The 115,865-nt window shown below is 54.9% G+C and overlaps 6 protein-coding genes across 9 annotated transcripts; 3 read left to right on the top strand and 3 right to left on the bottom strand.

Annotated features, from left to right (window-relative positions):
• Nucleotides 1-279: 279 nt before the first annotated feature.
• On the bottom strand, nucleotides 280-8,432 carry TENT5B (terminal nucleotidyltransferase 5B). Its single transcript, XM_037380742.1, has 2 exons — nucleotides 7,990-8,432; nucleotides 280-3,835 (listed from the first exon to the last, which is right to left on the bottom strand). The coding sequence occupies exons 1-2, from the start codon at nucleotides 8,164-8,166 to the stop codon at nucleotides 2,816-2,818; spliced, it is 1,197 nt and encodes a 398-aa protein (XP_037236639.1). The 5' UTR covers nucleotides 8,167-8,432; the 3' UTR covers nucleotides 280-2,815.
• Nucleotides 8,433-14,743: 6,311 nt separating this feature from the next.
• Nucleotides 14,744-46,234, bottom strand: SLC9A1 (solute carrier family 9 member A1). Its single transcript, XM_037381508.1, has 12 exons — nucleotides 45,798-46,234; nucleotides 23,270-23,730; nucleotides 21,294-21,544; nucleotides 20,602-20,819; nucleotides 20,021-20,223; nucleotides 19,680-19,769; nucleotides 19,213-19,283; nucleotides 18,571-18,744; nucleotides 18,322-18,436; nucleotides 17,814-17,915; nucleotides 17,410-17,482; nucleotides 14,744-16,632 (listed from the first exon to the last, which is right to left on the bottom strand). Exons 1-12 carry the CDS (start codon nucleotides 46,111-46,113, stop codon nucleotides 16,310-16,312), a joined length of 2,397 nt encoding a protein of 798 aa, XP_037237405.1. The 5' UTR covers nucleotides 46,114-46,234; the 3' UTR covers nucleotides 14,744-16,309.
• Nucleotides 46,235-51,748: 5,514 nt separating this feature from the next.
• On the top strand, nucleotides 51,749-83,618 carry WDTC1 (WD and tetratricopeptide repeats 1). Of its 2 annotated transcripts, XM_037378689.1 has the most exons (17): nucleotides 51,749-52,126; nucleotides 53,165-53,227; nucleotides 59,341-59,488; nucleotides 61,618-61,701; nucleotides 62,619-62,665; nucleotides 63,915-64,026; nucleotides 64,480-64,667; nucleotides 65,317-65,499; nucleotides 65,818-65,912; nucleotides 66,970-67,085; nucleotides 68,218-68,293; nucleotides 69,586-69,682; nucleotides 70,853-71,026; nucleotides 74,256-74,491; nucleotides 74,870-75,038; nucleotides 75,460-75,652; nucleotides 75,803-83,618. In XM_037378689.1, the coding sequence occupies exons 3-17, from the start codon at nucleotides 59,381-59,383 to the stop codon at nucleotides 75,998-76,000; spliced, it is 2,076 nt and encodes a 691-aa protein (XP_037234586.1). In that variant the 5' UTR covers nucleotides 51,749-52,126; nucleotides 53,165-53,227; nucleotides 59,341-59,380; the 3' UTR covers nucleotides 76,001-83,618. The 2 variants fall into 2 exon arrangements, with proteins under 2 accessions (XP_037234586.1, XP_037234585.1); XM_037378688.1 differs by lacking the exon at nucleotides 53,165-53,227.
• A 571-nt stretch (nucleotides 83,619-84,189) lies between these two features.
• On the top strand, nucleotides 84,190-93,330 carry TMEM222 (transmembrane protein 222). Of its 2 annotated transcripts, XR_005102915.1 has the most exons (7): nucleotides 84,202-84,333; nucleotides 86,718-86,802; nucleotides 87,588-87,619; nucleotides 88,622-88,718; nucleotides 88,884-89,014; nucleotides 90,036-90,380; nucleotides 90,533-93,330. XR_005102915.1 is itself a non-coding variant. In XM_037378690.1 (6 exons), exons 1-6 carry the CDS (start codon nucleotides 84,218-84,220, stop codon nucleotides 90,121-90,123), a joined length of 549 nt encoding a protein of 182 aa, XP_037234587.1. In that variant the 5' UTR covers nucleotides 84,190-84,217; the 3' UTR covers nucleotides 90,124-93,330. The 2 variants fall into 2 exon arrangements, 1 of the variants encoding a protein (XP_037234587.1); XM_037378690.1 differs by having other exon boundaries at nucleotides 84,190-84,333; nucleotides 90,036-93,330.
• Nucleotides 93,331-98,413: 5,083 nt separating this feature from the next.
• On the top strand, nucleotides 98,414-104,659 carry SYTL1 (synaptotagmin like 1). Its single transcript, XM_037381302.1, is given in 17 exon segments — nucleotides 98,414-98,624; nucleotides 99,172-99,429; nucleotides 100,439-100,699; nucleotides 101,028-101,173; nucleotides 101,252-101,363; nucleotides 101,673-101,712; nucleotides 102,060-102,159; nucleotides 102,353-102,447; nucleotides 102,807-102,932; nucleotides 103,019-103,185; nucleotides 103,269-103,371; nucleotides 103,479-103,640; nucleotides 103,715-103,793; nucleotides 103,869-103,968; nucleotides 104,050-104,099; nucleotides 104,102-104,254; nucleotides 104,374-104,659. Coding segments are annotated over 15 exon segments (1,785 nt in total). The 5' UTR covers nucleotides 98,414-98,624; nucleotides 99,172-99,429; nucleotides 100,439-100,487; the 3' UTR covers nucleotides 104,514-104,659.
• MAP3K6 (mitogen-activated protein kinase kinase kinase 6) lies at nucleotides 104,658-114,507 on the bottom strand. Of its 2 annotated transcripts, none has more exons than XM_037381301.1 (28): nucleotides 113,666-114,507; nucleotides 113,031-113,170; nucleotides 112,321-112,344; nucleotides 111,714-111,901; nucleotides 111,428-111,596; nucleotides 111,141-111,247; nucleotides 110,848-111,018; nucleotides 110,406-110,518; nucleotides 110,093-110,252; nucleotides 109,815-109,965; nucleotides 109,506-109,613; nucleotides 109,388-109,437; nucleotides 109,174-109,269; nucleotides 108,776-108,860; nucleotides 108,560-108,693; nucleotides 108,354-108,481; nucleotides 108,117-108,253; nucleotides 107,852-107,957; nucleotides 107,538-107,695; nucleotides 107,251-107,431; nucleotides 107,012-107,174; nucleotides 106,565-106,730; nucleotides 106,281-106,466; nucleotides 106,038-106,143; nucleotides 105,564-105,792; nucleotides 105,222-105,474; nucleotides 105,025-105,101; nucleotides 104,658-104,916 (listed from the first exon to the last, which is right to left on the bottom strand). In XM_037381301.1, the coding sequence occupies exons 1-28, from the start codon at nucleotides 113,964-113,966 to the stop codon at nucleotides 104,862-104,864; spliced, it is 3,942 nt and encodes a 1,313-aa protein (XP_037237198.1). In that variant the 5' UTR covers nucleotides 113,967-114,507; the 3' UTR covers nucleotides 104,658-104,861. The 2 variants fall into 2 exon arrangements, with proteins under 2 accessions (XP_037237198.1, XP_037237197.1); XM_037381300.1 differs by having other exon boundaries at nucleotides 104,658-104,899.
• Between the last annotated feature and the right edge of the window lie 1,358 nt (nucleotides 114,508-115,865).

Below are 115,865 nucleotides of genomic sequence, written 5' to 3'. Positions count from 1 at the left end.
AGATGCACAACACTAAAAGAACGAGTGTTATAAATAGAAACCTCCCTCAACCGCAGGAGTGACCTGCCAACAGCTACGCACATCCCAGCTGCTTCAGTTGGAGGCACTGAGCAGCCTGACCTGCAAGGAGCATTCCGGCAGCTCCAGAACCAGGATCTCTCCTTGCTCCTCTCCAGGCGACCAGTTGGTTCAGAGCCTGGCTCTTGGTGGGAGTAGGGTCAGCTGTCTCAACACCATGCTACCCAGATGGACAAGCAAATAAAAATAAAATCCAACAAATTTGAATACACTGTATTTATTTGTAACAGATTCTAAAGAATCTAGTGAGTCTATGTCAAGCCCATCGCATGACAGGTGATACAGGTGTAGGAAAAAAAGACATTTAAAACAAAATCAAGTGCCATTCAAGCTACTGGAATCTTCCAACTGCCCCCCTCACAGGAGGCAGCACAGTATCACTGCAAGGTCTAGAAAAATTCAGATTCAACCCATTCACAAGAGTCCCACCACACACACTGTAAATCAAAAGTGCAATCTCAACATAAGTTGCCCTGTCGAGCTGTTGGCTGTAGGGAACCTTTTTGACATCTTACAGGAAGGGAGGGAATCTCAGTTTAGTGCGTCTATGTGTCTGTGGGTAAAGGGTAAGCAGCCTGTAAAAAAGCATGCTACATCTCATCTATGTTCATCCAAAGTTTAAAATGGCAGAAAAAAAGATCTTCCCTTGAAGCCATGAAGGTGGCATACTTAGGATCTCAAAAGCAGCCCTTAAACCAGTTGTACTTTGCACTGGATAAACCTCACACTCCCCCCGCCCAGGGATCGGGCTCTGGGCACCAGGGAGGTACCAGGCTGTGGCAGAGCCAGCACGCCAGCCTTGGCCGTGAAGGCAAAGCTGTGCTACGGGAAGGCAGTTAAACCTGTAATAGCTACATCGTTAGTGACACTTCAGCTCTGACTAGATAGGAAGCAAAGCTGGACCAATTTCAGGTTGGTTAGTTCATGTTAAGCGCAAGAGCCCCCAGATCACTCCCTCCCCACCCCTTATGCCCGCTCCACATCGCCCCTACCCCAAAAAAGGTAGCAATCTGGCTATACACATTCCGAGGATCTAGTCTTTATTAGAGCATTCAATCTGCCCAGCTATTACAGTTTTGTCACAAGAACAAAATAACCCCACAAGTTAAAGATACTCAAGTATGTCAGCCTCAGAGGAAGCACCACGAAGTCACAGTGTTCCCAGAGCAGCATCCCTAGGAAGCGCCTGCTTGCTCGCCCACCTCTCCCTCCGTGCATAGTTAAAAGTCTGAGATGATGTTTCACGAGAATGGGCATGGCAACCCAGGCACCTCCGTGAAAAACTGTTTGTGCTCTAGACACTCAACAACTTCAAAGCCACACTTGACTAAGAGAGCCAAACCCTCAAGACACAAGAGGGTTTGTTTAGAGAAGACATACTTTTTTTTTCCCTAAGGCCAACTGACTTTTACACACCTGCCCCCTGCAAGCTCCACTTCTAGCTAGAGAGTGAATTTCAAATGCTATCAGTGGCTCACATGTGGAATCACATAGCTGGGAATAGGTTGCTTCCGAAGACAGGACCTGCCAAGGGGCTGAGGGAACATCTCCAGCCACAGGAGGCTGGGAGAAGTCTGCCCATCTACTAGACAGACCCAGGCTCCAGCACAGCAACAGCTGGAGGTAACTGACTAGTGAACTAGTTGGTTTGTGCTTCAAAGGACAAGCCTCATCTTCCCAGATAACCCAGCTGGTCTCTGGCTTTGTGCATAAAAACCACACTGCATGCCAAAAAAAAAGCAGCATTTCAAATTCCCCTAGAAAATACACAATTAGGTACGGTAGCCTGGGGCAGGCTCCTGGACAGATCTTCTGCCTCATCGTTTATGTACACGATTATTACATTTTGGCACTGCAGACTTGGGAGCTTGAGTAAATTCATATGAAGGTCCCTGCTGCCTTTTCTCCATAAAGCTCTGCACAGCATTTTTCACCATGCACTCCCCCCCACCCCAGTGTCCCCTGTTTTAGGCATTTACATGTAGTCATTCCAAGCCCACCCCCATTTATGCAACTCCACTTTGACAGCTATTTGCTACAGCTGGTCCTTCACAGGCAGCAAGCCATGCCAAAAAACCTCAGCAACACGTAACCTGCAATCCCATTCCTGCTTCAGCGAGGTTACTAGAAATGATCTTATGACCCTCCCGGCCCCCCTCCCCCCAACAGAAACATTTTTCTTTGAACATCCCCACTCAAGCTCTTGGGATGTCGACCCCCTGCAAAAAAAAAATTAGGTTTACAGTACAGTTGTGTTTATATTGTTACAGGCACTTAAACAGGATTCTTTGGTCCTTCAAAGGAATTAGCCACTCTGGCTTCTATCTTCAGAAACCACAAGTCTGCACACCCATAACACCTCCCGCACTAAAAAAAAAAAACCACAACACAATTCAGAACCATTTCAGGGCAGTGCAGCTCTACCTTAGCGTAATTCTACAATCTCCCCTCACACACCCCCACCCTCCCCCATCGCCTCCAGGATTCAATAAGCAATCGAGTCTTCCCATAAACATCCAAGTCATCTAGTTTCCATCACACTGCACTTCCCATCACAGTGTACAGCAGACAGGCCTCATTCCAACAACCCCAGGAACAAGACACTCAAGCAAGAGTCCAAGAAGTTTCCTCTTGTTGCAGTTCTAGGAAGGTTGGTTCTTTCCGTTTTGCCACCCCCCCCCCCCCCCCCCAAGGCAAGGAAGTACCTTGGAGGACAGACCCTGAAGTTCATCCTGGCTCAGTTACAGGGAAGCCACGTTGGGTAAGACTGATTGCAAGGCAGGAAGGGCTGCACGTGGGTGACATAGTAGTTGAAGTTTATTTCACTGACATAAGGAGCTGGCTGGTAGTAGCAGGTAACGTTTGTGACCGTGGGGATGATGTTCTGCTCAGCCAGGACTCTCACAGCCAGCATGGCAATGAGGTTCAGGGTCTGCCTCCTTTCGTGTCCCATAAGGCAGACTGTGCTCTCATTGACCACCCTGTGGAGGGTCATCAAATAGTCATATCTTTTGCTCTCCATCCCAACAAAGTGGCTCTGAAGGTAGCACTCCAGCTTCCTCTGCTGCTCACCGATGTCAGAGAAGTCTATGAAAAACCTGGAGCACATGTATCTCTGTAGTGCCTTCATATCAACTTCTGATTTAGGCTTAAACCCCCTCACCAAAAGGTTGCAGTATTTCAGAAGCCCCCCACCTCTGATCTCCTCTGGGTTCCTCGTGGCGATGACCCTGTTCCGGAGATGGTCCATTGCCTCCTCAAAGTCCCCGTACATGCTCTCCCCAGTGACCGTGGGGTGGAAGTTCTCTGCCATGGGATTCTCTGAACACTCCCCAAACAGCAGGAGCGAATCCAGGATGATCTGGAAGGAGTCCACACTGAACTCGAACTGCCGCCTGAGAGAGTCCACAAATTTGAGTTCCACATTCTTCCCGCTGTTGTTGGAGAGCGATATGAGGCTCCAGCGGTCTGTTTCATTGCATACCTTCACCAGCTTCTGCACATACGCCTCCTTCAGAGTCATGGGGGTGATCTTGTCTTTGTTGACACCTTCTGGGAGGAAGTCAAGAAGGCAATCCATGACCACATCTTTAACAAGCTGGAAGACATCTTCAGTCTTCAGATCTACACCAAAGATGAGATCTAAGTCTTTGTACCCCAAGCCACTGTCTTGATGCAGAACATGACTAGCTGCTGAGCCATTCAACCTTACATTATGGACTGTGATTCCTTTCTTCTCCAGGCGACTACGGACAACCTGAGATATAAAGAGAGTCAATGAGAAGCACAAAATCATTCTTGGAGCAGCCTGGTTACAGCAGCAGGATTCACTCCCTGCACTTATATGGGTCACTCCAGTGCAAGACAGCGAAATAAAATGCTAATCCATTAGAAATAGGTCACTTTGGAAGGCATCCAGAGTCTGGCCAGCAGCTGGGGGTGGCTCTCCTTTACTTATTCCCTCACATTAGAGGGTTCTTACTGCACATGAACAGCTGTTTCTGCTTCCAGTACAGCTGTTTGCTCTTCCCTTCCTTCCCCCCCAAAGCAGAAAGCTTACCCAAACCCATTCTCTGGGCTGGTCCCTGGCCCCTTCACCCCCCTCCACGGTTGCAGCCAGCCTTCCCAACCATCCGGCTAAGACCTGCTGATCCAAAAAGGACTCCAAATACAACACGGCAGCACAGTCTGCAGCAGTCGCTGTTAATTTAATCAGGGTGGCTCGCTCCTTTTAGCCATCCCCTTTGCCTGTCAAGATTCATTAAAGGCAAATCAAGATGTCAGGACTGCTCAAAAGCCCCAGCCAGGCGTATGCAAGTTCATGTCCTAACTAGTAAGTGTATCCTAACAATTTCCAGTGTGTCAGAGCTTCGTGCTGAACTTGGCATGCTATCAAGCACAAGAAGCAGCTTTCATCTTACGAGTGTTACTCCAGCGATTTTAATGCTGCCTGCTCAGTCCTGGCACACCCACCAGTCCCTCCAAAGCTTTGTTCATTTAGAGTGAAGCTGAATCACTTGCCTGATTACTTAACATGCAGGAGGCTGAAATAACCCCAAGACCATAAAATAAACTATCTGGACACCAGCTTGTAATTTGAGTTTAACTGAGCTCAAAGATCCCAGGAAGATTAAGCTCACATCTTCCACCAGAAGCTCTTCCCATCTCTCATCCTGCTTGCATGTTTATCTCAGCAATTACCCCCTGTCCATGAGTCCCAGCTAGCCAGCCGGCTCACCCAGTGCTTGAAGCAAGGCTAGAGCTTGAAAGAGCCAAAGCTTGGGATACAAATGGACAAATTATATCCCTAGAAGCCAGTCTGGCTGGGCTATTCAGCCCTGCGAGGCTGTCCTAGTTTGAGAGGCCCCACTAGAAGTCAAACCTCTATCAGAGGAGCCAAAACCCCCGCCTGGGTGACATGGCCCTGAGCAGACAGTTCCGGGGGACATCAGAGCATTGCAGCTCCAGCTATAAAACTGCCCCTCCCCAAGGTCTGTTTAGAAACAGTACATGAAAGGCAAAGGACTGCAGTATGCCACCCCCTCAGCACATCAGGGACCTCTTGGTGACCAAGCTGAGGGGCTATGCCAGCGAGCTTCTGCTGCCTTTGCCAACAGAAGATATCCTGGTACAAGTTGATGAATGTTTTTAAACTTGGAGGTTGTTAAATCTCATGATGCAGCTTCTCTGCTGGCGTTTCCCCTATTACTCCTGTGTGCCCGGGCTCCTTGCCAACCCAATGGTGACAGTCACATGTCAGGCAACAGTTAACCAGTGAGCTATTCACCATCAGAAGTCCCAAGTCCCCACCAGCACATCCAACTCAGCCATGAACACAGTTGTTTTCAACGGCAGATAGTCTGAAAACTGAATATACCCCTAGTAGTGACACAGGGTTATTCCCCCTTATAGAACAAACATCACGCAGCGATCCAGGAGAGCTCCTGGTTGTGCATTTGTTGCCAACAGATCAGTCACTGGAGTCACTCACCCAAGGCACAGCTCCAGCACTACTTGTGGAGCTAAGAGTTTTGTGCTATTAGGCTTAGAGAGACAAGATATAGGTCACAAAAGTGTTAGATGCACAGCTAGGACCAGTGCTTGGAGAAGATCTCATTCCAGATTAATTTCCTGGCTCCAAAGAACATCTGCTTAACCCCTTTCAGGGCACAGCTCAGGACCTGCAGCATTTCAGACCCATAAGCTTCTTCAGGCTTACCGGAGCTGCCCAGGTTTACAGGTGCAGCCTGTATGTATGTAGAAGGGGGGGGGAATAATTCAACTGTTCAAATCAGTCTTGTCCCAAATCACCCAGAAAAGCTCCAGCCTGCAGAGCACCTTGCTGCTTCCCCAAGCGCAGCAGCCTGCCAGTCTTAACCTGAAGCACATCTCCCCAACTGCAGCCAGTGGGTTCAGGTATGTGTTTTCCCCAGAGGGTTGGATATTTAGAGGGTTAGGCAGCTGCTGACCTGCTTCCCAAAACAGCACCTCACGTTACGTGTGGTTCAGATAATTGACTCTGACAGCCAGGCAGGCGCAAACCCTGCCTGCGTCCTGACCTGCCGCTTCCCACCTCCCACAACAACACGAGCACGCAACAAATAACTGCCTTTTAGGTTACTTGTTTCAGATTAGTCAGCCCTAAATACAGGGTCTGCCAGCGCGGTTGGTCAGAATTACAGCCCTCAGTTATTTAGTGTTTGAAGTTGCTAGTGGCAACATCCTTTTCAGCAACTCCGACACCTTCAGTTTCGTGGAACCAAACAGTAATAAGTGGTGGAACATTTGATGCTGCCACCGCACCGGGTTTTAACAGCGCCGAGCTTCACTGGCCTTGCACAACCCAAGGGCAGTGCCCTGACAGTAGCTCTCGCCTGCCGTTCAGGTTAAAGCTTCATGCAGCCAATATTTAGCACTTCTGCCCCCAACAGATGCTGCAGGGACTCGAGGAACTTGCCATCAGCTGAGGCTTTCATACAGCCCAGTGTCTTTCAAATGTCACCTCTGCATTTTCCAGGCTTAGGTAGAAATGTTTCTCAAGCAGCTGAGGCTTCAAAATCCCAGTGATTAGTTTATTGTGAAAGCCAGTTTGGTTTTAGCTTTGTGAATAGCCTTTTTAATTAGAAGCTAACATGCCCGATTTTACATTTGATGAGTCATTACTGAGGAATGAAGTTGCCTCCCAAAAATGAATATGCATCAGCTTATTCGAACTACATTGTTAGTTTAATATTAAACACAGTTATTACTTTATGGTTAAGCTAACAGGAACTCTTTAACAAGATGAAGTCTCAGGCAGACTCTGGAGGATATGCTCAGCATGACAGAATCAAAGGACACTGACATTTGATCTAGCATTTAAATTAATAACCACCTCTCCCACCACACAAGCCCAGCATGTCCACCAGCACGAAGCCATTCCACAGGAGCAGCTCCCCCACACTGTCTCAGCCTCCCCCCCATTTCACAGCTCTCAGGGCACCAAATCAACCCAAACCCAGCAAGAAGAGGGCGGGAGGAAGCAAAGCAGGATTCATGCCACAGCTGCAGCACCTCCAGGGACCGGGCATGAGTTTTAAACGCATTTGATTATTCCCCACCCCCACCAAGAAGGGTGTTTGCAGCAGGGTCCTACCAGATGCACCCTCCTGCTGCAGGGGGGCAGGCAGCAACCAGCCCCCCCCAGCACCCCTCCCAGCGTTACCCCCCCCGGGGGGCACCCCCGGAGCGCTGCCCGTGGGGGCGGAGGCTGCCCCGCCAGGCTGGCCCGGGGCCCGGCCACCGCCGCCTCAGCATTTTTATTTTCTCCCTGACCCCCCGCGGGAGCAGGGCAGAGTCCAACGGGGCAGCGGAGGGCGGCCAGTGTCATCCCCCCCCCCCCACGCATCCCAGAGGGGCCAGCGGGGCCTGTGCCTCCCCTCCCCCAGCACAGCCTGTGTGTCCCCCAGCCCCAGGCACCAGCCAGGGCCTGTGCCCCCCCCACCCCGAGCCCCAGGCACACCGGGGGGCCAGCGCAGCCTGTGCCCCACCACACACACCCCCCCCGCCAAACCCAGAGCCCAGTGCGGCCTGTGCACCCCCAGCCCCAGGCACGCCGGGGCCCAGCACAGCCTGTGCCGCTCCCCAGCTCCAGGCACCGGCCGGGGCCTGGGCCCCCTCTCCAGCCCCGGGGCCCAGAGCAGCCTGTGCAGTTGCACCCCCTTCAGCTCTGGGCAGCCCCCAGGGTCTGCGGCCCCCCACCAGCGCCGGGACCCAGCGCGGCCTGTACCACCCCTCTAGCCTCAGGCACCCGCCGTGGCCTGTGTCCTCCCCCTCCAGCCCCAGGCACCCCCGGGCCCAGCGTGGCCTGTGCCCCCACCCCCCCCCTCCAGCCCCAGGCACCCGCTGGGGCCTGTGCCCCTCGGGCCTCACCTGGACGATGGTGCGGGGCCGCACCGAGAGCGTGGGGAAGTTGCCGCGGCCGTGGATGGGCACGGCCTCGCCCAGGATCTGGTCCAGCCGCTGCACCTGCTCCCACGTCAGGACGCTGAAGCGGCCGCCGCGCTGCTCCGAGCCGCCCGGAGCGGGCCCCGCTGCCGCCGCCAGCATCGTCCCCCTCGCGCCCCGACGGCCAACCGGAAGAGAAGCCCAAGTCACCCGGAAACTGCCCGGAAACCAGCCGGAAGTGCCGAGTTCGGAAGGGAAACAGGAGGAAAATTAAAAAAAAACCAAACAAAAAAAAACCTGTTTCTGAGGGGTGCTGCCCGCGGGGCGGAGGCGGGGAGGCGCGGTCGGTGCCCGGAGGGGACGCTGAAACGAACGGGCCCGCACCGCTCCCCGCCCGCCACCGGCTCCGCCGAGCGATGCGCTCGTCCGCGCCCGCCGCTACCTTATATAGTGCCCCGGGCCGCGGCCCCATTGGCCCGGCCCCGCCGCCAATCCCGGCCCGGTCTCGTCGCCTCTCCGGCGCTTTCATAGGTCCAGGGTGAAAAGTGGGGCTGGGCTGGGCGCCAATCAGAAGGGGCGGGTAGGGAAAGAGGCGGGGAGAAGGGCAGACGGGGCGGGACAGGCCGGAGAGCCCCGCCCCTCCTACGCGGCCCCCGGCGTGCGGGAATCCCGGCGCTGATTGGTCAGGACGGGGCGCGCCTTAAAGGGACACCCCACTCGTGCCCCATTGATGGTCCACTCGTGCCCCATTGATGCCCCATTGATGCCCCACTGATGCTTCATTGATGTCCCACTGGTGCCCCACTAATGTCCCACTGGTGCCCCACTAATGTCCCACTGGTGGCCCACTGATGTCCCACTGATGCCCCACTGGTGCCCCATTGATACCCCACTGGTGGCCCACTGACCCTCATTTGTACACCATGGTCTGACGCCCCACAGCCCAATGCCCCCCTGCCTGACATCCCCAACCCAGGGCCCTCTCTCCTTGGCCAGCAGCCCCCCAGGGACCCACCCACCAGAGCAGGGAGCTCTGGCACCCAGGAGACACAGGGTCACACCGCGGGTGACCCCCCAGGGTGATGGAGCCCACAGCTCAGAACGCTGATGCCGGGTGTTCCCAGCCCCAGGAGTCCAACCCCAGCCCCTAACATCTACCCCATGGCCCAGCTGCCAGCCAAGCCTCCGCCTCCTCCTCGGGCCAGCCGTGTGCCAGCCATTTCCTTTCATCCCAACAATTCCCATCACTTTAAAAAGCTCATTCCTCAGCGGCATTTAACCCTGAAGACATTTCCAAGAGGCGCCTCCCTGCCGAGCCGGTGCCCAATGCCCCGCGGTCCCATGGACGGACGGGTATGACTCCAGGCTCCGCAGCCGCACCTGCAGCTCCCATTTCCCCCATTTCTGATCAGAGCTGGGATCCATCCTTAAAAGCCACAAGCCCTGTTGGAAGATGAGCCAGCACTGGTTTATTTTTACACCCTTGCAGGGATTTATTGTAAGAGCACCCCTGTAAACCCCCAAACCCCCAACCTGGGGCATTTCACCTTGGGGAGGCCATTGCAGAGCTCTTCCAAGCTGCCAGGGCTGTCTCCGAAGGCTCAATGGCATCAGATTGTCCTCTCCCGTATCCCAGGGCTCTGCCGCTGGAAGCTGGTGTTGGCTGTGGAAAGAGTGGGGGCAGCGATTTGGGTTTGGGGGGAAATGGGGTATTTGGGAGCATCCCAGCTGGGGCTGGAGGGGAGACAAGGCAAGGGGGTGCCCCAAGCCCTGGTCCCCCCTGGAATCCTCCCTACCCCATGATGCACCGACAGCCAGAGCGGTGCCCCTGGGGGGCTGGAGCCCCCTCTGCCAGGGCCTCTGCTTGGGGACGCTCCTTGTGCCACAGCGTTTTGCTCTCTGGCTCCTGCCAGCATCGTTGTGTAGCTCTGTTGAGCATCTCTGTAGCGATTAAATGCTGCTCCTGGTTACTCCCTACGAGGCTCCACATCAGGGCGCAGGAGGAGGGGAGTGATTTCTTGCCGGCAAGTGGTTTTCCAAGGACTGTGATAAAAAATCAGGCAGCTGCCTCCTGTTGCAAAACTCCTTTGATCCTGTCAGCAAAAGAGCTGGATCAGGACGAGTTTCCTAAGACGCTAAAAGAGACCAAATGGCTTTAGGAATCAGGATCGACCCCGTTAGCCCATCCTGGGGGTCTGACCAGGACAGGTTTGGGTGCAGGAGGAAGGGCTGCCCGGGTGCTGAGCACCCCATGGGCAGAGCGGTTTGGGGGACCCCACCAGCTGCGACACCCCTGGGCAGTGGGGCAGGATGTGGCCACAGAGCCAATGCGCTGAACAAGGCACTGCAGATCCTTGGGGGCTGAGCCGGTGGCGTGGTGACAAGCTGGGAGATAGACACCAGCGCTGCCTGGGCCGAGAGGGACAGGCGTACTGAGGGCTCCAGAGAAAACATCGGCCCATTAAAAAGAGCTGACGCGCTCCAGCCGGACTGGCTGAGCTGCTCCTTGACATCCATCACCAAACAATTATCCCAAAAAGCCGCCGGCGGCAAACGCAGGGCTGAGAATGGCATCGAGGTTGTTTCCTTCCAGCTCAGCCAGGGCCAACCTGGGCTTTGTTCGTTTGTTTTGTTGGCAATTAAAGAATAATCACCATCTTGGGGTGAAACACGGGCGGAACCTGCCTCCCGGGTGATGGTACAAGGGTTGCAAAGCCCCTCTGGGGTTGTGGGGGTGGGCCAGGGGCTGGGGGGACAGGGGCTCAGCGATGCCCACTTACCCCATGGAGCTGGGGCTGGCAGCATCTTGGTTCTGCTCTGGGGACACTGGCTTCGCCCCGCTGTGAAATCACCTGGGACGGAACCGGGACGTGGCCCAGCATGTGCGTGGGGAGGAACTGGGCACCCCACTGCCAGGGGCATGCAGAGGGGCAGGGGCTGCCAGGAGGGTGGATGAGGGGCACAGGTGGAGCCTTGCCATCCAAACAGAGCCCCCCGGGGTGTTGGGGACCTTTTGCAGCTCTGAGCGCCCGTCATGGGCTGCTCAGCAGGGGAGTTGGGGGAAAAAGGGCTGGAGGAGCTGGGGGAGTGGGGCAGGGGGTGAAAGCACAACCTGGAGGTGAAGAGAGACCTCGGGGACTCCCTGACCCGCGTGGGACTGGCTCCGTCCCACCCACCATTAAGCAGGGTGTGTGCCAGCTCTCTGAGCAAGCAGGAGGGACCAAGCCCTTCTCCCAGAGCCACGAACGTCACCCAGCATCGCCCCGGGGGAGCAGCAACGCTCCCCATCAGGGTGAGGGCATTCCTCCTGCCTGCTCCCACAGCAGCTGCCCCCAGCATCACCACTGTGCACACGCCAGCAGTGTCCCAGGCTGTCCCTGTGCACACACCGCCTGTCCCTGTGCCCATGGCAGCAGTCCCCATGCACAAGGCAGCTGTCCCATGCATGCACCAGCCACCTCTGTGCATGCCCGAGCTGCCCCATGCACACACACCAGCTGTCCCCACACTGACACGAGCTGTCCCCATGCAGATACCAGCTGTCCCCGTGCATTTGCTCGTGTCCCCGTGCATACATGTCACCACCTCCATGCAGGTGCCAGCTGTCCCATGCACATGTGCTGTTGTCCCCACACACATGTCACCGTCCCCATGCACACGCTGCCATCCCCCTGCCTGCTGTGGGTTTAGGAGGAGGAGCCCTTCTCCGTGGCCATGCCCAAACCCTTCCTAGGCAAACACTGCTCACATCCACCATCCAGCCCCGCTTGCTCCCACACAGCCCGTCCCAGAGGTGCCACCACTGTGTTTGTGTCCCTGCACCCTCATGGCTGGGGCACCCGTATCCCCAGGGCAGTGCCACGAGCTGCCTCCGTATCCCTGAGTGGCCACAGTTGCCCAAAGAGGTGGTTTCCCCATGCTGGCCACAGCAGGGTTGAATTTGGCAAGACTGCATGGTGAGCACCCGCCTTCACTGCCCAGCACAAAGGGTGTCACTCTGCTCCCAGCCCAGGGTCCCCGTGTCACCATCCGGTACCCCCAGACTCCACTACATCCCCAGCTGCCTCCTGGAACTAGTGATAAGTGATGACGCCGGGACGCTCTCGCCCCAGTGGGGGCCACCTTGGAGGCCCTGAGATGAAAAGGAGCGCAGGGTGTTATTACTGCGAGTGACACAGAGCTGGGGAATGGCACCTGTCACCTCCCCTGGCTGCTGCAAAATGCTGCCCAGGGAGTGTGGGGGACACACAGCACTGCTGGGGCACAGGGAGGGGGACACAGCACCGATGTGATGCCAGATGGGGCAGGGACTGAGCTGCCCCCGTGAAGCTGCCTGGGGTGTCATCGCCTGGGGACATCCCTGTCCCCCAGTCCCCCTGTGGGATGAACAGTAACCTGCCAGGCTTGGTGGCTTCCCGGTGACACCACATACTGTTCAGTACGGCATAACTTGTGCTTTTAAAGTGGTGGCAAGGGATGACCCATCTCAATGCCACTGATCTGAGCCTGGTAGAGAATGCAGCTCATCACTTTGCTTTGGGTTTTTGGGCCCCAGGTGACACCTGAGTATGGCTGTGGGTGGTGGCAGCTCCGGCATGTCCTGCCCCATTGCCCGCCAGCTGCTCGGCATCGCTGTGCTCGCCACCCCGCTCATGGTCCTCTTGGGAAAGCCGGGGGGCTGGCCAGGAGCTCCGCTTTGGGTGGCTGCTGAGCCCGCAGCCGGTGACACTGGCGGGGATTTCATGGCCTTTCCCAAGTGGTCTCGGTCCTTGCTGCCCAGGCAGTGGTGCGGGGCCGTGGGGCCATCGCTCCCCCCCCCCCCCGCAAGCCCAGGCTTCGTGCTGCACCACGCGGAGGGAAACTGAGGCACTGGGGAGCCCAGCGTCCCTGGCTGGGGCACTTTCCTGCAGCTGCAGAGGCAGCAGCTCTTTCATCCCTACGGGTGGGGGTTATGGGAAGGGTGACAAACACCTCGGCACATGCGTGTGCAGGGACAGGGTCATCCCGCTCAGGGTCCCTCTGTTTTCCCTGTCCTTGGTGCCACCACCACAGCCCCAACACGCTTTAGGAGGGGGTAGGGTGAGCTGGGCACTGGGGGGGCATGGGGGGGTTGCACATGGGGAAAAGGCGTCGCCGCCAGCACTGTGGGGCCAGGGGCACACGCCAGGACCCATCCACGCCCCCAGCCTCAGCACTGCGTGTGCTTTGGCAGTTGCTCAGCAGTGACAGCCCATCCCTGGAGGGATCATGAGTCCTCCCTCATTAAAAAAAGTTACTCACCCTTTAAGACAGAAACAAGAATATCCTGGAAATGCCTCGGTTTGGTGAGTTCTCACATTAAAGGTATGACTGAAATCAAGAGGGTGGCTGCACGTGATACTGGCTGGAACGTGGGGCAGGTGAGATCCTCGGGCAGCAGCCTGGGGCTGCCGCGTGCTCCTGCTTTCCCCTCCGTGCCTGGGATGGGTGGCCATCACCCGGCTTCTGGGCTGCGGCCAGCACCTCTCGGTGCTCCCACCCCTTCGGCTGGGATGGCGAAAGGGCTGCTCTCCTCCAGTGAGGACGGGGCCATGGCCCAGCTTTGCCCATTCCTGCCAAACCCTCCTGCTTTGGGGTCCCCCCGCTGGCATCACTGCCCTGGGGACAAGCCACCCCAAACCCTGCATGGGGTGCAGGGATGGCACCCACCAATCCAGCACTGCCACGGGCCCTACGGCATCGCCTGCCCCACATCCCTGGCCACCTCATCCTGCCCAGGGACCCCGTATACCTCTGCAGTGTGGTGGCCAGGCCAAGTCCCAGCCCGGGGCCATGGGGGGACCCTGGGCTTCAGGTATTTTAAGCACATGAGCAACGCCAGCGATGATGTGCCTGCTGGATGGCGAGGCGGTGAGTCACGGCCTCCTTGGATCAGAGGTTTAATTTGCAGCGATGAAACACGCTCCCATTGCAACTGCCCAAAAGCGAGGAGCTTCAGCCGCCCCGGGCACCCCTGGCCCTGGGGGGGGGGGGGGGGGTTGGCAGGGGGGGAGAAGGCTCAAGCGCTGCTGCAGCTGGGAGGGTCTTTCCTGAGGGATTTTTGGGTGGGGATGCAGCCCCTCACCCAGGCACTGCCTTGAGCCTCTTCCCTCTCTCCGGCTGTGGGATGCTGGTGGGAACCAGCTCCTTTCCATGGGCTCGGCTTCAGCCCCAGCTCCTGCGGAAATGCAGGAATAAAACGACAAGGCTCAAATGTCCCCGAGCCCCCTTCCCTGGGGACAGAGCTATTCCCCCCCATGGCCCTGGCAGGGACCTGGCACAGCAGCGGGTCGCCTGCCCCTTCCTCACCGGGGCCAATGCACTGGGTTGGGGTGGGCAGGGCTGTGCCGCGACACCCAGCCGGCACCGTGGGGCTGTGACGGGGTCATCCATGCCCCCCCCCCCCAAAAGGACCTGCCTTTTGCCTTCTCCTCCTGCAAAGCAAGAAAAACAGCCCAGCACACCCTCACGCTGGCGCAGCCCAGGGAGAGATGCAGGAGCCTGGGTTCTGCCAAGCCTCCGTCTTCACCAAAGCTGGGAATGGCTTAAAAAGTCCCCCCCAGCCAGGGCTCCATGTCCCCCCAAGCCACGGTGGGAACACGAGGGGCCAGTCCTCATCCCAACAGCAATGGGGACAAGGTGTCACGGCCGCCTCGTTCAGCCGGGAGAGCCAGGACCCTGTGGCAGGGGTAGGAGCCTGAACAGCCGGAAAAACCCCCACTAAAAATTAACATTAATTTATTAGAATATTCATGATAAAAACCAATATTCTCTTTACATGTGTTTCTTTTCCTTTTTATACAAGAGAATTTTCATTGCTTTTTTCCTCCTGGAGACAGAGCAGGGCAGGCAGGCAGGCGCAGGCAGCAACGTGGGCTCTTGCCCCGGCGTGACGAAGCCACGCGGACACTGGTCCCCCGGGGTCCCAGTTGGGACGTGGAGTGGGTGGGCGCAGGGACAGGTGCCCACCAAGGCAGCGGGGCAGAGACAACATGTGGCAAGGCACGGCGCGGGGAGGGGGAAGCAGCCCGGGCTCCCCGGGGAGGGCGCGATGAGCACCCCGTGGCACGGGAGAGGCAGCCCCCATGGTGAAGGGTGGCGTGTGGTAGGAGCCAGGTGGCATGTGGGGCACAAGGTGACAATCTCAAGCATGATGCAGGACACCCCTGAGCCCGGGGAGGGCTATAAGTCACCTAAACACGCAGCGCTCCCTCCCAGCCAAGCCTTGGGGAAAGAGGGGCCCTTCCAAACTCAGGACCCCCAACACCCCCAGCTGTCCCCCTCCTGCTGACCTCCTGGCCCCAGCGTGTCCCCATGCTGGGTGAGCTGGCCCCTGGCTCTTCCACAGCTCCTCTTGGTTGCAGGGAGAGAAAAATACCCCCCCCAGGTACCAAATGCACCCCCCTGCATGCCCTCTCCCCATGCCCAGGGGGCTCGGACAATGTCTTTGGTTAAGGAGCAGCCAGTGCTGCTGCCACACTGCCGGGCAGGCACGGGGCGAGGGGCCGAGGCTGGCAGAGGGTCCCCATGGGGACAGGTGACAGGTAGCAATTCCAGGAGGGATGGAGAGGCCCAGGCTTGCGGGGCCGCTCAAAGCGAGGGGGGACTCGGCTCCCCCCTTGCGTGGCTATAGGATATTTATTTAACAAGACCTGGCATGAAATGCAGGGCCAGAGGAGAGGTTCCCGGGCAGCAGCCGGTCTCGTGGGGGAAGCGGCCAAGGCAGGGAGCAGTGGCATCAACCCGAGGTCGCTGGGAGGGTGCCAGGTGAGGCGGTGGGTGCGCCAGCCCCGGCACAGTCTGGCTCCCGTCTTCCCATTTCTCCACTCCCGAGCAAGCCGAGGGGAAAGGTAAAACACAAGCCGGGGAGAGGCGAAGCTGTGCCATGGGGCAGCCTCCACAGACACCCCCAGCTCCCCGGCCAGAGCCCACCCTGTGTGGAGCCGCTCGCAGGTCCTGAGTGGGTGGGCAGCCTCCGGGAAAGCCCCAGCGGGGCTGGGAGGCACCTGCAAATCCCAGTCCTGGGCAGTAAATCGTCCGTCACCCCCAGGCCACGGCAGCTGAGGAGCCCGGCACATCCTGGGGGCTCCTTCCTGCTCCTCGGGGCCAGCCCAGGGCTTGCTGGGCAGAGCTGTCCTGGCAATCCCAGTCCACCCAGGACAGTCTCCCCTTCCTGAACCCGGTGTTTGTGTGACAGAGGTTTGAAACCAAAAAGGAGAGCAAAGAAAGAACAAATGAAGAAAGAGAGAAACCATACAGAGGCACGTGGGGCTTCGCGTGCCAGCTGCTACTGCCCCTTGGGGATGAAGGGTTCCCCCTCCTCCGGCTCCGGCCGAGGCCCCGGGTCGCTCAGGCATCGCAGCATCCGTTGGTTGCTGGGGCTGTCACCGGTCCCCGGGGTGAAGACATCGTCAGTACCCGGGGAGGAAGGCTCCTTTACCCGCATCACCAGCCCCTCCTCATCCTCCTCGGGCGAGGGTGGAAGGCCACCGCAGCCCTTGGGCTCCTCGTTCATCAGGTCCACAGACTCCGGGGACTGCGGGGAGGCTGGGTCGATGGTGATGATGGGCAGGTTCTCCGAGTCCGCCTTGGGTTCGTAGGCCAGTGGGTCTGCGGAGGAAGAGAGGGGTCAGGCAGGTCTCAGGGTGTTACAAACACACTGGGTCAGGATAAGTTGTGGAAGGGAAGGGGGATCTCAGGGACCCCCAGCTCATGCACCCCAGACGTTTGGGGCTGGGATGGATGCCTGGGCTGTCTGATTTCCAAGCCTGCTGTTTAATTCCCTTCCCTGATTTCCACATCCCACCAGGAGCCGCCCCAGTCAGCCCAGTGCAACCGCGCCGTTTGCAAGGGGCAAAGCTGCCCTCTGCCGATCCACCGCCGGCGCCGCAAGCGCCAGCAGCGGCGTCACACCCCGCCACACTGTCCCCAAAGCAGGAGAGGACACATAGGACAAGGGGAACCAAAACTGGCAAAGCAAATGTGGGATGGAGAAGCTGGGAGTCCGGGGCAGGTCCTGGGGCTGAGCACTCCTGGTCCTCTCCCCTGCAGAGGACAGGGAGAGGCACGGACAGGAATGTGGCTGGAGCAAGCTGAGCTCCAGGCAGATCTGCTGACCAGCTGAGGTGACTTCCCAGCGGGAACCATGCTGGGGAGCAAACTGGGCGCTTCTGCTCAGGCAGAGCTTGGGCTCGGGAACAGCAAACACCTGGGACTCGGCTGCATTGCCACGGGGCAGCAGGACGAGGGCCGTCGGGGCTGGATGGCCGCAGAGGAGCTGAGGAGGTGCAGGACAACACCCCCTCTGAGTGTTTCAGCACCAAGGTGCTGGTGATGCCCAGCAAGGTGCCAGCAGTGGGGTTCCCCCGGCAGTTCAGTCCTACCTACCTGAGCCTATGCGAGCCCGGGACATGGTGGGCGAATCGAGCTTGTGAGCCGGCACCGTCAGGTAGTTGTTCATCTGAAATTGGAGCACAGGGACCGTCTCCATCGGAGTGGCCAGGGTAAATGGGAAAGGGGAGGCAGGGCATTGACCCCAGGCCACAGGGATGAGCAATAAGCAGCAGTAGGATGCAGAGGACATACACATCCTCCCAGTCATGCTGCAAGGACTTGCTCAGAGCCTGGGGCAATCAGAGGACTCCCAAAGCTTGGGGTCACCCACTGTCATCTGAACCTCAGCCCCCTCCACATGCAGGACACTGATGTCCTTCCTGGGCTGGGAAGCCCCCCTTGGCCCCCCGTCCTCCCCAGCCTGTGGCAGCATCCCTGCTCCAGCACCCCCTTGACACCTTCTGTTCCAGCTGCCGGGCCTTCTGTCTCCGCAGGAGCATCTGGTTCCAGGCTTCCTCGTAGGGGTCAGCCACAAGCGTGTGCCGATTGTAGGATCGCAACTGGGAAAAGGCCCCAAGAAAGGAGATGGGTTAAATAAAATACAGAAGAAGGCAAAGAAAGGTCACAGCACCATGCCCCTTGGAGATGGATCAAACAGCCACCAGTGGGCAGACCATGTCCAGGTAAGCTGGTGGCTTGTCCCTCGTGTGCTACCATGGGATGCCCGATCTTGACCCACCTTGGCCCAGCCAGGGTTTAAATGCTGGGCTCAGCCACTGACCAAGGCAGCCCCCCCACCCCCAGCACCATCCCAGCACCATCTCAGAAGGAAAAGCCTCCTGGGGACATGGAACACAAGGGACATGGCCACTGGGGGTAAAGGCTCTGGGTGTTTCTGGTGAGAAATGGTCCTGGCCACTCCCAGGGAAGCAAAGGGGACACACACGGTGCCAGGGGACACCTTACCCTCTGCCTGGTTTTCTGCAGGTTGTTGCGAAGGATTTTCCGGATCTCCTCCTCCTTGTCCTTGGACAGGGCCGGAAGGATGCGCTCCACAGGGAGGGTTTTGGGGTTGATGTTCCTGCATGGACAGACAGGATTCAGAGTGACACTGTGATGGGCACGGCAGGACCAAACAGCTGTTTGCCCTGCGGCCACTAGCAGGGAGTGCTCAGCCTGTCAGAGGCACAGGGTGGCCAGGGCTGGGGAACTCACTGGATGGAGACAGTGGAGACAGCGGAGGGGATCTTGCCTATGCCCCCACTCTCCACCAGCTCGATTGCTTGCTTCATCTCCATCTTGTGATAGAAAGCAATGAGCTGGGGCTCTTTGGACCGCTCCCCTGCAATCAGGCACTTCTTCACGTACTTCTTGTTGAAACGATTCAGCCTTCCCGAGAACATAGGGAAAGGAGGAGCAGCGACACATCAGACCTCCCCCTGCCCCAGCACCCACTCCCCGCTCCCCATCCCTGGCCCAAGCCAGCAGAAGATGCTTCAGCTCCCATCAGTGCAGGTCAGGCCAGGCTTCCCCAACTCCCTCCCAAACCAGGCAGCTTCCAAAACACCCAGCACCTGCTCACACCCACAACGGCTGGTCCCCAGCTCCTGTAGGGACCGGCCATGGGCAGCTCCCACACTGCTGTGGACATGCTGTGAGTGGCGGGGCGAAGGGCTGCAGCCCTGCGGCCCCACTGGCACCCAAGCCAGGGCCGTAGCTCATCAAGGGGAATGTGTGTGTAGGTATTACAGCCCAGGGAAAAACCCAGCCCAGGGCTGAGAAACCTGCCGGGTGGTGATTCAAACCCTTCCCCATCTCTCCCACAGATCCCCCAAGTCACCAAAACTCCACACTCACTTGTCCTTCCAGTGGTGATGCCCATAGTGACCACAGATATCCTCAATCCCTGTCAGAAGGTGATCCAGGAACTGGAAGGGAAGGTCCAAGGCATGGACAACTCGCAGAGCTGTTGCCCACCCTCTCCCCACCCAGACACCCACGCTGACACAGGGGTGAGGGCACTCGGGGGGGGGGCAAAACCAGGGCTGTGGGTCCAGGATGGGCCTCAGGCGGGCAGCACGGCCCTACACAACCGGGCTGCTGCTCTACCAGGCACAGGGGAGGTCTGGGTCGGAGCGGGCACTGGACGACACAGACGGGGTGAGCCCTCGCTCCATCCCCCCTTACCTTGGGCAGTGATTTAGGGGCAGCTCCCGCTCTGTAAACCCGCCTGGTTACAGCGGTGGAGGTGGCAGAAGCAGAGAAGAGGGCTAAGGCGGTGAAGAGAAGCGCGAGGGAAAGGCCGGCCGGGTGCAGCGGGTTACCTGCGTGTGGATCTCTTCGTTGATGGAGCGTTTTGTCTCTTGCTTCTTCTTCACGGCCAGCAGGTCCACCAAGGGCCGGATGGTCATGCCCTAGGGAATGAGGAGGGTGGGTTAGACCACTCCCCAAGGCACACCGGTGGGAGTGGGATGGGCTCAGCACAGCCAAACCATGGGACTCCACACTGCCGGTGTCACTTGGCAGCTTCAAGAGCTTTTGGAGAAGGGGGACAGTGACAAGGTCAGGGATGGAGGCTGGGGACGTGCTCCTCACTCTCCATACACACATGCGGCTCACTGAATAACCCCCTTTCCCTCTGAAACCACACCTGCGTGCCACAAACCTGCACAAAAACTGTGAAGAAGATGACCGTGATGATGGCTGTGAGGAACATGTCCCTCATGCCAAAATGCTTATAGTCCAGGAGGTAACAGAGGGAGAAGGCGATGGCTCCCCGCAGGCCCCCATAGGCGATGATGAACTGGTCCTTCGGCGTCAGCTTCACAATTCGGAACTTGTTGATGAACCAGGTGAGGACCAGGACGCCTGGGGGAGTGGGGCAGGGCCTCATGTGAGTGGCCAGTGAAGGATGCCCTCCAGCCCCAAAGAGACACCCCAGCAGCCCACTTTGCGGCCCAGCACAGTGTCACACCCTTGGGGACATGGGTCCAGGTGGGTGCTGTCCCATCGCTCACCCCAACACCTCTGACCAGCTTCAACCCCACCTCTAGCACAAATGTGGCCTCATCCCCAGGTCCCCACAAAGCCAACCACCAGCAAGGCTGATGTCCATGATGGAGCAGTGCCACCCAGTCAACTCCAGTCTCCCCAGCAAGGCAAACTTGGGCCTTCCTCATGGCCCTGAGAGTTGCCTGTCACCCAGGACTGTCCCCAAGGACTTTGCCACCACACTGACACCCTTACCTAAAACTCTTGCGATGAGGCAGAAGAGCAGCGTGCTGATGACGAAGGTCCAGTTCCAGTAGTGGTGGCCAGCCACAGTGGAGACACCCAGGAAGATGAAGATGAGGGTCTCACTCACACTGCTCCACATCTTGAGGAAATACTTGATGGTGGTGTGGGACTTGTGGGAGATGTTGGCTTCCACATAGGGCCGCATGACCACGCCAGAGGCGATGAGCCTAGGAGCAAGGTTGGGGCACTCAGCAGCCATGGGGACAGCTCCAACCCCTGGCCCTGCAGCAGTGTTTTGTGCTCTTATAACAAAACCCCGAGCAGGACAGGGCTTGTGAGACACAAGGTCTCCAAAGAAAGGCAACACCAGGTTTTCTCCTTCCCCCTGGCAGGCAGGAGTGAGCATCAGAGCCAGGCAGCACAAAAACATGTCATCTTCAGTGCTCAGCAGGCCCTGCTTGCTACTGTGTGCCCAGGAGAACGGGCAATGAGCTGACAGTGACCGGGATCTGTGGGACAACTCAAGAGAGTCACTTCCCTCATCTGCCTGTCTACCTATCCCAGCCCAAACACACCTCTGGCCTTCACTGGGCATGTACTGGCCATGCTGGGATAGCCAGAGGGCTGTGGTTACACCAGAGTAAATCCTCCACATGGTCCTGGGGACAGGAGGGCATTCATCCCACCCATGCCCAACTCACGCCATGATGCCGGAGAGGTGGAAGAGCTCAGCAGAGAGATATGCCATGTAGCTGTAGAGAAAGACGAAGAGGGGCTCGATGACTCGGATGTGGGAGGTGAAGCGGGACGTGAAGGCAGCAATCACCCCGTAAATGACACCCACGAAGACACCGCCCAGTGATACCACGAAGAAGCTGAGGAAGCCGAGGATGATATCAATAATGGTCACCTGCTCGAAGTTGGCAAACTCCTCAAAGAGGTGGTAGAGGACCTGAGAGGAAGAAGGGAGAGGGGGTTCAAACTGCTCTGCTGACAAGAGACAGCCTCACCTCAGAGATCTGCACGAGGACTTTCCTTGGGAGAGCAGCAGCAAAGGGAGCCAGGCAGGTACCCAGCACGGCACATCTGAGATGAGGTGTGCCACTGCTGGGGGACCCTGATCTGGGTCCTGTGCTTGACCAAGCCTCGTGCCAAAAAAAAAAGCTGGTGGTGCTTTGCTGTGCAAGACACAGACCCATAGGGACCAGCTCTCTGTCCTCTGTGGCTCACAGGGACATGGTGCCATCGCAGATGTGTCTGGGACACATTTGTGTTTCTTCTTCAACACAGCCCTGACCACTGCCCCAGGAGGGGCTTTGGTCAAGGGCTGAACCAGCCAGAGACCGTTCCTGTTACCCAACGAGCACGTCAGGACAGATCCAGGCTGGGGGACATGGAGACAAAAGCCAACATCTGCCCAGCTCAGCCCAGAGAACAGCCCAAACCCTTAATGCAGCTTTGTAGCTAAGAGGACAACCTCGCAGGAGGACCCCACCCCAGGCTGCATCGCCTTCTCCCACCCCCAGACGTATTTATTGGTGAAATTTTAAACCAGAAGCTGACACAGGATGAGAAATGGGCTTTAGGGCACCCTGCAGGGATGGCAGCGCTTGCAAGCAGTGAGAGGGCAAGGTGCCAGCTCCTGCCTGCCAGGGCTGGGTCCTGGGACACGGGCAGGGACAGAGGTAACAGCAGAATGCAAGAGAATTCCCCAGGGATGCGAGCAGGGACACGGACCCTGCAGGCAGCCCCTCTGGTCAAAAGAGGGGAGATGTGCCTGGGAAAAGCCCTGTGGTGGGACAGCATGTTCCTCACCACCAGGAACCTCGTCAGCAGCATGCTGAGTGGCCAGCTCCAAAGTAGACAGCTGGGATATGGGAGAAGAGCCAGGAAAAAGCAGTGGGTTAGAGGTAAATTTAGAGGCCAGCTCTGCAGAGAGGAGAATGCCACGCTGACAGCCAAGCCAGCACCTGGACACAGATGTCCTTTGGAAATGGCATGACCTCAGAGGAGGTGGCCTGGCCCCCAACCTGCCAAAGGTCGCTGCAAAGTTGCTGCTCAGAGACCGGAGCTGAGAGATGACCCAGGTGGGATGCCAGCCTGGCCACAGCCCCCACAGCTGCCCCCTTGCCATGGCTGTCCATGACCTGCCCTCCCACCTCCTCGGTGCTGTAGCTGGAGGACAGCAAGGAAGACCACATGAGGAAGGAGGAGGGAGCAGCAGCTACATAGCAGTGCTGCCTGACCCAGCCCCTCTGTGCTCCTGCTCATTTCCCCTGGTAGGACAGGCTTGAGCACGGCAGCAGGCAGCAATTTCACCCAGGAGAGCAGATTCCCAAGAGACCAAGGTGCCAGAACAGTCCTGCTCTTCACCGAGTGGTGGTAGCTGGCTGGGCACTTGCTTTTGGTCTCCCCAAACTGCCAAGTAAAACACTTCACCTTAATCCACCTTTGCGGTGTTTTAAGCTGCTATATTTAGCTTTGCACCAACAAAAGGTTAGGAGCAAGCAGAGCTGCTGCAGCTCAGCTGGCAGGAGGCACCTGGCACCTTGCAATAGCCCAGTCTATGGTTCTGCCCGCAGGGCTTGATTGATAGCTACCAATCCCGGTGCCACCACCCAGAGTATTTCATCAAAGCAAACCTCATCCCCTTGGCAGACACCCCTTATCCACTTACAACTGTGACAGCATCGTTAAGCAGGGACTCCCCAAAAACCAAGATGTGGAGCAGCTCGTTGATGTGGATCTCCTCAAAGACAGCCAGCACAGCCACGGGGTCCACGGCCGAGATGATGCTGCCGAAAAGCAGGTTGGCCAGGAGGCCAATGTGGTTCAGGCCAGGGCCACCAAGCTGGCACACAGCGTACATCAGACCACCCAAGAAGAAGGCGTTCCAGAGCGTCCCCACCACGGCGAAGATGAGGATGGTGCCCAGGTTCTCGGTGAATTGGCGCAAGGGGAGGAAATAGCCAGCATCCAAGATGATGGGTGGAAGGAGGAAGAGGAAGAAGATGTCCGACTTGAGGATGGGGGGCTTTTCACCCACGCCTTTGATGAGCCCCCCAACCAGAAGGCCCACCACAATGAGCAGGCAGCTCTCTGGAACGATGTTGGACACTGAAGGGATCACATGGAAGCCTGGAGAGAAGGAGAGAGCAAGACACGTTGGCAATGAGCCTGTAGGGTGCCCTCTGCAGGAGGACACACCTGCAGGCACCAGGGACCAGCTCCCAGTCCTCCCTGCACTCTTACTGTGCCTCGGTTTCTCCTTCTAACCCCTTTCCTCCCTAAGCTGTAAAGTGAAAACTGCAGCTTCACCAGACCCACATACCCTGGCATTGCTTCATTTCAGGCCAGAAAATAACAGCGAGTCCCAGTTCAACAGTCAGCAGCCTCCCTCTGGGCACCCCAAGGTCCCTCGGTGGACCCCCAGGCTGCCGCGACAGCCATGTGCAGCACAGGCGGTTCTCACAACCCAAGCTGTTGCTGGCTCCAGCTCTTCCATCGCAGCTACTAATCCCAGGCGCATGTAGGCACTGGCATTTACCTCCTGTCAGACAGCAGCCTGCCCACCGAGCGCCATACAGCCAGCGTGCCAGGCGCTGGCAGGAGGCAGCAGCGCAGTGCCTGTCCCCAGGTGCCCCTGACGCAGGGGGCAGGGAGGGGAGCTGGTGCTCAGCAGGTTTGAGGATGCAATTGGAACGGCTCCTTGTTCCCCTTCCTGCAGCTACAGGAGCAAGCTGGGAGGTTTCCTACGGCCAGCCGCAGCAATGCCTGCCTTCCCTGCAGGTAGGGCCGCTCCCGGGCACGGAGCAGGGACAGGACATATCCTCACAGTGCAGGGCTATTCCTTGGGGTGCAAGGCAAGAGGGAACTCTTTCCCCTTTTTGAATCACAGCACAACCCCAAATGCAGATCTTCGAGCCAGCCGTGACCCACTGGGATGACATCCATCCACCAAACACCCCACGGCCTCGGCAACACGAGCATCTGCTTGCCAGGTCAGGCAGGCAGCACGATGCCAACCAAAGCAGCACTTCAGCCATCACACTGATACCCACAGAAGGATTTTGGGTTCCCTGGATCCTCTCCCAGGCTTTATAATTATTATTTTGAAATGAGGCACATTTGTTCCCTGGCAAGGGAAGCTGTTTAAAATAAGGAACTCTTCCTTGGCATCCCATGTTCCTCTGTTCCTTCCGGCCGGGCAGCTGTGCCATCTGCACATCGTTTCACAACAGATTAAACCCCCCTCCTCCCTAACGAGCCACCATTCCCCTGATGATCCAGAGCTGCTCTGTGCTGCAGTGAGCCCCACCGTCCCCCCGGCCCCGCCAAGCCTGCAGGGACCACATCTGTGCCGTGGTGCCAGCTCATCCCTCCTCCACCTGCGCAGCTGAGTGGGGAAGGTGCCAGATGAATCCAGCTCCAATGGGAGAAGCAGCTGCTTTCACAATCCCTCCTTAAGGATGGGCACTGAGTCAGCGACCAGCCACGGCCACACACAGGTCCCCAAGGGCAGGACTAGACCTCAAATTGCTACCTGAGCTGCTGGTGCTGGCTTCGGCATGGGCCAGCCCAGCACTGCAGAGGCCGGAGGGTTCATCACACCCAAGGCTCCATGCAGGTCCAGCAGCACCATTCCAGCAGTGCCCAGGCAGCTCTGTGGGGTCTCGGGTGCTGGAGTGATGTGGGAAGGAGTCTGGGTTCTACGTTGCCTTTGTGGCAGCAGCACCGATCTCTGAGCAAATTGCTCTGTGGCCTTCAGGTTCGGGCATGAGGGGAAGCCAGGAGGAGGTGGGAAGCGTCTGAGCTTTCTCCCAGTACTCTCCCAATGTCCAGCCACCTGCATTTAGGGGCCTCCTGGTCTGGATGCAGTTCCTGATTTACCCCCACAGGATTTTTCTTCTGTCTCTCATCCCCCCGGAGCCCAGACAAGTGCTGAGCACCACAAGGTAGCCCTGGTGGGGACCTCTCCATGGGAGGGGAGGTAAGAATTCCTTTTCCAGGCACAGCTCATGCAAACACCGTGAACAACCGGCCCTTCCAGCACACCGGGCAATTGCCCATCTCAGCATATGCCAGCCCTGGCCAGAATAAGGTTTAAAGCCACACAAGCAGCGAGAAGCCTGCAGCAAATCAGTTTTCGCTTGCTAAGTACGTTCAATCATGAATAAAACACAAACACTGACAATTAAGCATCTCTCACTTCTTCCCCACAGGCCCCAGGATCCCATCAAACTGGAACATTCGCGTGCTGATGTGAATTCAATGTTTTAGAGCCTTTTTGTAAGGCCCTAAAAATACACTCACACGGGCTGCATTTTAATTATGCCTTTGATTTCACTGAATCTCAGGCATTTTTTGCTCCCTGCTTTCTCCGCTCAGTATTTTTAGAGCACTGGAAAGCTCATTGGTACCAATCTGTTGCTGGGATCCTGCTGGGATCCTGCTCTGAGTGCCAGGCCAGCATCCCACTTCGGGGTGCAGGTGATTAATAGAAAGAAATGCTCTCGCCACAGGGGTGATGCCAGGCAGGGGCAAACAGGTCTGATCCCAGCTCTGTGCCTGAATTTCTCTCCCAGAGGAAGAGGGATGTTGCAGCAGGATGCTGGGTGATGAAGATGCCTAGCCATGAATGCATCTGGGGGCAGCGGGAAGGGTAATAATTTTTGATAATAGCCATAATACCAATACTACTACCAATTAAAAACAACTTTAATAACCCCCAGGCTCCTGTTCAAGGTCGCTTTGGTAAAAGGTTATTTGCCGAGCAGGTAGCTGTGCTGCTTGCCTGCTCAGGTACCTACTGCTGCCACCCACCTGTCCCCAGATGTGGTGACCCTGCTGGAAACTGGAACTCATCTACCACAGTGGTTGCTGCAAATCCTCTGCCGCCTGCACAAACCCAGGATGAGCCAGGAGGCATGGGGGGCACAGCAAGACCCCCAGCGCTCCTTCGTTTTCCTCTGTTAAGCAGCAAGGACTTCTTGCTGCAGCAGAAGGGCAGGAAACAGCACCTGAGAGGTCCCTCTGGTTGGGAGGGCTGCACCAGCCGCACGGGAAGCGCTTCCCTAAGAAGCAAGGAGCAGTCACTGAGAGGCAGTGCCTGCACCAGGCGTACGAGTCTCCCAGCACGCTGCTGCCTGCACACCCTGAATAAACAAATGATGTGGAAGCAGAGGGGATGAGGCAGCTGGTCTCTGGCACATCCATGTCTGGAGGACAAGCAGAGATGTGCAGGAGTGGACAGGCAAGCACATGGAGCAGCTTTTCCCATGGAGAAACACCCACTGGGTTTCAGCTGGTTTTCCTGAATGCCACCAGGGGGGAAGCCCCTTGAGACCCCACTTCCCTGAGAGTGACCCACAACCCCCAAATCACCAGCATGGGGCATACACAGTCACCCAAGTTTCTTCCCTTGGAAAACAATCTCCATGAGAGCAGTTCCCCTATCAACAGCATCAACCACCACCGAAACTATTAAAAGCAAGACAAGTTGAGTAAACATCAACCCCAAGAGCTTGAGCAAACAAGGAAAAGGAAATCCAGAAGTTAATAGTTCCCATTAAAACAGCTTCTCGTCCACATCACGCACCATGGCTTGCATTGTGCCCAGCAAAGGCGACCATGGGGATCGCTCTCCACTGGTGGTCAGCTCTTCCTGGGTTAGGGGCAAGAAAGGAGCTGGGGACCGGCTTTCCATTTTAGCCGCAGCCTAAGCACTTGAAGGACAAGGGGAAATCATCATTCTCCAAATTAAAGGCATTTTGGACAGGAAAGCTGTTGCAAGGTGATGCCTGTGCTGCAAAATTTACTCTGCAGTTTCTGATCCACCAGTTGCCTTCATTTTGGTGTCAGCACATTTGCACAGGGCCATTTCTACCCAAGTGCAGGCCACCAGGAATTTTCCTCCACTAACTTCAGCGGTTGCAAGAACCACCGGTGTCTGTTGGATTGTGCGCAAGGCAGATTATTTCTCTCCCCCTTGTCCATAAAACAAGCTTGTATTTTGGAGGCTGTGGAAGCTGAACGAAGACACCCGAGCCGGCCCCAGCACTGCGAGCCATGTTCAGTCTCCAGATTTGCAAGGCCCGATCCTCACCCAGCAAACACAAGGGTTCCCATTCAGCTGCGAAAGGTTTGTTCCCACCCTACCAAGGGGGAGCCAGGCTGCTCTTCTCAAGGCCCTGGCTGCTATCAGATGCAGTGCCATGTAATATTACTCCCCAACCAAACAGCTTGGGAAAGACTCTGACCTACGTGTGGTTTTTTCCTCCTCGGCTGTATCTGGGTTACCGCAGCCCTGGCGCATGGGCCGGATGCTGTGCCTGGCGTTACATAAGCTCCATCCAGCAGCATTTGCTCCTTCACTGCTTAATGACTCAAAAGCCACCATATCTGATCTATTTCCATTCTCAGCCTGGGTGGGAAGAGCCTGAAGGGATAAGGAGGAAAGAAACATGGAGGGCAGGGTGCTGGGCACCCAACCCACACCCAGCACACCCACCCCGGGGGACAGCTGCTGGCAAAATGAGCTGGGTCCCCACAGCAGCATTTGCCTGAGGCGATGCTTCCTGCGCTGCAGATAAAGTAGAGGTGATCTACATGCCCCGAGCTGCTCACAGCAATTTGGAAACCCTTCCTCAAGGCCAGAAGGGGATGATTTGTAGCTCTCAAACCAACAGCAGCTCTTGAGGTGGCTCCAGTACTGGGAACCTACTGCAAAAGGGAGCAAGGAACATTCCCCTTTGCTCAGCCCAGTCTCATCCCACAACAGAAAGCTCTGAGGACCACAGGCTCTGTGTCCTACAGCATCTATATGGTCCCCTCCCTCCCCGCCCGATGGCATTGCCTGTCCCCACCCATGCAGGACTTCTTTCCCTTCCCATCACTTTGGTCGCTGCAATACAGCTCCATATGGCATGGGACCAAAGTCAGGCTTAGTCAGAGCTCTGGCAGCACTCCCCTAATTTTAAAGACCTCTCTCAAAGCAGTGTGGAAGAAACGTTTTAATCAAACACTTCAAAAGAACACATGATGGAAGAAAGGAGGCAAAACCTTCACGCATTTCCCTGCTCCAGGCCAGGTCTGGGAGACAGCTATATCTCCCACTCTGGGGACATTGCTGGATTTGGAGCTGTAAGAGTCCTTGCAATCCCCATGGCCCTGAAAAATACTGGTGTTAAGAGGTAATAATAATAATAAAATATTAAAAATTTAAAATATTGTTTATATATACCTATATAAAAATATATATATAATGTCAATGCTGGAGGTAACTTGCACCATAAGGTAGTGTCAGCCCTGGGGACTACGGGAACCCCCAGGCCTCAGAGCTGCCATGCACTGGTCCCCACGAGTCAGTCCCCACAGCTGGGATTGCCACCAGCCATCACATCCTCCCAAAGCTGCAGGCTGAATTTGGCTGGGGTTAACATCCCCTCCTTTCACAGGAGTAAAAGAAATATGAAGGAAGAAGGAAGAAAACACACTTGGTGTTTGAGCTGGAGCCTGGTAAACAGGGAGAGGAAGGAGGGAGGGGAGCACGTGGTGTGGCTGGAAGGGCTTGGCACGTTTACGGTTAAGCGGGATGCTCCTGCAGCTTCACCCTGGCTTCCCAAGCGCCCACGCATGGGGAACATTGCAGGAAAGCCAGGCTGCTTCCAGGAAGAGCCTGTTAGCTAAGAGGAGGCACAAGAAACGAGAACGGTTACAAAAACGCCCCATCCTCCCAGGCTTCACAAGTTTATTAGAGCAGCTGCAGGCTCCAGCAGGCAGGCGGCAGCCCCGAGAGAGAAATTACACAATTATTAACCAGGGATTAGATAGCTCTTCCACCCCCTGGATGATTTTTTCTGAAAGGAGGTAGGTGGGGGGGTTAGTAAGCCCCCTGGGTGATGCTCGTTGCAGCCCTAGAGACCCACGGGTGCTTGTTTGGGCTGCAGGGTAGGACTGAGCAGCTGCGTGGCTTGGGTGCATAGCATGCTGCCGTGCTGGAAAAGCCCTGGGAGAAGGCACAGGGTCCGGGAAGGAGGTGGCGAGGGGGAGCAGGCATGCTCAGAAGGGCTGCCCTTCTGAAGGACACTGCAGAGAGCACTGGCTGAAGGAAACGTGCTATCTCAGCTGCACCAGGGCCCCTCCAAAGGCCACTTTAACCCTTTAGGATACCAGTCTGGCAGGGTCCAGGTGGGCCATACAGAGATGCAGCAGCCCTGTGTCATCAGCAAACCCACCGACCTGGTGGCAAGGGATGTGGGCAGGTGTGGACACCCTCCCATGCTCCCGTGTGACACAGGGACCACGGAGAACCCTGACACATGGATGCTTTGGTGGATGAGCTACAAAGTCACTGATGTGTCACCAGCCGTGGGGACTAGTCATCTGCAAAGCCGTTACCCAGCACCACCCCCTTCTTTCTCTGCTTACCAGAAACAGTGGGGCAAGGAGGAGGGCTGGGACTGGGCTCCAGGGTCTGCAAAGCACTGAGACCACTGTGACCTGGCTTTCATGCTCTGCGTTTTGGGGTGGTAGAGGGTCAAGGATGTGGCGCTAAGCCCCAGCAGGGTTAAAGCTCTGTAAGGATGGTGACGCAGGAACAGAATGTTTTGCAACCAGCTCCCAGGGGAAGATCTATCTCAGGCTCCCAAATTTTGGCTACAGCTTCTCTCCATTTATCCCCCTTCCTCCTAAAAAAGGTGCTAGATTTCTCTCTTTCCCTGCCTGACCATCAGCCACTTCTGCAGCTGCCCAAAGATCAGCCAGGCTTTGCCCATTGCTGGTGGCCTCCAGCACAACCCTTGTGGGATGTCTCATAGTGGCTCGAAGCACGTCTCAGCCCTGCTGTGCAGTCTCCCTTGTAAAACGGAGCCAAATCCATCGACCTGCCTGCAAGACAGGGAGTGAGAAGCCTGGGGAAGGGCGTGCAGGAGAGCTGCCTGCACCCAGCACTGGCACAGGTAGCAGATGTAATGGGGAAGTCTCGAGGGAAGGGGATGAAAATTGAACTTGCTAGAAAGGAATTAAATAGCTGGTGATTTACACCTAAAAATAGAGCGAGGCCATGGCTCATGTCACCCTGCAAGGGGCGGTGGTAAAACCACGATACTTAAATTACATCCATTGCGTCTCACAAGCTCCAACGTCACCACCTGCCCTGAACCTCCAGCCCTACCGAGCCCAAACGCAGCTCGCTCCAGCAGCCGCTCCACTGGGACAGCACGTGTGGGGCCCTGCCGCACCTTTGGCTTCATCAAACTCTTTTCTGCTTTACCACAGAGCAGGCAGGGTTTTAATGCAGGTCCAGGTCTCCCGAGTGCTCTCCCGCAGCTCTCTTCGGACTGATTTCAGTAATTTGAGTTAGTTGGGGCAACCTTTAGAGAAGCATCCAGCAGCCTCAATGTCCAAAATGGAAAAGCTTTGATTTTTTACCCCAAAATGACATTTTCTGGTTAGAATTTGGTGGATTTTTTTTAAAGATACAGGTACAGAAAGAGCTCTTAAGCAAAACAATTTCCTCCAGATCAAACCAAATGTTTCATTCAAGCCTCATTATTTTCGTGCCGCTAATTACGAAGAAAAGCCAAGAACCAGGAAGGTAATTAATTTATACTGCTTTTTGTGACTCACTGAGTTAATGCAGATACCACACGGGCCGCACAGCCGGCATTCACCCAAACCTTGCTCTGGGCTTGGTGTGCAAAGCAAGCACAGGGAAGGAAGGGAAAAGTAAGACATCCAGCTCTAATTTCGGGGATCACTCTTCTGCACCACAGCCACCCAGGGGCAGGGGGCTGTAACCAGCCTGATGCTCAGGACTCGGGTTAAAATCCACGAGCATCCCTGGGTCCCCACAAGGTCTGTCCACCTAAGGCAAGGTTCCCAGCACTGCCTGGCTGCGATCGTGACCAACTCCCAGACCTCAGTTCTGAGCTGGATTGCACACAACACCCCTACAAGTCACGTCGCTGCAGTCAATAGCCATTAAGATCCGTTGCTAGTTGCCGAAGGTACGGGTTTATTTTCTCTCGGTGCGACATTACCATCCCCTTTGCCTACAGACTTTGCTTAAACAGCTGGGTCCCACCTTGCAGCTGCTGAATTGCTCCTTGTTTTCCCTCTCTTCCCCCCATACTGCAAACAAACTGGGGGCAAATGGAAAGAGTTTCCTGTGATAGGAGACCGGGAGCCGCCTGGTACAGCCTCTAGCTCACTCAATCTCATGTATTCAGCCCTAACGCCTACAGCGAGGCAAGCCTGCATGAGAAGGTGACCTGCCTGGACCCTGCCTGCTTTGCAGAAGATAACAGTGTTGATAGCATCGGGCCAGCCCACAAATGAGTCAAAACGTGAAAGCTACAGAACAAAAAGCAGACATCAGGTACCAGCATTCAACAGCCGCGCTGCAGCTTAGCCAGTCAGGCAAGGCAACCGATAACTTGCACTGGCCTGGCCCTTGCAGACCTTGCAAGGACTCGTGCAAACCAGCTTGGTCAAGCTCTTAAAGTACAGGCACATTAACAAAAGCAGGTAACCCTGTTAGTGCAGCATCGCAGTGTCAGGGAAGAGCCCTTCATCCCATGCAAAGGGCAGATGGCTTCTTGGCATCTCTATTGCCAGGAGAGGCTGGTGAGGGGGTTGCAGCAGGGCTGCGATGCCTGACAGTTTCCCAGTTGCACCATTCTCCTGCAGCAGCAGTTTGCAGCCAGTTCCCCTGGCAGGCACCAAGTAAATCTTCTGATGGGAGGGGAGACAAGTCTACACCCTGCACCCCTGAGGCAGCTGCAGAAAGCAGACATGCACTTGCCTTTCCCAGATCTCACTGTCCCCTGGGGACCTTTGGGAAGCAAAGCCCATACCCCAGAATAGGATAAACAGAGAATAAGCTGCAGCCAGAGCCTTCCTCCTCAGGAGGATGCTGACAGCTCCCCACACCCCGCGCACATGAGGGATGGATGCCAGGACATCAGCAGGAGCGATGCTGGTCTGGCACTCTGCAAGGTCAAGGGGCCAAGGAGAAGACAGTTCAGAGCTGGTCTGCGTACAAGGCTGTGCTGTTTCACACCTGGAGCCTTTCAGAGAGCATTTATTTAAAGCCGTTTCACACATTTTAACTGCTAGGATAAGAAACAGTCATGGGGACTGGTGATAATGGGAATGGGTCCGGCATGCTGTCAAACCTGCCATTACAGCCAGGAGGGGAGGGTGAGTAGGTGGGTACCGCTCGCCGAGCTGTGCTGCCCGCAAGCCCCTGTGCAGACAGCCGTAGTCACGGCAGGGCAAGGGCAAAGCCTCTTCTGGTACCTCAGTGCCGGCAGCAACCAGCAACCGTCATGTAGGAATGTGCCTCTAATCCTCACCATTGTGCCAGGGCCCTGCCTTCCACCTGCTCAGCACCCCCCAGGGCTGCTAGCTCCACAGAGGGCTGTACCAGCCGTGGCAGGCATTGCCTGGCTCCACAGGGATGCAGGGGTGCCAAACTTCACACCCTGTCAACGCAGCCCCTCCCAGCCACGGCCAACGTCAGCAGAGAAATACCCAAGGATGATGATGGCACTACTAGGAAAGCACAACGTTACCCCTTTTGTGTAGGGCTGGATTCAGAGATGCAGAAAGGTCCCAAAAAGATAAGCAGCCTGGGGAACACAACCAAAGGCGTCGCTGCATCCTGCAGCAGCTGGAGTCATGAGCTGCATGCAGATGAGCCCAGCTGCCTAACTGCCCTGACACCCCCCCAGAAGCAAAACGCTCCCCTTGGTAAGGGAAAGCTCATTTTCTGCACCCAAAGCCCTGCTGGAAGGTCGCAGGGGAGGAGGATGCTGCGCTGCAGCCAAGTGAAACGCAGGTGTCGCGGGACGTCGATGGCAGTGCTGCAGTGCTGCAAAGCGGGAGGAGGATGCAACAATCCCCGACGCGCAGGAGTGCTGTGAATCATCTGCAGGCACCCTGGATATCAGCCTGCCAGGATGGGCGGACCCCCTTTGCAGAAAGCTGCTGTTTACACTTATAAACAAGCTGTTTACGCAGCCCAAGAGAAGTTCAACGATAACAAGGACAGATCTCTTCCTTGGGGCCCAATCCAGGCTCAGCACAACTCACCCCTCCAGCACAAAGCTGGGGAAGGGGGTGCTGCTCCTTCATTTGCAGTTTGCCTGGTCAGCTATTCCCCTATCCAAAGGGGCTGTGTCCCTCTCCCTTCCCAAGCACCCAGTATGGGACAGCTCATGGAAGCCCACCAAAACCTTTGCATGGTCCAACACCCACGCCGGGTGGTTGGTTAGCTTTTCCCTGCAGCTCTGCAAACCAGACAGCAAATGTTCATGCCGCTGAGCCTGCAACTTTGCAGACAAGCGCCAAACAGCCAGCAGCAATTCCTCCCAATTAAACCTTGCTGCCCTGACCCAGAAGGTCTGGTCAGCCAAGCGAGCCAGCGACAGCCTGAGTGCTGCCTAATTCTCCCCCTCCTCCCCCCCAACTCTATAAGATACACTAATTAATTAAGATCAACCCAAACTAAACAGTTGGCTCTGCTGTGCTGCGTGGAGCAGCTTGCAGCAAACTCTTAATTTGGGCGCTGGCATCAGTGGGAAAGAGACTCGCCCTGCTCCCCATCTGCACCGCTCCAACTTACGTTTCCATTTGCCTTAGGCTTAGCTTTCAGTTAGGCTTAGGTTTAGAAACCAGCCTGCCCAGGGTTCCAGTCCAGCCAAGACCTCCCTACAGAGCTGGCCCTGACCTGGGGCACCCACTGCAAGAGCCACGTTTGGGGGAGACCCGTGTCCAGGAAAACCTCCCAGAAAACTTCCCTAAAACTGGCAGAGAAGTGCCAGGTTGCAGCTGTCCTCACAGCAGGGTAGGGCAGGGCAGGGCAGGAATGTTCCCTGCCTCCCTGATTCACCTGCCCCTGATTCAGCCGGTGACTTGCAGGCCAGCCCTAAAAAGCCCATTTTTCAGAAAGCAGCAGCACAGGGGCAGGCTCTTGGCAGCTCACAGGGAGCATCCACGCAGGCAGATGTCCCCGAGGGTTCACACTGTGGGAGATGATCATCACAACAGCAGGCTTTTGGGACCAATATCCTGCTCTGACCAGGCTGGGATGGACCACAGCCTGCCCCTTGCCCAGTGGCACCTTGGCTGGGTTGAGAGAGCACTGTGGAACGCTACGGGGAGGACAGGGAGGACAGCATCTGCCTCCCGGGAAGAGAAGGTGCCCATATGCTACCATAACGTGCCGTGACGGCAATCCACAGACAGGGGCATTTAGTAGAAACACTTGAGTATTTTTTTTTTCCAACAGCAGGGAGAACCGATGCAGCAAAAGCACATACCCTCATTTTATCTCTGAAGCACTCACAAGAAATTAACAGATCAATTGGGAGTCTTTTGTAGAGCTGGTATTAATTTCCTCCCAGCTGTAAAAAGGAAATGAGAGACATAAGACATCAAATGGACTTGCCCAAGTCCCCAAGTGAATGGTGTGAGAGCTGGTGTGAGAATCAGCAGCTCCCAATTTCCAGTCCTATGTTTAGATAATGCTTCTCCTTCAAACCAGAAGAAAAGCCAAGGACACTCTGCAAGAAATGCAGATATTAAGAAAGACCTAATTGCTATTAAAGACTGATAAACCTTTGGCACCTTGGACTGTCACCCAACAGCTACAGCATTTCAAGTAGGGAGGAAAACATGGAGCCAAATGGAGATGCTGCTGGAGCAAGCAGTGGTGGCATGGGACACTTCAAGGTTTGGTCCCAATCACATCTTGAAGAAACCTCTTCCAGATCCAGCTGTGCACAGCTGTGAGCAAAGCAGCTCTCCTCCACCTCTCTCCAGCTCCAGAGCTGCCCCATGACAAAATGCTGCAAAACCCAAGGTTCTCCTCTGAAGGAGCTTGGAGAAACCAGTCAAGGGTTAGGCGCTACGTGCCAACCTGGCTATTAAAAGTCTCCGGTGACTTGCGGGTACTCTAGTGACCTCGATCCCCGCTGACTACATTCCTCTAACTGGCACATTACAAGGCCACTCCCAAACCACAGGTTATGATTAGCAAACCTGTTTAAAGCCTTCAGGCATGCTCCATGCACAGTTTTTCTAAGGTGGGACCACATGAATATTTACCAGCTTGTGACATTCACTCAGCAGGAGCTGGGCATGCAGGTACAGAAGCACATGGGGACAAACTGCCACGCAAATTTCTGCTGTTGCTGCTCCAAGACTCATTTAGACTTTTTTCCATCATCTCTGGATGGGTGCATCCCACAGCCAAGCCAGTAAAGCTGGGCTCTTCCTGGCACAGGCCATTTACCCTGGAAAACCAAGTCTTCTATAGGACAACAGCATCCCCATCTAGGTTCAGATCCTTCAAAAGTATCAGAACAGAGACAGCAGCTGGACTTGAGCATTTTGAGGAGGCCTAATAAGAGAAGGTCTAGAAAAATTGCTCCAGCTCCAGGGAAAGGGGCCAGGAGCTAAACATAACTCCCAGCCACGCTCTTCCCAGATTGCTTCAGCTGTGACACTGGATGCCACGGATAGCTAGGCTAGGAGGGGTCAGTGCGGCATGTCTGCCTCAAGCTGGGAGATTTCTATACTAAAATCCTCCCAGTTACTTTCTGCACGGTGCAAAGCGAAACTCCATGCTGCTTAATGCAGATATTGAATTGCTCTGGAGCAGAAGGTACCCAAGGCAATGTGAAGAGATGGCACCTGGTCACCCAAAATAAGGCTCCTGTTGCTCTCTCAACTCCTGGCTCTCAAGCACATGGCAACACATTTAATGCATGGTTCCTGCTGGCCCTTGAAGCCTCAGGAAGAGTTAAAGCTGAGCCAGCCCAAGGTGACCACAGACAAACTCCGCAGGCAGAGCAATGCCAATCGCCCTTCCCAGGAAGGGCAGATTTCCTACCGGGAACACGGGCAGGAAAGACAAACAAAAGCTTTTCAGGAAATAACCTGTTGGTCTCCACTCTGACAGGAGGGAGGAGGTAATTGCAATTATCACTGATTACTACCGGGCTTTGCAAACCAGACAAAGCAACACGCACCACTCAGCACACGCCGGAGGTGACTTGAGAGCCAACGCAGTCACCTTCACTTCTTCCCCAGCTTTCGGCACGAGCTGCCAGCACGCTCTTACCCCACTGGCTGAGCCCAGCATGGCGAGAGCCTGGAGCTGGAGAACCATCCCCATCAGATGCCATTTCAGGCTTCCAGCATCCCCCCTCAGCCAGAACGCAGGCGATGCTATTTCACACCCAGCCAAGCTAACAGAAGAGCTCCTGGGAGCAGATGCTCGCACTCCAGGAGAGAAAGCACCCAGGAGAGAGAGAGAGAGAGTAATGCACCCCCCAGGGATGGAGGCTGCCATGGGAAAGCACTCCCAAGGGAAACTGAGGCACTAGCAGGGCTGGATACACCAGCTCTTCTCTTTAATGGCCTGTGCATGCTTAAATCTATGCCTGTGGCACTTCTGCTACTAAAATCTCCAGCAGCAGGGTGGGAAGCTGCCTTCTCTCCAAATCCATCATTAAGATTTCGCATGTCATGACTCCAAAATGCAGAATAATTCCAGGCACTGAAAAAAACCTGCTGCAAAAGGGAGTCTGCTTCTGCAAATGTGTGTCATGCAGGCTTGATAAATAGAGGTGAATTACTTCCCTACCAGCACCTTCTATTAAGCAGAATTTAAGAGCTGTCCCTTGAGGTTGATTGTATTGCGACTTTCTGGAGACAAAGACCACTGATCCTATGACGTTTATGAGTCACCCTTGGGCAACCCAAGGAAACGTGTTTGTTCTCTTCTAATTACAAAAAGTACTTTGCCTTCTCCAACCTTCCGCTCAGGGATCTCAAAACATCACCCCAACCTTAAATGAGCCTTTGGTCAGTCCCGCCCCTATCAAATCCATCACACAGGTGGGTCAAGCTGTCTTGGGAAGGAACCCCAAGCTATGGGGTGACGTATCACCAAAGGTGACACACCACCAAATTTATTCTCACTACTCCACTCCAAGCAATGATCAATCTTTGATCTCGCCTTTTCTGACAAACACACAGCAACGTGTGTGTGCATGCCCATCTGTAAAACTTTTAATTTCATTTCTTCCTTCTCAAGCAGAAACACATGTGTTCTGCCCGAGGAAAGGCAGAAGAACAAAATATGACAAGATAGCCATCCCTCAATTAACACACAACTGGAAGACATTGGAAAATTAGAAAGATAAGCAAGATATAAACCGCCATGTAGAATAGATGGCAATCGCACAGCTTGCCTAAGGGGGTACATCAGTTGGCACTGTGAAGTGAGAGGACCAAGCACCGATATTTGGTTCAAGTCACACCATTGCCACAGTTTCCCTGCTCCTCTGCTATTCCCTTTGAAGCCGGCCAGCCCAGATTTCAAAACACCGAGGTCGTTATCAAGCCTACACCAGCAGCTTTGAGCCCTGATGGGCAAGAAGAAACTGAAGACGACCCAGGCAGGCCAGCAAAGCCAGCGCAGGGGAGAGGTGTAACCCAGCTCCATCTCTGCTCAGCAAGGCTGTGTTTTCACAGACTGTTCTGGATGGATATCAGTTTTTATTTGAACAAATTAAGCCTTGGGGACCGAAAGGAGGAAAAAAAAAAAATCAAATGTTTACGAGGCAGTTGCAGTAATTCATCCTCATAATTGTTTACTTTTAAAGTTTCCTCTCTCGGTACCCACAGCTCCAACGATGCTCCAGCCAAAGACCAACTCCTTCACGACGCAGGGACAGTCTCTACAGCCTTCACTACCTCTGCAGTCTGCAGCCAAAACCCAGGACTTGCATGAGGGAAAAGGGAAAGGGTTATGCTAATGAAATACTCTTTTGCAAGCCTAACAAGCTTCTAGTTTATACAAATGCCATTGAGATGTCTGTCTGTCTTCTGCAGAGGAGAGGCTCCAGTCCCTCGGTGCCACAGGTTTACACACTTGTAACCCAAAGAACGACCCTCCCCCCTTCCCTCCACCACCACCCATTTTCCCCTTCTCCCACATATAATTCTCAAACCCTGAAGGACTCTATTTAGCCATACTAATTGCAGACAAAAGACGTGTTCTCCACCCCACTAATTCCCAAGGGAACGCCAGCACCTCTGGGTATCGTGCATAAGCCACGGCTGGGTGCTTAGGCAATTTGGGACAGAATACATGAACCAAACAGGACAAATATCAGCACGTTCTGCTCCCACCCCACAAACCACCGCAGCTCTGTTGGAGGGTTCAGGGGAAGGACAACTTCATGGCATCTCCCCAAAAGTCAGGCCAGCACCCACCTGCTGCAGGACTCAACAAGTCAATGCCCACATCCCAAATTCCACCTGCAGACACTGCAGGAAGCCAACCCATCCCTCATCCCCAGTATCAGGTGTCCAAACCTTCATTAATAAATGGGATGAAACAACAGCTTCCGTTGCTGAGTGGCTTCAAGGTCCAAAAAGCAGAACCAGGCACCGCTGTGGGTGACAGGGTCCCTGCAGGGAGCAAAGCCATGGCTGCAAACCAAGTGTAATTCTGCTTTAATGGACATTAAGGCTCACCAGGGAGGCATGGGCTGTGATGACAGACATGTTCAGCTTTTCCCACTCCATCAACCATCCCGTATTTCACAGCAGGAACCTTTCACTCTTCCAGCCCTAATTAATCTAACGGTTTTCTCAGATCCATGGAGGGAACAGTTTGGATGGTTTTTTGCTCAGACACCAGCAATGGGCAGAACAGGGAGGGAAAAAAAATGCCATGGCTGTTCCTTCTGAGATGGCAAAGCAGAGAGAAAGGGAAACCACAGCACGCGTTTGGATCATTCCCCAATAAGGAAGTGGGAACGCAACAAGTCTGCATTAGAAGAGACTGTTTAAATTATCATGGCAATTTACACTTTTGCGGCACCAGCTGAAAACGGGGAAATGTCTGGGGTGATCTCAAACCACACGCCACTTTGGTACCTGCAGCCCACACATGAAATAAGCTGGGGCTGCCACTTGTGAGCGGGTAGGTTTTAAGACAAGCGTTTCCCTCTGGCTCAGCAACAGAATCCGCATCAACCAGTCCCATGGTTCCAGCTGAAACAGCCCATGAAACCTCTGGAAGCCCTTCCCACCAGCCAAGCTTTGCTGACAGAGAGGGACTTTTCACAAGGGCATGTAGCAATAGGAGAAGGGGTAATGGCTTTAAGCTGGAAGAGGGTAGATTTAGATGAGATACTAGGGATAAATTCTTTACTGTGAGGGTGATGAGGCGCTGGACAGGTTGCCCCGAGCAGCTGTGGGTGCCCCATCCCTGGCAGTGTTCAAAGCCAGGTTGGACGGGGCTTGGAGCAATCTGGTCTAGCAGGAGGTGCCCCTGCCCAGGGCAGGGGGGTGGAACTAGCTGGGCTTTAAGGGCCCTTCCAACCCAAACCCTTCTGTGACGGCCATCCCCAGCGAAGCCTGCCCAGCACAGCCCTGCCTGGTGCTCTAGAGAAGCCAACGCTGCAGTGGCAGAAGGGCAACAGAGATAACCTCTGGCACGCCCATCCTGTATGTCAGACACACGTATTTCCAACATGATGATGAAGGCTGGGGTGACACACATCTTTCCCATCCCCTTTACAAGCCTTTCAAGTCTCACCGCAGTGGTCTCCCCATGCTGGTGGCTTTGCTCTGGCGTGTTTCTGCTGCATCTGGTCTCAAGACCCACTTCTCACATCCTATGCCACCACAACACGTTTCCGACCCTGCTTATCACCCCTTGCCCAAACAAACCCTTGAGTCCCTCAACTCACAGGGACCTCTGGGATGACCCCTCCAAAAGCCCTTGTTTCAGGGGAGGGATGGGGGCTGCTAAAAGCATTTGACAAGCACCCAAGTTTTTAGCACCCAAACCTCGCTGCCAGCCAGCTGTCACCAGCCTCTAAAAATGTTTCTCTGGCAATTTTAAAATTGTCCCTGTTCTTTTGTGCACAGAAGCCACCCTGCCATGCCCAGAGCCTCTGTGAGGCTCCACAACCCCACTTGCATCTGTCATGTCTTGCTCTTCTCTTCCCAGCTCCTATCACCAGCCCGCAGGCACCGGGAACTTCCTTAATCTTGTTCCTCCCCAGACACCTGCAGTGATGGGGACAGTCGGTACTGCCCAAAGGCAAGCACTGCTGCAGGAGCAGCACTGAACTCCAGAGCCTGACACCAGGATACCCAGTGCCCGGTGCCCGGTAAACCAGGCTGAGATGTGTCACCAAAAAACCCTCAAAGCAGCAATGTGTCCCCACATAACACACTGCCACCCACAGCTCTGGGCTCCCTTTCTGCTCGCTTAGCACAGACTCTTGCTTTCCACCAACCAGCCCCACAATCACACGGTGGTGATTTTTCTGGAAGCACCAGGTTGGCGCTGGCTGCCGTCAGACGGTCTGGAGGGAGGGGGAACACCTCAGACAACTTCCCTGACCCAGACACATGAAAAAGCTGAGCGCTGTGAAAGAAGGACAAAGAGACAGAGCAATGACTCAGTGATTGCTACAGGCTCCAATCCCAACCGGAGTACGGCATCAGGCAGCTAGCTAGTGTCTTAACGCGCATCAATGAGCAAAAGCAGGGTAGGAGAGCTCAGCCGTGAAGTAGTGCCTTGCAGGGACCCTCTGAGCAGTCTCTGGCATGGACATGTAAGAAATCAAGTCCCCGTGTATTGGGTCTGGCTGAGATGGAGTTAATTTTCCCCATAGCAGCTCTCATAGTGCTGTGCTTTGTATTGGTAGCTAGAAAGGTGGTGATAACACACCAGTGTTTCGGTTACAGCTGAGCAGTGCTCGCACAGCATCAAGGCTGTCTCTCCAACACTTCCCCCTTACCAGTAGGTTGGGGATGAGCAAGATCCTGGGAGGGGACATAGTCAGGAAAGCTGACCCAAACTGACCGCAGTGATATGCCATACCATATGATGTCTGCTCAGCAATAAAAGCTGAGAGAAAGGAGAAGAGGTGGGGGCATTTATTACTAGGTTTGTCTTCCAGAGCAACTGCTACACGTACTGAAGCCCTGCTTCCCAGGAAGTGGCTGGACATCGCCTGCTGATGGAAAGTAAGAATAAATCTTTTGGTTTGCTTCCATGCATGGTCTTTGCTTTTGCTTTATTAAACTGCCTTTAATCTCTACCCATGAGGTTTTTATTCACCCCCTGTCCTGCTCAGGAGGGGAGCGACAGAGTGGCTTGGTGGGCATGTGGCATCCAGTCAAGGTCAACCCACCACATCCCACTACATGCTTGAGCTGCAAGTTGGAATGGCCAGAATGCTCCAAAGAAGCTGGGGAGCTCTCAGATGCTGAAGAGCCATTTGGTGCAGACAGACGGCCCCACAGACAGACAACAGGGCATGCTTCGATCAAAGGCAGCTCCTAATGCAGGATGGAAATATGACTGCTGTGCGTTTCCACTTCAGAAGGTAAGGCCTGAGATGTGCTTTGGAGACACGGGTAACCCCAACTCTTCCCCAAGGTGGATAAGAGCTGGCAGCTTGCAATAAAGCTCTGGCTACCAGGCCTCAGCAAAGGGACTGCAAAGGGACCACTGTGTCCACACAGCCAGCAAAGGGACTGATAACCACAACCCACTATTTACATTCCTGAGTCACTCCTTCCCCTGAAATGGAAACGCGTTTACAGTTGGACCTGGATCCCACTGAACATCTCCCGGAGCCACATGAGCCGAAAGGTCAGTCCGCAGAGTCAGGAAACCAGGTTCTTGTGCTGAGAAATCCCCAGCCCTTCCCTACCGCTCCTCAGGGCATGGCGCAAAGGAAACCCTTACAATATCCTTGCAAAACCTTGGACACAGGCACAGAAGATTTCTGATTTGGTTGTTTTACAAAGGTCTGACCTTCTGCAGCTACGCAACAGGTTGAGACAAAGTCTGGTTGCAACCCTCAGCCGCAAACCCTTCTCCACTTTTACTGGCAAAGTTGAGCCACCTCCAGATGTGGTCTGCATGCAGCTGGTGGGGCTTTGGAAAGGCATGGTTGTGGCTATCCCTCACCCCCTCTTCTCCTACACAGTCTTAAAATACCACGTGAGTATTAAGTAAAGCAGCCAGCACCAGCCTTCCCCTTCTCTACCAGGATTAACAAAGCAGAAACAGCCCACACCCACAGGACACCCTGGGGTGACAAGTCCCTCTGTCCCAGAAAGCCACCCCCTGTCAGGTGGTAAATCCTCCAGGAACCAACATCCTTTGAGGCATTTTACAAAAACTACATCAAGAGAGGAAGGGCTCAACTCACACCTTTGATCCTCCAAATTCATAGTTAGGGCTGCTGGGGAGAGGGAAGGGACAACGCCGGGACTCATTTAAGCCTCAAAAGCTGTTTAAAGCATCAAGAGTGACGAGGGGAAACTGAACAACAGGACCAGGGTCAGGCTGCATCTCCTGGCCTGGAGAAGAGCTCTGTAACCACTTCGGAGTTCCTCTACATGGTCACTCCGCAGTATGCTAGCAGATGACACCCGTAAGCCATTCACAGGGTTGAAGACTCAGTTTCGCAGCAACATGTGGCTCAATCCCCAGCCCTAACCCAGAAAAGGGGCATCCAGAGCTGGAGAAGCCGGGGAAGGACAGTAAGGAGGTACTGAGCTGTCATGCACAGCCCACGCTGCACAAATTCCCCCTCTTGGAGAAAGGATGTTTGTCCCCTGCACCACAGAGTTTTGCAGGGTTATGGTGATGCATCAATTAAATGCACACTAGCAGGAGAGGTGGGGAGAGAGGAAGTGCCACAATTTCCTGTTCTGCTCATCAGCGCCCTTCCCCTCTACATGGAAACTGGATGCTCCAAACCCTCTCCAGTTAGGAAGCCTGGAGATGTGTATGCCTCATCTTGCCATCACAGGTTGTACTGCACACGCTTGCAGCGGTGCCTGGTTGTGTAAGAGCTATCCCTGGGTGAAAAGAAGCATATTTTGCTGTTCCCGAATGACATCCTCTGATCCAGGGTGGTATTGACGGGGCCAGTATTTAGACACCGAGCAGTGAGACATTTTTGCAGGTCATGCACAGAGGGAGCCTGAGTATTCAGCTGTACCAGCAACTTGGAAACTACGTGCCAAGACAACATGAACAAGCAACGCTATCCCCTTCAAAACCCTGGAGAGGAGGCCAAAGAGAAGGATGCCCCAGGACTGCTTTGCTGTTGAAGCCCCTGTTAGAGGTGTAGGTAGCCTAAGGTACGGATTTTGACATAATCAGCATCCCTGGAGCTCTGCAGAGCACCTGCCATCTCCAAAGGACCCTTGCCAAACTTGCAAGGCAGCTCCTCCTAAAATATACCCCTTAAACACGCAGTCTTGCATAATACTTTTAACACGTAAGAACCGACGGTGCTCAGCTCACCGCCAGAAATAACTTTTCCTGCAGCACAAATGAGTCCTAACTTCAGGCAAGGGTGGCAGAAACAGCTTCACACAGCAACCCAGTGCAGTGCCGATGACAAAGGGTACCTGTGGGAGGGGGGCAGCCAGCGGGCAGTGATGCCCCTGTGCCCCCCACCATTTACGTCCCTGGGGAGCCGCTTTCTGCTGCCCATTCTGGTGCTTTCCAGCAGTGGTTTCTCAAAGCACACCCCAAGCAGGGCCGCAGGCCAATGCTGTTAGCCCCTCCTTTCTTTACCAGCTTCCGCACAGATACTTCTGATTTCATCACTCTTTGCTCTCCGAGGCAGGACTGAAAACGCAGTGCAATAGCCCCAAACAGCTAGCAGAGGTCGCTTAGCATGCACTGGGTAAGCCCTCGGAAAGGAGATTTCCTGGCTGTGTTTCCTATGGCAAGGTACCTTCTAGCTGAACGTGCCTTAAATCATTTTGGGCAAAGCCAGGAAAGGATAAACCCCACAGATCTCACCTAGTTCCACTCTGCCCCAACCACTTGTCTCCCAGACAGGCAGGAAGCCTCTGGGTCTGAAGTGTTTGCAGTCCTGCGCCTACACGTAAATAAAACACCCAGGAGGGATTGTGAAAATGGGGCTTTACCTGCCTACGCACGCTCACAGCAGGCTGGGAAGGGGATGAGGTATTTTTAGGAAAAGCTGGGCAGGGAGGATCTGAGCTCCTGGGGGTGTCTCGGACCCCACCAGGCCAGGCCAGGGCATGGTCTCCAACAGGCACCAGCTTAAAAAAGCTCCCAAAGCAAGATTTCAATCAGCAAGCTGGAGCACTCCTGTTAGCATTATTAAACCACTGATGGTAACTGAGGAGCAAAACGAAGGAACACAGAGCTCCCTTCCCTTCTGTCACCCACTTTAAGGCAGGGACAGGCAAACATTTCACCTGCCCTCTTGGCTTTATCGCCACTAATAGGACTGGGTCCAGCTCGACCTCTGCACTGCTGGAGGCTGGGTCCAGCACGCTGGTGCCAGTGAGTGTGGAGCAGTTACATCACATCACACGCTTTGGGGTAATTCGCTTGGTATTGATCCAGCTGCAGAAGTTTGGAAAACACTTTGTCACCAACCCCAGTGACTGATGCTTTCCCAGAGCGAGTCATTGTAACGGGTGACTTTTCCCAGCCCCCTGGCTCCGATGCTGTTATCTTTAATGCAGGAATCCTCAGCACGTTTTGCAGCAGAGGCAGCTGCCTACCCTGGTTTGCTGCGGAGTGGGAGGAAGGGGAGGCTGAAGCACTAGATTTTTAAGTGACTCTTCCAAGGTTACAAAAGGCATCTGTGGTTGAGAAAGGAAGCAAAGAAACAAACCAAACGCTTCCTCCCTGCTGCTGCCTGAGTGCCAAAGGGAGGAAAGCAAACCTGGTCCAAGTAGGAGATGGTCAGGGGTCAGGGAGCACCTTCAGCCCCGCTCCTGGAGAGCAAGATGAGCAAGCCCGTGCCGAGCAAAGGGGCTGGGGTGCCACTGCCCTGCCTGCCAGGCTGATGCTGGAGATCCAAGGTCGTGGGGAGAGGGTGCCTGGGGGGTCGAGTAGGATGTGCAGGGGAATTTGCCCTGGGATGCTTGGGGGCATCCCTCCCTGGGATGCCTGGGGGACCCTCCTTGGGATGCTGGGGGCTGCCCGTCCCATTCAGCCGGGGGGTCCCACCCTGGGATGCCTAGAGGGCCCTCGTTGGGATGCTCAGGGTGCCTGCCCCATGAAGCCGGGGTCCCTCCCCGGGGGTGCTGGGAGGTCCCTCCAGGGTGCCCTCCCCCCAGGACCCCCCGCCACTCTGCCGACATACCCAGCTTCATGAGGCAGGCCAGGAGGATCCAGAGGGAGATCTCGAAGGGGATGCGGACGTGGGTGTAGTCGATGCCCAGGACGGGGAAGGCTTTGCGGGGCTTGGCGTGCCCCTCGCCCGAGCCGTTGGCCGGCTGCTTGTTCAGCGGCAGGATCTCCTGGGCCGAGGGGGGCGGCGCGGGGGTGAAGCCCCCGATCTGGTCCTCCGGCAGCCGGGCCGGCTGGCCCTGCGGGGGCTCGGAGCCCAGCGCGGGGTTGGCCTGCAGCCCCAGCAGCAGCAGGGCCCAGGGCAGGGCGCGCAGGGCCGCGGCGCCCATGGCGGCGGGGCGGGGGGCGGCGGGGGGGCTCGGGCGGGCGGCGGGGCCCGCCGGCGGCGTGGGGCAGGAGCCGCCCCGCCGACAGCCGGAGCGCAGCTGGGGCGGCCGCGGCGCCGGGGCTCATCCCACCGAGCGGCCGGGGCGGCCGCGGGGAGGAGGCAGGGGCGGAGGCAGCGCCTGCGGCGGCGGGAGGCGGGCGGGGGGGCCGGGGAGGATGGGGCGGCCTGCGGGGCCCGGGGCCGCTGCGGGGAGGGGGATGCTGCTGGGGGGGGCTGCAAAGCGGGGTGCAGAGGGGGTAGCGGGGGTGCTGCTGGAGGGGGCGGGCTCTGCAAACTGGGGTGCGCGGGGGGAGCTGGGGGTGCTGGTGGAAGAGGGGGTGCCCTGCGAAGTTGGGTGCAGGGGGGAGCTGGAGGTGCTGGTGGAGGGGTGTGTCCTGCAAAGCGGGGTGCAGCGGGGAGCTGGGGGTGCTGGTGGAAGAGGGGGTGCTCTGCAAAGGTGGGTGCAGGGTGGAGCTGGGGGTGCTGGTGGGGGGGGCCCTGCAAAGCGGGGTGCAGAGGGGGGAGCAGGGGTGCTGGTGGAAGAGGGGGGGCCCTGCAAAGCGGGATGCAGAGGGGGGAGCTAGGGGTCCTGGTGGAAGAGGGGGTGCAGGGCAAAGGGGTTGCATGGAGGAGGGGATGCAATGCAAGATGGGGTGTGATGCCGGGGGGTGCAGTGCAAAGGGGGGAGCAGAGAAGTGGGAGTGTGCTACAGCAAGGTGAGATCCAACTATAAAGGGGATGCACAGAGGCAAGCAGTGGATGAGGGTGCAAGCCTTAGAGAGGTGCAAGGCAATATGGGGTGCAAGGAGACAAGGGGGTGCAAGGCAAAGAGGATATGCATGGAGGCACAGGGTGCTAATGTTGGATGCAAAGAGGCACGGGGCGGGGGGTGAAATGCAAGGAGGGGTGCACATAGATGGAGGGGTACGAGTCAAAGAGGCCCTAATGCAAGGGCAAGGGAGTCCGAAAGAAAGGGAGGGAAACAGGATCTGCAGACTGGCCTGGCAGGTGCCCGCTGCTGGAGGGGTGCAGTGGGGTGACACAGCAACACACCATGCCCAGCAGTGTGGGAGTGGCAGGGAGACCTCAGGTGCATGGCCCAGCCAGGCCTCACGGGGCCAGCAGAGCAGCCACCTGCCTCCTCTGTGTTTGAAGCTTGGAGAGGGACAGCCATGGTCTGCTGAGCCTCAGCGGTGGGATTTGTGGAGCAATGACTTCTAGGGGGATGGGCCTGGTGGGCATTGGCTGCTATTCTGGACCAACATGGTGCTGTAACCTCATCTGTGCTTGTTGGTACCATCATGCCCTTTGCATGGGTCAGCAGCGTAGTCTGAGTCACCAGGAAATCTGATAAGGCTCTAGTAAAACCACTGGAGTAGTGTGGGGGGGTTGCTCAGCACCGTGTGACTGGGCTCAGCCACCCTGATTTCTTGGCTCTGCTACCTACTTCCTGAGTGTCACGTGTGTGTGACTGGAGCAAGCAGAACCAGCGGGAGTTTTGAACTGATTTATTAGTTAAACTTCAGGGGGCAGAGGAGCCTTTTGGTGAAGATGCAGCCCCTAATCCTTGGAGTACTCTGCGGGGAAAGGCATAGGCCCTTGACATGTCACATGGTAGCTAAAACTCGAGCTTTGAAGGTTACACTTGCTGGTTTGCATTGGTTACATTTTTGTTTTAAGATGGTGTCAGCTCCCAAAGTGCTGGTGGTTGGACTCGCTCAGGGCAGGCTGCAGGGAATGTGGCCTTTCACCTTCCTGGCAGACAGGAGGGGAGCGCAGCAGCCTTGCTGCAGCTCTTTGGTGGAAATCATCAACAAACGTGACCCGTCAATTAAAGTGAATCATCAACGTGAGCAGGAACCAGCTAGGTGTGTCAATTCCTCTCTTCCGCTTGGTTATGTTCTGGATAGTCAAATTAATCTGTTTTAGCAATTAAACAAGAAATCCTGAGCATTTCTCATTTTGAAAGGGCTTAGTCATATCTGGGGGAGAAGCCTGATCCTAGACGACAGCAGTTGGTACTCGATTCAGCTGAAGCAGGACCGTGCACTGGCAGCATGCAGACAACTAGACTTGTTCAGGAAAAAACACTGGGGGGGGGGGGGCGGTGTTTTCTTTCGGGAACGGTTCCTAGAAGCTAACACTGATACAATATTCCCATTAAATAATTGAGTCAGATTTTTCTGCCTCCTCTTGCCTGGATCAGTCACAACCTTAGTGGGTTTGTCTGAACCGGGTATTATATCTTTGCCAATGGGGGACGCAGCATCAGATTAACTCTTGCTACTTTGGCTGGTACGTTCCCAACTTGCTTGGCTGAATGCTACTGGCCGGACAAGGGCCTGGCAACCTATTGAACTCTGCAAAGGAGTTCAGTTGGTGCAAGTTCTTGACAAAGTGGAAAGATATTCCTGCTTACTCCGGATTGGGAGATGAGGACCTGGAGACATCCAGTTAAATCTGTGTTCCCAAATTAATCCATCAGCATTGCAGCACTCTGACAGTGGCAAATAATCCCAAACAGGGCCTTGGGGCTTGAGCTGCCTTGGGGCTTTTTGCAGTTATTTGTGTCTTCTGTGTTAGGAGAGCAGTCCAGTTACCTCCAGCTTTTCATGGCCCAGCTGAGATGCTCGCCGTGATTCTTGGAACTTGCACTGGGAGGGAGTGTAATTAGGATTAAGCTTCTTAACCTGCAAAGGGAGAGCAATACAACCACATGAACAGGCAGAGGGAGCTTTAAAAATGTCCCATCAAGCAAATTACATAAGTTACAATACACCAGAGCTTACCCTGTTGTATCTTGGAGAGCAAAATCAGACTGTGTATATAGCTAAATTCATAATTGTCTTCCTTGGCCCCTGGAAATACTTCACACCTCCTGCACCTTGAGCAGCTGTGCAGCTTGGCACCTTCTCTGACCTAGACACCTGCATTCCCCCTGCTCATCCAGGCCATGCAAGTGTACAGAGCTTCATAACCCAGCACATGCTGCTGCAGTACCCAGCAAATGCCCAGTTATGTTCACATGTAAATCATGCAGAATTTGGCCTTTGTATTAAGAGAGTCCTCTATGAAGCTTTGCTATTCTGTTGTAGCTTTGATCAGAGGGTCTAAATATTTTCCAGCAGATGTTAATCTTCAAAAGCTAAACATCATTTACATTGCACAGGGAGGTAAACTCAGGAAGATGCCAAAGGGAAGTGTTTTCTGAAGTCGTGCAAGGAATCTGCAGCAGATTTGCTCAAAAAACCCAGGAGTGCAGATCTTGCTGTATATATATGGCTGTAGCCCACACTGGCTAGAAGAACGTGTCTGTATGTTTATAGTCCATTTCTATATTAGACCCAGATCTTTCTTTCTCATCCTCTGTGCATTTATTAGATAAAGATGAACTGGGGGGCACCACTACCTCTCTTCCCGTTTACACTTTGCCCCTGTTCCCCCATCCCCGCTTGTGATTGCTGAGCAAAGTGGGTGCAGGTCAGGCTTTCTCTCTCAAATGATTTTCTTTTTCTATTGTCTACCCCAATAGACAGCACAGTGAAGTAGGAAGTAGAGGATGCACGACTCTGAATTTTATTTCAGCTGCTCTAGTCCAACCACTTCAACCTGCAGACAAATCCTGCTCCAGCTCCAGTGCTTGCTGGCCAGATGTCTGCAGGACAAATGGTGTTGCTTCTCTCTCACAGAATAAGATCTGTCTATGAACCTGTGTACGTGCGTGCTGTGACTATGTAGCACGGGGTGTAAAAAATAATTTTTGTGTGTATGTTGTGTTCTTTTTACGCTGAATTTTCTATTTTTTCTGTGTATAGCACAGATCAAGGACAGGCATTAAAAAATGCCTTCTGCATGACTTAAATGGCTTTCCCTGTAAGAAAGGCAAGTCCAACTCTCAGGAAATTTCATCCCTTGTTCCCCGTGCCTTTCTTTGGACTGAAAACCCCACAGCCCTGTTTCAAGAGGATACTCTCCAAGGTGATGTTTATCCTGCAGGAGGTCAGGTGCTGGGAGGAGGATGCCTTGTTTACATTCCTCATCGTGCCTCCAGTTCCCTTTTAGATTGCAGGCAGGAACCTACAGCTCTTGTCCTTGTACCCCTGGTCCTGCTTGGCTTCAGTCACCATTACGTCTGTCCGTCACCAGCTTGGAAAAAAATCAAGCTCCTGTGCCCCAATTTTCTCTCCATCAGCAAGTAAAACTTACATGTCAAGGGCATCCAAAGCCTGCCTGATTTTCTATGTAGAGCTTTAGAACCCCATGAGGATGGCATCTGAGAAAAGAAGATAAAACCCCATTGTAAGGATGATAGTGATGTATCCCAGTTATTATTTGTTTAATTAAGAGTCTGGACAGATGCAGAGGCAACAATTAACAATTATCTTCCGTAAAGAACTTTGACAACAGCTGAATAAGTTAATAGGTTACGAGATGAAGACAAATCATTACAGCTAATGGGTGATCTGTCATTTATGAGTCTGGAGGTGTACGGGAGAGTCCTCACGCTTCCATGTAATATCTGATTTAAGGGGCTTTTTGTTCCTTCTGTTAACACAGAAGAGGCAAGTAGCAATTTTCTTTTGTTGTGCAGCTGGGATTATCTAGGAGCCATGGAATTAAGTTTTAAATCAAAACTGAAGCCATTATACTTTATTAATAGACTTTGGAATGTTTAATTGTGGAAATAAATTATGGAGGGATGAATTAATAACTTTTGATTTATTTTACACACACCCTCTTTTCAGAAGGGTGTGTTAAGATAATCAGGACTAGTGGAAATGCCAGTCTTGCCTTTGCCCTAAGGTCTGGTGGCAGGGTCCCCAGAGCCAGTGGCCGGGTGTGCTGGACAGCTGGAAAGGCAAGGTGAAGGGAAGGTTTTTGCAGACACTGCCACCCCCTGGCTCTTTCCAGAGAGTTTCCTGGGTTTTTTTTCCCTTAAAAAACTTTGTCCAGCCTGCGGGAGCTGTGCACTTCACTTCTACGAACTGCTGGTAGAAAGACCAAACGCCGGCGGGCAGGGATCAGCTCTTCCGCAGGGACTCGGTCACAACCCGCTGCTTGGAGATCACGCTGCGGAGGCACTGGCCTGGCGGCTTCCCCTGCGGCAGGGTGATCCGTGCGGGATGGCTCCTAGCCGCAGCGACGGGACGACCACAGGGTCATGGAAACGGGGGCCGCAAAGCCCAAGTCCCCGATCCAGGCCGTCCTTGAGGGCGGGTGCGGCGCAGCCCGGGCCCCCACTGGGGCGAGTTCGTGAGGCTGCTGCGGCCCAGGCCCCGCTGCGGCCTGCAAGCTTGAGTGGAGCCGGGAGCAGCGAGGGCTGGCTTTAAGCAGCCCGCAGGTTTGGGGATGGGGGAAGGAGAATCGCGGCAAGGCCTGGCGGGAGAGACGGAGGAATGTGACCAGGCCCTGAGGCTCAGCGCGGCAGACGAAGGCCCCAAGGCTGGCGGCCATAACTCCCTTCGCCGACAACTCCCAGCAGCCCCTTCGCGACGCCGCGCTCCTTCCCTCCCCTCCACACCGATTGGCCGAGCCCTCACGTGGCGCTCTGCCTTCCCGTTGGCTCAGGGAGCTGTCCATCAGGGGCAGTGGCGGCCGGGAGGGCAGGCCGGGGAGCTATTCCCGAAAGCGACTTACGCCATTTGCGTGGAGTCGGGGTCGCTGCGGGTGCGAGGCGGGTGGTGGCGCAGTTGGCGTGGCGCATGCGCAGAGTTGCGCGGGGCGAGCGGCGGCGGGGGGTGCTGCTGAGCCCCGGACAGCTGGAGGGGGTAAACAGGGGAAGGGGCGGGGGGGTACGGCCGGGGCCTAGGCCGGGCCGCGCCTGAGGGCCCTCCCCGCGCCCCGGGGACGGCACCCAGTACCTGCGGGGCCCTTCTGGTGCCCTCCCCCATCCGCTCGGTCCCGCTCTCCCCCCGCATGGATGGAGCCTCGCAACTTCCAGTGCCCGCTGCGCCCGCGCCCGGGAGGCCTGACAGGTAACGGTCCGGTGGGCCCCGCCCGCCCCGCAGCCCCTCCTCCCCGGAGCTGTGCCCCCCGGAACCCCTTCCCTGGCAGCTACGACCCCCGCCCCTTCCCTCCCTTACCTGACAGACCCCCCCGCCCTGCTCTCCCCCTCTCCCCTGTCAGTGCCCCCCAGCCCAGGCCCTGTCAGGTGCACCACCCCCCCATTACCTCCCCTCAGGCACCCCTCTACACGCAGCTCTTTGCCCATCCCTCTCAAGAAGCCCTCCTTTACCCAGCCCCTCATCCCCCATTTTCCCCATCCCTTCTGCCTGCCCTCCTCCTCTAACCCAGCCCTGCTTTCCCCCCAGCCCCATTGATACCTGCACCCCCTGGCTGGTTCCTGCCCCACTGCCAGGTGTAGTCCCTGCTTTTTGACTTCTCTTTCCCCTTCCCAGAACTGGCAATGCCCTGTTGTCAGGGTCTTCTCCCTCTTCCGAAGGGCTGACCCTGCCCTGCTCACCTTTCCCTTGCTAAAGCCTTCAAGTGGAACTTGCCCTGTCCCAGTGGGTGCCCTGGAGCCCCTTTCCATGGAGAGCAGATCCGCCTTTCCTCCTCTGCCCGGTGTCCAGACTCCTTCCTGGAGCTACTGGGCCATGTGGGTCTGGGCATCGGGGTGTTACTTGTGCTGTGCTGAGGTGTTGGCTGGCATCTTCCCATTCTTCCTGTGGATGGCCGTGTCATCTGGAGGATGAAGGCTAGAGGTGGGATGCCAGCTTAGAGGGCTGCTGCCTGAGCTATAACCACTGCGTGGGCCAGCGGCTCCGGGCATTTCAAAGTTTCCCTGACATTACCCTTCTCTTGTGCAGGGTCTGTCAGGTCTCAGATCCTACCTCTTCTCCTGTCCACCTCTGTTGTGAGCAGCTCCTTCCTCTGTTGTTGGCTGGCTCCGTGTTCTGAGCCATCTGTCCTGGGGAGCAACTGCTGCTCCTGGCAACTCCTTCAGCTGTAGCAAAACCTTCTTTTTACTAGGTGTTTGCTGCTAACCAGGTCATTTCCTCTCATTTCTCTAGGTTTGTTTAAAAAAGATCTACGTATATATTTTGATTTGATCCGTGACCTCTTGGAAAGTCAAGGTAAAGAGGCTAGGGAAAAAAAAGTTGTGAGGCTAAAGAAGCCTGCTGAGTTGGGTCCGAGGTGGTATTTGGATGGGTGAAGTAATTTATAGATGCTTAAGGGAAGAGTCATAGGAATCTTCCTTTGGGCTGAGTTGCGTATCTGCAAGGCTTGTAGCATGCAGAGTGCTGCTTTTTCAATGACCTTGAATTTGGAGGCTGAGAAACTTGGGTGCATCTAGACAGTTAGGAATTGGATTGCTTATTTAGGATTTCTGATTTCAGAATGAGTCCTGCTGCTTTGTGGAGTTTCTTAGTGTTGATGGAGCTTTTTTGAAGGGCAGTGGTCCCCAGGTTTGAACTTTGAAGCCTGTCTCTGCAGAGCAGTTCTCTGTGTCAGTGTGTTACTGTGCGTGTGAGGTGGGGTGTGTGTGTGCAGGTGGTTCTGTGAGGGGAAAATACACTCAAGCAAAGGAGCAACCCCCCAAATCCTAGCTGCATTGGGACTGTTCAATATAAAAATGACTAAACTGTTTGCATTATCAGTGTCAAGGCTTTGTTTCCAGACTTACAGCAAGTGTTTTGGAAAAATTCGAAGAGCCAGCTGGGGAAAGCCAGAGAATCTTCCTCCCCATACCCCAAAGCACCCTTGGAAAGTGTACTTCTGCAGGAGTTTAAGGGGCTCTTAAGTTACTGTCCGCATAAATACAGCCTAGCAAGTTTTGAGCCCACAGCCTACAGAAATGTGGGGCTTGTTAATTTTTGACTGTAGATTTAAAGGCCAAGTGTTGCGAAAGTTTTTTTTGCCTCTGGAGCTTTGCACTGCAGGAGCAGAAGAGTCCACAAATGAACTGCAGGTGGGATGGTCCTCTTTATGCTTCAGGGTGTATATAGTTTGAGAAGAGGCTGTAACTGTGGATGAGGTGACAGCTGTAACTAGATCCCAGGTTTTCAGTCCTGTCTGGGGTATTTCAGGCAGGTTTGTAACAGTGAGGGATGCGAGGTTGTTGTCCTTGCTTGGAATTGAGTGCACAGATGCTCTGGAGGGGTGATGGAGAAACGTGCTTCGGTGTCATCTAATAAATGGTGAAAAAAGATCATGATGATCTCTTATGTGTAGCAAAGTGAAGCTGCTTGTGGGGTCATCACTGGTAGCAATAGTGCAGATTTACCCTGAACTGTTCCTCGTCACTGGGACTTAATCCTGTTGTTTCATGAGTTGCTTGTGCAGGTTTAGTTGAAAGCCAGAGAACTGCATGAATGGTTTTGGAAACAATATATCTAAAAGTGAACAGAATTTGCACAGCGGTTTTGCTGAAATAAAAAGCAGAGGTTTTGCTGGAAGAGGAACATCCTATACCAATTTACATGCCTTTAGTGTTAACAAATGGACAGACTCTTTGAAGGGGCTTCATGATTGGAAGCTTATATGTGTCTGAGAAATGGGAGGCGCAGTTTATTCTTGTCTGATTATATCTTTTTCCAGAAGACCTACAAATCTTAGAGGATTTTATGCTTTATGCCAGGGTCAATTTCTAACATAGTTAGAGACTGTTGATCTACATGTACAGTGGGGTGGTCAATATAATCTTTAGCATTAAAAGCACTTAATGCTTGTTTCGTAGTAGGAGCTCTTACACGTATTAACTCGAGAACTAGGTAACTATTATATTTGTGGTGAATGTGAGTCTGGGATTGTGACCAGTTGTGGTTAATGGACAAGATCTGACCTGGAATGAGAATTTGGGACTTCATAATTCTTCATGATTCCACGGTAATTTCAGATTTCCAAAACCTTTGTGGAGTACCTGTTGAGCAACAAAAAAATAGCATCATGAAAGCAAGAAAGGCTCTTGGAGTCTTGGCCAAGCATATACAAGTATTCCTGGAGACCTTTAAGCATTTTACAACACTCAGTAGCCAAACCAAGCCCTGTCTAGGCAAGAGAGACATCTTAGGCTTGTGCATTCCTGTTTGACTGTTTTTTTTCAAGCCTGTCCCTTTTTTTTTTTTTTTTTAATGATCGAATGTTAAAAGCATGCACCAGCATCTCAGGTATACTAGACACCGAACAATTTGCTAGCATAGCCTTGGATGCTGATAGTAGCATGTTTAACATCAGTTTTGCATCAGGTGTTTTGTTTAAACTCTGACTTACTCTGCTTTGTCAACTAAAGGGCTGATTTCATGGATGATTTTCTTCACCCGTATCTTTTAAGAAATAAAGTTAAGATGTGTTGATCTCTTGTTGAATGACAGTCTGTTGAGAACACCTCTGTGTTACCACAGCTGACAATGACCTGTCCAGAGAGTTGGGAAGTGCCGCAACCCACCTGTAATCATAAAACCACATGCAGATAGAGCAAGCTCCTCTGTATTGCTGTCTCCTCCAGCCAGTGTGTGTGTGTCTCAGAGTTCTGAAAGGTATAAAATGCTGTGGCAGTGGGGACTTTGTTGAAGAGCAAGGGAATTTGAGTCTTTCTTAAGGATGGTAGGTTTTGGGGGGTTTGGATGTCTGTTCCCTTTGAGCATCCTATTCATACACTCAAAGAGTCGATTTATAGTGTGTTAGTGGTTTTGCAGTAACTTACTTAGCGGTAAACTGGCCTCTTGTTATGGGTTATTTGTGTCTGTAGTGTGGGAGATCTGTATTTTTTTCATGAACATGCATTTCTCCATGCGTGTCCTTCAGGTCATTTGGTGCCATTTCTTGCTAGATAGGAGTTGAATAAAATGGAGCTGTTTAGAAATTAGCCATGACTAGAGGTAGGAAGTCTGACAGAAATACTTCCAGGGCTCTTAAGAGAGCAGTGGGGTGGTGACTGCCTGCTTGGCTCTGGCATGGTATTAGGGCTCTTTGGGGTCCTAAGATGAAAAGAAAACTAAACTGGTTTTAAAGAGGAAGACAAGCAGTCCCTGCCTGGTAGGGAGGAAGAGGAGTCAGCCAGGTGCTGTTTGGAGAGGGGGGACTGCAGATGGAGTCTGGGCACATTGTGGGGAAGCACTAGGAAGAGTGGAAAGCTGTGGACAAGATGCTGGAATGTTGTCCCTCGTGTCTCTTGACCATGTACCTTGGGTTAATGGATCATTCACTTCTCCGGAGAAGTTGTTTAACTGTCATCAGTCACTGGTTACGGGTTCCTGCGGAGAAGTGCTGTGTGAGGTTGGGTGGCTGGTGTGTTTAATAGGAGGAGGAGGGGAGCCTTGGGATACAAATTAGAGGTAAGAAGATCTTGGGGTTTGTACAATGAGTACCAGAGTCCCTTGCCTGAGGGGGTGAGCAGCTGAGGCACTGCAGAACAATGGAGGGTCTCTGCCCTGTTGCAGCTGTGGATGGAGAAAATATTTGTGTACTGAGGGTTTAAGGAGGCCAGTCTGTGAGGATCCAGCCTAGGAGAAGGGCAGGTGGAGGCTTGTTAGCTGGTAAGAGCGTCTGGAGAGACTGCAGGAGAGAGATCACAGATACCATTCATCCCAGCATGTTTAGTCTATCCAAACTGGAAGCTGCTGTTTGAGTTAGCAGTCCTCTTGCTTACAGAACTTCGCAAAAAAAGCATGCTTGGCAACCACATCCCTGTGGATGTCTCCAGCAATGTAGTTTATTTAGCCTAGCTGGCATGTTTATGTCGATCTGGCCTTGCACACAAGTAGCCATGGATCTGTCCTGGTTTCCCCTGTTTACCTCTGAGCTCCAGAGCCAGCAGGAACCACCTGCCCTTGTGCCGAGGCACTTTGCTGCAGGTACCTGCTTCCTCTCCTTCCCGTGCTTGTGAGCTGTTCCTAAGGGCAGTTATTGTTGTCTCCAGATAGACTCTGCTTCCATAAACAGGCAAAACAATTACCCACGCTAAGCTCATGTGGAAAGCCAGAGGAAGGTATCAAAATCTGATAGCTTAATCATCCTACTACAAGAATTAGTGTGAAATACTGATGATAAATGCAGTCACAGTGCTGCCTCTTGCTGTTAAGCCTGGGAGTGAAGCAACTATTTGTTACTTAACATGAGTGTGTGTGAGGTTAAAGATGCTTAAAACATGAGGTGTCTTCCCGTCTTTCCTGGTGCTACTTCTGGAGTAAAAGGAATGTGAATTAAATATGTATGTGATGAACGGATACACGCACACTGCTCAGTTTCAGGCTGGCCAGTGGATTCTAGGGGAGCCCCAATTTATGCACTAGAACAGATGAAGGGGTGCAAAAAGATCTCGGCTGACTGCTCCAACATCTGGGGGGGTGAGTTGAGCTGTTTCTGCCACAGTGAACTCGAGATGTGTGACAGAGGCCACTGGCTTACTGGACACATCTGCTGCAGAGACTAGACTTGGATGGTGGTGAGTCTGGCCTGCTACGTATATGTCTGGGGTTTGAATCGGTCCCAGTGAAAGGACAGCCTCGTTAGCCCTCGCTGGGTATGGACTGGGAGCAGGCTTGCTTTGTGGAGTCCTCCCGCTGTCCTGGCTTGCCTTGTGTTCAAGGATGGCGTTCTCACTGTGGGAATTTTATGAATTTTATTCTCATCATACATACAGAAGAGGACTGGGGTGCAACCGTGAGGGCTGCTTGTCTTCTGCTGTCTGCAGTAGGACTGTTCGTCTTCAGAGACCTGCAGACAGCTCTGCCTTTTCTCTGGCTGTTATATTGGAGAGATCCCATGGCTACCCTAAAAATCCTACTTAGGAGCTCACTGCAAGAAAATCCGATTTTCAGTTTGTTTGTATGGCTTTTCTTGCTATCGGTAGGTCTAGTGATGTTTCAGTGTTCACTGTGGAGCTGCACAGAGGAGCCAGCAGTGTTAGGAAAGCAATCTAAGCTTCCACTTTGGACAAACTCTGCTTTCGGTGAGGAAACGTGAATTCTTGGACCTTCCTACCCATGGGGAAATGCCTGTGTGTGCACACTAACAATTTTTTGAAAGCAAATTGAAGTTGAAGCCCAGGACTTTAGGGATCGCGGGGTGCAGAAGCCTTGGTTTTGCTGTGCAGTGGAAGCTGCAGTATGGCTGCACAGCCCTCAAGTCGCTAACGATGGAAGCCCTCGCTTTGCAGCAACCTGACAGATGAACCGGTAGATAATCAGGCAGGTTTATCAAAACTTCTGCCTGACCTCAGCGGAGTTATTTGTTGCCGTGTTTCTGTGAAATGTTCTTGTTTCAATGAATCGGCATTTCCTCATTCAAAAGAGGACACATTTGGAGATTTTGGCTTGTTCTGCTTATGAATGCTTTTAAACAGAATTTAAAACTATTGGGTTCATAGGACAAAACGGATATTTAAATTTAATTTTTAAAGAGAATTGTAGAAATAATGAAATGGCACAGTGCAGGGCCTGCAGTATGTAAATGAGGTGAATTACATCATTTCTCAGAGACTAACCAGTCCTTTGCTAGGCAGCCTGTCCAGAGCAGGGTTGTGACAGTCACAGTGATTTGAATGTTTTCAGGCAGGTGTAGCTAATTCTATGGGGTTTAAATTGTTTAGGTTAGTGCATTAAATATGGAACTCCATCAAGAGTGTGAAAAACTCTTTAATTTTGCCTGGAAATACAACTTTATATGGTCACCCCTTTTCTATTACTAAAGTAATGGGGTGTTCAGATGACAGTGTCACCTGGTGGTTGGCTGTTGTGATTTCTAAGGAACACTAATGCCCTTTTGTTTTGGGTTGGGGTTTTTTTGGCTGATAATCAAATGTAGCAAATGAGAGAGAAGAGGTGGCCAAAAATATTGATGCCTTGTTTATTCACAATATAAGAAGTCTTGTTGGTTGTAGAGCCAACAAATGTGAAATTGGGCATGAGTAAACATGTAATGGTGGGAGGCAAGCTGTGAAACAGGATGCTTACCCGGGACTTGCAGGGTCTTTGCTAGCATAGAAACATGGCTTTTCTAGGCTGATGCAGTGCTGGAGTTCTCGTTGCAAATTTCCCCACAAACTAGGGATGGCTTCTTAAGTCAGACATTGTTCAGTCTTACATTGTTCCTTCCCATCCTTGAGTTTCTTCACGGACCCTTCATACAAAACTTTTCAGTTCTTAGCCACCGCTATTTTTTTGAAAATAAAGTACTTGACGTTGTGTATGAATGGCCTAACATGTTTGTATGCCTGCCTTTGTACCCTCCCTGTTCTATCCTGCAGGTAATTAAATGCTCTTAGTGTGGATCTTTGCCCTGTTGGCATGCTTGGATGCACAGCAGCTCTTCCGATAGCTTCTTTCCGTCTGCCCCATTGCAAGAAGATGGCAAAAGCAAACATTACCAGAGACATCATCCACAGACAGATCAAGGTATGTGTTAGCCAAGTGCTCGCTTGTGTTGGGTGGAGAGCAGATGGAGAATCGGTGTTCATACTGGATTGGGAGGTGCTTGTGGTGTTGCCTTTACTTCTGAAAAGATCTCTGCTACTTATATATTGATAAGCTGTATAAGAAGCTTAAGAGAACAAACACATAGGACCTGTTACTATCCTTAATGAAGGGCTGGGATGAAGTATGACATAACAGAAATACAGTTCTTCTCCCTAGCAGGAGCACACCATGCTAGTTTGACATGAGCAGGTCTGTTCCTTTTAAGTACAATGTTGGAGAGAGAAATATGGCTGCTTGTGTTTGGGCACCATAAAGGACCCTTAGCTATCTTCCCTCATGAGTTTTCTGTCTGCTTCTTTATGTGTTCTCTTCGTGTGATCTTGCCATCAAAGGTATTTTCTGACTGTAGTAAAGCTAATGATCTCTGTCTCAGTCTTTTTCTGTCTCTTTCTTTAAAGAGTGGTGTGTTGCTTCCTTTGTGTAGGGGAAAAACTTCTGCAGTGGTTGGATCAGTCATCTGATGGCTGCATTTGTGAAATATCTCTTAACGTGAAAGGACTAGCTGCAGCAGACACAATAGGCAATTATTACTTGGGCTCTGAGGCCTTAAATCATTTGCAGCTTTGCTGGTAGTCAGCATTCACAAAAGTGGCCAGAATGAGGAACTAGGAGCTTGAATGCTCACTTCACTTTACAGTTTGGTACCAAACTTTGTCTTATAAGGTTGTAGTTTAATCCGTGTGCAAGGATTTATTTTGCTGCTCTAACAAGGAAGGGATGGTTCTGTGGTTAGAGCATTAGCTTGGGACTTTTTCACGCTGTCTGCTCTGTTAAGACTTTCATGTGTGACCTTGGGAAGATTGCAAAGTCTGTCAGTTCCTTGTAGGAAAAGCAATATCCTACTGCACAGACCTCACAAAGCCACTGAGGTTGCAATAGCAAGGCAATTATAACCACAGCACCTTGCACCGGGCCTAGCAGCGTTTTGGGAATGCTATCCGTAAAAATGTGTCAAGGGGTTTGAAGCTTGTAATAGAAGTTACTACAAAAAGCCTGTTTTGTTTTTCCTCCAGTCCCCTTATATTTGTCTCCATTTCATTTTCAAATAGCTGCTGTTGTGTGGAGTTCATTTGTTAACATTGGTCTGCAGAGCTGTAATGTCGAATGCTAGTTCTTTGTCTGCTCTGTGGCTACAAACATGTTCCTAGTGCCATCAGTGCAATTTTTGACATTCGTGTTCTCATCTATAAAAGGTGATAACGAAGGCTTAAGTTGTCTTCACGTGACTGTAGCGTGGCATGGGACAGAACCAAGGCTGGATCAGGTCCTAGGAAGGAACCTCCTTGGACATTAGATGTTCCATCCAAAATATGACTTGCATTCCCTTTTCTTCATGCCTGCCTCTGCAGTTGGCCTTCTTTCATCGAAGCCATCTGCTAATGCATCTGTGAACCCTGTGAGATCACAGGGGAAACAACTGTCCTGCTTTTCTTCACCTTCATTTGTACTGACGCAGTTCTGTGGCAGCTGTTCCCTTCCCTGTAGAACAGGCTGTGCTGTGGTACTGCAGCTACGCGCTCCTACACCATTTCTGATGAAAGAAGCCATCTCTAAAGGGTGTTGTTCAGTTACATTCCCCAATACTTTGCCCCGTGCTGGTGGTGCTTCAGCACAGATTCTGCGTAATGGCAGACTTCTGAGCAGTTGTGGTCTAGTACTGCAGTCGTCAGGAGCGAGTTGCTTCTGAAATCCATGCCAAAGGGTAATGACAGGCATTCCCAGGCTCTTCTGCATCTTCTGTTTCTGGCCCAAAGCAGGCAACTTATTCTGTCTTAGTGTGGGCCTCTCAAACCTTGTCTTGGCTACCCTGCTGAAGCCTGGCAATTGGATAAAAGTCATTTAAAACCAGTTCAGGGGTAAGGATTACAAAGTGCCTACCTGGGGATGATGTAAATGATGTCTCCCTGCTACAGGACAGGTACCTGATGCTACGGACACCCTAATAGCGGGCAAGGTCCCTGCTTGGTTTTTCAAGTTCTTGAGTCTTAAAGGGGAAAAGGAGTGTCTTGTTTGCTGTAGTCAGTGTGGTGCTTGTCTGCTTTGTGCAGGAGAGGGGTGCGCTGGGCTTCGAACGACACTATCATGTCACTGATCCATTCATTCGTCGCCTGGGCCTAGAAGCAGAATTGCAGGTAAGTGGACAGTGTTTAAAGAGCAAACTGAGCTGCTGCTTGGACAACTTTCTGCAGAAACAGCAGCATGCAAGAGTGTATGGAATTCTCTCGTATGGGATAGGCACTGATTGCTTAGTCCTCTAAACTGCATTAGAGCCAGGAATAGCTCAGTGAGATCTTGTGTGAGCTTTCTGCATTACCTAATGCACCTACAAGCGAGCCTTTAATGGGTTGTACCAGCTAATCCCAGCAGTGGTGCCTGAAGACAGTAATTATGAACGATTCAAGATACTCAGCTCCAATGCTGAAGAGTGCAGTGTGTGGCCTAAAGAGTAGGTTGTTGTATTGCAGTCTGACACAGCTTAGGAAGATCTTAAGATTGTCTTGGTTTGGAGGAGGAAAGGATTCTTTTGTCCCCCTTTTCACTTGCATCTTCCGTATCAAATGCTACTCGGTGCTCCCCTAGTCTTTCCTGGTACAGTTAAGTTGGATGAAGATGGATGATATAGTCACCCAGCAGCAAGGTGCTTCTAAAAGAGTTATCGAAAGTGCATTTTCCCTGCATTCCCAGAGAACCTGTACATGTAATTTGTCAGCCTAGCCAAGGGCTTTTGAAGCAAAGTCACCTTTCCATGTGTACAGCGGGATTTAATCTGTAGCCTGTGAGACTAAACTGCCATTTTATTCAATGCTACTTTTTTTGTTATTTGTTTCATTTTGCCTTTTCTACCCCAACTGCTATAGCATGTCTGTCTTTTCTGGAGATGCTTATCTGTCCTGTGGGTGGTTTTTTGCAGAGCTGGAATAAAAAAACCAAAACCTGCTTGTATTGGAACAAGTTGTTATATGCGGGGAGCTCATTGTGTCCTTAGAACAGCTCTGTTGGATAAGTCTGAAATTTGTGTAATACCATCTTCCCTTTTCTTCTTGCTCAGGGTCACTCTGGGTGTGTCAACTGTCTAGAATGGAATGAAAAAGGAGAGTAAGTATTTGGCTTGATTCAGGGGATCAACAAACTGATAACCCCAGGTTCTCCCAAGAGTAGGATGTAGGTCATTTTATCATAAGCACTGCTTCCCATTTCTATTAAACAGGAGCTCAAGCTCAAAGTTTGGGGCTATAGTAGAGCTTATGCTTCAAAAAAGCTTTATTTTGTTAAATATATCCAGATATTATTAGAAATGCTCCTCTAGTGAGTTCAGAAGGGAAATGGTCAGACTAAGCAGTGGAGATTGACGGTTGCTACTCTTCTCTTAAGTGGTATTATGGATTATAATGGATCTTTAGGATTTGCCCAGCTGGTGGTGACATTTCCCCACCCCCTTCACCATGCCGTTAAAAGCTTCTGCTGGGGGACACAGATATATATAAGGGAGAGAGGTAGAGCATTTACCCCTCTGCAGTTTTCGAGGCAAACTAAATGTAAGACCATTTCTGTTAATCACGTGGAATGAAGAGTATCTGCATGAGAAATGACTGGATGGAAGGAAGAACGAACGTGTATTTCTTGACACGCTTCTTACAAGATCCAAAGTCTGCTGTCTGGTACTTTTCAGAATTATTTACCAGTGAAAATTTCATGTGCTTGAAAGAGATCTGGCTACAAGGAAATAAGTTTAAAACAGCTGATAGTTGCAGATGTCAGATTCTTTTGCTTGAAATGAAGGTAGTTGTACTTGAAGTGAAGGTAGTTGTACAAGGCAAACAGCGCCTTGCAGCACCCCTGCCACACCCTACACTTAAAAAACTGCCTGTGAATCACTAAATGAGCCCTGGCTTGGGACTGCTTGGGCACATCTGAAGTCCAGGAATGAAAGCCTTGGCTTGGGTTCGGGAATGATGTGGCACGGTTAACGCAGCCAGGCTAATAAGGAAAATGGAGGCTCTGCATTTTGTTGTTGACCAAATGCTCCTATTGTTTTCCCCTGGGCCATCTGAATCTGTGGTGAGCTGGTTCAATGAGCTAAACCAACGAAAAACACTCGCTTTTTTTTTTCTGTTTTTTTTTTTTTCTTTTCTATGGAGTTGATATTTGGCTGGTTTAGCTCCCTGAACAGGCTGAATGGATTGGCGCATGGGGAGCAACAAGAGCGCATAGCTGGGAAAAGAGAGAGGAAGTGGGCTTCTTAGAGCTGAATTAACTTAATGGCTGTCTGTGGTCAAACCACTCTAAGAAATTGGTCACAGCTTAGAGCAGAAGAATATGTGATGCATACTTCTGTTTCTTTCAGCTTGTTGGCCTCTGGCTCTGATGACCAGCATACCATTGTCTGGGATCCTCTGCACCACAAGAAACTCCTTTCTATGCACACGGGACATACTGCAAACATATTTTCTGTCAAGGTATGCGGTTAGAAGGAATGAACAGCTAACAAAATCAGCAGCCTAAGCAGCAGGAGAATAGATCATTGCTGGAAAACGTTCTCCTGCAGTCAATTCCTGCTCACCTCCACCCCCAATAATTTAGTATTTCTAATGTTAGGAAAGAATTGCATTAGATCTAATACCTGCACTTCTTAGTTTATGCATCTCCCAGGCTCATCTCATTCTCTCTGTAGATTCAAAGGAAATGGTTGTAGCAATTGGGATGTGTGATGAAGAGACTATTTTGTGTGCTACTGTAGCTGGTGACTCTTTGAGTGTGCACATGGGCGTATGTGTAAATGTAGGTAATAACATGGGTCGTCCCGTGTTCCTAAAGCAAGCTGCTCTGTAAGCTGCCAGGACAGCTCAGCGGTATCTATGTGAACAGCCTCAGCACTTCTCAAGTTTGAATGTCAAATCTATCTCCCACAGTTCTTGCCACATTCAGGGGATCGGATCCTCATCACGGGAGCTGCAGATTCCAAGGTGCATGTCCATGACTTGACTGTCAAGGAGACCATCCACATGTTTGGAGATCACACCAACAGAGTTAAACGGATTGCCACAGCTCCCATGTGGCCTAACACCTTCTGGAGTGCAGCAGAAGATGGGCTAATCAGGTACAGAACTAGTTGTTCTGCCCCCACATTAATTGGATTAGGATCTACTGCAGTATGTACTATGCACAGATCTGAAAAGAGACTGTCTCTATACTGAAGAGCTTAAGCTAATCTCTCCCTTTCCTGAAACTGGAAGGATTCATCTTGAAATGTAGACTCCGCTGATAAATTCTCTCTTCAGTTCCTTTGTTTTCCTCCACTGAAAAGGGAGGCCAAGAAAGGAACATGTCAAATGGAAGGGAGATACAACAATAAGTGACGTTTCCCTCCAGAGTCATTGAGATGCTTAAATGAGTAATGTTGCTACGAGAGTTTGTTCCACTTTTCGTACAAGCTACTGTTTGTGGGGTCACGACTTGGAGTTTAATTTGAATAAATCTGTGCACATTAGGGAATTGGTGTTCATGGTTATTTTGACATTGTGTATTGAACTGAGATGCTTCCAGTAACCTGTGGCACAAATGACTGTTAATGTCGTTTGTGTCACCTCATCATGCGCAAGCCAGATAATGAGGTGTAGGTCACTACTGAGCAGTATAAAGGTGCTGCTTTGAGTGGTCTTCAGCTTGGTCACCACGGAAAGCTGACCTGTCTTACTGCTGCTGTTGTCTAGTGACATGGATTGCCTGACTCTCCCTTCCCTTTGCAGACAGTACGATCTGCGAGAGAACAGCAAACGTTCCGAAGTCCTGATAGACCTGACAGAGTACTGCGGGCAGCTGGTGGAGGCCAAATGCCTGACGGTCAACCCCCAGGATAACAACTACTTAGCAGTAGGAGCAAGTGGACCCTTTGTACGGCTCTACGACATACGCATGATCCACAACCACAGGTGATGGCAACTAGCTTTTCTGGGCCTTCTGGGCAGCCGTGAAATGTACAGAAATCTGTTCAAGGCTCTGGTGGGAAGGGGAAATTGCAATGATCTGGCACTTGCGTGTCTCACTGTGAAGTTTTACCCAGCCTTTTCTGTCACCCACAGTCTTTTTGACCGGTGTGAGTGCACTGGGGTGGTGTGAAGCAGGCTTGTGACTGCACAGCTGTACAGGCATGAGGCCTTGCCCTCACGTGTGAACAAGAAGTGTCAGCATAGGTCAGGTTTCCAGCAGTTGAATGCTGTGGTTATAAGACTGTTCTTCTTTTTGGCTAGAAAAAACATGAAGCAGAGTCCTTCAGCTGGAGTACACACATTCTGTGACAGACAGAAACCCCTCCCAGATGGTGCGGCGCAATACTACGTGGCAGGTACTGGGACCTGTGCTGGGGGTGACTGATGGGACTCCTAATGCCTGGAGTGGAGTTCTACCCATCACACAAGAAACCACAGCTGGGAAGAGTTCTTCTCTGATACAGAGATGTTCCATGGAATTGCAGTTTATTTCACTTCTATGCTGTGAATTCTTGCTTATGTTACCTGCCCACTTTCCCTGATTTGGCAGTGGTGTGTGGTGGTGAGCTGGCCTTGCTTCTTGTCTAGTGTAAATGTCTTTTTGTACTTTTATTGGAAAGTCAAGGATTAGATAACCTGGGCGCTGTAGCCTTTCTCCTGGAAATGGTCCCAGCAAGGCTGCTGTTCAAAATCTTTTTGGCAAAGAAGTGGCTTGTCCTCATCCTGCAGATGACGAATCAGCAATGCAGTATCTGGGCAGTCTAGTGACAATCTTCTCCAGTGCTCGTTATTTACTATCTTTTTTCCCCAAAATGTTTGGGTTTTTTAGAATATCTTAGACCAGCATGTTCAGCAGACCCAATTTTGACAGTCTTGCTTCAAATTAGTCCCACTAGAGGATTCCTTAGGTCCCCTGAATTGGTCATGCAACACATCTGCTGTCTGAAGCAAAAGAACCTGCGTGTGAGCTGAATATTTAGGAGCCTTGCTTTGGTTGTGCCAAGGGCTTTACTAAGGAAACCTGATTAGAGGGTTGAAGATGGAGGTATTTGTTTGCAGATGGCCACAAATCACAGAAGCCAAATCTGCAGTGAGTCCCTAAAACTGAGATTTGCTGTGTTCTGCAGACTTCATTGTTAGCAAGCTAGTTATAATCCAGTCTTCACTTCATATGGAGATGGCCTTGCAGAATTGATATCTAGAACTTGTGAAAAGGCAGCTGTGCACATCTATGTGTTTTGGTGGCTAATGGAATGATTCAATAAACAGCAGTAGGAAAAGGAAAACCACTTAGGTGTATGCACTTCATGACATTACTCTCCTAACAACCTCTTGTAAAAGGCAGCAGCTGGGGTAGGACAAAGACAGCAGTTACTAGTTACGCTAATACTTACAGCCCTCTTCTCTCCACAGGGCACCTTCCAGTGAAGCTTCCAGACTACAACAACCGGCTGAGAGTTCTGGTGGCCACGTACGTCACCTTCAGTCCTGATGGCACTGAGCTCTTAGTCAACATGGGAGGGGAGCAGGTAAGGAGACAGCTACAGTTTGGCAGAAAGCTTCACCTTCGGTTGTGTGTGTTGGATCACTGTACGTTGTTGTGCATTCTTGAAAATGGGTATAGCAACTTCTCTGTGGGTAATATGATTGATTTTTAAACTGCTTTCTGATTCATTCAGGTTAAATACTTGGTACTAGGAATTTATTTGTTATGCTACTGCGGATCAAACTTAAACCGCATTCTGTTCTCGTTTTCCAATTCACGTTTCGTTCTCTGGAAGAGGAAGAAAAACAGTTCTGGAACTGACCTTTGCTGACCTAGAAAAGATTTCATAACTCATTCTTGAAACATCAAACTGCTTCTGTAATAGAATCTAGTGAATAAGGAACTTAGAGAAGCAAAGGCCTTCACCTGGAATATTGATTGCTTTAATTTTAAGCGCAGGGTGATATTCATGGATCTTTTGTAAAGCCTATCAGTGAAATGAGAAAATCCTCCTGACAGCGTTAATCAGCATGGATTAAGGAGGAACTTCGCTTGTGGGCAGGTTACTCTGTGGTTGTCCTCTGCAGATCTTCCTCACACGTGCACTCATTCCCTGTAAGAGAAGGTGTTGAGTTAGATGAATTGTGGGTCTGATCTGAGCTGTCAGTTCCTATACCAGTACAGTTTTAAATTAGGGCTTTGCAGGGCTGCTTTTGAAGTTTCTCAGGAAATCCTGGTTTCATCTTAGACTTTTGCCTTGGTTTAGTGTGCTGCCCCTTTTCTGTCAATGAATGTTTGATTTCTTCATGATCACTGTGTTAATGAAATAGTTAAAATATCTTATTGGAGTTGAAGCTTTTTGAGCAGGTTGGTCTGTGGTCAGGTCATCTGTTAAGTTCTGTAGGTGTGGAGAGGGCTTTCTTACCTTCAGAAAGACACAGCTCCCATTTCTCAGCATTATTCTTTCTGAACCCAATGCTGGAATGGAACACACCACTGGTACTGCTGTCATCCTGTATGTACCCATCTATAAACAAGATTCCCAGTTAGAAAACTGGAAATAGAAAAGCACAAATGTGGAACCATATACCCGTCTAGCCCTGGTTTATTTCTGTGACTTGAGCATCTATGTTTTGCTGACTTTTACTGTTTCATTCTCTTTCTTCATTCCTTAGGTCTATTTGTTTGATCTAACATACAAACAGCGACCATATACTTTTCTCCTCCCAAAGAAATGCCATACTTCAGGGGGTAAGTATGATGCGATTGTGAAATCACGTACTACACAACTCTTTTTCAGGGGGCAGCTCAGAGTGGGCAGAAACTAGGAAAATTAAGTAGGGCACGGCTGTTGCTGAGGTGTTTCTGCAGTGCATTTCATACCTTGAGCTCTAAAACCCTTCTACACAGTGACAAAATGGGTGTCTGGAGGGGAGAAGTGAGCTGTTGGGAGTTGTACGTGTGTGTCAGCTAAGGAGAATGCGTAAAGCTGTTCTGAAAGAATAAAGTAGACTTTGTAGAGTGGTTGAGGTCCTGGTATCCAGCCTTCAGCTAAGGGGGAAAGCTTTGTGAACATGGAAATGGTACATTGTTTTTATTTTTTTGAACTTAATAGTAAAATGTAGAATACATCTGTTACCCGTTTATATACCCATTAGGAAGGAGACAGAATGATCTCTTCCCCTAGTCTAAGAATCTGGCCTGGCACTAATATCCCTCCTGGTGGTGAGATAGTTGAGTCAAAAAGTCATTTATTTGATGAGTAAGTATATCCAGAAGCCTTTTTATCCCTGGCCCTGTTCCTTACAGGGCCTGTTTGTACACAGATATTGCAGGCAGCACGCAGTGAATCGCTGCAGTGTTGTTCCCCGGGCAGAGGCTGACTCTTACCAGGGAGTGTCCCCTGCTCAGCCCCTTCCCTGTTCGCAGCGTGCTCTGGCAGAGTTTGATCTGTGTACTCGGTGTGCCTTAGGCCTCAAGATAACACTCACATCCTGGTGGCAAATACGTGCCCTGCCTGCTTTACTCTTCTGTCTTGAATGCATGTGGGTGATCTGTACTGTGGTATCTGGTGAGATCACGCTTTAAATGGCAAGGACAGCGTTTGAACAGGCTCACAGTGGTACAGTTGCAGCAAACACTCCACCCTGTTGGGCACAGAAAGTTCAGGCAAGGGCTGTGAAAGGCGGTACCAGTACAAAGGCTAAACTTCATGTGCCTGCACGTCTCTGCACACTGAAATCCCTGAGCAGTTCAGTAGACTGCTTGGACAGTGTCCCCAGTTTCCCAGCCTGTGAAATGGTTGCAGGAGCACTCCCAGCTGCAACATAAATGTAATTTGTAGAAATATAAGCTGGAATCATGGAAATTTTATTTCTGCTCTGAATGGGGCAGTGGTGTTGGCTTGGCTCTGCTGTAAAATAAACCCTGAAGCTTCAGGTATTAGTTTCTATAATCTACATTGATGCTTAGTATAGAGAGAGATATATATATAGTTATATAGATAGATAGATATTGGATTTTTTTTCCCTCCTAACCTTCAGAAGTGCAGAATGGAAAAACCTCTACCAATGGAGTGTCAAATGGCATCCATCTCCACAGCAATGGCTTCCGCTTGTCCGAAGGAAGAGCACATGTGAGGTAAGGAGACAGCTCTGCCTTATGGCTTTGTTCTTGTCCTCTTCTTCTTGCCAGGGTTAGGTGCTGCTAAACAAGCCGTGAAGTGCAAATCCTTATGGCATGTTGATTTCATTGTCGTGGCCTCTGTCCTAGGAGCTGTATTTGCTTCTGGCACGTGGGCTATGAACGAGAGTCAGATCAGGCAAGTGTCCTGGAAGAAATGGTGTCCATGAGGATTGTTCCCCTCTTATGATGAATTACTGTGGACAAAACTAAGAAATTATTTTTTAGGCCTGGAAACAAAGTTTCCTTAGTTGTCCTGAGTGGTTGTTACTTCCTGACCTGCGGGAACTGTGTCTTAGTAAGTGGGAGAGGCTGTCAGGTCGAAAGGGCCTTGCTTCCCTTTGCTTTTTTTGAGCACCTTTCTGCTGCAAACTGAACTGAAGCAGCCAAAATTGCTTTACTACAATGACACTGGAGTCATTACTCCTTCAGTCTGCATGTGGGCTAGGAATGGATGGAGAGCCCTTTTCTGTTGTTCCCGCTGCTTGCTTTCTTTAAGAGGAAAATGAATTTGGGGCAAAGCAGAAGCAGGCTTGAGGCACATCTTGCTGCCTCTCCCTCCAGCTGATGAGACATGGTTAAAAGTCGAGACAGTTGCTTAATACCATATATGGGTAGTCTAGGTTCCACCAAAGTCATTTTGTTGAATGTTTTCAGCTTGTTTCCTCTAGATGGCCCCTCTACCACGGCAGCAGGGATGTGGCTGGAATTTTTGGGTTGCTGAGCATGGGCCTTGTGCAGCCCTGTGAACTCAGATGCTTGGTTTCCTTCTGAATTTGCATTTTGTTATACGTTGCTGAAAGAAGACTGGAAATGTGGTTTATGCAGTCAAAGCAAAGGTGAAGTCTGAGGGATTAGGTGTTTAAAATGCCCACTGTTTAATTTTGAGTATATGTCTATGTAAAGAAAAAAGCGGGAACAGTCAAATGATGATCAAATAGAAACTTTCCTCCTAAATTCAGGTTATTCAGGTTCAGGGTCTCTTCTGCCTTTTTTCTGAAACTTCTGGTATTAGCTAACGCTTGCTGGACTTGTGGAGCTAGAACAAAACACTGCAGACGTTTAACTGGAGTTAGCAGAGCATTAGCGTGTGAGACTTACCTGTGTTCCTTTCTTCTTTCACTTCAGTCCCCAGGTGGAGTTACCTCCGTATCTGGAGAGAATCAAGCAGCAAGCCAACGAGGCTTTTGCTTGCCAGCTGTGGACTCAAGCCATCCAGCTATACAGCAAAGCAGTCCAGAAAGCCCCCAATAATGCCATGCTGTATGGAAACAGAGCTGCTGCCTACATGAAACGCAAGTGGTAAGGAGGCAAAGAATTTCGGAGTTTAGTGTCACAGGCACTGCTGGCGCCTGACTTCCAAGTACCACAGATACCTTGTTGTCCACTGCAAAGCACCTGCCTTCCCTGTGTGCGGAGCAGGGTTGGGGTCGTTGGATCAAGCCATAAGTGGGTCACCTCTGGCACAGAACAAGGGGATTACACAGCAGCATGTGTTGGAGAAATTACAGCCACAGATACCGCACAGGCAAGCACAGCTGGTAGTAGCTCATCTTTTTGCCTACTGGCATGCTGAGTAACGTTCTGTTCCTTTTGTGTTGAAAAAGAAACCAAAAATCCGCATCTGAGTAACAGCATTATGAGTGTCTCCAAGGGTGTTTGCATTTCTTTGGATGTTCTGATCTGCATTAGAGTGTGGCTCTAAATCTGCTGTCGGTGGATGAGGTAATGGTTACTATGCTTTATAACTCCATACCTCATGATATAAGATTGTTGTAGGACTACCTGGAGTTGGTTTGGTTGCTGCTTTATCCAAGTAACTAGTACTGCAGATAGTCAGATGTGACCCAGCGGCTCCCCTGTTACCCCAGCTAACCCACATTCCCCTTGACTGGAAACAAACCTCTGAGGGATCTGGGGAGGTGGCAACTGGTGCCTCAGAGTCTGGGGGAGTTCTGTCTTGGTTGTTGCAAAATACACTGTTAGCCTCTGCAGTAGGTAATGTCTTCTCTGACCAATAGCCAGAGCTGCATCTGCAAGATACAGCCGAGTTATTTTAGTATCTGTCCCCTTGAGCAGAGTAAGACTGAGTAGCATGACTTGCCATTAACATATTTAAAATAGCTGTGGTCCTTCATCTACATTTGCTTTGTGAGGATATCCTTCTCCTCCCCCTGCTGAAATCCCCAGTATGAATTCTCCTATCTTCTTGCCAAGATAAAGAGCAGCCAGCAGTTGTTGTGACTGTTGGTAACTGGCCTACTGGCTGTTTTGCAATAGCAGAGATTTGGGAGCTGCCTCAAAAAGACCTCAGTGTTCAGAGGAGAAGAACAATAGGTTGGGATTAAGGAATGGAAGACAGAAGCTGAGTGCTGATCTCATGAATGACATTTTTCTTATAGGAATCGTTTTTCCCGAAGGATGTTGGCAGATCTGAACCTTTCTGTGTGTCAGCTAGTGCTTTGCTGCAGTTTTTGGTAGCAGGAAGACGTGCAAATATATGCACAATGGGTTTCTGTCGCATGCAGCTATTAGAATTTAAATAGTATTGAGCTGATACCTTCTCAGGTGCAGAAAAGATGGGGCACTTTTCTGCTAGGAACAGCTACTGGTTATGGCAGAAGGTGGCTGGGATGTCACCGAGAAGGAGGGTGAAGCAGTTGGACAGTGGCCCATGCTGAATGACTGTGTGACTCTAAGGTGTTCTGCACGTTGGAGCTTTGGAGCAGGAGCAGCTAGAGGCCACCCTGCAGAATACTGCAGGTCTTGCTTTGGCCTCATTCTCTGACTAACGGAGAGATCTAGAAAAAAGGGAGGTCTGTAATTTCCTAACCTCCCCTTGCTCATCTCCCTTAAGATGCTACTCCTACTCTGCAGCACTTCTAAGGCTGTCCTTTAAAAATTTGCTCATAAAAGCCAACTGCATCATTCTCCAGATTGCTTTGAGCAGTCTATGTTGACAGTACTTAGCTGATTTCTAGTTAGAGCATTTTTGCACAAGCTGAGTCAAATCTGTAACAATGGGAGAAGTCACTGTCTGCTTCACATCTCAACATGTACGTTTTCACACCAGTCTGTTGGGCAGTCGGACACTGTAGTTGAGGTTGAAGGATTTTTGAGGGTGGCAAAGCAGCTAATAGCCCAGTCAGCTCTGAAAATGTGAGACACCCGTCTGTCATCGTAACAGGTAACTTGCATTCACTGTTTCTTTGAATAAAAATGGCCTGATGCTGTGCATCCAGCCTCCTGGATTAACACAGACACAGTGCTGCTAAGACAGCCCTCAAGAACCATATTTTTTCTGTTCTGCTGCAGTTCTCATGGGTAAGGCACTCCACCTTCTGTACTGTGCTAGCAAGCTGTAAAATGTGGCCAAAATCCACCTAGACAGGAGAGAGCAAACAGGATGAATGGTTTGCAGAACATGCTTGTGGCACTGAATAAGCACTGCTTAGCACATAACCCAAAGATTTGGAGCTCCCTTTAATAAGTAGAGACATGGGAGCACCTCTTCCCTGACAAAGGCTCCACATGACCTAAAATTGTCACTCTGTGGAGGGCACAGGGCAGTTTGCCCCCTGCCTCTTGGGACTGTTTCAGACTTGGGTAGGTGCAGTGCACGTAGGTTACAGGTGTGAAACCATTATTGTTATTAGCCATCATACGGAGACTTGGCACTCTCTTAAGACAGACTGGTGCCATTGAACAGTTTAGGCTCGATGCTGGTACATCAGGCATCAGCTCAAGCTGTTTTCTCAGCCTCTGTCAGGCTGAACTGAGTACCAGCACGCAAGGCTCATCAAGTCTCCCCTGCTCCCAGAGGCATTCTTATTCCCACAGCCGTGGAGCTTAGGGAAGTCCAGCGTAGTCTCCAGTAACTGTAAATAGGATATAAATATCCATTATGATACTAGTCTGCTATAATGCTGCTTTCTAAAACTTAAAGGGTTTTCCTATAAAAGCGAGAAAAGACTGCTGCTTTAGGGATTTGGCCATCAGGGCTGTGAAGCCCAGTGGTGGTCCTGTCGCTCCTTCCCGTGGGCCGCGGTGGGCAGGGGTGCGCGGTGGGCAGGGATGCGTGCTGCCACGCCGTGCGTCCACCAAGGGGCACGCGTGAGCTGCCGTGCTCTGTGGAGGCCCCGCTTGCCTTGCAGGAGAGGCCTTGTGTCTGCTTGGCCAGAGGGCTGGTGCATCCTCCATCTTCAAAGGACTTCCCGAAATGTGTTACAGCAGTGAGCTCTGCTCTGGCGGATTTAAAATGGCAGGTCAAGACTTGCTGGGCTCCCCTGTGTGGTCACAGTGCAGGGCTGGCTGTGTAGGTGTGGGGGTGCGTTTGGGAAGCGGGGCTTGGTCAGATGGTGCCCCTGAGAAGCAGCAAACGCTGTTAGTAGGCGAGCTTGTGGGGTGTCCGCTTGCGTGGAGAGAGCTGGAAACAGCAAGCTTTGGAGTGAGATGAGGGCTGGGAAACGGCAGTGGAAAATGTATGCTGTTTCTGCTTGGGCTGTCTAATCCACCACTCCCTTTTCTTCAGGGATGGGGACCATTATGATGCTTTAAGAGACTGCTTGAAGGCCATATCCTTGAATCCATGCCACCTGAAAGCCCATTTCCGTCTTGCCCGCTGTCTATTTGAACTCAAGTACGTGGCAGAAGCACTGGAGTGTCTGGATGACTTTAAAGGGAAGTTCCCAGAACAAGCACATAGTAGTGCCTGCGATGCATTAGACAGAGACATCAATGCAGCCCTCTTCTCCAAGAGTGATAACGGTGAGTGCCAGTGTTCGGTGTGGTTCTTCAAGGTTATACTAAAATCTAATGATCGGACAAGGAATTTTCTCCTTAAACTGCCACTCTGAAGTAAAGCTCCAATTTCTGAGGGAGGTTGATTGTTACTATGCACAAAAACTGGCCTGAGCCTGTTCTTGCCGTGTGCCTGGTCCTGGTTTGCTCTTGAGCAAGAGTTATGATAAAAGGAGTCTGATGTACCCAGGAGATAATCTGGGAGGAAGCGTGTGCTCTAAGCCCAGCTCCCTGCTGGAATTGTCCTTAACTGTTCTCTAAAGCTGTTGGGGTCTCCTGGAGTGCTGTTTGCTTAGAATGTGTTCCTCCCCAAATTGTGATGAGGGAAATCTGTTGTCCTTCCAGCTGAAGACAAGAAAGGGGGTGGCCCCATCCGGCTGCGAGCCACAGGCCGCAAGGATTCCATCTCGGAGGATGAGATGGTGCTGAGGGAGCGCAGCTACGACTACAAATTCCGATACTGTGGCCACTGTAACACTACTACAGACATCAAAGAGGCCAATTTCTTTGGCAGGTATGTTGGCAGAGCGTATAGGGATGCAGGACAGGAGTGTGAGCAGCAGCAGAGTGCTCTCTTCCATCGGATAAAGCTTCATGCGTAGCTCCATGTGACTGTTCATAAAATGATGCTGACGCTGGTTTGCAGGGTTGAAAAAGATGACAGAAACCCTCCTCCTTGTGTGGCTGCATGAGTAGCTGGTTGAGTAGCAGATCCACAGAGGACCCGGTTGGGCTAGCGTTTCAGGAAATCCATTTGGGATTGAAAACGTGAATCCCGGGGATGGAGGGAACCAACACAGAAAGCTTTATCTGGATCCATAAGCGTGAGGGGTGGCAGCCTGCTGATTGTAGAAGCCAACTGAGATTCTCTTGTCTACTAGAGACTAGCTTTGGCTCTGAGCTGTGATCTCCAGTCTCTGCTCCTCTCACCCTAGCAATGCACAGTACATAGTCAGTGGGTCAGATGACGGCTCCTTCTTCATCTGGGAGAAAGAAACCACCAACCTGGTTAGAGTGCTGCAGGGAGACGAGTCGATTGTCAATTGTCTCCAGCCTCATCCCAGTTACTGCTTCCTGGCTACCAGTGGCATCGACCCAGTTGTACGACTGTGGAACCCTAGGCCAGAGGTAAGAGCCACGGTGAAAGACTGTCTTGTCATGAGATGTAAGAGGTACTGGCCTTTCCTACTGGGTTCTCTTGATAGTTGCAGCAGCAGTAACAGCCCCTCTTTGGTCTTAGTGCTGCCTCGCTGAGTTCTCTCCCTTCTTGTCTTGCAGAGTGAAACCCTTAATGGCCGTGTGGTAGTAGACATGGAAGGTGCTTCCCAAGCTAACCAGAGACGAATGAATGCAGACCCGCTGGAGGTGATGTTGCTGAACATGGGGTACCGGATTACAGGACTGACCAGTGGTGGGGCTGGAGGCTCAGATGATGAAGACAGCTCAGAGGGGCAAGTCCAGTGCCGGCCCAGCTAAAACAGAACTGCCTCTCCTTCCTCTAATTGTTTGGCTGAAAGGGAACCTAGTTTCCTTGGTCCTGAACTTTCTCTGATGAATGACTGCACTGTTTCGCACTATGCACAGAGTAGGACAAGCTGGCAGGGGCAGGAGCGACCGTCTCTTTAAACCATCGCCACCACCTCCTCCTTCTCCCGTCACGCTACTGAGCAGCATGGCAGTGCAGTCCGGGGTTTGCCTTTAGTGGAATTTAGTCCCAACAGGGGTGTCTGAGTTGTCTATAAGCAGTGTAAGCTGGTGATTTTTTTCCCAGAGCTGCTGTATGATCTGGTACAGGGGGATGTTGCCTGATTCATGCATTTGCAGAGGGGATGTTAAATTCCTGAATAAAACACAAACCTAGGGCAGGGGTTATGGAATGAATTTACTGCAGTGATCTTGGTTTTGAAAGCTTGACTCTGCTTTTGTGCTACCAGCCTGTCTAGAGGCCCCTGGTTTAGGATTGTTGGCCATGAAACACCTGTTGTGTCCCGTAACATCTTTCTTCTGGCTTCCATCTCTTAACACGTTGTCACCAGATGTGGCTGTGTTGTATTAAGGACTGGATATTGCCTGTCTTGTCCCTGGGCATCTTAGTTGATGAATTGGTGAAGGCACTGAGTATGTGCAGCTCAACAGGGCAGGACGTGCTTGCTCAGTTCAGATACTTCCTTCTGTGGTCTATGAACCCATGGAGAAAGGTGACAGCGATGGGAGCAGGTTCCATCAGAGACCTAGGACTCGCGTAGCTAAAGCTGCTGAGGAAAAGGGCTGGTAACAGCACTCTTCCAGAGTTTCTCTTTCTGTTGCCCAAACTGTGTAGCTGTATTCACCTTCTCTCCATGTCACCTGCGCTGGAGCTGAGAATGTTGCCACCGTGTATAAGTTGCAAGTAAAGTTTCGAGGTTTTAGACAGCAGCGGTTTTGTGCGGTCAGCTGCTCTGTCTTGGCTTAGGTGGGCCTTCTCCGCCTCATCGTTGGCGTAACATCTGACGGATTAGTGGTCCTCTCAGGAACCCTCCTTCCTCTTGACGCTTTCCACACACTGACTCTGGCTGCAGAGCCAGGAGGACACCTAGAACACAGCACTGTACTTCATTCCTTCCCCTCTCCTGTAACGTGCAGCCCTGTTTTTCCCTCTTGCAGTTGCCAAACACTAAATATCGAATAGATCTTACACAGCTGTGCTAGAACCGAATCCGAAGAGGTTGGGGTTTTTTTTAGGACTATCAACTAAGACCAAAGAGCCCCTGGAGATCTTAACTGCTCTGTGCTGTCTCGTATCTCTTACTGCTGAAGGTCTGAACATGCTAGCCTTGGTCCCAGGGGTGTGAGATGTGTGTCTGGGAGTGTGTGTGCATGTGTGTGTGCTGCAATAGGGCTGTTCTTCCATGTGGTGCAATCCCTGGTCTTCCTGTTGCTGCTGTAGAAAGATGAGAGGCCTCCCTTTCCTTCTCTGGCTGCCAGGCATTGATGAGAGAGACTGCACAGTGCTGGCTGATGAGGGTAACGGGCTTCCTCTCCCTTCCAGAACAGTCTTTATGAGATGAGTGAGCCTCGTACAGGAGGGAGAGAGGTCAGTCTCATAGCTGGCAGCATCTCTCCAAGGACACTGTTCTCTGCGGAGAGGTCCCACACACCTGCCTTGTAGTCTCAGTGGAACCAAGCGGGGCCTGATCTCTGGCCCTCAGACAAAGAAGGGCATCTACTTTTTCACGTGTGAGTGAAACCGAGCCCTAGTGAACCTCAGTCTTGTGGCAGCATGCCCTTGGGCACCCAGAAACAGCTGGCTACCCTTGTGCTCTGCCAGGCTGCGGTGGCAGGCTTGCCCACCATCTCCTGCTGGAGCAGAGCCCTCCTGGGCCAGGCTGTCACTGGGATGCTGAGGGCATGTGTGCCTGTTTTCACACAGTACCGGCGCCGGTGGATCTGACTGCTTGCTCAGTTACCTGTTTGGTTGTGTACAAGCTCCCCCACCCCAGATGTACCCCAGCACTCAAGGCTTCTCAAAACTCAGAGACAGCAGAAAATTCTTCTCACTTGGGTGGCTGCTTTGACTGGTCTGGCCTTTTCTGTTTTTTGCTTAAGGCTTTCCTGCTAGACGCATCCTTTTTTTTTTTTTTTTTTCCTCCTTCCTCTTCTCCTCCCACTCAAACTTTTTTTTTCAGCTTTCAGTAGACAATGTCTGCAGACTTTGATTTTTTAAACTGAGAGACTGAGGTGGAAAGCTCTGAAGAGAACAAACCTCTCCCTCCCCATTCACCTTTTGCTGTGGCAGCTATTTTTTGTTGGTTTTACCCTTGTGAGACAGTGCAGCTCTTTTACCTGCCAGTTGCAGTGTGAAAGCTACAAGATTCCCTGCCTCTGCAGTGGATTGCTTTTTTTAATGGCTGCTTTGGTTTAAAAAGATAAATAATAATGGGAGAGAAGGGGAAAGAAAAATCTTTCTGCCTCTAGCCCCTTTTCCCCTTTTTGTGGGCAGATTACCTGCTTTGTCGCTTGTTAAGGAGGAGTTTGTATTTATTGGTGAAAGAAAAAACATTCTGGGGAAGTAGGGAGATGTTGCTTTATTGACCTCTGCTGTTTACTTCAACCCCCTCTTTGGGAAAGCTTCTTCCTGCTCTTTCTGGTTAACTCTTTCTAGCCTGGGGTATGCAGAAATGCCTCCTTTATTTTTGTATTCTAGCAGTGGGCTCTCCGTTAGGAGACTTTAGGATTCTCTTAGTGTTGCAATGACCATGGCTTCTCGCTTTTTCAAGTACTAAAGATGATCATCTCGTAAATTTTGCCCCTGCAGTTGTAGAGGTAACACACAAGCCTTACTGCCCTCATTAGAAGGAGCAGAAAACTTGTTTCTCTGGTCCCTGGAAGAGAAAGAGTTAAGCAATTAAACATTTCTTTGTTCTAGTTCTTTCTTGGTGTCATTTTGTTTGGGGGATTGTTCTGGCTTTGTTCTACCTTTCTCCACTGTGGAGGTGGACAAGGGTTGGGTGGAGGGTGGCCTGCTTGGGCTGGATGTTGTCTGTTCAGCGGGGCTGCTTCGTGGAGAATAGAGGCCCCAGTAAACCTGAGTGGGAAAGGGGGCTGCGGAGCCTGAAACAGCTTGTGAGCCGTGGTGGGTACTCAGTGCTGATGTTAGTGTATCCAGGTGTGGCAGCTCAGATCTGGCGGTGGAGCGGGAGCCGGGGCTGTGTTCAGGAGCAGCGTCCACCTCCGGCTTGGTTTAGAGCCAAAGCTGCAGAGATTGGGGTGAAGATGAGAACAGCAGCCTGGGGCTTGCTGGGGAAGAGAGCAGTGATGTGCACATCTTGCAGAAAGATGAATGGTGCTGTAATGGAATTAGGTTTTCTGAATCATGTTTGGTCAGGGTGGGGGCTAGAATTAATAAAATCCTCTTTAAGTCCCTGCTGAACCCAAGAGTTAGAGGTGAGCGAGGGGGAGGCAAAAAGCTGAGGAGGGAAAACAGTGCATCCTTGCCTTTTAGCTCTTCTCAAATCGCCTTTTGCCCTGAGAAGCAGAGCCCTGTGACTTAGGCTGTGAGGCAGACCCAAGGTCACCTGCCTGAGCCCCCGTGTTACTGACTGATACTCTGAGATGTTTCCGCTGTCAGAAAGAGCACACTTATTGCCTTAAAGTGTCTCACACTCAGCGTGGTGTGTCGGACATCTACATTTAGACCCAGAGATGATCCCTTGCTAAAGGATTATCAAAAACTCACTTTCTCCTCTGGGCTCCTGCTGCAAAACCTCCCAAATACTTTCCTGCCCTCCAAGCTGCACAATGCCAGGCCTTAAGTAAGAGTTAGAAAACCAGCCTGCTATTTTCAGAATCCATTTGACCTCTTCTCTTAAAAATTCCTGTTGGACATCTTTCAGCTGAAGGCCTTTTGAGGCCTCTTCATTTCAAATTCTGTCTGATATAAATTATTGCTTTAAAAGACAGCTCTGCTCTAACAAAGCAGTGTGCATCCACAGCTGGAATTGGCAATCAACTAATTAGGTCAGATCTTGGACTGAGTGGTTGGACAAAGAGGGAGCATGGAAGGGGAAGCTGAGTGGTTGAATCATCGGTGGAAATGGCTAGAAGGACCCAGAAAATGAGTTTTATTTGTAATTTGGGTAAGGGAATTGGGTTGAGGAGGGAGAGGAGCGATACGCACTGGGATGTGGGGGAGAGGAGCAATCACAGCCCTACTGATGAGTTTGCTTTTCTCTGATGTAACTGTTCACAGTGCCAGGAACAAGTCTGCAAAGGGCTCGAGATGGCTCCTGTCTCTGAGCAAAATGGGAGCAGGGTGACAGAAAACTGCCTGCTGTTGTTGCAGTGAGGAATTCAGTCCTCTGCCTGTTAATGCTCCTCGTAGCTTGTTCAGGCCTTGCTGCTGCAGGAGATGAGACTGATCTGGACCCTCTCTGGGGCTGGTAAGGAGAGAAGGTGGGCCTTTACGTGGATTTCATAGCTGAGAAATCATCGTGACCTGCACTTGGCTCTTTGAGAGCTTCCACCTTGTGCCCCTTGTCCCTGAGAAACTGGTGTTTTTTTCTTTAAACCTGAAAGTTGCCCTGTGGATTGGCTGTGTCAGTTGGAGAGGGAGAGAGAGAGGGAAATGGAGCTTTCAAGTGACAGGGAAGCAGAAAAGACCTGAAGGTTAAAGCTGAGGGGTGAGATGGCTTAGGGGCATGCTTTTGGGGTGGGTGGCAGAGCCTGCGTATGTTCTTGCGCTTGTGAGTAGCACCATCATCAATACAGATGAGAGTGACGTTTCTGGTTCATGCTGAGCGATTAGAGGCTGTCAGATTGCAGCAGGCAGAGACCACAGGAAAGGAACAACAAAAACGCAAAGCAACCCACCCCAGCATCACCTCCAGGGCGGGGGAAGGACGCCTTGGTGTCCTCCATCAGCCTGTGCCTCGGTGACATTTTAAATAGACTCCTGCACGCGGTGTTGCCTGCTGCTGCCTCAGTTGTCAATGTCAGAAGGGGGAGGGGATCTCTTCCTTGAGTGGTTTGGTTCTGGCAGTCCCTGTAATGTTTGAGCTGTCACAACAGGGAAGGTTCCCAAGGAAGCTGCTTACTGAACAAGAGCTGGCTGGGTGCCTGCTTCTTTCAGGCTCAGAGATGAGCCGGGGTAGAAAGGGGAGGTAACCGAATCCCTCCCAGGCTGAGCTCCAGCTCCAGCCATGGTGGCGTGCACTCGGACAAACCGAACCGCTGTGCGGTCTGGGCCGCTCCTTCCCAGAGTGGACAGGCTCTCCTCTCGGAACGGCTCCGCATCTCCGGGGTGCGAGCGGTGCACCAGCACCTGCAGCGAGCAGGCAAATGTCCTCGTTGTCCTGAGGATGTTTGGGGCTGCCGGGTGGTAGAGCTGCTTCCTTGCTGACAACAGGGGAGAGAGGAGCCATCGGTGGCGACTCGCTGGCAGAAGTGGGAGTGAAACCTTTTGTTTCTTGTCAAATGAGAGATTGCAAAAACAATGATGGCAGTATTCCTGCTCTGTACATCGATCCAGTATTGTAGTCAGGCAAGATAGCTGCAATAAAAAGCTCAGCCTTTAATTTTATGCATGGAGAACTTCTTACCTGCTCTCCCCTCCCTGTTTCCCCCCCTCCCCCTGCCTCACCCCCCCGCAGTTTCTTTTCCAACTGCAGCTATTTTTCCCTGCTGACTTCAGGTGTTTTGTATTCTGCTTAGATCAATAGCCGTAGAACAGCAGCAGCTTCCCAGTTGTCACTAGGAAGACCCTGCTGTCAGCTACAGCTCACCCATTTTCTGCCAGTGTGGTACTGGGGATGGAGAGCCCTTCTGCTTGCCTGACAAACACAAAAGAAAGCTGTGCAGTACAGGAGTGCTGTATTGATTTATTTTATTTTTTTTTTTAAATCCAGCCTGGGGAAAACAGTGTTCTTCCCGTGCTCCAGCAGCCGGGTTTGCCTTCCTTGCGCTTGGTTTTAGGGGGAATAAGCTGGGGTGTCTGAAATGGCCCCTGCCCACGCGGGAGGGGAAGGTGTGAGGCGGCACTGCAGGGAGATGTGTCCTACTGAGGCTGTCAGCGGCGTCCCTGCAGCGTGGCTTTGCCAAGGGAGCTGGTCCCTGGTGATACGCTGCTTAGCAGCCTCTGAGACACAAGCAGGAAGAGCAAATCCATCGCCTAATCTGACAAACACGCCAGGACCACATTAGCTGATGTGAACGTTGGCCTCTATTCATAGATTTTTAACAATCTCTGATATTTATGTTAGCCTGGAGCAAATCAATGCAAGTATTTTTCTTCATCGAACAAAAGGTGTTCACTGAAACACACAACCTTTGTGTGCATCTTCCATGCGAAGTGCCAAAATAGGAAGTGTCTGTTAGAAACCCAAGCACCGGGCATGGCTTTGCTCTCGAGAGTGTATTTCCTCAGCTTTTTCTCCTTTGGAACTGGACTGTTTTGTGAATTCCCTCACTATCAGATTCCGAGGGGCATGATCTCAGGCTCTTGATCAACTCAGTGACACGTCACGCTGAGACAAGACCTGAGCCACTCTGCGCCCGTGGTGGATGGCTCTGCTTCCACCTGGATGCCTCTGAAGCAGCCCCCTGTCTTGGGGGGGCTGTCCTAAAACATGGTCTAGACTAGGAAATGAGATGGGATGTTAGATGATTTCTTGAGGGCTCAGTAGAGGCGAGGAAATGTAGTCTTCAGTGCGTTACTAAGCTAGTTGTGTGAAGCCCGAGTACTCCAGTGACAAGTTAGCGTATATTGAGGGCAGGTAGGCTACCTCTGCACTAGACTGTTAGCCAGTGCTTTCTACTGCCATGTCGGCAACTGGAAATCGGTGTCTCTGATGTGCCTCTGTTATAGGTAGAGGTTACGGATCTCCTGGGCTTTCAACCTGGAAGCTTCACTAGGCTAAAATTCAGTGAGCACGTAAGTGCTGTTCTGCCCCCAGAACAGAGAACACGTTGATAAATGTGGAAGGCTGGACTCGGCTTAATTATTGAACAAAGTCAGGTAATGGAAAGCCAAACACATGGAGATAAGTCTTTGATGGAGAGAAATTTCAGTAAGAAGTGGGGCTGTTACGTGGAAGCTGTAAGTTTGTGATGACCGTTGGGAGTGTGGCTCTTGCCATTAACGGGATTTGCTGATAACAAAAGCCAGCACCTTCTGTGAGCAGAGTGCTTGGCTCTGCATTGCCTCTGCTCCGTGTGCTGGAGCTACGCGGGAGGAGGAACCCAACCACGTGCAGGAAGGGGACAAGACTGTTTTATTAGCAAACCCCCTTGGCATCACGCTGTGTAACACCACAAACCGTGCTGGAGAGCTCTGGTAACTATGGGCCTTTGGAGGGAAATGCAGCTCAAGGGGTCCGTGTGAGGAGGAAATAAGCGGCTTCCAAGGAAAGCATGGAAGGATGCGAAGAGGAGGGGGGTGGCTGGACGCTCGGCAGCTCTTCTGCACCCGCTGGGCAGAACCTCCCCACCCTGGGTCTGCTGGCCGGGGCAAGCGCTGTCCTCCCTGTTCTTCCCACTAGTTCAGTGAGTTGTCACTCTGTATTTTGCCGAGTGTGTTGTGGTGGGGTGGAAATCTGGAATAAACATTTCTTCTTCAGCTTTCTCGTGTAGTTTGAATTAAACTTCCTAATAAAGCAATTGTTATTTTTCTAATCCGATTCTCCATTTGTAAATGCTGTTCCTCCCCTTGCAGTACCTCCTCTCTCGTGGGAGGCTCGGGGCGATGCTTATTTCTGCTCTGGCACTTCCCCGAGGGGGCTCCTCGCCCCGGCAGCTCCCGGGGGTGACTCTCCCCGCTTCTGATCCGGGGAAGGGCAGCAGGGAGAAGCTCGCTGCTGCGGTTCCTGTGGCGAAGCCGCACAAGGTAGGTGCGAAGGGTGACGGTACCTGCCTGGAGCAGCTTCACCCGAGCTGGGCCACACAGCCGGGCCCTGCGCGGAGCCGCCGGAGGCCCGGGGGAGGCGAAGCCCGGCTGTGCCGGGGCTGGGAGCCGCCGGCCCGCCCCTGGGCAAGCAGCAGCCCTTCCAGCCCGGCGCCCCCCCCGGGAACGGGGAGGGCCCCGCGGCGGGGGCGCTGGGCCCGGCAGGCCCGGGGCGGTGAGGCCCGCACGGGCGCTTCCTGGTTACCGGCCGTGCCCGGAAGCGGGCGCGGTCTCCAGGAAGTGACGCAACCGCGGCGGGCAAGGGGCGGGCCCCGGTGATGGCGGAAGCGGAGGCCAAGATGAAGCAGTTCAATGGTGGCGGTGGGGCCGGGCTGGATGCCGAGCGCGGCCGCTTCCCCTACTGCGTGGTGTGGACCCCCATCCCCGTCCTGACGTGAGTGCGGGCCCTGCGCTCCCGGCCGGCTCCGGCGGCGGGCGGCCGGCCTGGGGCTTGGTGGGCCGCTTGGGCCTGGGCCCGGGCCCGGGCAGGGCCCCCCCCCCGTCTTCCCCGGGCCCGGCTGCCTGGCCCCCTTCGGGGTGCCCGGGCGCTCAGCCTGCTCCGGAGCTGGCAGGGAGCCCGGCCTGCTTTGGGGTAAGCGGGTGCCGGCTCGCTTGGGGCAGACAGACCGGGGTAACTGGCTGCCTGGCCTGCTCCCGGGGGGCTCGGCCTGCTTTGGGGTGACTGAGTGCCAGGCTGCGTCGGGGCCTCTGTGGGATTCTGTCCGTGGGGCAGGGTGCTCCTCTCCCCGCAGCGAGGGCGTGGGGGTGCGGGGAAGGCTGTGTGGTGAGCGGGCTTGTCCCTACAGGAGCGGGAATGGAGGGGATTCAGTGAAACGTGGGAAGTCTTTCATGGTTTTGGAGCAAGGGTTTGGCTGCGGGGACCTTAGACTACCTTCTGCCTTGAGGAGAGCCTCTGTGCTTTGCTTTAAAGGAGTTAGAAGTCGATTTGCCTTCCCAGGCCCGACAGCCAAGTGTAAGCAGGCTCCAAGGAGAACGTGGGAAAACGAAAGCTGCAAAATGTGGCTTTGGGGGTAGTCTGGGAACACAAAGGCTTATTTTTATGCCTTCCTCTTCCCTCCCGGTTCAAATCAGGTGATAATGTTTACTGAGCCAGAGCCGAAAGTCAGGTAGAAGACGTGGTGTGGTCTGTGCCAGGATTGGGAATGGCACCGTAACTCTCCTCCATGAGGAGAAGCTGCAACTTTCCTGTTGCTGTCTTGCATACAGCTTCAAACCAGCACTGGTTTTTACCTCTTTTCTTTTTTGATTGCTTAAAATTTCCACCCTTAATCTTTTCCTGAAGGCCATTCCAAAGCTTTTAACCATCTTATCTCCCACTGGGACTGATGAAGAGTTGTCCTGCTGCCAGAGTCACTGGGCATCCGTTTGTGGATTCATTCCCTGATGAATAGTGGCATCTTCCTGTTGGTTTTGTTTTGCAGCAGAAATTTCAGTGCTGTTATTTGGCAAGATTTCTCATTAGACTACGTAATAGCTCCGTTTTCTCCCTCTGATGTTTCCTCTCATCCTTGGATATGGAGGCTTGAAAGCTAGTCAGTGCTGAGAGGAGGATTAAAAAAAGGAAGAAGCGTCTAGACCTTTGAAGGTGGCAATGCTGTGACAGCGTTATATTCAGCCATCGCTTCTGGCTGATAAAATGTTGCACAGATAGCCAAACTGTCTGGCTGCTTTGCATTGCACCAGATAGGAACATGCAGAGGGTAAGTGATGAAAGCACAGAACATCAAACTTTGCAGAGCCCTTTCTCCACGTCGTAGGGTTATGTTATCAACAGGAGCTGTATGCTATTTATAACTCAGCTACCCTTATTGGTGTGTACGGCTTGTCTTTCTTTATAATAGCTAACCGTCTCAATCCCTTTGCAGTTTGGTAGTTTTAGGACCTCTCTAAATGAGCTGTGGCTTGTGAATCTGTTGCTGTTTAGCATTGCTGTAGTCTCTTCTGAAATACTAGTCACTGCACACAGTCCCTCAGGGAGAGAGGAGTGAGAAATCGGAGAGAGGTCAGCAAACCTGAGAATGTGGGAGAGTGCTGTAACTTGCCCTGAAGTGTTTACTTCTAAGCGATGATGATGGAAGGGGGTTGGGATATAAATATGCTGCTCCCTAGGGCTGTAGATACCTAGCGGGAAGGAGAAGGTCTTTGAAACAATGGGATCATTTAGGGGAGGGAATGTTCTTCCTGAAGCCAGGAGCCCTATTTTCTGTCTGAGGTGTTTAAATCTAGTTTGCTGTGAAAAGCTGCAGCGTGAATGGGAAGATGGGCAGGGTGATCCTATTTTCAGTTGTTGAAGTGGACAGTCTGATTTTATCTCAAGACAGTTTCTCCTGGATCTAACCTTTATACTTGCATACACAAATGGGTTTGTTCTGGGACACTGGCCAGGGCCATGTGTAGTGCAGGCCTTTGGAGTCTTGCGCTCGCTGTAACTGCCGTCGGTCACAGTGAAATCCTGGACCCTGACTGCCCCGCAGATGGGCTGACTAGACCTGCTTGTCAGCACAGCTTTGGGTATTCCCTGCACGTTTTTCTTTTTCGCTTTTACCTCTTCTGCGTCTTTACCGGTCTTTGCCTGGCTTTGGCTCAACCTGCTTTCTTCTCTCAGCTGCGTACAACACATTAACTGTGCCCATCTATCCCATGCTATGCAGCTGGCGGTACAGCCGCTCCAGCAGTCTCCTGGCAGTATGCTGCACGCACTCGGTGTGATCGGGGGACAAATACCTCAGCCTGATGGTTTGCTTGTTGCCTTGGTAGGTGGCTCTTCCCGATCATTGGCCACATGGGTATCTGCACGTCGACTGGAGTCATTCGGGACTTTGCGGGGCCGTACTTTGTCTCAGTAAGTAGATGATGGATCCAGGTGCTTAAGGAGAATCTCTGCTTGGTCTGCTTCTCACCTTTGCTGGTGACTTTTGAACCATCCCCTGTCTTTTGCAGCTCAAAGTTTTGCAAAGTAATGGCTTTAGAAGTTTCTGAAGATCATGGGTCTTTGCTGTTACTCTGTGGGCTGCTATCCAGTGGAGGTCGTTTGGGGGATATGATGAGTAGTGACTGGTTCGGTTTGGTGAGCAGAAGAGGAAAAATCTTGCAGTCCAGACCCTTAATTAGGAGCTTTGGACTTAAATTTCCTTACAGTCATCTTAAATCTGAGTAGTAGAAGCTGTGTTCTAGCTTCCTCAGCATGGCTGTTACTTTCATGCTGCTTAGTGTAGGTATGTGCCAGTCTTCTAAACTGCTTTATAGTCTGGTGGATTTTGAAAGTAAGGGGGGTTTAATTTAAGGTAATTAATACTCTGAACAGATTGGGACATTTACAACTTTGGGTCAACAAGGTATTAACAATTAAAAAAAAAAAAAAAAAAGAGGGGGAACAAAGTATTTACACCATATAGCTAGATGATGTCACCGTGTATAGAGTATAAATATACTCATGCTCCAAACAGGAGTATGAAAACAATTGAAATCTAAATCCAGACGCACAAATAAGATTGGTGTCTTGAGACTGCTGAGGCAATGTGACAGTTTTATCACTAAGCAATCGTGGGCTGTGAGGCCTTCCAGCAAGAGGCATGTCATGAATATTGCGCGGGGTTGTCCTCTTGAGACATTTTTCCTTTTTTGTAGGAAGACAACATGGCATTTGGGAAGCCGGTGAAGTAAGTGCTCTTGTTAGTTTTTATTAAACTAACCAACTGACCTGCAGATGTCCTTTAATTCATGGAGACAGACATGCTATAATATTGCTTTTCTTGTTGTTCAGATGCCTTAATTCAAGTGGACTGTCTCTGCTTTTCAAGAAACCACATTAAATTAAATCTTTTTAGAATTGTGACAGCAATGTAATGGTATTAATAACTAGAGATGTATGGAGCCTTTATTAAAAAAAAAAAAAAGGAAAAGAAAAGGCTAAAACATTTTAATATAATGTTAACAACAAATGCTCCAAGTAAATGCTGCCTGCCCTATATTAGTGAACTGTTGTCACTCACATCCTGTTAATGATTTTCTGAGGGGAGGAGAGAGGTGCCTGGGTTTTGTGTGTCTGTTTTGAATGGCTGGAAGGTTTTGTATCGCAGGACGTGAAAGCAGGTCAGAGTTTTGTCTGCACCCCTGAGGTCTGTGGTTTCTTTTGCTGGGGTGCTGTCAGGCTGAGGGTGCTGAGCAGTAGTTTCTGCTGCGCTCTGCAGCAAACGTTGGTCTTGAAGAGCTCAGCTCTATGGACTCCCGAGGCAGTGGATTTCACAGAACGGTTGGGGCTGGAAGGGAGCCCTGGGGATCACCCAGTCCCACCCCCTGCTGAGGCAGGCTCTCCCAGAGTAGGTTGCACAGAGTCACGTCCAGGTGGGTTTGAATGTCTCCAGAGAAGACCCCACAGCCTTCCCGGGCAGCCGGTGCCAGCGCTCTGCCACCCTCACAGTAAAGAAAATTTCCCCCGTATTCAGCTGGAGCTACCTCTGTTGCAGTTTGTGCCCACTGCCCCTTGTCCTGTCACTGGCACCACTGAAAGGAGCCCGGCCCCATCCTGACACTCACCCTTAAGATACTTGTATGCATTGATAAGATTTCTCTTCAGTCCTTTAAGCATCTTCCTGCTGGGAAGAGCAAGAAGTTGTGAAGGTGCAGCAGTAACGTGAAGACATCTGTTCTCACCCTTCTAGGTACTGGAAACTGGATCCCAACAAGGTGTACTCCACTGGTCCCAACGCCTGGGACACAGCTGTACACGATGCCTCGGAGGAGTACAAGCACCGAATGGTACGGCTCCGGTGGTGATGTCCCTGTCTGTGTGGGGGAACATCTCCCCATTGTTTGGGTCCTTGCCGCAGGAGTGGGACCTGTGGCTCTGCACCAGTGCAGGCTGCAGAGCTGGGGAGCCTCAGGAACAGGATTTCTAATCCCATGCCCCTTCTTCTGTTGCAGCACAACCTTTGCTGTGATAACTGCCATTCTCATGTTGCTCTGGCCTTAAACTTGATGAGATACGATAACAGCACCTCCTGGAACATGGTGAAACTCTGCTTCTTCTCACTCCTGTATGGGAAGTACGTAAGGTGAGCTGAGGAGCAGTCTAGATTAAGCAGGCAGAGGGGTTCTGTTTCTCTCGTTTTTCCTAACCCTCTAAAGCTTCAGCCTGTCCTGTGGAAAGGGGAGTTACATCTCTCCCCCACAACATGTGGGTGTATGTTGCTGGTAGGTGGTACTGTCACTGCCTGCTGCCTGTTCTTAGGAAAAGAACCAAGAGTGCTTACTGGGTTGCACTAAATGCTGCTCCCGAAATACTGTATCTGGCAGCTAATTTAGGGTGCCTGGAATCTGGGAAATGTTAGCTAAAGCAAATCTCACTCTGTGTTGTCTTTTGGCTGGGTTAGGTCAGAACATAAGGTCACAGAATGGCTTGTCTCCAAGGATTACTGGTTTCTCTTCCCTCTCTTGAATCTTGTTTGCATAAAAACTAGTCAGATTTCCAGCTGCCCTGGAGCTTTCAGCTTGAGTGAAGAGGGAAACCCCGAGCTTTCCATACTAGAAAGGGCACTTAATCTCCATTTCAGCTCCTTGTGCCTGAAGAGGAGATTCTGCGAGGACTACCCTACATAAAGCTTTTGAGTTGCTCCACTTCTGTTGATTCTTCCCCGTTCTGGAAAAGCTTCTCTACCAGCTTTTAGGCAAGTGTAGTCCCTGCTGTCTCGGTTAAATACACCAGCAGTCTGAAAGGCCTGTAGTAGCGGTTTGTTGGGGTTTTTTTTGTGGTCTCCTGTCACCATTCCCATCTGTGCAGATACGAAATGTGCTAGTCTTCAACCCAAATTTAAGCTGGAAGGAGAGTCCAGCCCTGTTGTTCATGATATAGTTATTCGTGGACCTGATTTAGTCTCAACTTTTAACACCGACTGAATCTTGAGGATGTGTGGTGTGTGGCAGTGCCAGCAGTGGATAAGGAAGTCGGAAGGGCATCTGTTTCCCTCTGATTTCTCCTGTTATTCTCACATCCTTCTCCCCCTTTTTGTCTTTCTCTGCTGATTTTTTTTTTTTTTTTTTAATGTTTAAACCCTTCCCCTTTTTTCCATTTTGCAGTGTAGGGGGATTTGTGAAGACCTGGCTTCCCTTTGTCCTCTTCTTGGGGGTGATCATGACCATTGTTCTCACACTTCATTTGCGGTGATGGCAGCTGTGAACTCCCCATTCCGTGGGCACACGAAGGAAGAAACTGTGACTGATCCAGCGAGACGGAGGCATGGGACTCTGGGAGGCATTTTCTGGGGAAGGTGGCAACTCCACTCCATTGTAAACAGCTCATCTTTGTTTTCCTGGAACCGGCTTCTTTTCATTCTGTTTTCGTTCTGTTGATGGTGTTTCCCAGTGTCAGGGGTCCTGAAGCCTCCTGCTCTCTCCCTGAATGTGCTCCCTTTCTGCAATTTGGTAGGTAAAAACGCAATAAGGAAAGGAGAGGCGCGGGCAGCTTTGCTTTCAGTGCCAAGTAAAGCTGCAAGGCAAACCCTGCCTCCTGGTTCAGGAGCACAAGCAGATACACCTTGTAAGGTTCTCTCTGATCGCCTGGTTTCTTCCTCTAGGCAGACTTCATCAGATGCTTCCTCAGATTTCCCGCGTCTCCCAGAAGAAGTTGTTGTTTCCCGGTTGCACAACTCTCCTGTAGCACATGTTTCAAAGTGGAGGTGTGGGGTTCCTCCTGGGGATGTAGAGTGCCGTAGAACTTGCCGACGGTCTCCCCAGTAGCGACAGCAAGGTGTTGATGGCGGGACGCTCCTCTGAGGAGATGTGCAGAGGAACGCTCTGTGGCAGGGCAAATTCGTCTGGTCCTGCTGGTGAGCCCAGAAAGGCAGGAAAGTCGATCGGCTGGCTTGGGTATGGCTCATGGCAGTCTGCACACTTTCAACGGCCTGTTGCAGAGTTGGGAGTCTACTGCTAAGTCCCTTTTAGCTTGTGCCAGAGAAAATATAGCTCCCCTGCTTCTCCCTGTGCTCTGAATATCTAAAATTGTCGTCAGGCTTTTCACGAGCCACTTACTTTCCTTTGATCCCTTAGTACTTTGTGTGTTGCAGCATACCTGAGCCTGCAGAGGTGGCGGTCGCAGCAGGTACATATTTCTGGGGCAGAAGGCTTAGCATAGGGTTTTGAAAGCATCCGTGAGAGCAGCACCCGAGACCTGAGCTTAGTGGGGCCATCAGAGATTAAAAGAAGAGGTGAAAGAAATGGAAGATACCCATGTTCCGGCTGGGTTTTGCAGCAGCAAACTGGGGCACTGGCCTTCTTGCAGCTGGTTCCGGGATGGTGAATGTGAAGGTCTGTTTACTTTCTTGTCGTGCTTTGGTGAGCACACCAGGGGTAAAAGCACTTTGCAGGACTGGCTTTGATATGAGAAATGCTGATCTGGCAGCGTTGGAGTGCCAGTGGCCCTTTTGAGCCCTGGATCAGACAGGAGGGCCAGTAGGGGCATAGGTTGTTCTCTAGTGCTAGGTAGGAAGTGAATTTGGACAGGACCCAGAGCCTCTTCCAGGGCGAGGGATGCAGCTCTCTGTTTGCTGAGGCTCTGGCCTGCAGATGCTGCTTTCTGTGGGCCTCTGAGCCAGGTGGCTTTTTAAAAAAAAGTGTGGCTGAAGGATTCTGTGCAGTTGAGCAGATCCCCTCTGACTGCAAAGAAAGGAGAACAGCTTTTCCACTCGTGCCTTGAAAGGCCAGCTCTACTCTGCTACCTGATGGATTTCAACCTCAAGGAGCGCTTGTGGCTAGCAAGAAAGCTTTTCTTGACTGCGTGCCATCTCTGTGGCTTCCTCTGACTGGGAAGCCTGTTTATCATCACCCTGCCGGCTCTCAGACCTGTCCCACGTGCCTCCCCATCTTCTCCCATCTCCCCGACTACTCTAGCCATATGGGAGGGCTGGGGACTCCTCTTGGGCTTTCTCGGTTTCTGCATTTTCTCCTTTTCCTCAGGCGTTTTTAAATAACCCCTTAAACCATTCCGTGGCACCCGCTTGTCTCTGTCATCTGGTACTGGCCTTTCTGGGGCGGGTGGATATGTGCATCTACCTGGAACTGAAATAGTTGTTGGTGTCTGCTCTGTGCAGTCCTTTCAAGCCTGTGTGGAGAGTGGGCTGGAGGGTGCTGGGCCTGGAGCTGATTAAAAAGCCAAGATCTTGATCAAAGAGAACCTTACGATGAAAGGATGGTGTCTTCCCGAGCTGCCCTGTGTCGCTGTGGCCTCCACCCAGCTAGTCTGCTGGCTAGCGTGCCCGAGCACTAGCCAGTTGAACAGGAGAGACTAGTCTTTTGCCTCAGTTTTTTAACTTAAGTATGATTTCTCAGAGTGACCCGCCAAGGATGTGCTCGGAGTCCCTGGCCCCAGGGCTGAAGCCAACCTGTCTTACGCAGTAGCAATAACCTAGAGACTCTTAGGCCTGTCTCACACGTTGATTCAGTGTTTTATTGATAAGCTATAAAAGCGTTGCCAAAGCTGAGACTTCAGGTTGTCAGGGGAGGCTGGGAGTGGGGCTGCTGGCCACAGTTCTCACTCCTGGGACTCCTGAAAACATGTTGAGTGCCATTCCCCACCGTGAAAATCCTTGTCGTTTGCTCCTAATGCTTTTTACCAGATCCGGGTTTCGAACGGAGCCTTAATGGAGCAGCAGCAAATGGGCCCTGTAGTGGGTCTGAGCGCTGGCTGCCGGGGAAGGAGAGCGGCGCTTCGCCCAAGTCCTGCCGGAACAGCCGACCCGCTTCCACCGACGGAGATGGAGGGTGGCTCTGGGCATCCGAAGGAAACACGGCTACCGGGAGCGCAAGGCCCCGAGCAGAGGTACTGCAAAGCCAGCCTGCACGTCCATGCTGCACGCACAAAGCCGTCTGTACTCATGAAATGAAGGATGGTGCCTGCAGAGGTCGGATGCTGGGGGAGGCAGGTGGGCTGCTTGGATTTTTGGTCTTCCTGCGATGCGGTGGGAGTGTGGCGAAGCCCCGGCGGTGCTCAGTGCGGGAGCACCCCACTACAGGGGCGTAGGCTGCTGCTGCTTGGCGTGGGAGGTGGCAGGAGTGGGTGGGGAAGGAATGTCCTCTCTGTGCAGCTTCCTTCATCTCACTGCTGGCTTCTTCGCAGTGCCCCCTTCAACTAGCCACATTAAAGGTTCACCATGTCCTTCACCTTCCAGATGCCAATTTTATGCTCCTGTTCTTTGCACGTGCTGCAGAGCTCCGTGGCTTTGCTGTTCTCTCCAGCGAGGGCAAGCCCTCGGTACCCTCATCCTTTGTTCTCTTGATCTCTGTGGGGCGCTGGATTACTTTGTAAATATTTAAACTCTGCTTCTGTGGTTTCATAATCCTGACGGTAGGGGAAATAAAACTTGTTTCTGTGGATGTCTCCAAGCGCCACATCTCTTATTGTGGAGACTCCTCCATGCAGCCATCAGCCCGGAGTGGGGTTGGTATCCCCCCTGCCTGCTGAGCTCTGGCCCCTCTCCTGCGCCGTGTCTGGCTGCCCGCAGGAGCCGGACCCCGAAGCTCCCACACCTTTTACTTTATGAACTCGCCCTTTGCTCTGCTCCAGGGGAAAACACAGCCCTATTTTCAGACCTGCTGTTGAGAAGGAGGTGGGGGGGTGGGGGCAGGAGGAACCCAATTGCTGCAACTCAGGAAGCGTTTGCAGGATTTAAAGCCAAGGACCTGCCAACAGCCTTTGTCTTGTTTGGGAGGAGAAGGGGCTCTGCCTGCTCTTGCCCTTGGTGGATCCCGAAGCCTCTGCCTGCTCAGCAGAGCCCGGGATGGGGGGGAGCCAAGCTCTCTGGGGGAGGAGGATGCTTTCTTAGAAGATAAGCCCCCTTTTGCAGGTTGATCGCTTTAGCTGTGAGTAGCTCCCCTTTCCCTTAAGTGGCTGACATCTCTCTTTTCTTGGAGGCTGGGGGCACTGGTCGCCTGGCGCCTTTCCCCTGCCAGAACAGAGCCTCCCATTTCCCTGCAAGCTGCTGGGGAGGGGGTGCCTGTGCTGGGCCTGGGGCTGCCTGCAGCTACAGAGGAGCGGAGAGCAGAGTGGGATGCAAAGAGCCAGCCTCGTTTTCCCCTCTCCCAGCAGGATGCTGCTGCCTGAACTGGGAGCGAGGGAAGCTGGGCCTCCGAGTGCTGTAACGATTGCTAATGCAAGCAGCCGATTTTCCGTTACATCTGATATCCAGAGGCCAAAGCTGCGCGGTGGGGGAAGTAGATCAGCCTTAAAATTAGGTTGTGTACGAGGCTCAGGGATTTAATGGTGCAGCCATCTTACAAAACACCACCTGGATCCTCTCCTGCTCAGCCCCTCGATCCAAATCACGCTGCTCCTGCAGCTGCGTTAACTCCAGCCCCTGCTTTGGCTCTGGGGCTGCAAAATGCCAGCAGTAGGGATGGCAGCAGCCTCCGAGGGGTTTATCCTGCACATGGCTGTCACTGGAGCATGAGGTGAGGATGCAGAACCCCCCAGGAACGTGCTCTGCCCAGCGTGCACAGCTTTGCACTGCTGCTGGGTCCCTGCTCGCCTCCCAAGCGTGGCAGGATTTTTCTAACCCACTTCTGCTGCCTGGGGAGCTGCAGGAATCTGGCTTGAGGTGCATGGGAGCTGAGCCACGCGGTTCGGGTCGTGTATCTGGGGATTATATGGAAGCATCCAGTCTGGATGAGCCAAGATAGTCACACTCGGGCGCCCGGGGTGCTCACAGCTCTCTGGCCACAGCAGGAGGCCGGACCATGCCAGCTCTGGTCGTTTTTCTCTCCTGCCTCTCAGTGTGGCCAGCCCAGCCCCAGGAGGGACAGAGGCTGCTGGAAGCCAGGGAGGCTCAAAACGGAGTGGCAGGATCTGGCCCAATCTGCCAAATGGCCGGGACCAGAACATCAGAGGGACCTCGCTGCCTCCCGCTCCTCTGCCCTTGCCCAGGAAGGCTGAGTGTGACCGATCCACCCCAGCAGCCATGGTGTGGGGGCTTCTTCAGCGTGGGGAGTGGGGCTGGGGGTCTCCAACCTCCCCAGGGTGGGGGGGAGCAGATGCCCCATTGCTGGCTGTGCCACCGCTGGAGGCTGGCGTGGAGCCACCTTTGAAGTGAGGTCGCTTTGCTGCAGCTGGCCAGAGGGGAAGGGGCCCCGTTTCTCATCCCCTTAGGAGTGGGGGGATCAAAGGGCTCCCTGGGGGGCAATATCACACTGCGCTTGAGCATTTGCACGGGTGGGAGCTTTTGAAAACGTCAGCGCCTGTGGCTGGGCTGCCTGCGGCCCTGCTGCCTCTGGGCTGTGGTGCCCCCAGGGCTGCAGGACCCTCCTCATCCTCAGCCACCCCATCGTCCCGTGTTTCCCAGGCAGGGGAGGGGAAGGGGGCGCAAGACCCAGCTCTGGGGGCTCTTGATGCCCACATCTTCCCAGACAGGCCTCATACATCGTTCCCAGCCAGAGGCCAAGGTGGAAATGCCACAAGGTCCCTGCTCTACTGCAGGGATTAAAAATTAAAAAGAGGAGCTGGGCTCCGTCCCCGTGTGCCTGGGAGCACTGGAGTGGCACGTCCAAGGCACTGGGAGGGCAGAGGGCACTGGGAGCTGAGTCCCTGGGAAGGGGCTGGTGCCAGAAGACCCCTCACTGGGGGGGACATGGCGGTGTAAAAGCAAGGGCAGAAAGAGAAAGGGGGATTTGGGGCTGGGGGAGGCTCTGGGGGTGTGTGCAGAGGAATTATAGAGGAATGAGGGCAGGTTAATGACCATTGATAACATACAGCGGTGGGCTGGCTGGGGGGGGGGGGGGGGGGCGGGCTGGTGTGGATGAGGTGCAGCTGTGGCTGGTTCCTGCTAAGTAGTTAAATAGCTCTGAGGGGATGGAAGAGGAGCACTGGGTGGAGAGAGACCTGGGAGAAGTGGAGGGAGGAGAGAGTGCCCCGGGTGCAGGGGGGACATGGAGAGGCCCTGGGAGAAGAAAGGGGCCTGGGTGAGGAGAGACCGGCTGGAAGAGGAGCCTGGAGAAGGGAGAATCTGGGTGCAGCAGAGGCAAGAAGCAGGGTGGGCTGGCGTGGAGAGGATGGAGAAACAGCCCGGACAGGGTGATGAGCTTGTGAAACCTTGTGGGGGACCGGTGGTTGTGCCGGGACAAGGTGTGGGAACTGCTTATGGAAGCTAACTGGGATGGGATGGTAAAAGCCTTGCTGCAGCCGGTGAGTTTGGATAGTGCTGCGACAGGGGTGCCTGGGGGGGGGGATTCGGCATCTCCTGCCTCTGCCACCTGTGTTGGCTCCAGGTGTCAGGAGGAAGCCCTGCCCTCCCCTCCAGAGTCCCTGGGAGAGGGACCCCCACCTGGCCTGGCCTTCTGCCCCCAGCACCCCCTGGCTGGGGGGATGTGGGCTAGGGGCCACCCCAGGGCCCCCATCCCTCTGAGGTGGCAGCTGGTGGCCGTGGAGCTCAGCTCCCACAGGAGCCTTAAAATCCCCGGTTTCCCTTGATGCCCCCAGCCCCATGGACCACCCTGGGTGTGCTCTCCCGGTGGTCCCACTGCTCACACAGCCAGGGCGGTGCCGCTGTGGGTGCTGCCCCACTCCCCACCCGCAAGCCCACTGGTGGGCGAGATGCTGCCCCAGCACGTGCTCCCTGCCTCAGTTTCCCCCCAGGAGAGCCTGGCTGGACCCGAAGAACAAGTCTGGGGGTGATGTGGGAACAGAGCTGGGGAGTGGGATGGGACTTGCTCCTTGCCCCTGCTCCCTCCCCGCTGCCAGCGCTGGTTGGGGCTGGCCCTGGCGGTGCCCAAACACCCAGCGCAGAAATGAGGCAGAACCAGTTCTGCGCACCCACCGGGGTGCTGCCAGCACCCAGCACCCAGGGGCAGGGGTGTTTGCTCCCATGGGTGCTGCTCCGGGAGGCGGTGGAGCTGGGCTGCGGGCCATTGCGGCTGCCGGGCTCACCCCGGGGTCTCTGCAAGGAAATCTGTCCCCAAGGGCTGGCCCAGTGCCTTGTGCTGGTGGCCAGGGTGTCACTGGGCTGATGAAGCCTCCTCCGGCCACCTGGGGCAGAGGGAGGCTCTGCTCTGTGGGCGCTCCCTCACTGCACCTCTGGGTCACCAGGGATGGTGTGGGGACGCACCCCGCAGGATGTGACCCACTGCTCCCCCACACCTCCAGCCCCCGGTTGGGCTCTGGCAGGGTGTGCCCTGAGCTGCCTGCCCGTGGCCCAAGGAGGGGCACTGCAAGCCCATCACTGGGGGGTCAGGTACAACCCATCCATCCATCACCAGAGATCCACGAGCAGGGGACGGATCCTGCCACGTCCTTTCCTGTCCCAGCCGATAAACATTCTGGTGCTGGTACAAAGGGTCCAGGATGCACAGAAAGGACTTGGTGCCCACCTGGGGTGACCCGGAGCTGAGCCATGAGCCCATAAGCACCCCTGTGGGGACACGCCAGTCCCTGAGCCACCACCCCTCACCCCTGCAGAGACCTGGCCGCACTCATTGCATCTCCAGAGCACCCACAGAGCATCTGGGGCCCTCTCCCCACCAGAGCCAAGCAGCGAGCACCCTGCGAGGGGAGGAAGGGGCGGGTGGCCGACAGACAGACAGAGCCGTTGCTAAAGTCTCATTTCCTTAGAAACCACACTAAAAATAATCCCCTTTTCTTGTGGTCCTGTGCTCAGCGTGTGCTGCCAGGCTGCTGCACCCTGCTGCAATTCCTCCCCCAGCTGCGCTGCCGTCTCGCTGTAAAGCTGGCGGGGTGATGGCAGGAGCCTGGTGGGGAGCCTGACAGCCCCCCCCCCCCCAGCCAGCCACCTTCCCCTTGTGATCGAGGGAAACTGAGGCACAAGCCCCTGCTGTGCCGGGGAAGGATGCTCCTGCCCTGGGTGCTGGGTTTTACCACTGCCAGGCGTTGCTGGCCTGATCCGGCACGGTGCTGAGCACCCAGGTTTGTCCTGGGTGGTTGGGAGCCCCGGCCCTTTGGAATAAGATGGGATTGTGCTGGACAGGATGGGAGCTGCGGGGCTGGGGGTGGCCAAGGGCTAGGGAATGTGGGGCTGGGGGTGGCCGTGCGGTGAGGCTGGGGGGCTGGGGCTGTCCCCCGGGATGGGAGCCATGGGGCTGGTGACACCCTGTGGGATGGGGGTGCTGCAAAGCCCCAGGACCCTGTGCTGCCCCACACGGGACTTTTGGATGGGGGTAGGAGGTGGGGGCTGCAGGGTTTTACTGCTGCCCCCACGCCCAGCAAAGACCAGTTCCCCCCAGTGCAGCCCAGGAGCTCCCCCAGAGCTGCTCCGCATAAGGCACCCCGCGGCCACATCCTGCCCCACGTGCCCCCCAAGGAACCCCTGGGTGAGGCTGGGGGTCTCCCACCCCATTCCCGTGCTCTGAGACTCCACCAGCCTTGGAGGGGGTCCCCCTACCTTGGGGTGCTTCCCCTCTGCACCACCCCTTCTCAGACTGCTTGACGCCTCCCAGTTCAGCCCAGTTCAGCCCAGTTCAGTCCCGTCCGGCAGGTGCTGCTGGCTCCAGTCCCTGCTTTCGTGCTGCCGGGGCGAGGAGGTGCTTGCTCGGCTGCGGTTGACTCAGCTCCAGGCCACCAGCACCCTGCCGAGGGTGGGGACTGGGGGCCACCCACCTTCCCCAGGGTCCCCGTGGGGTGCTGGCGGTGGGACACGAGCCACTGTGACCCCCACGTGCAGTCCTGGGCAGGTAAGGGTGGCCGTGGGGCTGAGGGGCTGACCCCACTGCTTGCCCGACGGTGGGGGGGCACCAGCACTCCGGGGTGAGCGGGGTGGGGGTCTGGCTTCTCGCCCTGCTTTGGGGGGGCTGCAGCCCCCCTCCCACTCTGCTCCCCACTGAGGAGGGGCGGGATGGGGGCTCAGGGACACAAATTTCTGTGGTGGCTCCTATTGTCCCCATGCTGTGCCAGAGGCCTGGCTGGGACAGTGGGGCAGGATGGGGTCTGAAGCCACGGTGATGGCCCCTGGTGCTGGGAGGGAGCTGGGGGGCACTGGGGGGGCGCAACCCTGGGCTGCGGTGGAAGCAGCTGGGGTCTGCCGGTCCCCAGGGGCCTGGGGGTGGGGGGCGAGCCTGGGTGCATTTGGGGGGCAGGGGGGAGGAGGGGGATGTGTTTCAAACCATGCATCACCCCCCTCCGTCGCGGTGGGCTGCTTGCAAACAAAAACGGGGGACGTGCACCCTCCCTAGCTGCGGCTTACTGGGGAGGTTTAACTGGTTTGACTGGTCTCCCATACAGGGTGGGGGGGCCGGGTGCCCAGCACCCCTCTGCACAGCGGCGTGGGTGCTTGTTTACTGCCCTGCTGTGCCCACCTGTGGGGGTCCCCGCGGGGGCTGGGGGACCACGGCAGCACCCGGGCCAGACCTGGGTGACCTTTGTGGGTGCTGGCTCTGTTCCGGGGTGGGGGGACACCCCCGTGTGCCACCAGTAAACAGGATACGAGCAGGCTGCGGCGAGGAGGCAGTGGCAGCATCGTCCCAGCTCCGGTGACAGCTGGTAAGTGCCCCCCGAGACCCCCAGCCAGCCCTGGTGCAGCCTGGCTGGGTGCTGGTGGGTGTCACAGGCTCCCCATGTTAAGCATGGGGAGTGGGGTGCTGGGGGTGTTCCAGGTAGTGTGGGGGGTCCCTGGTGTGTGATGTGGGGGGTCCCCAGTGCTGGCTCACAGCGGGGTCTGTGGTGGGGTTGGCATCCAGCCCACCCAACGTCCCTGGTGTGCTCAGATCCTGTGCTGGGATCCTCAGCTCTGGGGGATGCCTGAGACCAGATACCCCCCAGGGCTGGGGACAGGGGCACCCGGGGGCAGGGACAGGGTCACATTCGGGACTGGGGACAGGACCACTGGTGTCCGAGCCCCACGGTGGAGGTGGGAGCCCCAAGCTGTGCCAGGATGCGGCAGTGCCGGTGCTCACATCCCGGGGGGGGGGGGCACCGGGGTCGGTGGGGGGCTGGGGGAGGCAGCACCGATCCTGCCCCACCGCTGCTGCAATTTCCTGCCCTTGGCATCTCAGGCCGGACAGAGCTTCCTCCGTGCCAGGGCCAGGAAGGGCAGCAGTGAGGCAACGCCGGGCAGTGGGGCAAGAACCCCCGCTGCACCCCCCACCCTGGGAGCTGTGATGAGCTGAGGATGGTCTCAGCCTGGTTTGGTCTTAGCCCGTCAGGGGGGCAGCCGAGCCCCCTTTTGCCACCTGCCTTGGTGCCGTGGCAGCCGTGCAGGCCGTGGGAAAGCGGGCAGGGGCTGAGCTGGCCCTGAGCAAACACCCTTTGCAAACACGGGCTGCGGGCAGGATCCCGGCAGCGGGCAGGGCTGGCCCTGGCATGGGGCCGGCAGCGGGAGGAGCGGCAGTGCTTCCCCCAGCCTGCCCGCGGGCTTGCCTGTGCCCCTTCCCTTGGTGCCCTTGGCATCATCCCACCCCTCGATTTGTCCCCGTTGGGGGTCCTGGGGGTGTTTTGGGGTGCAATAGGTGTGTATGAGTGCATGCTGAGCTTCCACTCCATCTCTTTGCAGAGGGTCAGGATGATTTCCACCCCAAAGCGACCCCAAGGTCCCTCTCCAGATGCTGGCATCGCTGGTGCATGCCCGGCACCCTAAGCCACCCCGGCCACAGCCCCCCACTTCTTGCCACCCACCTGGGCCCGCCATGGCACTGGAGCTGGGGGCTGAGGCACTGCTGGACCTGAGCTTCCTGACGGAGGAGGAGAGGTGTGCCATCGCCGAGGTGCTGCGCCGTGACTGGCAGCTCCGCCGCCGCGAGGAGGGGCGCATCAGGTGAGGTGGGGGTGTCCCCTCTTGGGGACAGCATGAACCCCCCAAGAGCAGCCAGCTTGGGGTCCATCACCCTTGGGGACAGAGCAGCCAGGCTGGGAGATCTCCTTTCCCCTGGGAATGGGGCATCCATTGAGCCCGGCCAGGGTGAAGCCCCATGGTGGGTGACACCAGCCTTGGGGGTCTCAAGCCCTGTGGGAGATGGTGGCTGGTGTCCCCGGGACCAGTCGTGGTGGCTCCATCATCCACTTGGGAAGGGTGATGGAGCAGTGGCAAAGGGGTCGGTGGCAGCACTGGGGTGGGGGAGCCAACGCCGGCCTCCCACCACCAGCAAGCTCCGCAAGTCGGTGTCGGACCCGGTGCGGCTGAGGACCCTCACCGGGGACTGGTTCTGCGATGCCCGTGCCCAGCGCCACCGGCACCACCTGGGCTCCGACCTTGTCCGCGCCTCCATCCGCCGCAGGAGGCGGCCCCGGGGTAGGTGAGGGACAGGGACACGGGGCGGGGGACACCAGGGGCCAGGGCTCAGCCTGCTGAGGTCCCCGATGTCCCCAGGATTGGGGGACCTGAAGTGTGGCCCCAGCCTGGGCGAGCTGGAGGCCATCAGCGAGCCACTGACGGAAAGGGAGGATGAGGATGAGGACGGTGTGGCAGAGCTGAAGGAGAGGTGAGGGGGGGGCTTCCATCCCATCCCATCCCATCCCACAGGTGGCATCTCTTACCAGTACCCCACTGGGGGTGGCATGGTCCTGGGGCGCCCAGCAGGAGTCAGGTGGGGGAGTCAGAGCAGAGCCCACGGTGCAGGGGGTGACACCGCCAGAGCTGCACTGTCCCGGTGTCTGCCCAACCACCAGCCAGGGGGTTCTGCAGCCCTGCGGGCCCCCAGCTCCGTAAATAGCTGCAGGGGTGGGGGGCAGAAAGTGCTCGTTAGCCTAATTCCTTGTCGAGAGAAACTAATTATTGTCTCTTCTCGCAGTCCCCCTACCGAGGAGGCGCAGGCGGCTGCAGAGCCCCAGGTCGGTGCCTGGTGTTGGGGTTGAGCCGGCAGGGCAGAGCCTGCAGCCGGTACCCGATGCCCGGGTGATGGGCTCAGTCAGTGGGGGAGCGCCCTGCAGCCTGGGTCACCCTGACTGCCACGGCCCCAGAGCTACGGTAGCTCCCCAGGAGGGTGCTGCTGTTGGGGCCAGCCTTGTGCCTGGTCTTACAAAGCATGATCCTGAACCTTGTGGTGTGGGGACCGATGTCCCACGGGATGACTGTCCCCCACCCTGTCCCCAGGGACCCAGGGGGCTGGACTGAGGGGAGCAGGTGAGGGTGCCCAGGGTGCCCCTTTTCACCCGTTCCCCTATGTGCCACCTCGCAGGGCAGCCCCACGGCCCCAGCTCTGGAGGGGACCCTGGTGTCACAGCCCCTGCAGCAGGGTGATGTCCCGGCAAGGGAGCAGGACACCCCGGCCCAGCCAGGTAACCATGATGGGGGGGTCAGTGCTGTCATCGGGAGCCGCCCAGCACCGATTACTAGCCCCCTCCTCTCAGCACCCCATCATAGTCCCCCATCCCTCACTTGTCTGCTCACTCCTCTTGTCAAAAAAAGAGGGGACCCCCCCACCCCGTCCCTACTGCATCAGAACCCCCCACCCACACCACACCATTGCAGGCGACACGGTAGGTGGGAACCCCTTTGGCACATCCAGCACGGAGGAAGATGAGGAAGAGCCTGACTCTGCGCACATCAGCCCCAGTGCTGGGCAGGTGGGATGGTGGGACTGGGGGGGCTGTATGGGGCTATTTAAGGCTGTATGGGACTGGGGGGGCTGTATGGGACTGGGGGGGCTGGAGGAGGCTGTATGGTGTTGGGGTGGGCTGGAGGGGGCTATGTAGAGCTGTATGGGATTGGGGGAGCTGGAGCTGGAGGGGGCTACATAGAGCTGGAGGGGGCTATATAGGCCGGTATGGAGTATGGGGGGGGTGTATGTGTTGTAGGGGGCTGGGGGGGCCGTCTGAGGCGTGCCAAGCCAGCACCAGGCACTTGCTGGGAGCCCTCAGGAGCCCACACCGGGGATGGGGTCTGGGGCGGGTGTTGCTGACCCCTCTTTGCTTTGCATCTCCAGGGCCCAGGGACCCCCCAGACAGATCCGGTATCCCCAGGCCATGTGCCCCTGCAGAATGGCCACGTGCCCCCAAGCAGCCTGCTGAGCACCACCAGCTCCTCTGTGTCCAGCCTCAGCTCCTCCACGGTACGGGGCTGGGGGCTGTTGAGGGGGGGGGGGGGGGGGGGGGGGCACCTTTCCAGCCCCCCTGACCCTGTCCCACCACCCTGCAGCTGAGCGGCAGCCTGATGAGCCTGTACAGCGAGGGCGAGCTGGGCAGCGTGGCCGTGCGGGGCTGCGTCCAGTTCTCCCTCTGCTACGACCCGGCCAAGAAGGAGCTGCAGGTCCACGTGCTGCGGTGCCGCGAGCTGGCCGAGGCCAAGAAGCAGCGGTCGGACCCGTGAGTGCCCCGGCCACGAGCGGCGATGCCCGGGTGATGCCCACGGTGGTACCCATTGCACCCACCTCATCCTTTGGCTCCAGGTACATCAAGACGTACCTGCTGCCGGATAAGTCCAACCGCAGCAAGCGCAAGACGACGGTGCGCAAGAGGAGCTTGGATCCTATCTTCAATGAGACCCTCAAGGTTTCTAACTCTGCTTTGGGGTGGGTTTGGGGGCTCCCCTTGGTTCAAGGCAGGATGGATGGGTGGGGGCAGATAACCTCACCCTGCCTGTGTCCCCTCCCCACCAGTACAAGCTGGAGAAGAGGGACCTGCAGGGCCGGACCCTGAACCTCTCCGTGTGGCACCACGACAGCCTGGGCAAGAACCTCTTCCTGGGTGAGGTGGAGATCGCACTGGGCGCCTGGGACTGGGCCAACACGCGCCCCGAGTGGTTCAGCCTCCAGCCCCGGGTGAGCTCACAGCCCCCACCTGCCCACCTCCCCCCCCATCCATAGCCCCCTATAACCCCCCCCATCCTCCCCAGATGCCCATCTCCTCAGACGGCCTCGCCAGCCGGGGCAATCTCAATTTGGCATTGAAGTTCATCCCTGCCGGCTCGGAAGGTGAGAGGTGCCCACGGGCACTCAGGTGGGGGGGTCCAGCGTGGCAGGGTGCCCCTGACCCCCTCCCACCCACAGGTGGGGGGCTGCCACCCACGGGCGAGCTGCACATCTGGGTGAAGGATGCTCAGAGCCTCATCCCTCTGCAGAGCGGCACCGTGGATGCTTTCGTGCAGTGGTAAGGGGGGGGTTGGCACCCTGGGGGGCACCCAGAAGGGCTGGGGGTGTGTGTGTCCCCTCACCCTGCTGTCACCCCCAGCTATGTGCTGCCGGATGACAGCAAGGCAAGCCGGCAGAAGACGCGGGTGGTGAGCGGAGCCTCAACCCCCTCTTTAACCACACCATGGTGTACGACGGCTTCCAGGCCAAGGACCTGGCCGAGGCGTGCGCCGAGTTCACCCTCTGGCACCACGAAGCCTTTTCCAAGCGCCAGCTGGGTGGCATCCGGCTCAGCCTGGGCACAGGTGAAGGGGGGGGGGGCAGCCCCGGGCACCCCAGGGTGCCCCCCCCGCAGCTTGCAGGGGGGTGGTGGCAGCAGCAGGGTGGCTGGGGGGGGGGGGTGACGATGGTGGTCTCTCCGCAGGGAGCAGCTACGGGCTGCCAGTGGGCTGGATGGACTCGACGGCGGAGGAGCGGGGAGTGTGGGGGCGCCTGCTCCAGCAGCCCGGCCAGTGGGTGGAAGCGTTGCTGCCCCTGAGGACCAATTTGGTCCCCCGGGCATAGCCCCCAGCCCCCCAAGGGACCCCCCGGGGCCAGCGAGACTGTGGGACCCTCGGGGGAACAGAGCTGAGCCTGGAGCATCACTGTGAGGGGCTGGGGTCTGCACGCCCCCTACTCTTTCAGCAGCAATGAAGTGGCACCGGAGGGCACATTTGGCAGCTGTTTATTGCTGTGGGCACCGTACCCCGAGTTCTCCCTCTGGTGTGGGGCTGGAGCTGCTGCTCCTGGTGTGGGGCTGTCCCCTCCATCGCTGTCCTGCCAGCCCCTGGGTGCCTGGGGCCCCTGGGCCGTGTCCCAGCCCTGGGGTGGGGGCTCACTCCCCTTCCCGCTGGGTGAGGGTCTGGCGATGCTCTAGGATGGCTGCCCAGAGGCGGTACGCCAGCCCGCGCCTGCGGGGACGCAGGGGCTGTTGGAGGGAGGGGACTAAGCCGTGTGTGTCCCCCGTCTCCCAGCACTGCCCCCACTACCCGCCCCCCCCAACCAGGCCGGTAGGGACAATGCGGGCTGGGGGTACCTGATGCCCACGTAGAAGAGGTCATCAGGGGTGGCACAGCCCAGGAGGTCGCGCAGGGTGAAGCCGTGGGAGAGGAGCTGCGGGAGGTGGTGGGGGGTGTTGGGGGGGCAATGCCGGGGGGGCTGCCCTGCTCACGCCAGCAGGACCCGACCCCAGCCCCCATGTAGCTCCACGTGCCAACTGGCCGCGGGCCTCACCGTGGCCGTGGTGACCGGGTCCGTGCCATGCTGCTGCAGCCACTCAAGGAGAAGGGGATCGGCTTGTCCCTGGGCTGAGGGGCTCGGGGGCGAGTGACCCTGCCCAGGGGTGAAGCACCCCAGGGCAACCTCCTCGTGCTCGCCCCTGCGCTGGGGCTGGCTGGGGACCCCAGTGTCCTCATCCCTGGGGTGAAGAGCCTGCTGCATCAACCGCTGCCACTCCTGCTCCTTCTTGGCCAGCTCCTGGAGCAGCCTGGGGGAGAGCAGGGCATGGACGGGCACCCGCGGGGGCACGGACTGGCACCCGGGGAGATGGAGGTACAAGGGCTGGCAAAGCCCTACCTGCTTGTCTCCATGCGGAGACGGCAGAGCTGTGCCACCAGCACCGAGGGTGCCTGCAGGGAGGGCAGGGGGTCTGGCTGGGTGGTGGGGCCAGTGCTGAGCCCCGAATTGGGGCTGTCCTGCTGGGGTTGGCTCCTGGGGATGAACAGCCTCGGCAGCACAGAGTCATCCTTGTCACTCGTGTCCTTGGTGCTGTCCCCCGCCACACAGCTGGCCTTCAGTCCCAGGTCTGTGGGGGCAGAGGTGGTGGTGGGCACAGAGAGGTGCCCTGGACCCCAGAGCATCAGGGATAAAATGGGGAGCTGGGCCTGGCCAAGGTTTCCCCAGTGCTGGTCCCCCCTCAACATCCCCTTCCCAGTACCCCGCAAGTCCCCCAGCCCACCCTGCGCCAGCCACCCTCTTCCTCCACTCAGCCAGCCAGCCATGGTGGTGGGACCCAGACCCATGTCCCAGCTGTCCCCCAGTGCCACCCACCTCTCACCAGCATGGTGAAAGCTGCCTGCACCGCCTGGCTCATGGCATCATCCAGTGCAAACATCCAGTGGGGTTTGATGTGATGCCGGCGCAGGATCCGTCTCACCTGGAAGGGGCAGAGCCGTGCCAGAGCATCACCTGCACCAGGATGTCACCCATGCCAGGGTATCACCCACACTGGGGGATCGCCTGCACCAGGGCAGCACCCGCTTGGCACCCTACCATGCCAGCCCAGGCACTCACCGCTGCCTGGAAGCCGAAGAGGGGAGCCTGGAGGTGGGGGAGGCTCAGCCCCTCTGCCCGCAGCCGGGTCTGCAGTGCCAGGAGGTCCTGGCGCAGCTGGTCCTGGCTGGGGCGCTGGATGTAGCTCCGCAGGCAGCTCAGCAGCTGGGCGAGATGCTCCGAGCCCAACCTCGCCCCTGCCGTGCTCTGGGTGGGCGAGGGAGATGATGCTCAGGGGCTGCCACCATGCCCACCCTCCGTCCAGCTGCTGTGCAGAGCCCCCACCCCGCGCACCCAGCACCCACCTGGCTCTCCTCCAAGGCCGCGATGATGCCTGGTGCCTCGGCGGCAAGGACACGGTGCAGCGTGGCCCGGCGCTTGCTGTCCTTCCGCAGGAGGAACCGGTCCCCGCTCTCCTCGAGGGAGGACGAGCGCAGGCTGTGGTCGGAGCTGGCTGAGCCCTGGGCAGTACTAGGGGAAGGCAGGCAGGGCTGGCACTGTCCCCCCTCAGCCTCGGGCATTTAGGATAGTGGCCTTGGGGTGGGCACAGCCATTGTGCTTGGCAGAGGGCATGGGGGACCTCCTGCAAGCCCCCCAAGTTGTAATGGGGAGGGAGGCGATGCCCTGGCACAAGGAGGGGGCATTGCAGGGTGCAGCACTGGGACATGGCAGGGGGAGTGGGTGCCACGGGAGGCAGAAAGCCACCCCCCACCCAGGGTCCCTCCATCGCCCCCGTGCCTGGGATGCCCTACCCCAAGTTGCTGCGGCTGGAGGCTGCCTCACCGGGGTGGCACGGGAGGAGGGGGCTGCCCGCTGTGCCCCTCACCGGGGCATCCTGCCTGGCTGAGGAACATCCCCTGGTCCCATCGCTGCCCTCCACATCTCCACCCTGCTGCCCAAGGTGGGGGGGGTCACCTGCCAGGGAGATGATGGAGATGGTTATTCAGCAGCTCATACCAGGACCCCCCCTCCTGCCCCTCCCCCAACTCACCCCCCGCCGGGGGCACGGGCCGGCTCCGAGCCCTCCTGGCATCGGCGAGGAAGGGCTCCTGCAGCAGCGTGGCGGCTGTTGCCCGCTCGGCCGGGTCGGGCTGGAAGCAGCGCAGGATGAATGCTCTGGCTTCGTCCGACATGGACTTGGGCACCTCCGGGTGCATCTTGAACATGCCCACCTAGAGGGGAGGCACTCGTGGGGGCTGCCAAGGGACCGGCCACCCCAAAGCAGGGTGATTTCAGGGCTGGGGAACCCCCCCATCCCCTGCCTAACCCCATGGATACCTTGAACATCGCAGCCTGGGGGCTGCCCAGCTCGTAGAAGGGGGGCTTGCCCGTGGCCATCTCGATGATGGTGCAGCCCAAGGACCAGATATCTGCTGGCTTCCCATAGCCCCGTGGCCCCTGGTCGATGATTTCTGGGGCCATGTACTGCAGAGTGCCTGGGGAGAGGATGAGGAAGGGTGAGAGGAGCCCGTATGCATCACCCAAACTCCCCCTGGGGTGCGTTCTCCTTCCCATGCTGGGTACCAGGATGCAGACCCCATCATCACCTGGTCTTTGGCATCCCACCACCCCCAGTCCCGGGCTGCCCATACCCGTGAAGGTCTCGGCGCTGGGGCTGATGCCCGCCAGCCGCTTGGAGGTACCGAAGTCAGAGATCTTCAGCACCCCGCTGTACGTGTTGATGAGGACATTGTCTCCCTGGTGCGAGAAGGGCACCCCAAAATAAAACCAAGCTACAAAAAGCTCCTGGAGCTTGAGCAGGGAATCACCCCAGGGGCTCTGGGCTCCACAGTGCTCCTTGAGATGAAGGGGTCAGGCTTCGTGCCCCCAGCATGGGTGGTTTCCCACCCCCTTCACCTTGATGTCCCGGTGCACGATGTGGTTATCGTGGAGGTAGCTGAGCCCGTCGAGGATCTGGCGGGTGTAGAAGACGATGGTGGGTTCGTTGTCCTTCAGGGGTCCCCACTTGGAGCGCAGCAGGGATGACAGACTCCCTGGAGAGGGGGCACAGAGGGGTGCAGCATCCCTGTTTAGGCCACGCATCTGGCCATGTGTCCCCCTTCGACCCCCAAATCCCATCCCAGCGCTGCCCACCTCCTGGCACCTCCTCCATGAAGATCTTGATGAAGCCACCCTGGCTGATGGAGCCCAGGTACTGCACGATGTTCCTGTGCCGCAGGTGCTTGTGCAAGGCGATCTCCTCGTGCAAGGGCTGTGAGAACCTGCGTGCCAGGACACCAGGGTGAGGGGCTGCCCACGGTCCCCCGGGACCCTCTGGGACCCCCTGGCATGGCACCTACCGGCTGTCCCGCTCTGGGATCTCCTTGATAGCAATGCGCACTTGGTTGCTGAGGCAGCGCCCGGCGTAGACGACCCCATATGTCCCCCTGCCCAGGACCACCCGCTCGCCCGCCTCCGAGTACTCATAGCTGTACTGTGGGCAGAGAGGCGAGGCGGCAACCTGTTGCCACCCAGCGCTCCATGTCACCCCATGTCACCCTGTGCCCCCATCCTACCTCCAGGATGGGCTGTGTGGGGCTGGGCACCTCCTCGCTGCCCGCCGCCTGCTCGGCCAGGAGGGACTGGATCTGGTCGCAGAACCTGCCGGTGGGAGGACAACAGCCCTGAGCCCCAGCAGGGTGCTGGAGACCCCCCGAGCCCCCAGAACAGAGGGGCTCCTGCTCCCCCTCCCAGTCTGTCCCCCACCAGTGGCACAAGGGGGGCCTGTGCCACCCTGCTCTGTGGGACCCAGCTGCAGAAGTCGGGTCCCTAGGACACCCCTTTCCCCAAAATTTAAGGTAAGGAAGAAATAGCATGCTCCCACCCCTCCCTGCTCACCAGGGCAGTGGCTGGGGGTCCCCCATGCCCCCGTCAGCAATGTGGGCATCCCCATGCCCCCCATCACCCTGCTCACCACTGGCAGTGCTGCTGGGAGGGGAAGTAGAGCTGGAAATCCTCCTCTGCGTGCATCACGTAGAGGAAGCAGCCCCGTTCGTCGCACTTGCAGATGCTGGAGGGAAAGGACCCCCTACCCCGTCAGCACTGGGGCTGATGGGGTGGGCAGAGGGGCTGTGGGCACATGGGGGCATCCCGGGTCCTGCCAGCAAGGGCACCTGGCACACACTTACCTGACGCCCCGGATGGCCGTGGCCGCAAAGGTCCAGCTTGATGCTGCTTTCTGCAGGAGAAGGGGCAGGTGAGGAGGGGGGCACTGGGGACCCCCATCCCCCGCATCCCCATCCCTACCTCCTCTGTGGGGCAGACAAGGGTGAGCATCAGGGCAGGCTCCTCTGTGCCACCTTGCAGTGCCAGCCGGGCTGGCTGCAGGACCTTGCTGAGCTCCAGGACCAGGACCTGTGGCAGAGGGGGGCTTTGGGGTGAGCCCACTCACCAGGTCCCCAGCCCGCATCCCTGCATCCCCATCCTCCCACCTGGGTTGGCACCGGTGGGCTGCTTGGTGCCTCCCCAAACCCCTGGTGAGCCCAGATGACCAAGTGGTCCCCAGGGATGGCCGGGGGTCTGGGCAGGAGGGGTCAGCTCCGTGGGGCCCCTCACCGGGCAGTGTGGCGTGGCAACGAAGGGCTGGCATGCCTTGAGGAGGAAGCCCAGCCAGAAATCAGCCAGCTCCTGCCGGGCAGAGGGGACCTGTGGGCTCCTCTGGAAGTGTTTGTAGAGCAGGAAGGTCTCCATGACCGAGACCAGGTACCTGCAGGGACATGCGGGGGTGAAAGAGGAGAGAGATGTCCCCAACACCCCCTAAACCCCCTCCTGGGGCACAGACAATGGGGATCGCAGACCCAGCCTTGCCCAGGTGGGCACGTGCCATGCCATACCAGCCCGGTGCGTTGAGCTTGTAGAGCTTCTCAGAAGCTTGGATGACTTTGCTGAGGTCGTTGGCCAAGATGCCGGCTCCAAGGCAAAAGCCCACGTCCCAGTAGTAGCACAGCTCCTCCGGGCTGCCCTTGCGACCTTGCAAGCAGCTCAGCTTCACCCCTGGACACGGGAGCAGGAGCCCATCACCTCTCTACTGGCAACCCTGCACCCAGGCACAGCTGCCCCCCCGAGCGCCTCCGTGTCAATGGACCCCAGTTCCTGGTCCCCATCCCTCGGTGGGTCCTTGTCCCTGACCCATGGGTGGGCACCCACCGATCTGCTGCAGCTGCATGGAGGTTTCAAACTGGTGGCCGGCAGCAACGAGGAGGACGGCAGCGTTGATGCCTGCGTGGAGGCTCGGCTCCACCTCGAAGGCTTTGCTGTACCTGGGCAGAGATGCTGGGTGGAGGGCACGACCACCGCCCGCCCCGCCCCTCCACCAGCCCAAACGTGGCTGCCTTGGGGTCCTTGAGCTGCCCCCTATGATGGGGGTGCACTCCAAAACCAGAAGAAAACCACAAAGAAGTAAAAAAAAAAATAAAAGCCCAGCAGGAATTAGCATCACCTGCCTCTGCGTTGCTGCTGGAGGGGGCTGAACATGGGGCTGCGCTGCTCAGAAACCCCCCCCCGAGCCCCTGCAAACCCCCCACACGGGGGCATGCACAGGCAGGCAGGCAGCCCCCAGCCCTGCCCCCAGCCTTGTCCCCAGTCTCACCAGTACAAAGCCTGGTCCCTCATCTTGGTGTCAGTGAAGCTGGAGCTGATGAACATGTCCTTGTAGATGCGGCCGCACAAGCAGAGGAGGTCAGGCGCAGCCCCCTCCCCACGCTCCACCACGGGCAGCAGCACCGACAGAGCCTTCTCCCGGTCCCCGGCACCGTTACGCCTGCACACACACCCCCGGTGCTCGGCAAACGGCACCGCCAGCACCTCAGTCCCTGACCCCCCAGCTCCGTGCCACTGGGATGTCGGGGTGCATGTGTGTGTCGCCCCCCCCCCACTGCTCACTGGCTGAGGGCGAAGGCGTAGTGGAAGCGGACGTTGTGCTGCTCGGCCACGGTGCAGGTTGGCAGCGCCTGGAGAGTCTCCACCAGCGAGACTATGGCATCATAATCCTGCGGTAACAGTGGCGGGGCTGAGCCGGTGGCCTCCAGGCTGCCTGTGCCCAGCTCCAGGGGGTGATGCTCTCCCCAGACTGGCCAAACCCTGGGGGTTGCAAGCTCCTCCGAGCAAGGGCAGGCTGTGGAGCACTCCCCAGGGTGATGATAAGGTCCCCGGGACCCCCCAGCCCTCACCTGCACGTCGCGGTAGGAGAGGAGGAGGTTCACCACGATGTCCAGGCTGAGCAGCTCCACGCTGTCCAGGCGCTGCTGGATGCGGGCCAGCTCCCGGCTCAGCTGCTCCCCCCGGTACATCTCCCGTGCCCTCCGGATATCCCGCCGGATTGTCTCCCGAAAATACCCACTGGGCACGGGGGGCAGAGACGTGGAGTTTTTGGGGTGGTGGCAATTCTCTGCCAAGCCCTGCCAGCCCAGGTGGGCATGGGGGTTTGCCCGCAGCCAGGGGAGTGGGCAGCAGTACCAGGAGTTGGTGGGGATCCCCTCCAGCAGCTGGACGAGCCGGGCTGCCAGCGGGGTGAAGGCATCCTCCGCCTCGAAGCTGGGCTGGAAAAGCTCTGTCGGGCACTTCATGGCCCTGTCGTCACAGCAGACGACCTTGTCCTGGGGGGTGACTGCGTAGGGGATGAAGGTGTAGCTGCCACAGAGGTCCTGAGGGAGGGGAGAAGGGGTGAGCGGCTGCGCCAGCCGAGCTGAGAGTCCCTCTCCTTGTGCCCCAGCCCAGCCCCCTCCCCTCAGGCCTGCCCATGCTGCCTGGACCACACAGGCCACGCTAACACAACCACCTGCCATAGCTCGTTAGCAAGGAAAGACAAACCAGCTTTGCCTGACTGCCATCATTATACTCCAGAGTGAACAATCCTGGTTCTTTCAAAACCCGTTACCCCCTCACGTTGCTGTTCCTGGCGTTCGCTCTGAGCTAATGAGGCCCCCCCCAACTCAGACTTGGGGAGAAGTCTCGCTCCCTGTCTGCAATGTCCACCCTCCGAGGCCGGGGGGAGGCAGCTTAGGGGGAGAGAGGCGCTCAGAACCCCCCAGCATGCGGCAGCAAGCGCGGGGAAGAGACACACCGAGTTCTTCTGGCAGATGTCCTCCTGGGGAGAGAGAGGAGGAGGAGGAGGGATTTAATGAGATTCCCCGGCAAAGGAAATCAGCTGATTTCAGGAGTTACATGGAAAGCATCCAGGGCTAACAAGGCATGCCAGGGCCAAGCCATGAGGGCAGCCAGTTGCCCCCACACCACAAGCATTGCGTGCGGACCCCCCCGCACTCCAGGCAGGGCTGCAAACGCAGCCGGCTTCTCCTCCAAACCCAGCACAGGGAAGGAGTCTCTGAACGGGTGCCTGGGGCTCCCTGAGTCAGGGTGATGCCTGGGGACAATTTGGATGTGCTCCCAGCTCCATTTTTTCCCCCCAAGCAGCAAGAATCCCTCCCACTGGCCCCTTCCGTGCAGAGGGTTTTGCTTCCAAGGAACCAGCTTTCCCCAGGGAAAAGAGCCTGTTCCCAGATTCCCAGCTGGTTGGGGCCAGGGAAGCACCCTGACCCAACTCTGGGACTCACTGGAGGCCTCAGCCACCCCCTCCTCATCCCATCCAGGCACAGGGAAATCTCTGCCAGAGCAGGATGAGACCATGGGAACTCAGCCAGGCTCGGGGGGGTGGGGTGGATGGAGATCCCCCTCCTGCCGGTGCGGATGCTCCAGGCACTCGGGGATATTCCCACCCCAGAGAGCAGCACCCAGGGGGCTGGGGGGGGTGTCTCTGTCCCTGTCCCCACTGACCCGCAGGGCCTGGAGGAGGGGCAGGTCGGCCTGGCAGCACAGCAGAATGTTGTGGGACATATTGAAGCTCTCACGGACGCCCAGGTGGTAGAAGAGGGAGGGTTGGCAGATGGAGTCACTCAGCTCCACCACGGCCACATCTGCAGGCAGGACGGTAGGGATGCTCAGGGCACCGGTGCCAGACCCCTAATTAACGGGGCAGAGGAACCAACCACCCTGGCCTTGGGGGTCCGCATCCCCTAAGCGACGGGATGGCCCTGCCATCACAGCACCCAAGGCCACGGTGAGGGGCACCCGCTGGCCCACCGGCACAGGGTTGAACCCTGAGCAAAGGAAAAGCACGGTCTCCAAAAATCACACCCGCGCGTTTAACGCTAGGGAGGGAGACATCCCGGCAAACATCCAGCCACCCTGGAAAGCAAACAGGAGGAATGCAGAAAAGCAAACAGCGAACCACCCAAGTGCGCAGCTGGAAGAGCTCCACCGGGAGCTGCACAGGGCTGGGGAAAGCCTCGGCCCAGATATTCCCGGCCAACTGGGATAACCAGGCAGAGCGGCAGGAAAAACAGGATGACAGAAACCCCACGGTGGGGCCAAGCCAGGCACATCACCGGCCGAGCGGGTCGCATCCTCACCTGCGTTGTAGAAGCGGTCGAGGGTGCCGGTGTCGCCCAGCGCCAGGGTGCCGAAGGGCAGGGTGTGCAGGCGTGCCCGCAGGTGACAGCAGGCGTCACGCAGGCTGCGCAGCGCGGGGCACGCGGCTGGCTCCCGGCCCAGCACGCAGACGATGCTCAGCGCCCGCCGCCCGCTCGCTCGGCCCCGGGGCCTGCACACCGGGCGGCCCGCTGTGCCCGCCACCGCCAGCGGGTCCTGCCAGCAGCTCCCGGTGACCGGCGGGGGCCCTGGTACCTCCGTGGCTGGAGCGGGCTGGTCCATGGTGGGGGGCTCACGCTGAGCACGGGGACAGCCCCGCACCCTACACCGAGCTGTCCTTGTCCTTACCGGGAAAGCCCCTAACCTTCCACTGGGCTGCCCTAATGCCCCCCCCCCCGGGAGAGCCTGTAGCCGGTACCGGGCAATCTGCACCAAGCAGCCCCGTGCCCCCCCCCGGGAGACCCCACACCGGGCAGCCCCGGTCCCCCCCCGGGAGACCACGCACCAGCAGCCCTGCTGCTTACCGGGATACTCCCCACTGGACCTCCCCGGTCCCCCCCAGGGATACCCCGCACCGGGCAGCCCCGTGCCCTCCCCGGCAGACCCCGCACCGGGCAGCCCCGTTCCCCCCCGGGGACACCCCGCACCGGCAGCCCTGCTGCTTACCGGGAGAACCGGCGCCGGGCTGCCCCGTTCCCTCCGGGGACACCCCGCACCGGGCAACCCCGTGCCCCCCCGGCAGACCCCGCTCCGGGCAGCCCCGTGTCCCCCGGGAAAGCCCCCTACCGGGCCGGCTCGCACCGGGAGGGTCGGGCCCGCCCCGCTCACCGGCTCCTTCCCGGGCTGCCCCGCACCGGGCTCCGCTCCGCCCCGCTCCGCCCCGGGCACCGGGCGCCGCTTCCGCCGGGCCCGGCCGTGAGTCAAGGGTGGCTCCGCCCGCCCCCCCGCCTCCCTCGGGCCGGTCCTGCCCGCCCCGGGCACGGGTGGCAAAGGGCGGGTTGTGAAACGGGAGCAAGGGGAGGGGAAGTGGGGGGGGGCCGGGGCCGGTTCCTGCCCCCGGCACGTGTCGCAGCTGAATTAACGGCCCCGAAGTCGCCCGGGGCCGGGCAGCCCCCCCGTACCCCCACCGCATCCCCCTGGCCGGGGCGAGGGGCCGCGGCACGGAGATGGGGTGGAAACGGCTGGCGGGGGGACGGCAGCGGGGCAGGCAGGGTGGGCAGGGGGCAGCAGGCAGGGCGGCAGGCAGGGCAGGGGGCAGCAGGCAGGGCAGGGGGCAGCAGGCAGGGCGGCGGGCAGGGCTGCGACCCGTGGCTTTGAAGTGCAGTGTCCCCAGCTGGGAAAGTCTTGGTCCGTGGTGAGATGCAGGGGACAGGCTGGCACAGCACCCTGGGCTGGGCTGTGGTGCAGGCAGGCAAGTCACCGCACAGGCGGACAAGCCACCGTGCAGGCAGGCAAGCCACCAGGCAAGCCACTGCACAGGCGGACAAGCCACCGTGCAGGTGGACAAGCCATCCACGCAGGCAGGCAGGCCACCACATAGTCAGGTAAGCCATCCATGCTGGCAGGCAAGCCACTGCGCAGGCGGACAAGCCACCGTGCAGGCGGGCAAGCCATCCCAGTGTTGTTCCCACAGCAGAGCCGGACCAGCCTGGGCAAGGGGGAGGAGGGGGATGCCGAGCCCCCCAGACAGTGGGGCACGCAGCCGGGCCTGCCCAGGCTGCCGCTCGCCCCCGCTGCCACTTCGGGGAAGGCAGAGCTGGGGTGCCACAGCTGTGGCATGCACCCTGCCCAGCCTCCTGCCCTGCCACCGCGGGAAGGAAGGTGTCCCCCCTCCCCGTCACCATCCCTGGGGTGAAGGGCCTCAGCGGGGCTGGATGCAGCCACAGAGGTTCCCCCTGAGCCCCGGCTCCGCCTGCCCACCCTCATCCTGAGCAGGGGAGCCCAGCCCAGAAATTCCCCCAGTTCCTCCAGCCTCGGCCTGCAGCCGCCCCTCTACCCACCGCAGCCCACTGGGGCCAGGCAAGGGGATGTGTCCCGCACGGGGGGGACACCACGGGGTGAGACCCCCCAGGACAGGAGGGGACGATGTCCTGTTGCTCCGTCCTCCAGCATGGCATCACCCCTCCCCATACCAGTTACCCTCCCCTGGTCACTGGGAGGACTGGAGTCACTCTGTCCTCC

Source organism: Falco rusticolus, chromosome 3 (assembly GCF_015220075.1).
Source record: "Falco rusticolus isolate bFalRus1 chromosome 3, bFalRus1.pri, whole genome shotgun sequence".
In the NCBI taxonomy this organism is placed as follows: Eukaryota; Metazoa; Chordata; class Aves; order Falconiformes; family Falconidae; genus Falco; species Falco rusticolus.
This window is presented reverse-complemented; position numbering and strand designations above follow the sequence as displayed.

Coding starts and splice junctions, on each gene's coding strand:
- TENT5B (XM_037380742.1), bottom strand. CDS start 8,166: ATGCTGGCGGCGGCAGCGGGGCCCGCTCCGGGCGGCTCGGAGCAGCGC. Junction 3,836..7,989: donor GGCCCCGCACCATCGTCCAG/GTGAGGCCCGAG, acceptor TTTATATCTCAG/GTTGTCCGTAGTCGCCTGGA.
- WDTC1 (XM_037378688.1), top strand. CDS start 59,381: ATGCTTGGATGCACAGCAGCTCTTCCGATAGCTTCTTTCCGTCTGCCC. Junction 68,294..69,585: donor GAAATGCCATACTTCAGGGG/GTAAGTATGATG, acceptor CCTAACCTTCAG/AAGTGCAGAATGGAAAAACC. Junction 69,683..70,852: donor GAAGGAAGAGCACATGTGAG/GTAAGGAGACAG, acceptor CTTTCACTTCAG/TCCCCAGGTGGAGTTACCTC.
- TMEM222 (XM_037378690.1), top strand. CDS start 84,218: ATGGCGGAAGCGGAGGCCAAGATGAAGCAGTTCAATGGTGGCGGTGGG. Junction 86,803..87,587: donor CGGGGCCGTACTTTGTCTCA/GTAAGTAGATGA, acceptor CCTTTTTTGTAG/GAAGACAACATGGCATTTGG. Junction 87,620..88,621: donor GCATTTGGGAAGCCGGTGAA/GTAAGTGCTCTT, acceptor TCACCCTTCTAG/GTACTGGAAACTGGATCCCA.
- MAP3K6 (XM_037381300.1), bottom strand. CDS start 113,966: ATGGACCAGCCCGCTCCAGCCACGGAGGTACCAGGGCCCCCGCCGGTC. Junction 111,597..111,713: donor GGGATCCCCACCAACTCCTG/GTACTGCTGCCC, acceptor CCCCGTGCCCAG/TGGGTATTTTCGGGAGACAA. Junction 108,482..108,559: donor ATCCCAGAGCGGGACAGCCG/GTAGGTGCCATG, acceptor CCTGGCACGCAG/GTTCTCACAGCCCTTGCACG.
- SLC9A1 (XM_037381508.1), bottom strand. CDS start 46,113: ATGGGCGCCGCGGCCCTGCGCGCCCTGCCCTGGGCCCTGCTGCTGCTG. Junction 20,820..21,293: donor CACCTCTCCGGCATCATGGC/GTGAGTTGGGCA, acceptor CCTTGCTCCTAG/GCTCATCGCCTCTGGCGTGG. Junction 18,745..19,212: donor CATCACCACTGGAAGGACAA/GTGAGTGTGGAG, acceptor GTTCTCGGGAAG/GCTGAATCGTTTCAACAAGA.